The sequence below is a fragment of the Oncorhynchus tshawytscha genome, linkage group LG06 (assembly GCF_018296145.1).
Source record: "Oncorhynchus tshawytscha isolate Ot180627B linkage group LG06, Otsh_v2.0, whole genome shotgun sequence".
NCBI lineage: Eukaryota > Metazoa > Chordata > Actinopteri > Salmoniformes > Salmonidae > Oncorhynchus > Oncorhynchus tshawytscha.
In genome coordinates, this window is record NC_056434.1 from 23,296,237 (window position 1) to 23,405,446 (window position 109,210).

At 42.0% G+C, this 109,210-nt stretch overlaps 2 protein-coding genes and 1 pseudogene across 4 annotated transcripts; 1 reads left to right on the plus strand and 2 right to left on the minus strand.

Moving 5' to 3' along the window:
* Nucleotides 1-6,156: 6,156 nt before the first annotated feature.
* On the minus strand, nt 6,157-25,025 carry LOC121846666 (annotated as a pseudogene).
* Nucleotides 23,447-52,151, plus strand: LOC112252256 (microtubule-associated proteins 1A/1B light chain 3B). Of its 3 annotated transcripts, XM_024423339.2 has the most exons (5): nt 23,447-23,542; nt 23,954-24,022; nt 49,103-49,158; nt 50,133-50,239; nt 50,387-52,151. In XM_024423339.2, exons 2-5 carry the CDS (start codon nt 23,992-23,994, stop codon nt 50,559-50,561), a joined length of 369 nt encoding a protein of 122 aa, XP_024279107.1. In that variant the 5' UTR covers nt 23,447-23,542; nt 23,954-23,991; the 3' UTR covers nt 50,562-52,151. The 3 variants fall into 3 exon arrangements, with proteins under 3 accessions (XP_024279107.1, XP_024279108.1, XP_024279106.1); XM_024423340.2 differs by lacking the exons at nt 23,447-23,542; nt 23,954-24,022 and adding an exon at nt 37,134-37,164; XM_024423338.2 differs by lacking the exons at nt 23,447-23,542; nt 23,954-24,022 and adding an exon at nt 39,870-40,121.
* Nucleotides 51,988-93,903, minus strand: LOC112252253 (zinc finger CCHC domain-containing protein 14). Its single transcript, XM_024423333.2, has 13 exons — nt 92,290-93,903; nt 85,300-85,426; nt 68,428-68,498; nt 66,570-66,641; nt 65,751-65,836; nt 64,966-65,072; nt 64,183-64,219; nt 63,662-63,941; nt 63,184-63,272; nt 60,078-60,193; nt 57,290-57,439; nt 56,030-57,187; nt 51,988-54,357 (listed from the first exon to the last, which is right to left on the minus strand). Exons 1-13 carry the CDS (start codon nt 92,902-92,904, stop codon nt 54,302-54,304), a joined length of 2,964 nt encoding a protein of 987 aa, XP_024279101.1. The 5' UTR covers nt 92,905-93,903; the 3' UTR covers nt 51,988-54,301.
* Nucleotides 93,904-109,210: the final 15,307 nt, after the last annotated feature.

The window sequence follows — 109,210 nt, forward strand, 5'->3', positions numbered from 1 at the left end:
CCAAAGAGTTAATCTTGGTTTCATCAGACCAGAGAATCTTGTTTGGGACTGGAGAAATGTAACCACTCTCAAATTCATAAGCAGAACTATGGATGCAAGGACTGACCATCCATGAAATCCAAATCATAGTTTTAACCATGTTTGAGGCTACATGGTGTTTGCTTACATTTTCTTTGTTTACAAACATGGGAGTAAAACAAGCTTATATTTGGGGATCTGATGGGGTGCGACAGTTGAACTAAGCTCATGAGGCATTTATAAATTATATTATTCAAGAATCAATGGGTACAATGGATGTAGCAACTGCTAATTTAAATGACAATTCAACAGAATAATGTTGCAGCAATGGTAATCTTATTTGTTTCTAACTACAGAATCGATTTCAGAACAATAGACATTATGCAAACATTTTGACCAGTGTTCAATGACTCAGGCTCCCGAGTGGAGCAGTGGTCTAAGGCACTGCATCTCAGTGTTGGAGGCGTAACTACAGACACCCTGGTTAGAATCCAGGCTGTATCAAAACCGGCCATGATTGGGAGTCCCATAGGTCGGCACACAATTGGCCCAGTGTCATCCGGGTTTGGCTCGCTGTAGGCCGTCATTGTAAATAAAAATTTGTTCTTAACTGACTTGTCTAGTTAAATGAAGGTTACACATATGTGCATTGGGCAGCAGTCTCTAAGGTGCAGGGCAGGGTACTGGGTGGAGGCCAGCTAGCAATGACTGCTTAACAGTCTGATGGCCTTGAGATGGAAGCTGTTTTTCAGTCTCTCGGTCCCAACTTTGATGCACCTGTACTGTCTCCTCCTGCTAGATGGTAGTGGGGTTAACAGGCCGTGGCTCGGGTGGCTGAGGTCTTGGCCTTCCTGTGACACCGGGTGCTTTAGATGTCCTGAGTGGCAGGCAGGGTGCCCCCAGTTATGTGTTGGCCTGACCACACCACCCCCTGGAGAGCCCTGCGGTTGCGGGTGGCAGTGTATGTATGGCAGTGCAGTTGTCGTACCAGGCGGTGATGCAACCCAACAGAATGCTCTCTATGGTGCATCTGTATACATTTGTGAGGGTCTTAGAACTGACCATCCATGAACCTCTTGAGGTTGAAGAGGCGTTGTTGCACCTTGTTCACCACAGTGTCGATGTGGAGGGACCATTTCAGGTCCTCAGTGATGTGCATGTGGAGGAACTTGAAGCTCTCCACTGTGGCCAAATTGATGTGGATGGGGGTGTGTTCTCTCTGCTGTCTCCTATAGTCCAAGATCAGCTCCTTTGTTTTATTGGCGTTGAGAAAGAGGTTACTTTCCTGACACCACTCTGCCAGGGCTCTCACCTCCACCCTGTAGTCGGTCTCGTCGTTGTTGGTAATCAGGCCTACCACTGTTGTGTCGTCAGCAAACTTCATGATTGAGTTGGAGACGTGTGTAGGCACACAGTCATGGGTGAACAGGGATAAGGCAGTGTAAAGTACAATTGCGATTGCGTCGTCCATTAATTTCTTGGGATAGTATGCATATTGTAGTGGGTCTAGGGTGTTGGGTAAGGTAGACGTGATATGGTCCTTAAATAGCACTTCATGATGACAGATGTGAGTGCTGCGGGGCTAAAGTCATTTAGTTCAACTAAAACAACATGACTTCATTAATCAGTTTGAGAGACGGACCACATAGTTCCACACCACTTCAGATTATTATATTTTGGTTTTAATTCAAGTATAAGTCAATATCCACCAATAAATAATGGCCTTGCATTTTAGAAAACACTTTCTTGAAGGGTTGTACATTTGAGAAGATAATAATGAAGAAATTGAACCAAGGTTGTTGATTATAAACGGATAATCTCAAGTCACTTTCTCTACAGCTCTTCTTTAAATGATGCTTAACTGAGCTATGTGTCACTGGAGAAAATCAGTGCAGCATGCTTCCACTGTATTAATTACAGTACGAAAATGACCCTGCTAAAACAGGCCCTTTCGGTTCATATTTGAAGTCTATTGAACAAGTGGCAGTGGCAGGCACAGATAGCTTATGTAGTACTGGGTCTAAACTGGGAGGATCTAATATCAATGGTCTGATGCTCTAGTCATAAACCTAAGAATGGCATCATCCTGCATGTCTCGTAGACATGACAAGCAAGCAGCAGATACATTTATACATTTATGATTGTTGCCCTTTCCTAGGATTACATTGGCTGCTGCGTTGCCAAGACAACAGCAATTAGCAGGGACTGGGTTACCAGGCAGACAGACAGTGGCTATAACACTCTATGCACCTCGTAGCCATAGCAACCAAGGTCAGGCCAACAGCGGAGCGCTCATCTGCTGGCTCCTTAGCTGTGCTACAGAAGACACATATTCCACATGAGGCCTTTGCCCGATCATACATTGTGACTAAACATACATCAAATTAACATGAGGCGTCTGACATTGACCAAGAAAAAATGTTTTTTATGGACATTAATGTTCATGCATTTGTACAAGACCACCTTTATTTCATGTGTGCCAGTAACACCAAAAATACCTACAATACATTAGAAGTAGAACATAATACATGTGTTTGTCACTGAGATCATCTCCTCCTATTGTTCATACTTTACTGTGATCCTTTCATGCAAATGAGTAAATCCATTTCCAATAAGGTGAACAAACTTCATTTATGAGGATCATTTACCAAATTTTCATTGAAAGATACAGTACATCAGCATCAGTGAAGTGAACTACAAGTCAAAAGGGTGGGTATACTTTCAATAATGCAAAGAAGTGTAAAGACAAGCTACCGTATGCTCCGTCACTCACTCACATGCTAGATTTCACATTTCTCTGAGACATAATGAGATCTACAAGAGATTTAATTCATCCTACATCAGAAAATATTACAAATGAATCAACTAACTGCTGGAACCCCTACCTAACCTCTCATCACCACCACCACCCCCTCCTATTCCCCATTCCCATCACAGCAGCAGAATCCTCCCATAGCTGTCAAGCAGGTGTTTGAATGTGTTCAATTAGCCTGTAACCAGAGGCAGGGTGAACACTTAATCCCACAGCACCTGCTGTCTGTTCACAAGTTAACCCCAGAGAGCTGGGCCTCTGATGGGGCCGGCAGGATATCACTACGCTTGGCCCTTTGTCCAGCTGCCCTGGACTTACTCCCACTATCTGATTGGAGATTACTGCAGAGCAGGGTGACAGGCAACTAGCTGGGCAGCAGTTATTACTCATACATTTATTCTAACATTTGGTTAATACAGTAAGATACGTTTCAGGATTGATTTCTTACTGAGGAATGGACACAGATACGAAGAAAAATGCATATCAGCACCTTGCTATACATTTCCCAACTTTAGTTTCCCAAGTGTTCAAAGCCTACTGAAGAACTCACCTAACTGTTATCTGTTATTCAGATGGGACACACATGCCTAAGTATTTCAGCCCTGAATCAAGCTGAAATGGATTTTCAAGTCTTTGCAGTAATAGATTGTTTAGCTGGTATGACACGCCTTTGTCTTTTGTGATAAAGCCTGTTACCACCCTTTGCTTTATTCCATTGAGTCTACAGATGGGCACAGAACACAGAGGCATTTAACCTTGAGAGGCGCTTAAAAAGAGGATAGTACATTAAACATCTTATGAATGTTGGTTGACATGAACGTCATCTATTTCCCTTCACTTATAATTCTGTTGTAGAAGAGTAACCTTCTGATTTACAGTTGGTCCATAATTATTGGCACCTTTGATAAAGATCACAGAAATGTGCAAAAAAAAAAGAAATAATAGAAATACTGAGCTAAACTGAACAAAATATAAATGCAACATGCAACAATTTCAACGATTTTACTGAATTACAGTTCATATAAAGGAAATCAGTTCATTAAAATAAATCAATTAGACCCTAATCTATGGATTTAACATGACTAGGCATGGCCGCAGTCATGGGTGGGCCTGGAAGGGAATAGGCCCATTCACTGGCGAGCCAGGCCCAGCTAATTAGATTTTGTTTTTCCCCTCAAAAGGGCGTTATTACAAACAGAAACACTCCTCAATTTCATCAGCTGTCTGGTTTGGTGGTCTCAGATGATCCAGCAAGTGAAGAAGCTGGATGTGGATGGACTGAGCTGGCGTGGTTGTGAGGCCGGTTGAACGTACTGCCATATTTTCTAAAACAACTTTGGAGGCGGCTTAATTGAATTAACATTCAATTTTATGGAAACAACTCTGGTGGACATTCCTGCAGTTAACATGCCAATTGCACGCTCCCTCAAAAATTGAGACATCTGTGGCATTGTGTTGACAAAACTGCACAAAATTGTCATTTTGTTGTCCACAGCCCAAGGTGCACCTGTGTAATGATCATGTTGTTTAATCAGTTTCTTGATATACCACACTTGTCAGGTGGATGGATTATCTTGGCTAAGGAGAAATTCTCACTAACAGGCATGTGAACAAATATGTGCAAAGCATTTGAGAGAAATAAGCTTTTTGTCTGTATGGAACATTTCTGGGATCATTTATTTCAGCTTATGAAATATGGGACCAACACTTTACATGTTGCGTTTATATTTTTGTTCAGTATATATTGCATGCTAAAAAAAATTTGACAATTAGATATTTTCTACTAAGAAAATTGAGAAATAGATTTTGTTTAATTAACAAGTAATAAATATAAAATCCACTAAGAAATGCTTAATTGGCCACAAGCTCAACATTTTGCAATGCTCATCTCAGTCTCTGAATTGAACCCCATTGAAAGCCTGGGGTTTGAATTGAAAAGGGTAGTCTGTGAGAGCAGGCGAAAGATATCAAGGTTCTGGAAAGATTCTGTGTGGAGGAATGTCCCTCCCAACATGTTCTCCAATCTTATAAAACATTTTAGAAAAAGTCTCAACTTGTGCTTGAAAACAGGGGTCAAAATTATTAACACACCTATCTTTTAGAGATGTTTTTGTATTACTTGTTACACCTATCTTTCTCTGGGCAATTGTAATAGTATAAAATATAATGTCCTAATTGTTTAGAGCATACCATATAGTTCAGTATTTGTAATTCTTTTATAGTATTTTTTGCTCATCTTTATTAAGGGTGCTAATAATTATGAACCTGAATGTAGATAAATGAGCTAGATAAAATCATCATAAAATGCGGGAAATGCCCTGCAAATTTGACTTCCTATTTTTTCCAAACTGAGCTGATTGCACTGTGAAAACATGATCGCCATAGCATTTTTTTCTTCATTCCTTTGTCCTTTTGGTCCTGTTTTGCTGCAGTATCATTATGTCTGAGTTAAATGAGAAAGGTGATGTACACAGACATCTTCCCACTCACACACCCACAGAAAGCTCCAGTTGGATCACACTTCTCGTTCCACTCCTCAGCTGAGACTTTTCACTCCACATTTCCTGCAGGCAGAGGCTCATGCAGTGGATAATCCCAAGATTCCACCTCAGATTTTTTATTTTTTTAATCAGTAATGCGAGCAAGATATTTTAGGTCAAATTTATAAATTGGAGTAATTACTAGCATGGATGTACACTCCAAATGGTGCTGACAGCAACCTGAAATAAAGCAGCACAAAAACTGTACCTACAATTTGAATTTGTTCTTGATAATAACATCTGCTCAACTGTAAATAACATTAAACAATCATGTATTCCAAAATATGGCTACAGCTATGAGTACAGTAGTACCGTCCTCATGAAATTCTTCTTACTTGACTTGTCAAAACAAAGTATTGATAATTAAGATAATCCCACAGACAGCGGTGCTCAGATATTCTTTAGTGTTTTCGGTGATCGGGTCAACAAGGAATCAGTATTTTCAAATAAATTAATGGTCATTTCCTTTATAACTTACCCACATAATGTATTTCATTTCTAACACAGTATGAGCTTAGGTTAGCAACATATAGTAGATCATTTGTTAAATTGGAAAAAGAGGAAAATAAATTACATTGTCCCCTTTTTGCTCATGTTAAAGACGCTTTAGACCAATCAGGTTTTAATAACTAAGTCCACTAAGCAAAGCATATTACAGATAGTCATTATTCTAGTAAAATATTAATAATAAAGAATCACAATAAATATTTAAATAATTTTATTGAAATATAAAACAAATGTAAAAAGGCTAAATAAAAATACATAGAATAAAATGTGACCAAAAAGTACATTTTGAGAGCCAGCCAAAAACATCTTTGGTCCCTGCAAGGAATCCATCCCCCATCCCCAAGCTCCCAATTTCAACTTCAAGTGGTTCCGCCCACAGTCCAGTCTTATTTTGTTCCTCACACTAGGGGAGAAAAAGGCAGAGTGACTGCATTTTGCTCTACACAGTACAATGCCAAGTTCTCCAGGTCTAGTCCACTGCTTTCCTCTCATACACAGACATGACGCATGTGGAAATTCACCACATACTCAGCGTTGGTCCTCTGAACTGAGATGGCGAACGGCTCAAAGGGGTGGAATGTGAAGGCCACCAGCCGCCGGACGGCATGGTTAATGGGCCGGCCCAGGAGGCCTGCCTGGATCTTGAACTTCAGCAAGCCAGAGTCCCGAGCGTAAAACCTGCAGTTAACAAGAAAAACAGTCAGTCTTTTCAAATGCAAGTTTGAAATGAAAGAGGGTATCTAGGATCACACAGTAACATCCAAATGGTTGTCCTATAACGTTATTAGTTATTGTAGTTTAATTTCCTAACAATAAATATAATCGTTTCAAAAACAAGAGAGCTTACAGTTACCATAAAATGTTGATTAAACAGTCTCCAACAAGTCCCTGCCTTTTATAATGGTTAGGCATCATTTACACATTTTAGCTAATAAATGGCGGTCTCTATAATAAACACCTGGTCAAGAAAAGTTGAATTATGCATTCATGCTCTGGTGGAATCTAACAGAATCTCCATCTCGCTCTGAATGATTGATGTCTCTAACAGACTTCGGGGCAGCTCCACAGTTGAAGCAAATAACACCCCTTTATTAGTTGAAGTTTTATGGTATGAATGATTGATTATTAATTACATGTCATTTTTACTTAAAGCAAAAATGTTTGTTGTGCCCTACAGAAAAACATTAGAAATCAGCATTATCTAGTCAATGTTACCTGATGGGGTGGTCTCCACATGTTTTGGGCCGTTCCATCACAGACACCCACTTGTCGTCGTAGCTGAAAGAGAAAGATCGAGGTAGGGGCTGCTGCTGTAGGACTGAGCACTAATGGGCAGCTGTCCCAGCAGCCTCCTCACAGCCTCAGTGTGACCGCCATACTTTGCATTCACTATGGTGTCTTTGAACCTGACGAGGAAGGAGCATAAGCAGAAGGATTTCTGAATCACTTGACTGAAAAATTCTAAGGAATCAGAACTCTACTAAACACTGTTTTAAGAGTCTAATTTCTGTAAATTGGTTCAATTTATTGGCCTTTGGACTGGGACACACTGTATGGATGTATTTTCATGGTAGCCCTGTGGTGGGCCTCCCCCCCAGTCACCAATACCTTCTCTGGACCTGCCGTGCAAAGTTGTTGCTGGAGGCAGAGCAGGGGAACTGAACAGCTTCACTGTGGAGTGTGGCGTCCGGAACAGGTCACAGAAGTTCTCAAACAGCTCCAGCAGTTTGTCAGAGGTGTTCTCAAAGACTGCCATCACCTCTGTGCTCACCATGTTGTACACTACAAAGAACGAGGGCTGAGAGAAGAGCAGACAGATATGAAGTTAGAAATAAAGACGATATGCACTAATGCCACAGCAGCAAACAATCATATGAAATAGGCCTATAGTTAATGTTTGATACAAAATCAATTTCAATTTTTCATAACAGAAGTTTTCTGAGCAATAAGCTGAAATGAGCCTGAATCGACAGTATTAATTCCCCAGTCCCTTTATGTAGAGTACAGAAAAACAAAATCAAATAACAGGATCTAATCAACTGCAGATTGGATTTACAGATAGCACTTTCATAAGTGCATACTTGCATGATTTCCACACCAACAAGGCCTTATTACAGAAACTTAATTAGGGAAGAGGGGGTAAGTGTACCTGAGAGGGGTCAGTGACTCGCAGGGTGACCACGTCCTCACTGGTATATTTGATGAAGAGGTGGTGCTCATCTAGTAGCTGCATCTTCCACATCCTCAGCTGTCTCAGCTGGTCAAAGAACTGGAAGAAGCGTCGCTTGGCGGTGGCGCTGCCGTCCTGCTCAGCCCGTCTCCACAGGTAGACCAGTAGTCTGTGCTTCAGGGAGTTGATGGTCTTCTCCTTGTAGAGGCGGGAGAAGCCTGGCTGGCCCTCGGCCCGGGCCTCAGTATACACCGCAGACAGAGTGAGGAGGTCGTCTTCGTAGCAGAACCGACCAATGGTTCGCACGTCCAGGAACGTCCCCTCTGATGTCACCTACCGGATGAAAGCAAAATGTTTGTAAAAACGTTAATTACATTCGATAATCTTACTTCCAGGTAGGCATAGGGTTCAGAGGGTGATGCAGGATGAGATATATACCTGAAAGACATGGATTGTCTGCTGCTGAACAGAAAGAACAGCCAGTATGTTACGGTAGAGGTAGAGTCCCTGGTTATGCGAGAGGATGATCTTGTCGCACTTGAAGGACCTGGTGTCACAAAGCCGGCCAGTGTGCAGGTCAATGATGTGCAGTGAGTAGTCCTCCAGCGGAGAGCGGGGGTTGGGAGTCACAGACTCATTGTTGCGGTACACCTCAAAGAAGTGTGGAGAGGGCTCCTCGGGCACATAGACCGCTGAGCCCACGATCACATAGCGACAGTCATCAGTGAATAGGCTGCACTCTCGGTTCAGGTGCTCTCCATTGGAGGCCACATTAGTGACGTGCAGTAATGAAAAAAGCGTTCAAAGAGGCGGCCGCGGATGTTGAGGGAGCGTTGGTCATTGCCATTGGCCAGGGTCTCCCCATCCTGCCCCAGCAGCAGATCCTCAGCCGCCTGGCAGCCCTGGTACTCATAGATCTCCAGGGAGGTCTGGTCAGAGGAGAAGGCTATGAAGCAGCGTCCATCTGGGGAGAACTTGCGGAGGAAGCAGGAGGCTTCTCTACGTTGACCACAGTGAAGTTGGGGAAAAGGTTCTGGTGGAAGCAGCGCACGCGGTACCAGTGGGCTCCAGCCCGTCCAGAGAAGATCCGCCGCCGCTCCAGTCGATGGACTACATTCTGGTTCTGGATGCGCCTGGGTTTCAGGGTTGGGGAATCATCTTCCATGGTTCGATTGTTGCCAGCTCCCACTTACTGGTTGCTACATCACAAATCTCTCTGTATAGCAACTGGTAAAAGAGGTAATACAAACAACGATTATATCAGTTTACAATTAAGTTGAAAATGCAACAAGCTGATCAGAAGATTCATATATCATACAGGTCATTTCTAACTAAAATGAGTTTAGCCTAGATCAGGGGTGTATTCACTGAGACCAAGCAATGTGAAACGTACACAAATAGAAGCAAATGGAAGTAAAAGGGGAGGGACCTACATGAATTTGTTCAATACTCTACGTGGAGTAAACCGTTTCTGCCGTGAAACGTTTTGCAACAGTGTCCGACTAATGAATACACTACAGGGCTGTGTTCAGTTCGTTTCAACATTTGCTACATTACATGATGGGGTAGGTACTGGACAACACATTCAAAACAGTGCACAATGTTCAATAGCCAGTCCATCCAGGAAAAAAAGAAAGAAAAGAGGGCTTTAAATTTCAACCAATTACTGCACATTTCCTGCATAATATGGTTCAATCAAGCCACACATCAACAAACATGCATATTTTCACCACAAATTGGACAACCATTGCATATTGCCATGCAAAATGCCAGCATTGCCCCAGTAAAATCATGAATATTTGCCCAAAAATATCACACAAAATTTCCTGCAAAATCCATTCACTCCCGTTTGGTGGGTGTGGCCTGATCAAAATGGGTGTGCATTTGAAATCGCAAAACTCGTACATCACACACTATACACGATCTCCCTTTGGGCCACCATAATCACACCGTTCTTCAACTGGTTGTTCAATACAGTACTGTTTCCATTGAATTAAACATTGAACACTGTTCTTTAGTAGAGAGCGCACCTTGTTCACAGACACTTCCGCACAGTGTTTGAAAACATGCACAATAGAGCTCGCCAGCTTGTATTCTAAAAAACAGAAATAAGTTACCTCTGGTTCATCAGCCATTCCTATGTGGAAAATAAATCAGGAAATAATGGGGTTTTCGGATAAACGCTTAAAATAAGGCCTGAGGTTAACACAGGCTTAGGAGATCTTATATGTTTTGTTCTATGAGATAATATTCAGTTAACATGACCTTTATGAATTATGATGCCTTTGTGCTTGTATTTAATTTGATTACATTTCGGGGGCTCTCAAGAGGTGCAACACAACTGGCCATGATTGGGAGTCCCATAGAGCGGCGTACAATTGACTGAGCGTCGCCCGAGTCTGGCCGGGTTAGGCCATCAATGTAAATAAGATTTTGTTCTTAACTGACTTGCTTAGTTAAATAAAGGTAAAAATATAAAATATAAAATAAAATATATATATATATAAATTCTTCAACATTCACAAAAAGTGACATAAACTGAAGATTATCTCAAAGAACAAAAGGTCTAAGATCTCCTAAGCCTTTTTTAAAAATTAACAACATATCAATACAGGAAGTACATGTGGGAACACAAGTATATATATAAATAATATACAATGGACAATTGGTCTAGGGGGTACAATATCGCATTACACAAGGACCTTAAGGGACATGCATAGAATTATAATTCTAACAGCTTTTGTTAGTAGAGTATTTAATTGTCTTAAAATACAGTTCAATTTATTTTTGTAACGTAAGAAAATGTGGTGTTTTGTTTGTAAATTTACATTTGTGAATATGAAATTTGGCCAAAAGAATAATTAAATTAATTACATAAAAATGTTTCAGCTTATTTCTATCGTAGGTAAAGAATCCAAGCAGTACATCTCTTCAGAATAGTGTAAGATCTTCATAAATGTGTTCAATTATAAATCTACTGATGTCTTGCCAGTTTCCTTACATGAATACAATGCCAAAAAAGATGCAACACTGTTTCTGGGTGGTCATTACAAAAGGAACAATTTGAGTTGATGTTTGCTTTAAACGTGTTCATATAGTGGTTAGCAGGATAATATTTATGAATACTTTTAAAGGAAACTTCCTTAATTTTGTTAACAAGTAGGTATGTGTGTGGCAACATCCAAACTTTTGTCCAACAGATCTTATTGGAATGGATTTATTGATAATATCTCATAAACCTGTGTTTACAACATGCCTTATTACCGACGTTTATCCCCCAAAAACATGGCGGAGTTAGTGCCTACAAAAAAAATCTATTACTATTGTTCTCTATGGGCTATGCGCAATTAGCCTGTGTAGTGAGTCGATGGAGTACAGCTAAGAGCGGAAGTAACTTTTCGTAGCAGGTTAAGAGAGCAATTTAGCTAACCCTAACTCTTTTCTTAGCCTCAGTCTGCTGTTAATTTGCCTAACCTGCTAAGTAAATTATCCTAGCCTGATACGTTCGTAGCTGTATTCCACCTAGTCAGAACCATTAACTTGGCGACGGGTTAGTAGGTCATTATTTCATTTTTACAGATTAACCACAGGAAAAAAGTGTGGCTCCCATTTTCCATTCATACTAACATGCTAACTACCAAGCTAGTCCTGAAAAATAGCAGCTAGCTAGCGTTCCATCTGAAGTCACGAGCTTCCCGAAACGAAGCTGAATATTATTTCGTTTTGGGCAAGACAGTAACAGATGCAGCAAAATACACCACCAACAGAAATACATTGTCAAGCCGGTATGCTAACGTTAGCTCGCTAGCTTGCTACTAGTACTAGCCCAGACAGAAGGCTTATAAATATCTTTGGTACTAGTGCTGACTGACTAGTGCTGACTGTGCAGTCACAAAAATAAACAAATGCGGGAATAACGTATAACTTACAGGCTTGAGTCTAGCGTCTTGAGGGCAGGCAATAAAAACGAATGTATGACAAGCTTGGAACATTTGTTCTGCACATACGACATAAGTGAGTCGTGATTTCTCAACACTGTTCAATGTTGTTGGTATTAGTTAGCTAGCTAATAGAGCCGTCAGCGAAGACGCATCCTCTTCCGTGGAACCATTCCTCACAGCGCCACCATAAACTCAGGTTGAAAAGAGTATTGCATCACGTTGACACCACATTTGACCAAAAATAGACTGGTAGTAAAAGCCTACACTGCAATGACACAGCAATTGCCTGGGGCACAGACCCTGTGATTTCCTGGGGCCCTAATAGTGTTTTTCTACTTGAAATTAATTTGAATATAATTACTTTAAATATGTGGTCAGGATGAAACCCTAAGATAGAAACATGAAGTGATTAAATGAGAAAACCTCCACTCGCATATAGCTGACAAATTCGGTTCAGAAGTTTTCCTGGCCATGTGACCATAGTACACTACTGGCCCTGCTAATAGGTCTAATCAACTGAAACCATCACAAAGTAGGGGATGGAGAGATATGGGTCTTAATGATTAAATGTTCTATACAATCCCAAAATGGATCTTGTTCTTAAGACTAAAAAATTGCACAGAAAAAGCAGAAGGAAGACCAACAGAAGAAAGCCTTCATGCTTGGCCTTGAGAGCATGATAATGGCTCTATGTGCAATTATCCCTGACGGACCTGTCTCGCAGATTACAAGTCATAATTTCCAGTAATAGCATGCTGTGAACAAGGAAAGGTAGTGCTAAAAACAGTGGCAAGAACATAAAATGGTCTACTTTTCAATGTACTGTAGATTTTACCATGTCATGCAATGCAAGCCTTCTGTGGTATTTTTTAAAATACCCAATAATAATACCTGGTGCTCTGTTACTCAGAGGGGATGTGTGTAGCACATAAATAACTTATTCAGGAAGATTATCCTCTCCCACACCTTTTCTTTTGGGTTTTGTATATCAGCTCATTAATTTCTGTACTGTATGTCTCATACTCTTTTCACCTCAGCTTTTAGCAGCTGTTTGCAAAGTATGATTTGGATTGAGAAAAGGCTATGGCAGAAGGGGTATTCAAATACTTTTGGGCTATTCTTTCTGGACGAATAGAGGGATAGAGCCTAGATCAATTGACTTCCTCCATATGCTCCACAGACACGAAGGCTGTAATTATGAGCGGACGAGAGACCTCAAGGGACCATTTCAAAGACGTATGTTTAACAGCTAATGGAAAATAAACACACAGTGCCTTCAGAAAGTATTCATACCTCTTGACTTATTCCACTTTTTTTTTTTACAGCCTGAATTCAAAATGGATTAAATAGATTTTTTTTTTTGTTTCACCCATCTACACACAATACCCCATAATGATAAAGTGAAAAATGTTTTTAGAAATGTTTGCACATTTATTGAAATTGAAATACATAAATATCTAATTTACATTAGTATTTAGACCCCTGAGTCAATGTATGTTAGAATCACCTTTGGCAGCGATTATATCTGTGAGTCTTTCTGGGTAAGTCTTTAAGAGCTTTGCATACCTGGACAGTGGTGGAAAAACCCCCCAAGTGTAATACTTGAGTAAAAGTAAAGATACATTTAATAGCAAAGGTAAAAGTTAAAGTTAAAGTCACCCAGTAAAATACCACTTGAGTAAAAGTCTAAAAGTATTTGGTTTTAAATATACTTTATTATCAAAAGTAAATGTAATTGCTAAAATGTCAAAAGAAACAGAATAAATCATTTAAAATTCCTTATATTAAGCAAACCAGACGGCACCATTTTTTAAATGTTATTATTATTATTTTTTATGGATAGCCAGGGGCACTCTCCAGCAATCAGACAAAATGTACATGTGTGTTTAGTGAGTCCGCCAGATCAGAGGCAGTCAGGATGACCAGGGATAAGTGCTTGAATTGGACGATTTTTCTGTCCTGCTAAAAGCATTCAAAATGTAACCACTACTTTTGGGTGTCACAGAAAATGTATGGTGTAAAAGTACATTATTTTCTTAAGGAATGAGGTGTAAAAGTAGTCAAAAATATAAATAGTACAGTAAAATACAGATAAAGTCAAGTACTTACACAACTGCACCTGGATTGTACAATATTTGCACATTCTTAAAAAAAAAATCTTCAAGTTCTGTCAAGTTGGTTGTTGATCATTGCTAGGAAGCAGTTTTTAGGTCTTGCCATAGATTTTCAATCAAAACTGTAACTAGACCACTCAGGAACATTCAATGCCATCCTGGTAAGAAACTCCAGTGTATATTTGGCCTTGTGTTTTAAGTTATTGTCCTGCTGAAATGAAAATGTCTCTCCCAGTGTCTGTTGGAAAACAGACTGAACCAGGTTTTCCTCTAGGATTTTGCCTGTGCTTAGCTCTATTCTATTTATTTTTATCCTAAAAAACTCCCTAGTCCTTGCCAATGACAAGCATACCCATAACATGATGCAGCCACCACTATGCTTGAAAATATGAATAGTGGTACTCAGTGATGTGTTGTGTTGGATTTGTCCGAAACAACACTTTCAGGACATGACGTTAATTTCTTTACCACATTTTTTTGCGGTTTTACATTAGTATCTTATTGCAAACATGATGTTTTGGACTATTTTAATTCTCTACAGGCTTCCTGTCTTTTCACTCTGACATGTAGGTTAGTATTGTGGAGTAACTACGATGTTGTTGATCAATCCTCAGTTTTCTCCTTTCACAGTCATTCAACTCTGTAACTGTTTTAAAGTCCCCATTGGCCTCAAGGTGAAATCCCTGAGCAGTTTTCTTCCCCTCCTGCAACTGAGTTAGGAAAGACACATGTATCTTTGTGGTGATTGGGTATATTAATACAACATCCAAAGTGTAATTAATAACTTCATCATGCTCAAAGGAATATACAATGACCACCCATCTACCAATAAGTGCCCTTCTTTGTGGTTGAATCTGTGTTTGAAATTCACTGCTCGACTGAGGGACCTAAGTCGGAAGTTTACATACACTTCAGCCAAATACATTTACTCTGTTTTTCACAATTCCTGACATTTAATCCTAGTAAAAATTCCCTGTCTTAGGTCAGTTAGGATCACCACTTAATTTTAAGAATGTGAAATGTAGAACGATCGTCGTATGTGGAAGAAGAGGAGGACCAATGCGCAACGTGGTAAGTGTCCATGTTTTTTTTTTAAATTAAAAACTGAACACTGAACAAAAATACGACAAACGAACAGTTCTGTACGGTGAATGGAAAAACACTGAACAGAAAATAATCACCCACAAAACACAGGTGGGAAAAGGCTACCTAAGTATGATTCTCTTTTTTTTGTTTTTTTTTTGTTGAATTTTACCCCTTTTTTTCTCCCCAATTTCATGGTATCCAATTGTTGTAGTAGCTACTATCATGTCTCATCGCTACAACTCCCGTACGGGCTCGGGAGAGACGAAGGTTGAAAGTCATGCGTCCTCCGATACACAACCCAACCAGCCGTACTGCTTCTTAACACAGCACGCATCCAAACCGGAAGCCAGCCGCACCAATGTGTCAGAGGGTACACCGTGCACCTGGCAACATTGGTTAGCGCGCACTGCGCCCGGCCCGCCACAGGAGTCGCTGGTGCGCGATGAGACAAGGACATCCCTACCGACCAAGCCCTCCCTAACCCGGACGACGCTAGGCCAATTGTGCGGACCTCCCGGTCCGTGGGGCGACGCACAATTGGCCTAGCGTCGTCCGGGTTAGGGAGGGCTTGGTCGGTAGGGATGTCCTTGTCTCATCGCGCACCAGCGACTCCTGTGGCGGGCCGGGCGCAGTTTACATACATAGTGTTAGGTAGCATTGCCTTCAAATTGCTTAACTTGGGTCAAACGTTTCGGGTAGCCTTCCACAAGCTTCCCACAATAAGTTGGGAGAATGTTGGCCCATTCTTCCTGACAGAGCTGGTGTAAGAGCTGGTGTAACTGAGTCAGATTTGTAGGTCTCCTTGCTCGTACACAGTTTTTCAGTTCTGCCCACAAATCTTTTACAGGATTGAGGTCAGGGCTTTGTGATGGCCACTCCAATACCTTGGCTTTGTTGTCCTTAAGACATTTTGCCACAACTTTGGAAGTATGCTTGAGGTCATTGTCCATTTGGAAGACCCATTTGACACCAAGTTTTAACTTCCTGACTGAGGACTTGAGATGTTCAAGGTTCCGTTTAGGGCCACTATTGTTTTCACTATATATTTTACCTCTTGGGGATGTCATTCGAAAACATAATGTTAACTTTCACTGCTATGCGGATGACACACAGCTGTACATTTCAATGAAACATGGTGAAGCCCCAAAATTGCCCTCTCTAGAAGCCTGTGTTTCAGACATATGAAAGTGGATGGCTGCAAACGTTCTACTTTTAAACTCGGACAAAACAGAGATCCTTGTTCTAGGTCCCAAGAAACAAAGAGATCTTCTGTTGAATCTGACAATTAATCTTGACGGTTGTACAGTCTTCTCAAATAAAACTGTGAAGGACCTCGGCGTTACTCTGGACCCTGATCTCTCTTTTGACCAACAAATCAAGACTGTTTCAAGGACAGATTTTTTCCAACTACGTAACATTGCAAAAATCTGAAACTTTCTGTTCAAAAATGATGCAGAAAAATTAATCCATGTTTTTCTTTTCTAGGTTTACTGCAATGCTCTACTTTCCAGCTTCCCGGATAAAGCACTAAATACACAGTTAGTGCTAGTCACAATGATCTTCTACTGGGTTTTCCAGCGTGCCGTGGCGGATAAACTCGGCCTTGCAGGATGGTAACTAAATACACTTCAGTTAGTGCTAGTCACTAACGTGATCTTCCTGTCTGGGTTAGGGCAGCCCGGTGTCTTATCCGGTGTCCTGTGTGGAATTTAAGTATGCTTCCTCTCCTGTCTAATTCTCTCTTTCTAGGGTCTCTCTCTGGAGGACCTGAGCCCTAGGACCATGCCTCAGGACTACCTGGCATGATGCCTCCTTGCTGTCCCCAGTCCACCTGGGCGTGCTGCTGCTCCAGTTTCAACTGTTCTGCCTGTGGCTATGGAACCCTGACCTGTTCACCGGACGTGCTACCTGTCCCAGACCTGCTGTTTTGAACTCTCTAGAGACAGCAGGAGGGGTAGAGATACTCTTAAAGATCGGCTATGAAAAGTCAACTGACATTTACTCCTGAGGTGCTGACTTGCTGCACCCTCGACAACCACTGTGATTATTATTATTTGACCATGCTGGTCATTTATGAACATTTGATCATCTTGGCCATTTTCTGTTATAATCTCCACCTGGCACAGCCAGAAGAGGGCTGGCCACCCCTCATAGCCTGGTACCTCTCTAGGTTTCTTCCTAGGTTTTGGCCTTTCTAGGGAGTTTTTCCTAGCCACCGTGCTTCTACACCTGCATTGCTTGCTGTTTGGGTTTAGGCTGGGTTTCTTTACAGCACTTTGAGATATTAGCTGATGTAAGAAGGCTATATAAATACATTTGATTTGATGTTTCTTCAATATATCCACATAATTTTCCTCCCTTATGATGCCATCTATTTTGTGAAGTGCACCAGTCCCTTCTGCAGCAAAGCACCCCACAGCATGATGCTGCAACCCCCGTGCTTCACGGTTGGGATGGTGTTCTTTGGCTTGCAAGCCTCCCCCTTTTTCCTCCAAACATAACGATGGTCATTATGGCCAAACAGTTCTATTTTTGTGTCGTCAGACCAGAGGACATTTCTCCAAAAAGTATGATATTTGTCCCCATGTGTAGTTGCAAACCGTAGTCTGGCTTTTTTATGATGGTTTTGGAGCAGTGGCTTCTTCCTTGCTGAGTGGCCTTTCAGGTTATGCCGATATAGGACTCGTTTTACTGTTGATATAGATACTTTTGTACCTGTTTCCTCCAGCATCTCCACAAGGTCCTTTGCTGTTGTTCTGGGATTGATTTGCACTTTTCACACCAAAGTACGTTCATCTCTAGAAGACAGAACGCGTCTCCTTCTTCAGCGGTATGACGGCTGCGTGGTCCGATGGTGGTTATCTGTTTGTACAGATGAACGCAGTACCTTCATGCGATTGGAAAATAGCTCCCAAGGATGAACCAGACTTGTGGAGGTGTCACGCCCTGACCGTGGATTGCTTTGTATGTTTCTATTTTTTGTTTGGTCAGGGTGTGATGTGGGTGGGCATTCTATGTTTGTATGTCTAGGTTTTGTATTTCTATGTTTTGGCCAGGTATGGTTCTCAATCAGGGACAGCTGTCTTTCGTTGTCTCTGATTGAGAACCATACTTAGGTAGCCTGTTTTACCACTGTTAGTTGTGGGTGGTTATTTTCTGTTTAGTGTTGGTTGCACCTTGCAGAACTGTTTTGGCTATTCTTTTGTTATTTTGTATTCAGTGTTCAGTCAGTTAAGCTAATAAAGATGAACACGTACCCCGCTGCATTTTGGTCCAATGACTCCTCTTCTTCTGATGAATGTCGTGACAGGAAGTCTACAATTTTTTTCTGGGGTCTTGGCTGATTTCTTTTGATTTTTCCATGATGTCAAGCAAAGTTTGAGTTTGAAGGTAGGCATTGAAATATATCCAGTCTGTAAACAATTGTTGGAAAAATTACTTGTGTCATCCACAAAGTAGATGTCTTAACCGACTTGCCAAAATTATATTTTGTTAAACAAGAAATTTGGGGAGTGGTTGAAAAACGAGTTTTAATAACTCCAACCTCATTGTATTTAAACTTCTGACTTCAACTGTATCTGTATGTGTGGGGTACAGAGATGAGGTACACATTAAAAATCATGTTGAACACTATTATTGCACACAGAATGAGTCCATGCAACTTATTATGTGACTTGATAAGCACATGTTTACTCCTGAACATATTTGGGCCATAACAAAGGGGTTGAATATTTACTGACTCAAGACATTTCAGCTTTGCATTTTTTATGAATTTGTAAACATTTCAAAAAACATTATGGGTATTTTGTGTAGGCCAGTGACACAAAATCTCAATTTAATCTAATTTAAAATCAGGCTGTAACACAACAAAATGTGGAAAAAGTCAAGGGTAGGAATACTTTCTGAAGGCACTGTATTTAAAATAAGTGTAGACCTGTAGAAAGATAGTAGGCTAGTTGGAAAATGACATGGATAGTTAAAAATTATACATTTATTGTGTACATTTTTCCCTCATAATATTTTTGTACATTTCCTCTTGATGCTGAAATAGCAGTTTGAAAAGGTTGCTCTTAGTACAAAGAGTAGGCAGAAATACATTGTTTCACCATTTTTGTATGTCTATTTTCCTAAAGGGTTGAATTTGACATTTTGGAAAAGCTTTTAACTTTGCAAGACACACTAAATACGCATGCATTTTAGAACGCTATCCGGCTATCTCTACCTATCTGAACATTTCAAGTCTTTGTGAGTGAAGTAAATTCACGGTTTTCTGAGAAGTAACGGCATCCTCACAAGTCCATTTCAATGCATCAACTTTTAAGAGTTTCACATTCAAAGAACTGAAGTCAAAAGAATGTTACAAACTAGGGTACATCAGTTACTTGGCATGAACACAGCCAATCAGTTCGAATAGTGCAACTCTCATCTAAATCAATCAACAAAGACAAGCTATCTTTCTCTTCATTTCCTAAGAGATCACTACTTGATTTTCAGAGGAAGACAATTGGATGTTTATCACTATTAAAAGATCATCAATCATTTAGAATGTAATAGAAAGCCTGCATAATTTGCTTAATGTAACAGTTTGGTGTCTGGATAGTTGATAGTATTCATTGTTTCATGATATAATGTACAGTATTTTATTATTTTGGATACAGTTATAAAATACTTATAACGAAATGGAATTCCAAATGTAATTTGAATGTGATCACATTTCCATGACATTTTAATATTCCTGAATTTAATTTCCTTCTTACAATAACCTACTTACAAAAATACTTTCAGAACCTGTGGCTTCTATTTTGACATTTTGTGTTTGATTCTTGCATGAAACTGCATCACAGGACATATTTCTATATCTGAATGTTTTTCAGAACTCCATTTCCAGGCTGAAAATAGTGTTTAGCCCACCAAGATTTGTCCCTTTTCTTGTATAATGGGGAACCTTACTGCTCAACATTCCACATTTTAAATTTTCTTCAAGTATGGGATGATTTTAAGTGCAGTTTAACACAGAAATCTCTCAATGCTGAATTAATGACAAAGTAAAGATGGTGAGAAGGAACACAGCAGTCAAGGATGTAGTCATGCCACTTACTTGTTGGCCCATTTACATGTGTGTTCATGAGTAGTGCCATGTGTTTGCTCGTATGATTCATACTATTATATCAAACATGAAACTCTTCAGAGTGCTATTATATACAGTTAGAAGACTTTACTGTTTTTCCTTATAGTACTGATTACTTCTTCCTATTTTTACGCTTTTACGAAGCACATATGGACTGTGCAGTGAAGATAGCAACAGAACAATGACAGTGCTTTTCTAGGGGCACCTTCTTCTAGCAAGGTCAGTGGAGATGGATGAGAAGTTGGGGAAAGAAATTATTAGCCATTTTTCAAAAACCCTTAAAAGGAGGCAGTGAGGTCAAACACTAGCGCCTGGACTCTGGCTGAATTACCCTTTTTACCTCTCCAGGAGAAAGCTAAGGGGGCCTCAGTGGGGGACATAACCGTTGCGCATGTCTGTGCCGCAACTTCTCTGTCGCTGTGGAGGGTGGCAATTTCTGCCATTCTGAATACGGTTGAGAGAAGAGTGATGGGCACTTTTCTATTATTACTGCTCTGCTGAGTGTATAAGACGCATTAGTGCAAAAGAAACTTGTCCATCTATTGCAGAACACTCTAACTCTGACCCCAGCAGTGGTTTGATGTGACTATCCTGTTTGTTTGCACTCTTTCCCTTTTCTGATGTTTATGTCATGGTTTAAAATTCCCCCTGTCTAAAAGTATAGAACTAGGCCCTGGGTAGAAACCCTGCTTTGTCAGAAAAAGGATCCCTTGTTTGTAAGTATTAACCCAGGGAGAGGTCATTATCTGATGAGCACAGTTACCTAGAAAAGAGATGCCTTGTGCCAGGTGTTCAGGGATTCTTGGTGGGTCAGGGGTATGGATAAACAGATGCTCCATCTCAATGAACACAATTAATTACTTATAGGCTGCTTAGGCAAACAAGGAATTGTTCTGTGCATGTTTGCATAACACTGATATGGACATGTGTTAGTGCAACTTTTGAACTTGGCTGCTCTTTGGCGATATGTAACCAAACTCTTATCAGTTGTGCTGTAGCCCTGTACAGCTGATAAAACCCCTCTGAATAAAGACAACACCCCAACAACACTTACTTGACGCCTAGGGCTTTCTAAGTCTCTAAATGTGTGTGAAGACATTTCAATGTATATTAAAACCATACTGTTGTTGTTAAATTGTGTTGTATCCTCATTTCATTGTGCTCATACCAGTCATCCTGCAACCACACAGTGATATACACTGAGTATACCAAACATTCGGAACACTTTCCTAATATTCAGTGGCACCAGTTCTTGAGACAAACCGGTGCACCTGGCACCGACTACCATACCCTGTTCAAAGGCACTTAAATCTTTTGACTTGTCCATTTGTCCTCTAAATGGCACACATATTCATGTCTCAATTATCTCAAGGCTTAGAAATCCTTCTTAAACCTGTCTCCTCCCCTTCATTTACACTGATTGAAGTGGATTTAACAAGTGACATCAATAAGGGATCATAGCTTTCACCTGGTCTGTCTATGTCATGGAAAGTGTTCTTAATGTTCTGCATATTCACTGTATATCTAGAATATTGGTTGTTATATTACATTATGTAAGAGGCATACACATTCACACTCAGAATGATATGACATTGTAGCTACAGTATAAGAGATCCACAAACACTAGTGTCTAATGGTCTATTGAATAAAGGGAAAACACTACAGATGGTCACAGATGAAGAGGTATTTCTCCACTATCCCTATATAACTGCTCAGAGACTTGAAGATGTCATTGATCGGTAGCCCTGTAAAATGACCCAGGCTTCTGAATCAGACAGTACAGAGCCATTGTGAGCTTTCAGTGGTGCCTCAAACACACATCAGAGTAAAAAACTATCTTTACTTTCATCTCCAAAGAAACATTTGTCAAGATGCAGAAGAACACACATATAGGCAAAACACACCCCCATGGATAAATACACCACACACAGACACACTTGCGCACACACAGACACACTTGCGCACACACAGACACACTTGCGCACACACAGACACACACATGGAGATACAAATATAATGAATCAAACATTTAAAAGAATCATGTTTAGTCTGGGAGGAGAACACTAAAGTTCTCAGCACAATGGGGTAGCACATTTGTGTCTGACAATACACTCTTATGCAGCTTTTTCTTCAAAATCATGGAAATGTACAATTGCAGACTGTGCTTTTTGCAGCTGTCATCTGCTAAGTGCGTAAAATCCATTTGAAAGTAAAATCTAACATAATTTTCCAATTTATTTGTTGAGCATTGACAGCAATTTAGTCCCTCTTATTATTGCAGTGAAGGAAGTGGTGCTGACTGGAAGAGGCTCTTTTTATGAAGGATTCGGACTCAAAAAGAGACATTGATTGGGGGAATGGGGGATCATGCTTGGTGGTCTAAACAAAATGCATTCAAAGAAGCAAATTGCCTGCTAAATAACTAGATGAGCATTGTTCAAAAATGTTTAGTTGTTATTTTTCTCTTGCAGCTTTTGTATTTAAAGTACAGACAGTATCAATGTTGTATTTTCTGGTAATTGAATCACTGTCGCTGGAGACATGAAAATTAGAATAGTCACGAGTATTGAGATGCATGGAGGAAACCTCAAACACAATAGATAATGCATACAAACGGTCGGTGTATCCTATTTCCCTCTGTTGCTAAAATAATAGGAGCTAGATTTACTCTGTTCTTTCCGTGTGTTTATATAAGGCTACATGTATAAACAATTTCCTAACTGAATGTGACATTTGCCCATATGCTTGCTCATATAGTTGACATGTATTAATAACACCACTGAGGTTGTAAACGTTAGGTCTATGGGTCATTGTGATCATGGTGTCTTTAAAATTTGACCATTCTCTCCAATAAGAATCTCATGCAAATGAACAGAACAATGTTATAGAAAAAACTATTCTAAGAGACATGTATAGCCTAGTGTAGGTCTAGCCTACTGATAAGGTCCGCATTTTTACAACTAAAGCTACTGGCTACCATTTATTATCTCATTCTAAAATACATCCTCTATAGGACTTTTGTTGTGAAAGATGGGTTTTTATGTCTCTCCTTCGTAAGGTGACGTCACGCTCATGAAATTGACAGGCCACCTGTGGGGACGAATCGGGATTTAAATGGATATGGCCATCATAAAAACTGTAGGTTGTGATACGGCACATGGCAGAAAGATGCACAGTCAATACTTTCGATTCCAGTTCCAGAGGCGGCGCAGACAGCATCTGCAAGGTAGGCTATCTCTGATTTCTGATCGACTCTTGTTGTTTTATGTTTGCTGAATGATAGAATGATAAAATAATGAATGAGGTATGGATGTAAAGAAACACAGGTGTATATAAGGAGGGTGGTCTGTTTTCTCTTGACTATAAATCGTGTTTTGCAAAACCGCCTGAAACAAGCCACATCTGATTGACAAAGAACTAAGCATTGCTACAATTATACGTCTGATTCTCGAGAAGGCAAGTTGGCAAAATGAGACTTGGAGCTGAAATGCAAAGAAAGGATATTAAATGCATGCCAATATGTGGGTCACATCGTGGGCGTATGTATGTGACTCTATTGAGTTGAACATTTGATTATTTCACAAATGTGACTTTTCATTTTGATTCATTTTTTCATACTCTTGTACCACACTTTCAGATGTATACGTGGGACGACTGGTCAAACCGCAATAGTTCATGTCGGGAGGGATGCTGATCATATCAACAGGTAGAACGCAGCGATCACAACTTGTTGGAATTATTTCTGAGGGTGTCTATAGCATAAACTGTTCCTGTAGATTCGTAATGTTCCTGTGATAGCCTATATAATCAGTGAAATCTAAGCTTTATATTTTCGCATAATGTGAACAATAACCTATTGTACGATTTTTAGTAGGCTATGATAGCCTACATATGCCCTTTAACCTCCCCATTACAAATGATTTATTCGACTATAAAAACAGAAGGTCAGAGAAAATCTGCACTTTGTTACTGTGTAATAGCCCCTAAGCAAAGTTCAAAGTGACATTTTTCTGGTTTCTCTCCGGCAGTTAGTAGGAGAAGACCGAAGGCTTGCGAAAAGTTTATATTGATTATAGGAAAGACCCCCGCAAAGAAAGATAATGTCCCTGTGGTTGTGTTTACATAATGGCTATAATTAGATTTGAAGAGCTCTTTATTACAGTTATCCCTGACAAATCCATATCAGCCAGTTGGCTATGTCCTCGTATTTACTGTTATAGTAGCCTACAATACTTTTGTTTAAGGGTGACTGGCGAATTGGATGGGTGAAATAAGACAACGTTTATCGTTCTATTTTAGGCCTACTTTAGACTCATATGGGAACACATGCTCCCGAGTAGCTTCGACCATAAGCAATTGTCACTTCAGTTTGATGGTTTAAATAATGACTAATTCTCCATTTTTTAATTGAATAATTATTTTACTATAATGTCATGCAACACGTAGTTGTGAACTCGTTTTGCAGCCTTGTAATAGCAATGACCATAGCCAAGTAGTAAGTTATGCTGGTGATGACCTCTGGAAGCATATAGAAATACGATGTTTTTAAAAGACTCTAATAAGTTAATTACTTTATACTGGTCAACCTTGGAAATCAAGCAAATATAAAAGCTTACTCACATTTCTGGAACAAATATAACACAAAAACCACGTGCTTTACTATTCAGCGTGAGGTGACTTGTTAAAAACCTGTTCACTAATAATTTCAGCACCACCGGGGTGACCAGCTCCAATGTCGAGTAATAGGCTGTGGGGGACACGTTCCCGCTCAAGTCTAATCATTTTCAGCACCGCTGTTTAGTCCAAATAATCGGGGGCATTTTAGTCGAATGGAAGATTTATTTTCAACAACAAGTGTTACCTAAGCATAATCAAATGTCACCATTCACCTGTTAGGCCTACATGTTTTATGATACTAACTAGGCTACAGTGTACGTCCTAATTGTAACTAATAGTCTTAGAATGTTTTATAAAAATACTTCATATTTAGAGACGCTCCTTATATCTTATACCTACGATTTGTGCAATGTAGCCTTATTACAACTCTCACATACTTCTGCGCTGTGTCTATGCTGAACAGGCTGGCTGGCAGGTTGTCTGAAACATCATGATTACACATTTACATGGAGAAACTCTCCCCATTATGGTGCCACAAATAGTGTGCTACATATTCAGTCTGTACCCAGGCAATACAATTATTTACAGCAGGTGTTCAAACAAGACCGTTTGTGCATTGATCCAATTAATGCAATTAGATGCAGCTTGGTTATGACTTAACAATGTCCAACTAGTGCATGCAGGGATAAAGGAGTAGTATGCCCTGAGAAGAGTGTTGACTCATTAGCAGTAGCTATCTCTGGGGGAAAACACCTGTCTGAATTCACTGATATGTGAACCCAACACATGCCTTAAATAAAATAAAATCTCCTCACCTATAAACACATCCAGGCATTACCATTTTCTGTTTCAATGGATTGTTTGAGACTGTAGGCTTTTGTCTTTACAGCAAACAGATGTATTTCATATCAAATTAAGCCCGTTGGATTGTACAATAGCAACCATCTTCTATTTGATAAAGATACCCAGCAGGGTAAGTGCATATTTACCAAATCCCCTTCTGTTGGCACCCTCAGATAGCTAGCTGCTTTCTGTGTAACACATTTGACCTCTAATTTGGATTTATAATGTTTATAATGTGGGACCATTGTTGGCTTCCCTTTGTGGAATGATTGGCCATCATGTCCATTGTAATTTAAAGGTATAAGAAATAATATTCTTAAATAATCTTTGTGTAACCAGTAATATTGACATCTTCAGACAGGAGCTCACCGTGCAGTGGTGTTTTATCCCTCTTGGCAGCTAACCTCAGAAAGAGGGCAATCTGACGTTTTAAGGAGTACCTCCACATGAAACCTCCCCTTTTTGAGGCTTTTAAAGAAAAAGAAAGAATGAATAGCACCGTAGGGACATTTTATTGACATCAAAACATTGCAGAATCTGTGTAAAGCGGGAGCCATTTGTCGCTGTATTTGAAGTGCAATCACAATCAGCACGCATTGGCAGTGACAATGCTATTCCTCCCTGCCCCCTCCAGCGATCCCCCATGGAGCAGCAGGGAGACTGAGACCCCTGTTTGATCTGGCCTTGTTACTGGCGTCTGAAGGATGAACGCTCTGCTCCGCACAACACAAAATGATCCAGGGTGAGAGAGAGAGCTTGCAAAATATTCTCTCCTCCCAAATGGCGAAATATGTATAATTGCAGCAACTTGCTTTAAAACTGCAACATTTTCTCTACGCCCCACGGCAAAATTTGTACAATTACAGGAAATGAACTCAAAAACGTTTGTTTTCTCTCCTCCGTCAAAATTTTGCTTAGGTCCCTCAAAAGGCTGTAAACGTGTTTGTCTAAGGTGTTTTGCATATAAATGATTTAACCTAACACAAAGTGACATTTAAAGTGCCATGCTTATGCCGGTAAATGTGTGTCATGGATTGACATTGCTTTTGTTTATTTCTGAAGACAATTCTGAGATAGATCTTAAGGGTGCTGGCTGACATGGCTTGTTTTTCTCCAACAGAGTGATTATTTATGAAATGGTCAAATTGAAATTAATTGCACTTGTATGTCACTCTGGATAAGATTACTAAAATTACTCAAATGTAAATCAGCCTGGAAGTGAGTTAGAGAAACATATTGTAATATTTACATGTGATATGTATGTACAATATGTGCATCATACTGTGGATACAGCTTTGTCTCAGAAATAGGTTGCAAAGGGACGGTATATTACTGGAAACGTTTTAAGTGTACTAGTAAATTACCAGAATTTTGGTATCTTTCAAGGATTTTATCAAGGATTTTATCTAGTGGCCCCTTTGGGTACTTCAGATTATTACAGGTGTCTGTAATTATCTCTGCCCCTCTGTGTGGCCTTATCACATGTAAAATATCTGAAATAATTAAATAATATTATTTAAAAATAGAATGACAAAGCTGTAAAAGGTTATCCTAAATATAAACCATCAACTTAGTGAATACCATTGGTGTTTCAGCATTAAATCCAATTTTTTTTTACGCTTTCATTTATTTTACGATGTCAATATGTATTTGTTGTCGATGTTTTGGTGTCAAACTGGTGGCAGTTGTGAAGAAAAGTAAATAGTTGGAAGAGTTGCAGAGTTAATTGAAAATAATTTAATTGTTAAATAGATGCTTTTTTAATTAGTTAGGCTATTTTCTCTTGAACAATATGGTAAATCTACTAGAACCTCATGGACAATATGGACACAGATATATAAAAAAAATTATACTTCATATAAATATTTTTGGGGGAAAGTTATTCAAGCGTAAATAACCAAAGTTACGATAGATTGCCATATATTTTCTGTTAGTTACCAAAATTACTGAAGATTCTTGTAACTTTGGTAAATTATAGGTAGCTTTGCAACCCTAATCAGAAATAAGTTATACCCTTGAGGCTCCAAAATGTTAATGTGATATATTATTAGAACAATATAATTACAAACAAGAATTTCAGTTCTGGGTCTATCACTAAATTGCATTACATGTCTACATGTCAACACAATTCTAATATTTTCTAAATGTGAATCGATTGAACAATTCAATTCCCACTTATCTTTCAAGGTCTCGGTTGTGTGTGTGAAGTGACATGCCAAGCATTGCAATTTCTGCCACTGGTGCATTGTAAGGAAATTCATCAACATATCTGTATGTGGCAATGTAGTTTTTCTGACACCTCTATTTGTCAGAGAGTTTCTGTGGATGATTAGTGTGCCACTGCTTGAAGCGTTTAAACCGAGCCCATCCACTGGATCTGTATTCAACCTCCATTTTGCTTTGGTTGCTTTGGTTACCCCACCTTCCAGGAATGTTCCTAAAGATCTAACAGGTGTTATCCTACACATGCTTCCTCTCTCTGGTCGCCATGAACCTTTGTTCAGAGTGGTATACAGGTGCACAACCCGGTTGGAGAAGCTGGCTGGAATATAAAAAGCCTTACAGTGTCCTGGTGTATTGACTTGAACTGCACATCAATCCAAAAGGCATCGGTAGTGCAGTCAGGGGGAGGTTGAGGCGATTGGGGAGATTGGGGGATGGGGGATGGGGGCTGAGGTGGGGCATGATGGAGGATGTGCAATCTCAGAACGAAGGCAGGGACTCAACATCAGAGGTGGGCCCAGCGAGGGGCCTTAAGTCACAAAGCCTGCCAGGCACACCTCTCCTCCAGACAGAGCTCTTCCACCGCTCCAGCATGCATCCACAGGAAAGCCCCATAGCATGGGTTCACTGAACTCTCCCAATGCAATCCTTTTACCCATGAGTGGAGATCACAGCCATGATCACATGCTGCTGACCCATTGGTTCTGATGGAACACAATAGTGTTCAGTGTTCTGTCACTTTATCCATTCTAGCCCTACGCTTCCTTTATCATTTTTAGTAGCAATCGTTTTGTGAAACTTCCACAAAAATAGGCTACAATTGTGTTGATGATATCAGTAAGTCTAGAAGGGAGAAACACACAGCTGTTGTAACCTGCTATTCCCAGTTTGCCCAATGAGCTTGATGTCATTTTAAAACCATGATTGACATTAAACATATCCAGTTGACATTTGAACATACTGCTTTTATATTGTATTCAGTTGTACCCATTGTGGGAACAATGATTAGATTTCAGAGTAGTGGCCAGGAGGACTTATGATCTATATTTGGCATTTTACAGTGCATAGAACATTGGATGAGTTGATTTGGCACCACTGGGGACAGACATCAGTTCAAAGTCTAGTTTTGATGATTACAATTTGGTTGAGGTGTCAACTAATGTGAATTTAACGTAAAATCAACAAAAAAAATCACCATGTCATTGGATTTACGTTGATGACTCCAATCAGTTTTCCATGTTCATTCAAAGTCATAACATTGAAAACAATTTAAATGACATGGAAACAAAGTTGTTTGATGCAGTTTTTGTCCAGTGGGATGCTTTTAAAAACAATATTGTGAATGGATATTGACTTGAAACCACCTCTGACCTTAAAAGACAGAGTACATATTTGGAGTAAACACACAGTGCAGTTATCTTTTATCTGTGATTGATTGAATTGGGATCATACCTTTTTACATTTCTCATGAGGAAGCCATGCTGAAAGCAGGTAGAGTGCATCTATCTGTACAGAGTCTAAAACGCAAATGGCCTGTCAGAGTATGAAATATGGTGCACTAGGCTTCAGTAAAGACACATGCTTACTGTATTTGAGAGATTTTTTTGTCACTTTGACAGACGCAGAGGAGAGCAGAACACATTTCCCACCCCCACATCCTTCCAATTTCAGCAATGAAAAAATGAAAGCCCATTTCCCACAGGGCTCCTAGGAAAGAGCATGCTCAGGTAATTGAGTGGAGTACGCTCAGCCTCTTGTCAAGGCAATTAGAACAAATCATATACTCTTACTAGCTCTAATTACAGTAGATGTCTGTCCGCCTCTCCTGGCTGCCTCACTCTCCCCATAGCATGTTGACAACAATAGCAATTATGCCATGTACCATTACATGTAACTTCTATCGTCAAAATAGATGTTGCTTGTTGGGGCTTACTGCAAATTTGCCTTACAAGAGAAGGGGGAAATACATCAATTCATTTAAAATCAATAATTATTTTAAATCAAGATGTAACCAAAAGGATTTGGAATTGTCTGTGTCAAAATCAGTTGCACTGTGACAGTATTTCTTTCTTTAATACTACATTTTGCCCTGGTTGATTCCATTTGTATGATGATGCACACAATTCAAGTGTTTCACTGGAGCTAATTAATGTCAATTGCAGGCCATGGACAATGTCCATCCTAAGCCTCTGTCTGCAGTACAGTGCATGGCAGTTGATATGATAGTCTTAACCCATAACGGATGGCCCAGATGTCCATGCCGTGCAGTAACCCCATCCGGCCCTGCTTACATCCCCCAGTGACCATCCTAGTTAGCCCTGCTAACACAGAATCAATGAGGCAGGGCTGGAAAGAATAGGAGGAAGTCACCCCTGTGCCTCTAAGTAGCACACTTAACTCTGTTCAGTCAGTGCCTTGGGAGAGATGTCCGACTCAACTAATACATTTAAGGGGTGAATAAACAGCCATTTAAGGTGCATGGGCCATCCTCTCTGAAAGGACAGGGTCATTTGATGAGAAAAGAATTGAATTAGACATTGAGGGCATGGACGTGTGAGCCACCTTAAGGTTTATGGATGGGCTCTCAAGGGATTTATTGAGTTACATGGATCATCATTTGTTCACACGGTGTAGAACAGGAATATTCGGTTTTTGTGTGTTTTTTTTACAGTTCCCCATAACCCCTTTTTAACCATGGTGCTTACTGAAATGTACTGTAAGGATTAGTGTATAACATTCAACCTGCATGTTAGTCTTACAATCTCTATTATATAACACTAGCAAGGTTTCCATCCAATTGGCGACAGATTTTCATTTAGAATTTCCTAAAATCCGCATGTTTTCACCAAACTGAATTGTTGCGGATAAAATCAGTATGTGATGACATAGTGCATACAACATTTATTTTTTCTCTTAAGTTTTCATGTACCAAATAAAAATATTATGTTCAATCTGTTTCCATCCTGTTTTCAACTCTACGGATAGTTTTGCCACAAAAACTGTTGCGTTAAATAGCAAATGTGACTAATCTGGGTCTTGGCCTATGCACTCTAGCCAACAGCTTGCAGATGCGAGTAGGCTCTGCGGGTAAATTAGTCTACAATACATGATGAGATTCATACTGTGCACTTTCACTACCATGTGAAGTTCATCATAACTTATTTAATCTGTAGCCTAATAAACTGCATGGTTTCCCAAGTCCCAAGGGAGAACCACACACCATGTCATCGCGTGACACCAAGTTTACTTCGACATGATGGTTAATTATCCATTATCAATACATTTTATCAACACAAAAAGATCCCACCATGTCGAAAGAACAAATCTTCTGTCTGCAGTTATACAATTGTACTGAAACTTCCTGTTTCCATCACAGCTGTAGTGATTTTTTTGTTATATACGGTATGACTTTACTCGCATGAAAAATGTGGATGGAAACGTGGTTATTGTATTCCTTTTATCCCCCTTATTTTTTTCTTTTTTTTCTTAACTCAGGATTTGCACCAAATGTTTCCATGTTTATCCTCAGATGTATTACACCTGTAGCAGGCTTATCAAACCAGTAGGGGTTTTAAGGCCAAAGCCACATTTTTGTTTGGTTTTGAGTCTTGTCCTCAGGCTCTATCTATTTGTTTGCCACTTGACCTCCAGAGAAAAGCCCTTTACATCCATTGCTTTTCCCTCTGCTCAGACAGATGAACATGATAACAGATTAGCCGATTGAGAAGCCAATTAAACAAATTATCTGTGTACTGCTGCCCAGCATGGTCTGCTACTACATGTCTGTGCTCACAGTTATAGAGACTGAAAGATTTATTTGCTCAACGTAGTAAGCAAAATCTACATTTAACTGTAGCTGTAGAATCCCAATCAGATCTTTATCAAATTAAAATGATGTCAAGCCAATGATTGAATTATTCGATAATACATGGACGGTATTATAATATCTTATACATTTGGGCATTAGTCCTATATTGGGATGTATTGTCTGTAAAAGTTTTTTTTCATGGAATTATATTTAGCAGACTGGCAGGGACACCATAATTGAACGTTAGTCCTAATTCAACAGGCTCCAGTTGGCTGGCCATAGAGCTCCATTCTGCACGCTGTGTCTCATCATTCTAATTGTAAAGAATGAAAGGCGTCCATCCTCAACTGGAGAGCATAATTTAACTTGCTTTAATAATACATTACTATTCAATACAGAGCCTATTATTCTCAGCCAGGACTCCTGAGTGGAGATATAAAAGAACTACATTTTCACCTCCCATTTTTCCCAGGAACCTTGAGTAAATGTATAAGTGCATGCAGAGACAGGTTCTGCCACTTAGAGAAAGAGTCGGTAGTAACGTTGTTCATGTGAAACAGCGATGCCCATTATATCCAAGATAGTTTTTAATGGGGAAAACCATAGTTAATGCGAGCTAATTTCCCTCAGTTCAGTGTCTTAAAGTAATGCATAACCTCTCTGTTCTGTTCTGTAACTCAGTAGCAGTGAGCAGCTAAAGCCACTAATAAAGCTCTCCTTCTGAGCCTAGCATCGGCCTGTCACTCTCTCTTCAATGCCATACCCAGTTCAATGCTGCCCAATTGTTGCCTTCTTTTTGTGCGTGTTAAGCCAAGCAGTGCCTTATATAAAATTTATGGGCAATGTAACTTTAACTGTGAAGGTTCCACCACCTCAAAGAGCCTGTCAATCTTGTCATTGTTACAGCAGGCAGATGGTTTTTAAAGGGTTATTGTAAGTGAGAAATAAAAAATAGTTTGTTATAAAAGTCTTCTATATTGTTCTTAAAAAGAGTCTTTATCAATTTCAAAAACAGTTAAATGTTTTTTAGTTTTAAGAAGGAAACAAGGCATTGGCTTTACCATCTTCAGTTTTAAAGACTCAGTGGTGCCCATAAAAGTTATTGGAGACTGAGAAGAGACTGGTAAGTAGTGAGAAGTTGTAGGCATGTGCAGAATGAATATGGACAGACAGAGGTTCTCCATAAAAAACTAGCATGAGATTGAACCTGTTTGGTTTTGTTAAGATTTGATAGGGTTCTGGACCCCATGCACCTAGAACAGAACTGAAAGTCCCAAAGCCTTCCAGTGTGAATGAGATGCATTAAGGTCCATGACGCCTCTCCAGTAAGAAAAGAAAAGCAAAGCACTCCGAGATCCACTGGGTTATTTCATCCTCTTCAAATTTCAACAGCATTCGTTGAGCTCACTAAATGGTCTCGGAGTGTGTGTGTGCCCATATGTCCATGTGTGATCATGTGTCTGTGTGTGTGTGTGGGGGGGGTTAGTGTGTGCGTGCGTGCGTGCAAAGGGCTGTGGCGGTCATGGAATTTTGGACAACAATTATTGGTCAAATGACCACGTTCACCATTATAATCGTTTGAATAGCAAACATAAATATCTAAATAAAAGACGCACCTTTTCTCCTCTCCTTCGCCCCTGACTGCACATGCTTCTACTGCTGTAGGGAGGGGGTATTGCCTAGGCAACCAAAGACTCGTTTGCTACAACACTTTGCCTGCGTTCAATATGGAAAAACATAACGCAATGTTCAATTAAATGGAAACAGAACTATTCTGAACGACCAGTTGAAACACGGGGAGGGGTTGGATTGTGGGTTCAAAATGCACCACTGCCCTTTCAATACGCCACTCATTGTTTCAAGCCACAACCCGCCACACCCACCAAACAGAGCAAACGTACCTCAAAGTATTTTCAAGAACGTTGACGAGTGTGTAGTTCAGTTCAAGCTGTTACGCAGTGTAGCAACCGTTTAATCGAACTGAACGCACCTCTTGCTTGTTTTAGCAAGGAGCAATAAAGTTTCATCACGTTGTAAAGACTCCATGTTACCCCGGAAATGGACTCAACCATGTGAATGTCCGGATGTCCCGTCTTCAGTCAGCTGTGTGTTCCACACACACAGACAGGCAAACTGGTTACGACAGTTATTTTATTTTAGTGACGGTCTTCATCCATTATACGTAATTGTACCTGCCCTATGGGAACGTACCTACCCGTACCCAGGACACAGTACCACTCTCCTTCTGTGCTCATAATGAATCATAATCAGACCCTGTGTTGCTGCTATTCCAGTCTAGTCCACCATGTACATATGAGGATAAGTAGAGGAGCCAGCCAGGGACAGACAGACAGTGATCAACAGCTTGCTGAGGTCTCTGTACTGCTATCTCCATAATCACTCATTTCCATGTACTCACCAATTCATTAGCTGCCTGATGGAAGGCCAGGCCTGTGCTCCTCTTTTATGACACCTTCTGTCACATTGTTAGACATTACACCACTTAGATGTGACTGAATAACTGGCTTTAAAACAAGAATGCTAGAATCAACAGTGTTAAGTATCCTACAAGTACAATTGTGGGAAATGAGGCATTTCTTTCCTTTTTCTTTTCCATCAGCCACAAGGAGAAGTGAGACATTGTCTGAACGCCTTGTGCTGTGGGTACACACACACCACCAAAATATATTAACACATTCATAAGATTATGCTAACGCAGAACACACTAATATAAAAATGATTCAAGAGTGTGAATGGTAAGACATAAGCTGCTATTTCCTTACATTTTAACAGGAGCTTTGTGATTCATAAGATATCACCACCCAGAATGTATCATATTCATCTTTGGCTTGAATGACAAATACCTCATAAATACAGACCTCTCTAATGTTGTCCTTTATTCACAATTACGTTCTCTTTTCTCCCCCTCATCTGAGTCGAAATATACCTCCCTTTATTGGCTGAGCTTTAGGAAACCAATAGATACAATGTTACTTTTATAAACGTTCTACTTTAATTAAAACTTAGAGCTTGTCCTTTAGCTCAACTTTGTCTTTCATTTGAGTGAACTCAGAGGCTGGGGATATGGGTGATGATATGGGGACAGGTGATAGCCTTTAGAAAGGAAAGGGGGTGGATTTGTGTGTGATATGTGATCTCTGTGGAAAGGGCAGGTAGGCTTCAGGTATTACCACATTATTAACGGCTTCAGAGGGGGATTCGTATGTACACAACAGCTATTTGCATTTACTGTTTTTCTTTGTTTCTTTGTTTTATACATTTGTCAACATGTTTATGTACAAATACATATATCTTTATAACATCAATATGTTTTTGTATATATATATATATCTTTATCTTGGCCAGGTCGCAGTTGTAAATGAGAACTTGTTCTCAACTAGCCTACCTGGTTAAATAAAGGTGAAATAAATAAATAAAATAAAAATAAATATAAAATTCAATAATTCTGGTTAGCTTTAGCATGTATATGGTCATGCATGGGATCTCAATTATTTGATTAATTGTAAAATATAAATGCAATATTGATGAGAAATATGTAGTTGAGTAGCCTGGCTTTATGATTGTCAATGAAAAAAACTCATGTTCAGGTGAATAATGATACATGTATAACTTGTCATTATCCTTTTCTATGCTTGCAGGAGGATGTGCACTTTGGTCCTGGACGCTGTGGAAGACTAGTGATTTTGTTGTTGTAAATTTAGCTCACTGACAACAAGTCACAGTCTACCTCAGTGACCAGGTCTCTCACACCATTATTTCAACAGCTTTTAGTTTAGTCACTCCACGAAATGGCATTTTAGTCCACCCACAACATTTCCAGTTTCCTATTCATCAGAAAGCAGTCCTACAAACCTTCAGTTCAGAATATAGAGTGCACTCATAGTTTGTTGTTTGCAGGCAGCAACAAACCTTTGAATCATTGTTTATTGTCTGTAATTTCAGTTTTGTTTGTGTTGCAGCAAAACAAAATGTGAACAAAATATTTTTTTTTTTAAATGCTAACAAGAGCTATTGTGTTTCATGTCATAATGTGTTCATCTAACTCTGAAGATGTCACTGCATTTTCCAATCCAGTCAGTGAGATCTTAACACTGTCAAAACCGGTAAGTCCAGCCAGTGTGAACAATTCTACACTCATCTCTATCACTCATGAAAGTGTACATAAAAGTATACTAACACATTTCCTTATTTAACTGAGCACCAACTACCCTGGAAAGACATATGAGGTATACAAGTGTACAGTACATAGTTATACTTTATTCCATGTGCATTTTAAAGTATTACTCAATACGGTATGATTTGTATGCTTTTACTTTGTATCGTGTGTATTGATTTGACCTAAATTTCAGCACAATATAAATCAACATCACTATTAAGACCTCAACACTATTCTCTTGCAATCTGTAAATAATGTATGCTGAAATAAAGCACCTTCGATATGCCATGCACAGATTCTGATAATATAAATGAATTCCACAATATTGTACATCTCATTCTGCTTTAACTGTGGTAATCAATTCAATCAAGCAAGGTTATGAATGTATTAACATTTGTTGAAAGGATGGAGAGTGCATTTGTGAACTATTGCCATAGTAATTGCTCCATGTAGTAAAAGGGTAGATGGATGAATGAATATATAGATTGGTATACTAATACAAACATTTCATAATAGCTTGTCTGAGGGTATAAATATGCATTACAGAGATTGGACAATGAGAGTGGGTGTTACCTTCAACTCTCAGTGAAGTGTAGGATGTTTCCATGGATACTGCCACAGCAACCCATACTGAATGACTAGCCTTGGCCTGAAGCTTCCCAGCAGCACAGAATGGGCTGGATGATTTTAGAGGCCTCGAGGGTCATTGTTGAAGACACTTGGCATCCCCTTTATCATTTGAACACTAGATCCCTAAAGATTGTTTAAAAACTCATTACCTCAACGAGCAGTGTGTTTATTAGATATTGAATGGATGGCCATTTAGGGATCTATTCAATCCGTATCACAGAAGTTCATGGTTACAGCGTGATTGAAATTTAAAGGCAATGTTCCCACGTTAGCGGAAACTGCATTCATGGTAAACACTGCATATGTCGGCCCGATCTAAAATTATCTTTACATTTCTATCATGCGATCTGTAACGCTTCAGTGATACAGATTGAATAGAGCCCTTAGATTAGCATAATTTATGTTCTTACTGTGACCTAGAGGGAGATAGTGGCAGGCAAGCTGATCCTCATTCATATCCAGCAACAAGCTTCAGGCTGCTGCATATAGAAGGAGCAACGTCTGGTGAGCAAGAACAGAGAAAGGCTTATAATGATGGATTTAATTAAAGGTAGGCCTATTTTGTTTTGAAACGGGGTTTGCTGTTTGCAAATAATACTAACATAGTATCATTGTGTGATAGCAGGCACAGCACCAACACGCTAAGAACCTTTTCCTTTCTTGAACATTAATGTCTATTAGTCTATACAAAAATTCAAATCACATTATTTCAATCTTGAGAAGTAACATTATTAGTAGGTGTCATGTTATTATTTTAAGAATTTACTATTTTATATAAATAATTTATTGATACTTATTTTGATTTTAATCTCAGATCAGGCTGCGGTCTGCAGTGATCAAAAGTAGGTACTAGGCCTAGCACAACCTAGGCTACTTTTGAGAAAAATACTGTCACTCTCCTTGAGTACTCCCCAGGTCATAATTATAAATGTTTCCTCAATCAACTTTACAGAGTAAAAAAGGTCAAATGAAAAGGTTCTGCTCCTAGTAATCAACAGTAGGTAGGCCTAGTCATTACCTCTGTCTCACCCCTTCCCTGCAATATTCCCCATCATTGTTACCCAAACTCGGTCCTGGGGCCTCCCAGGGGTGCACATTTTGGTTTTTGCCCTAGCACTACATAGCTGATTCAAATAATCAAAGCTTGATGATGAGTTGATTATTTGAATCAGCTGTGCAGTGCTAGGGCAAAAACCAAAACGTGCACCCCTGGGAGGCCCCAGGACCGAGTTTGGGAAACCCTTAATGGTGAATATTGAAGGGGAGTGACAGTATCTTTCTCAACAGTAGCATAGCCAATCAACCTCATCTGGTGAATTAAAGGTAAAATGTATAAATGCTTTTTTCCCGGTGAATATCTTAGACACTGTAGTCTTTTAAAATGTCTGAATCTGTCACAAACTACACAAAATGTCTAAATCTGAAGGATGATTGGCAGAGGTTATCAGAGAGCGCCACCTGCTGTTCAAAAACGGGAGCTTCCCCTTCTGACCATGTTTGTGCAAAAGCTGATGGACAGAAGATGGACGAAAGAAGAGAAAGGCTTTTTAGGTTCCATCATCTGCTACACAATGTTTGTTAACCTGCTACGGCTAAAGAAGAGGACAAGAGCGTGGAGGCGAGCTGAGCCTGTGGATATGAGCTACACTGCTTCCTGACTAACTTTATTGATGCTGAGCGTTGCTAAGAGACTGAACCAAAAGTGTTACTCTAGTGTATAGGCTACACTCTTGTGTTATACTAGGTTAATTGTGTTTCCATAGCTAGGGCTGATAGTGTAGACTTGTAAAGAGCAGAATCAACAACCTCTGCATAATCAAAACAGTTGCTTTGTAACTTTTCACAGTGTTTGTATTTATATTTATTAAGCATCCCCATTAGCTGCAGCTACTCCTCTAGGGGTCCAAACAAGATTATGGCAATTACCGTTAACCCATGTTCACAGTTAGCCGCTGATATGTAAATCCAGCCAGAATAGTCCCAGCGGCCTTGCCTTGGCCACAAGTCAGGGCATGTTCACTGAGGCCATGGCCCGAAGAGTCCCAGGAGCAGGGTGTGAAGGTGGAAACACAAAAGTCTGAGGCTTTTTGGTAAAACACTGGAGTAAATCCTCAGTGGAAATGCACCACAAGTCTCTTGAATTTCAGGGTGCAGCATGTTCTTTTTTGGCACATTGTAACCACAGCTGATCGCTTCAAAATGAGTGAAGACCGTGGAACGTGGTGCAAGACAAATATGGTCAAATTGAATTAAAGGTTTGAAGATGAGGGCTGGAAAGAGAGATCCCTGTTTTTTCTGACAGCAAATAACTTCATGTCACTAATGCCATTCAGGCTGTGGTTTGGTCTTCAACCATTCAACCCGACGTGTCATGGCTCATTCACTCCCCCTCCTGGATTTAAAAGTAATAGACTACAGTAAGAAAATGGCAGAAGTGCTTATCCTACACAAATCCATGAGGGGAAATTAGTTTCATTATGTCCAGAAATAACCCCTACCTCCTAGGGACTTCCTAGGGCCCCTGGGAAGTTTGAAAATATTGTTTACAACTATCCAGTTCCCTCAGGTGTGTACGGGCTAGTAGGCTTGTCTCTCTGTGGGACCCGTAGTCTCTGTCTCAAACTTAGTTTGGCTTGTCTAAATGACTAGCTTGCTTTAATGTCATATGGTATATGTCCAATATACAACGGCTCGGGGCTATTTGACACACAACGCAACACGGAGTGTCTGTACACAGCCCTTAGCCATGGTATATTGGCCATATGTAACAAACCCCCAAGGTGCCTTATTGCTATTATAAACTGGTTACCAACGTAATTAGAGCAGTAAAAATATATGTTTTGTCATACACGTGGTATATTGTCTGATATACCACGGCTGTCAGCCAATCAGCATTCAGGGCTCAAACCACCCAGTTTATAATTCACATTGCTTCCTATTCTATGGGCATAGCAATAATGTATACGTAAATGTGTTTGCAAACATTATAATCATCAACATAGTGTCATGTCTTTCCTCCTGTTTTCTATTAGCAAGGTGCAGAATGTCATTCACCTATTATTTTATAGCCTATGAGCACGGCACAATAATAAGGCCTCCTACATGTTTCTAACAACTAATAACGCATTAGTTTAGTAAACCTTATCTAATTGTATCTGTAGGCCAAATTTGAGTCGAATTGTTCGTTAGCCAGGTTTTCAGATTATTCACTCCAGGCCTGAACCAGAGTAATCTCTCTCTCTCAATGACGTCAAGTATCAGCTGACTGGTTTGTTTTGCTGTAGACTCCGCAGCAGATAGCAAGGAAGGAGTCGAACGACATCAAAGGAGTAAAATCATTTGTTATTCTTACAAAAAATTGGTATTGGATCGCCCAACAGTTTAAATCGCCTACGGTTGAAAATATATTTACCATTCTTACAGGCATCTTTTGCCTCATTTACGAAACAGTTTGACCTGCGTGAAATATGCCTTCAGAGAAGACATTCAAACAAAGGAGGACATTTGGTATGTACTAACACCACACATTTTAACATTGGAATCTGATTTTATAGATTATGTCGTTATTTCAATTAGTAACTGTTCACATTTGAAGGATCCTTATTTCGTAATGTCATCTTTTATGTGGAAAACAGATGGTTTCCCAATTGCCCCTAGTGTCTGAATAGTTCATCAGTTCAACTTCGACCAGACGCCAAAGGTAATAAACAGTCTAGGTACAAATTTGGAAGATAATTTGATATAATATAGGCCTACACTTGGCTTTTCAAAACGACAAATTCGTGATAATGAAGTGTGGTGGCTGTATCTAGCCTAATAAAAAAGGTGATATCCTCAGTGGGTCATGTTATGCAATCCGAATAGACTGAGCAAATATTGGTGTTGTGTTTAGTTGGAGTGTAGGCTAAAGCCTACAATGTCTGTCTCTGTAAAATGTATGTCAATGACAGCGAAACGATAATCGGATTCTGTTGAGCTCAATTTGTTTGGGAAAGGGATGTTTAAAAAAAAAAAAACAAGTAGGCTACATAGGCCTATTGCTCTTCTCGAAATGCAGGGAAGTGCGCTGCAAAATTGGGGGATGGGACGGATTGCGGAGGTGAAAAGAGGGCCTTGGGGGAAGGTGCCAAAAACAAATGTCTGTAGGCTAACTGTAACATTATATCATGTAGACCTAGATAACAAACCAAATATGGATTGTCGTGTTAATTTCGCTTTCTGTCAATAGGCCTTTATGTTCAATACAGTGTTGCGTCTGAGATGAGGTTCCTTGTTTAGGGTTGTGATGTGACTAGATGGAGTACAGCTACGACCGGACGTTAGTTTTCGTAGCAGGTTAGGAGAGCTTTTCAGCGAACCCTAACCCCTTTCTTAATCTTAACCTAATTATCCTAACTCAGGGATTCCCAAACTTTTTTGGCCCGCGACCCCATTTTAAAATCTTTTTTTTTGTTGCCACAGTAGGGAGAACCAGGACGAAAGTAACACTTTTCGTTTTTTACTCCGACAGTTTGTGTCCTCTACCTGTAATTTCATTTCTAGAGCAAATTAGTTGAAATTAAATAGACCTAGAACTGAACTACTGCAATGTTACTTTTGGTTATGTTTTGCATTCAGTATGATATGTTGTGATTTGTATTATGACTTGTGGGCAGAAGGACAGATTTTTACCTTGTCAGCTCTGAGATTCGATCTAGCAACTTTTCGGATACTGGCCCAACGCTCTAACCACTGGGCTCCCAAGTGGCGCAGTGGTCTAAGACACTGCCTCTCAATGCAAGAGGTGTCACTGCCTCTTTCGGTTCGAATCCATGTTGCATCACATCTGGCCGTGATTGGAATAGGGTGGTTCATAATTAGCTCAGCGTCGTCTGGGTTTGGCCTGGGAAGGCTGTCATTGCCTAGCTAACCCTTCCCCTAACCCTTTAACTTAACACTAACCCAGCCGACATTAGCCAGCTAGCCAACGTCAGCAGGTAGCCTAGTGGGGCGGCAGGTAGCCTAGTGGTTAGAGTGTTGGGCAAGTAACCAAAAGGTTGCTAGATCAAATCCCCGAGCTGACAAGGTAAAAATCTGTTGTTCTGCCCCTGAACAAGGCAGTTAACAAACTGTTCCTAGGTCGTCAGTTAAATAAGAATTTGTTCTTAACTCACTTGCCTAAAGGTTTAAAAAAAAAAGTTTTATTGTTTTCTTTTAATTAACTCCACCTAGAATTCGTAACTTATTACTGATTCATTTATTTATTTTTCCTTTATTTAAAGTTAGGGGTAGAGGTCTTTTGGACCTGGGGCTTTCCTACCCAGACCTGATATGCATAAATATATTTTCTAAATATAGAAACCCGTTCCAAACGGACCCGAGGACAACTAGACTCATTCCGTATTGACCTGATTGGATCCAGACCCGATCCAATCTGAGTGAGGAAAGCAACAGAAAAGTACCTTTTTAAAGCTACTTTATTAAGCAGAGTTGATAATGCGCGAGACAAGGCAGAGAGGTGCCGCTCTAGCAAGTGGGGCCTACTCACAACTATAGTAGACTAATAGCTGCCATAGCTAGGTTATTTATCAAAAATGATTAAGTAGTACCTGTCTTGACTGCATCAAACCGGGAGAAGCTAGTTAAGCTAGCTAGCGCTATCTAGCTAGGCTAATTGAGGCTGCATGCGCTTTCACATCCTACAGTTAAAAATAACTCCATTCAGAATATTACCTAAATCGCAGCCTAACCATACCAAATATATCATACTAATTTGTGTGTCCCGGATTCACAGTAACTATGTTATGTCTAATCTGAGAACAGACTGGGCGAAGTGCACTATCAGCCATAATTTCATGTTTTTTGTAACTGGAACCTTAAACAACTATACACAGCTCTACAACAGAAAAACACTTCTGGGTCAATTTTCTTTACTTACATCGCTCAAAACCACATTTTAGGGAGGTTGTCCTCCACACTAGGAACGTGCTGACTTCACAGCATCACTCTAGTTCATGTGTTATCTGAGAACATGGGTGGTACCCCATGTGGTGAACAAAGTGATGTAATCAACGGCCAATGTTTACTTTATTAATTGTGGCTATGGTAGTCTATTACAAATCAGTCTGACAGCACTTTTGACAGTATTTTAATCAACTTGTATTTGTCACATGTGCCGAATACAGCAGGTGTAGGTAGACCTTACCATGAAAGTATTACTTACAAGCCCTTATCCAACAATGCAGTTCAAGAAATGGATTTAAGAAAGTATTTTATAAATAAACTCAAGTTAAAATAAAAAAATAAATATATAAAATAAAAAAAGTAACACAAGAAAATTACATAACAATAGCGAGACCTGTACCGAGTCAATGTGCAGGGATACAGGTTAGTCGGGGTCATTTGTAAAGTGACTATGCATAGGAAATAAACAGTGAGTAGCAGCAGTGTAAAAACAAAGGGAGGGGGATGTCAATGTAAATAGTCCGAGTGGCCATTTGATTAATTATTCAGCAGTCTTATGGCTTGTGGGTAGAAACTATTAAGCAGCCTTTTGTTCCAAGACATGGCTCCCCGGTGCCGCTTGCCGTGCGGTCGCAGAGAGAACAGTCTATGTGACTGGAGTCTGACAATTTTCTTGGGCCTTCTTTGGATCCTGTGTCCTGGATATCAGGAAGCTTGGCCCCAGTGATGTACTGGGTCATACGCACTACCCTCTGTATCGCCTTACGGTCAGACACCGAGCAGTTGCCATACCAGGCAGTGATGCAACTGGTCAGGATGCTCTCAATTGTGTAGCTGTAGAACTTTCTGAGGATCTGGGGACCCATGTAAAATCTTTTCACTCTCCTGAGGGGGAAAGGTGTTGTCGTGCCCTCTTCACAACTGTCTTGGTGAGTTTGGACCAGGATAGTTCTTTGGCAATGTGGACACCAAGGAACTTAACTCTCAACCCGCTCCACTTCAGCCCATCAATATTAATGGGGGCCTGTTCGGCCCTCCTTTTCCCATAGTCCACGATCAGCACCTTTGTCATGCTCAGATTGAGGGAGAGGTTGTTGTCTTGGCACTACACTGCCAGATCTCTGACCACCTCCCTATAGGCTGTCTTATCGTTGTCGGTGATCAGGCCTACCACTGTTGTGTCGTCAGCAAACTTAATGATGGTGTTGGAGTCGTGCTTGGCCAAGCAGTCTTGGGAGTACAGGAGGGGACTAAGCATACACTCCTGAGTGGCCCCAGTGGTGAGAATCAGCGTGGCAGATGTGTTGTTGCCTCCCTTACCACCTGGGGGCAGCCCATCAGGAAGTCCAGGATCCAGTTGCAGAGGGAGGTGTTTAGTCTGAGGGTCCTTAGCTTAGTGATGAGCTTTGTGGGCACTGGTGTTGAATGCTGAGCTGTAGTCAGGGAACAGCATTCTCACATAGGTGTTTCTTTTATCCAGGTGGGAAAGGGCAGCGTGGAGTTCGATTTGAGATTGTGTCATCTGTGGATCTGTTGGGGCGGTATGCGAATTGTGGTGGGTCTAGGGTTTCCGGCATGATGGTGTTGATGTGAGCCATGACAAGCCTTTCAAAGCACTTCATGGCTACTGACGTGAGTGCTACGGGGCGGTAATAATTTAGGCAGGTTAACTTTGCTTTCTTGGTCACAGGGACTATTGTGGTCTGTTTGAAACATGTAGGTATTACAGACTCAATCAGGGAGAGGTTGAAAATGTCAGTGAGGATACTTGCTAGGTTCGTGCATGCTTTGAATACACGTCGTGGTATCCGTCTGGTCCCGCGGCTTTGAATGTTGACCTGTTTAAAGGTCTTGCTCACATTGGCTACGGAGAGCGTGATCACACAGTCGTCCAGAACAGCTGGTGCTCTCATGCATGCTTCAGTGTTGCTTGCCTCGAAGTGAGCATAAAAGGCATTTAGCTCGTCTGGTAGGCTCGTGTCACTGGGCAGCTCGCGGCTGGGTTTCCCTTTGTAGTCATTTTTTTCAAACCCTGCCAGATCCAGTGTGGTAGGATTCAAAATTAGTCCTGTATTGACACTTTGCCTGTTTGGTTTGTCTGAGGACATGGCGGGATTTCTTACAAGCATCCGGATTAGTGTCCCCCTCGTTGAAAGCGGCAGCTCTAGCCTTTAGCTCGGTGCGGATGTTGCCAGTATTCCATGGCTTCTGGTTGGGATATGTATGTACGGTCACTGTGTGTGGTGTCAAGGTGGTCTAGAGTTTTTTTTTTTCTCCCTCTGGTTGCACATGTGACATGCTGGTAGAAATGAGGTTAAAACGGATTTAAGTTCGTTGAGTGCGGTCTTAGTGCCAGCATCAGATTGTGGTGGTAAATAGACTGCTATGAGTAATATAGAGTAATATAGATAGTGTGGTCTACAGCATATATCATGTGATATTCTACCTCAGGCGAGCAATACCTTGAGACTTCTTTAATATTAGACATTGCACACCAGCAGTTACCGAAAAATAGACACACACTCCCTCCCCTCGTCTTAGTAGACATACATTCCTACTTACAAAGCATGTATGTAATTTATCATATGTACACTTCAACTGTGAGAGACGGAATCTAAAACAAAAATCCAGAAAATCACATTGTATGATTTTTAAGTAATTCATTTTCATTTTATTGCATGACATAAGTATTTGATCACCTACCAACCAGTAAGAATTCCGTCTCTCACAGACCTGTTAGTTTTTCTTTAAGAATCCCTCCTGTTCTCCACTCATTACCTGTATTAACTGCACCTGTTTGAACTCATTACCTGTATAAAAGACACCTGTCCACACATTCAATCAAACAGACTCCAACCTCTCCACAATGGCCAAGACCAGAGAGCTGTGTAAGGACATCAGGGATAAAATTGTAGACCTGTACAAGCCTGGGATGGGCTACAGGACAATAGGCAAGCAGCTTGGTGAGAAGGCAACAACTGTTGGCGCAATTATTAGAAAATGGAAGAAGTTCAAGATGATGCTCAATCACCCTCGGTCTGGGGCTCCATGCAAGATCTCACCTCATGGGGCATCAATGAACATGAGGAAGGCGAGGGATCAGCCCAGAACTACACGGCAGGACCTGGTCAATGACCTGAAGAGAGCTGGGACCACAGTCTCAAAGAAAACCATTAGTAACACACTACGCCGTCATGGATTAAAATCCTGCAGCGCACGCAAGGTCCCCCTGCTCAAGCCAGCGCATGTCCAGGCCCTTCTGAAGTTTGCCAATGACCATCTGGATGATCCAGAGGAGGAATGGGAGAAGGTCATGTGGTCTGATGAGACAAAAATAGAGCTTTCTGGTCTAAACTCCACTCGCCGTGTTTGGAGGAAGAAGAAGGATGAGTACAACCCCAAGAACACCATCCCAACCGTGAAGCATGGAGGTGGAAACATCATTCTTTGGGGATGCTTTTCTGCAAAGGGGGCAGGACGACTGCACCGTATTGAGGGGAGGATGGATGGGGGCATGTATCGCGAGATCTTGGCCAACAACCTCCTTCCCTCAGTAAGAGCATTGAAGATGGGTCGTGGCTGGGTCTTCCAGCATGATAACGACCCGAAACACACAGCCAGGACAACTAAGGAGTGGCTCCGTAAGAAGCATCTCAAGGTCCTGGAGTGGCCTAGCCAGTCTCCAGACCTGAACCCAATAGAAAATCTTTGGAGGGAGCTGAAAGTCCGTATTGCCCAGCGACAGCCCTGAAACCCGAAGGATCTGGAGAAGGTCTATGGAGGAGTGGGCCAAAATCCCTGCTGCAGTGTGTGCAAACCTGGTCAAGAACTACAGGAAACATATGATCTCTGTAATTGCAAACAAAGCTTTCTGTACCAAAAATTAAGTTCTGCTTTTCTGATGCATCAAATACTTATGTCATGCAATAAAATGCTAAATTAATTACTTAAAAATCATACAATGTGATTTTCTGGATTTTTATTTTACATTCTGTCTCTCACAGTTGAAGTGTACCTATACCTTTATAGCCAACCTATTTCTGAATTTCCTGCACTCATTTGAGATCATTTCCAAACTGCCACGATATGGCAAAAATACTAGGCCTTATTTTTAACCAAATGTTGCAATTGCGATTTAGATCAAAACACCTGGGTGAACTTTTGGAATCATGGAAATAGAATGTTTATTATAATTCTATAGTTTTAATATAAATAATAGTAGGCACTTTGAATACAGTTTTTGACATGACGACGAATGAACATGCCATGGACGAGTTATCGTGACAGGGTAGGAACCCTGTGTTTCCTTGGGGACCCTATAATCTTTGGTTACATGACATCTTTATTCATATAGCCAACATATTCATGCTTCTCCTATTCCTCTTTGATTTAGAAGATACTGTTGCACAAACAACATGCTGATTTAAGCCTCCACCAGTACTGTTATCAGGCTGTATTAGCTAGCTACGTTTGCTCTGACTCCGTACTTTTATTAGCTAGCCAGCTGACTAGAGATTAGCATTAGTGGCTAACACGGTTTAGCTTAACTTGCTAAGAAAATAAACTAGCTGTTTGCAGATGTAAGTAACACAAACTAATATTGTAATCATAGAACGCTTGTGGATTTACATTAAGATCAAAGTGTAAACAACATCGTTGTCATCAACATTGTTGCATGTGCTGCATTGACCATGCAGACTGAACGAAAGTATCTCGTGGTCAAGCAACAACAAATGCACCCCTTGAGTGACGGGGTGGGACTAGGTCTGTGGAAAGCGGCATGGAGAGAGGGATGACTGAGTAGCTGAGTAAACTATAAAAATGGATATTACATTTAACAAACCAAACATTTAAAATACCGTTATAAAAGGTGAAGTAAAAACTCAAACCGGTCGGTGCATAAATTCCGGTATACATTCAATGATCGATTTATAGCCATTGATCTAAAATATTTCATATATTTTAAACAAACAAAAAAAACATTGTTTGTCCTAGACACATAAGATTAATATGAGGCGAGTTCCTAACGAGTTCAGGAAGCCAAGCTAGAACTGAGACGTTCACAGCGATGCTGGCAGACGTTTTGATCAATAGAGACCTTTAGAAAATATGTACATTTTCTCTAACACTAAACATATAAATATGTATTTAACAGTGGAAATGACTTGTATACTTTCTAAGTATAGCATAATCAAATTATGAAACGACTAACTATAAGATTTCACCTTCCTCATAAGCCTTATTCATACCGTTTTGTTGAATGTGGAATACATCATCAAATATTTAATTTCCAAATGTAAAAAAAAAGTGTACTTGAGCTTGTGTCCTCAAAAGTGACTACATCTCAGCAATTTATAACTATTTTTGCCAGAAAGTTGAGATTTTAACCTTTCTTTGAGTATGCAGCATTATGGCCCTCATGATAAATAATTACTTTTGGGGATTACGTAGATGACATTTAATTACATTTAACTGGTAAAATCCACTTCAATCAGTGTAGATGAAAGGGAGGAGACAGGTTAAAGAAAGAGTTTTAAGCCTTGAGACATGGATTGTGTATGTGTGCCATTCAGAGGGTGAATGGGCAAGACAAAATATTTCAGTGCCTTTGAACAGGGTATGGTAGTAGGTGCCAGACGAACCGGTTTGAGTGTGTCAAGAACTGCAACGCTGCTGGGTTTTTCACTCTCAACAGTGTGTATCAAGAATGGTCCACCACCCAAAGGACATCCAGCTAACTTGACACAACTGTGGGAAGCATTGGAGTCAACAATGGACAAGCATCCCTGTGGAGCATTTTCAACACCTTGTAGAGTCCATGCCCTGAAGAATTGAGGCTGTTCTGAGGGCAATAGGGGGTCCAACTCAATATTATGGTGTTCCTATTGTTTGTACACTCAGTGTAGGTCTAGATATAGTAACGGCTGTTTTTAAGCCTTCAGCCTTTATATAATCATATGAATGAATTTATATACAATATTCAACTCTAAAAGACTCATTTGAGAAAACAATTTGTCTGAACTGTCTCTTTAAGTCTATTGTATTTACTTAAGAGCAAAGTTAATTATTATTCCTGTAAAGATCTCTCGTGTATTTCTGGATAGAATTCCCTAAATATGAACATTTTAGTGGAGCAATTGGGATCAAGAGGTCCATCCTTCCAGGCACTTGTGGTGTTGTTTCTTCTGTCCATCAGTCAAAACTGACCCAGGGTTTGTGTGTAAACAAAGGGGCCCAAGGCCTTATCTGGTGCCATGGAAACCGTTGTTTTGGCCTTTTTGCAAATGGCCACCGAGTTGCAAAGTTCAGCAGGATGGGATTAGTTTAGAAAATATTATGTTCACTTGCTGTTTCATTTATGGTGAGTTGATTCATTACCTGGTTTGCTGCGCTAATTGTATTGTCTATAACCATAGGGGGTTTGAGAAATGGGCAGCATATATTTTTCCTTTGAGTTACCTGTGTGAAAGGCAGATGGTATATAGAACAGATAGTCTGATAGTTGTTTTGTCATCTCACCTGTTCTCTCTTCCTTGTGTCCACAGAGCAGAGAGTAGATGATGTACGACTGATCCGAGAGCAGCACCCCAACAAGATTCCGGTTAGTATCAGATCTATTACCACCACAACCATGCAAAGATATAATATACTTAAGCGATAAGGCATGAGGGGATGTGGTGTATGGCCAATATACCACGGCTAAGGGCTGTTCTTATGTACGACGCAACGCGGAGTGCCCAGATACAGCTATTACCACAAACCCCAGAGGTTCCTTATTGCTATTATAAACTGGTTACCAACTTAATTAGAGCAGTAAAAATACATGTTTTGTCGTGGTATATGGTCTGATATACCACGGTTGTCAGACAATCAGGATTCAGGGCTCGAACCACCCAGTTTATAAATTGGGATAGAGAATATTCCTAAATACAGACCCATCCAATGCTTTCCTCAACAGAGGTTATCCTTCCTAACAGATATTCTCATGAAGAATAGGTAGAAGGGTATGGAACCGTCTCCGTGTTAGCCATGTGTCAGGACCCAAACAGAACACATATCAGATTGAATATCTCTCTTAACCTTCCATCTGCTGCCTCTCTCCTCCACACACACACACTCTGACTGACTGACTGAAAGGGCCTCAGTTACAGTACATGACCACTTCCTGATCCTTACCATTGTCTGTCCAGGGGCCCCAAAATCCTGAGTAATGCCCCTCCCCCTCTGACTGACACTAGCTGTGTCTTGGTCATAGAAATATAATAAATGGAACGGGCGTCCCCATTCAAATCAATGATGGCGGTCATTGCGATGAGCAAAGCTGGAAATGAAAGCAGGACGTGTACCCATCAATATGTGCTGTGATTTGTTGACTCAACTGACATTACAAAAAATACATTACAATACTAGGCAGCCATTGCGGGTGTACACCTGAGTTTACCAGTCATATCGCCAGGGTTAGAGGTTCTGGAGCCCATTCTATTTCTATGGTCTTGGTAATGTGACTCCTTCTAGCATGGTGTGCTGTGGGGACAGTGAGCTCTATAACAAGATGTTTCCTCTGCTTCCTTTAAGGTCATTATTGAGAGATACAAGGGAGAGAAGCAGCTGCCCATCCTGGATAAAACCAAGTTCCTGGTTCCTGACCATGTCAACATGAGTGAACTGATCAAAATCATCAGGTGCTGTTTCATGATGTTACATTATCTTCGACCTTCTCTGTATTTACTTACATCAATTTATCAGGCACTCACTACAGCAAATGTACTTCTACCAATGTGTGGATCTGATGTGCTGAACTCTTTGTCCATGTATCTTTGTCCCACCAGGAGGCGCCTCCAGCTGAACTCCAACCAGGCCTTCTTCCTGCTGGTGAACGGCCACAGCATGGTGTCCGTGTCGGCAGCCATCGCTGAGGTATACGAGCGCGAGAAGGACGACGATGGCTTCCTCTACATGGTGTACGCCTCGCAGGAGACCTTCGGAACCATGGTCCCCCAGTAACAGCCTCCCACCACCACGCCAGCACTCGGACATTGATACTATCTACCACCCTCCCTACCTGATCCTTCGTTCCTAAATACAGACCTATCCCCCTGCCTTCCCTCCAACCCATGCTTGCTTTACAACCTTAGCCAAGACCATAGGAACCAGCCAACCTCTTCTTCCATGCGCTAAAGGGCCCCTTATAGTTATTAAAAGCCCTATCCTGCACCTTCTCATACTCTGCCCCTTACCCATACATTCAGCCATGTGTTTAGGGAAAGGGATTAAATAGTTTGTTTGGGTTTTGTTGTATAGGATGGATTAGTATAACAAGAGATGATTGCCAGTTCAGCTTGAGTTCGCTCGCACAAGTTTCAAACATGTTACATGTTAAATCCCTGCTTGAGTCCATCACGGTTGAGTTCAGATACAGCAAACCCCATCTTTTCTTTTCCACTGGTTGGGTTTGCTAAACTTGAATGAGCTCAGTCTTTTGGATGAAGCTTCAATCACAAAAGCTGCTGAGGAATTTTGTAACAGTTTAGTTGAATCCAGTTTGACTGACATGGGACATTACTGCCACAACATGTGTCATCATGTGGTAAAGTCTCCTGTGATGGGTGACTTAGGCCAATAGTCTTAACCGCTGTGACTAAATTACTGTTTCTATTTCCTTTTTAGTCTTTACTTTGGCAAACTATAGTTTTTAAGGCTTACATGTTAATGTGTGTTCAGTTTAGCATTCACCTCCCCCTGTCTTTATAATGGTTATGGGTTCAGCGATAAGTACAATTTTCTCCTTAATGAAAACGAAGGTCCTTTTTCAAATATGTTTTTATTTCCCTGCCTTTGTCGTAAATGTCTCCACATAGAAGAGATGTGAGGGACTCTTGTTTAAAAAAAAACTTCTTTTTTTAAAATGCTATGCTACCGAAAACCTGCTTTGATGATTGTAATAAGAGATTTGCCTCTGTGTGTACAGATATTGGACAAATGAAAGGAATAATAAACTGACCTTCATCACTATGATAGGACATGATGATGGAATTGCACGTGTGTTGAAAGGGTCACTGATGTGGGGTTGGTGGCCAGTTAGGACTGGGTGGGCATCATGGGCTGGGTCTGTCCATCTCTCCCCCACCTAGACCTGCCCTAGGGCTCCGGACAGAGCTCATCTCTGGGTGGCATCACACTTTTAGAATATTCAATTTGTTTAATAGAGGGTTATTTACACCTTTATAATGTGTGCTGACTTGTGTCCCCTTCCCTTTTGCTGTCCTCTTCCCTCTCGCTGTCCTCAACTGTTTAAAATGTTAGATGCCTTTTTATGTCAGCATTTTTGGCAGTTCCATCTTTATTTTGTTTTCATTCAATGTGATTTTGCTTCGTTGTACAAATGTCCATATGCTATACTTGTGCATAATGAATAAGAATGATTCTATGATCAGTTTGATTGAGGGTTTAATAACAGAGGAATGGTACAGTTATCAACCCAATGTTCCTCTGCATTCTCCTGTGTTTGCCACTCATTCTTCATATTTACAGCAGTATTACAACCTTTTCTTGTATTTATGTTGGTATTTTATGAATTAAAAAAAATGTAAACGATATAAGTCTCTGTGGTGTGTTTCCCATCTAGAACGCCTATGCTGGTATTAGACAATGTGTTGCCAATGAAATCAGAAAACAAAATGCTTTTTACAATGTTTTTCATGCAGTATATAAAACAAGTAAATCTTAAAACACACTACACCATACGATACAAAAATCTGACATGAAAAAAATAAAACAGGATCTGACCTTCAAGTTCAAATCTGCTTCACAATAATACCAAATGTTTTAAAACACCTTTTAAATCAAACATGCATAGCTATTGACTAAGAAAATTGCTACATTACAGTCAAATAATACCAGCTAATTAGATGTCATTCTATGTTTGACAAGAATCTCATTGGAACCAAGTAAGCTGAAACTGTTCCAGAAGCAAAAATGCAGTATCATTTTATTATGGCCATACATTTTCTTTAGTAAATGATTGTACCATGCAGGGTTGCTAAGGCATCTAGGATGCACAGCTTTGTGCACAAATGTGATTTCCCATGGTCAATAATTTCACTATTTCATTTTAATGATATAAAGACATGATTATAAATCTAATTGGTTTACACAAAATGTTTGCAGCATGAACCTGGGTGTATTAACTAAGCACAATGTTACAAAACAGTGTAAAAACAAATGAACCACCAGAGAATCGTGTTTGCTCTGCAGCCATAATGTGCCTACTGTAAACTCTCTTACTCCCATGAGACCTAGACCATAAACAGCATGGATGTGGTCAAAACATTTTTGACAACAGTCCCTGACATGCAATACTGTACACATAGTCAAGATACAATCCTGGATTGTCCTACAATTCCTTGATCTTCAGTGACCACTTCCTGATCCTTACCTACAAATATCACATCCACCAGAATGGAACTCCAAGTTGATCCTGATTTTGTCGAAGTCTTGACTATCTATTGGAAGCAATAGGTGCAAGTGTTTATTGGTACATATGATCATCATCAAAGAAATGTCCCTTATGACTGAATTGTGTCCTCCATACCTGGCTAGGGACACTCCAGTGCAACACAACAAACCTATAATAACTTGTCCATCCTTGAGGACCACTGTCCTCATGTCACACTCACATCCAATGGCCTGGGACCAGCCAGTCTCATAAAAGTGCTTCACATGCCACACCATGGTGGCAACTTAAGGAGACATTCACTGACACATTCAATATCTAATCTTTCTCAAAAATGATCCTCTTACATTTCACCACCACCCATTTTGGGTGGTGATTATAACAATTAGACTGCTCCAACTTCTAAACTTCTAAATGATTAAACAAGTTTGTAATAATTTCCAGGCAGTTCGGCACAAAACAAAATCAATGGCACATCTTAGTAATGCTGGCACCATCTGTTTCTTTTCATCATTAATACCTGCACTGTACAGGGCTAAGTACCCACAGTGAATGATTTGTTGAATAAAGCACTTGTTTGTTTCACTTCCTCTTCCCCTGTGCTGTCTGGCAACACAAAGGAAAATTACAGAAGTACCTTGTTTCCTCAGAGACATGCTTTGTTCCAGAGGAGGAGGATTTGGCAGACAGTCAGTCAATGTGCATTATTTGGCAGTCATCTTATGTCTTTACATTCACACTTCATCATCCTCTCAGATATACATCCAACTTTCTTCTCCAGAGCAATTTAAAAGGCCATCTTGTCTTAGTACATGACTTGTTTTGAAAGGGTTGGGTCTGGCTACAGAACTGAGTGACACAGGTGTGACCTGAGTAGCGTGAGGAGTTATGTCATATTTTTATTTTTTCCTTTGACCAAAATCATCTGTTATAGATGGACTGGAACTAATACAAATCTGTTGTTCTGCCCCTGAACATGGCAGTTAACCCACTATTCCTAGGCCGTCATTGAAAACAAGAATTGGTTCTTAACTGACTTGCCTAGTTAAATAAAGGTAAAAAAATATATATTTAAAAAAATCAAAAATAGCACCCTCCAAATTGACTCTATAATTTCACTTTCTTCATGGTCTCAAGCAAGAATCTAAGTTGTGTTGAATGGCCACCATTCACCAGCCTACCATCAAAACTGTGACTGGTGTTCAAAGAGTCACGTCAATGAAAGGAGCTCCTCCAATCTGAGGAACATAAGGTGCTGATGTGCGCAGGTGTGAGATCACAGGAGTTTTTCTTAGTCCCCTGAGTCCTGGCTGTCTGATTTAGGAGCATACTTCAGCCGAAATGTGCCTGAAAAACAAAATACCAATTACGGTCAATATGTCAAGTTCCCTAAGAGGTTTCTGTAGATATAAAAAATATAAAGTACCAGTAAAACGTTCGGACACACCTACTCATTCAAGGGTTTTTCTTTATTTTTACTATTTTCTACATTGTAGAATAATAGTGAAGACATCAAAACGATTAAATAACACATATGGAATCATGTAGTAACCAAAAAAGTGTTAAACATATATAAAAATATATTTTATATTTGAGATTCTTCAAAGTACCACCCTTTGCCTTGATGACAGCTCTGGCATTCTCTCAACCAGCTTTATGAGATAGACACCTAGAATTAATTTAAATTAACAGGTGTGCCTTGTTAAAAGTTAATTTGTGGAATTTCTTTCCTTCTTAATGCGTTTGACACAATTAGTTGTGTTGTGACAAGGTAGGGGTGGTATACAGAAGACAGCCCTGTTTGGTAAAAGACCAAGTCCATATTACGGCAAGAACAGCTCAAATAAGCAAAGAGAAGCGACAGTCCATCATTACTTTAAGAAATGAAGGTCAGTCAATCCGGAAATTTCAAGAACTTTGAAAGTTTCTTCAAGTGCAGTCGCAAAAACCATCAAACGCTATGATGAAACTGGCTCTCATGAGGACAGCCACAGGAAAGGAAGACCGAGAATTACCTCTGCTGCAGAGGATACGTTCATTAGAGTTCCCAGCCTCAGATTGCAGTCCAAATAAATGTTTCACAGAGTTCAAGTAACAGACACATCTCAACATCAACTGTTCAGAGGAGACTGTGTGAATCAAGTTATTCATGGTCAAATTGCTGCAAAGAAACCACTACTAAATGACAGCAATAAGAAGAAGAGACTTGCTTGGGCCAAGAAACACAAGCAATGGACATTAGACCGGTGGAAATATGTTCTTTTGTCCGATGAGTCCAAATTTGAGATTTTTGGTTCTAACCACCTTGTCTTTGTTAGACGCAGAGTAGGTGAACGGATGATCTCTGCATGTGTGGTTCCCACCATGAAGTATGGAGGAGGTGTGATGGTGTGGGGGTGCTTTGCTGGTGACATTGTCTGAGATTGATTTAGAATTCAAGGCACACTTAACCAGCATGGCTACCACAGTTTTCTTCAGCAATACGCCATCCCATCTGGTGACCCAAAACACACCTCAAGGCTGTGTAAGGGCTATTTGATCAAGAAGGAGAGTGATGGAGTGCTGCATCAGATGCATCAGGCCTCCACAATCAACCGACCTAAACCCAATTGAGATGGTTTGGGATGAGTTGGACCGCAGAGCGAAGGAAAAGCAGCTAACAACTGCCCAGCATATGTGGAACTCCATCAAGACTGTCAGAAAAGCATTCCACATGAAGCTGGTTGAGAGAAGGCCAAGAGTGTGCAAAGCTGCCATCAAGGCAAAGGGTTGCTACTTTGAAGAATCTCAAATATATATATATTTTTTTGTCACACTTTCTTGGTTACTACACGATTCCATATGTGTTATTACATAGTTTTGATGTCTTCACTATTATTCTACAATGTAGAAAATAGTAAAAGTTAAGAAAAAGGCTTGAATGAGTAGGTGTGTCCAAGCTTTTGACTGGTACTGTACATATTTTAAATCATAGAATTACAATATTTCTTGCAGTAGCTGTACGGTTTCTACTTTATACCTTGCTGAGCAGCGTCCATGGGTGGCTGCTTGCATTCCTGTGCCCGATGGCCGATAACCCCACAGTTGTAGCAGGACAGGCTCTCTGGCTTCTTGTGCCCTCCGTTCCCCACCACTCCATGAGGCTGGTACATGTTGGCCCCGGCCCCCAGAAATCCCTGCATGGGGGGCAGGACCAGCCCCTGCTGCCCCTGTGTATCATGGCTGTGAGACATGCTGCTGTTGTAGAGGGGCGGTGCCACCAGGGGGTAGGGGAAGGCAGTACTGCTGCCAGCCAGCAGGGGACTGAGGTGAAGCAGGGGACCCAGGGTGAACACTGACGTCCCTGAGAAGGGGTGCTGGAAGTACCCTGCGTAGCTGGCCGGGAGGGCCCCGTAGGAACCACAGTTCCCCCTGCAACCACAGGAGCTGCACACGCACACAGATGGGCTTGGGGTGGAGCCAGAGGCGATGGTGTAGCCACTGTTCTCTGTGGAAGTGGGACTGGAGCTTGGCAGGACAGCAGCGCTACTGTTGACACAATAGGTGTTGCCTGGCACCGCTGCTATGGGAACGCTGCTCGTGGTTCCCATGGAAATGCCACTCACAGATGGGAAGGCTGACTTAAAGGAGGGAGATAATGAGGAAGAGGTGGCGGAGGAAGACGGGTAAGGGTAGTGTCCAGCACGGGGTAAGGAGGGGGACACCTGTAGGTGTAGAGGGGGGTGTGAGACGTGGTGCAGGGTGTTAGAGGTGGTGGTGAGGGCGGTGCTGGTCTCCACCATCAGGCCTGGAAGGGAGCGCAGCATGGTGACCCCAGAGGGCCCCCGGGGCCCAGCAGAATCCTGGTGGAGGGGAGGGAACCCCACACTGTCCACACTCAGGCCAGGGAACAGGCTCTCAAGCCGCACCCCAACAGCTACGCCTGAACCCAGGGGTTTGGCCCGCTCATTAGGGCAAAGGGGAGGGGGCCGGGACTTACGGGGGGAGCCCAGCATGCGTCTTGGTGACAGTAGGGGCAAGGAGGGTGGAGGAAGGCCAATGTGGGAGGGGCAGGGAGTAGGATCATTCTGCACGGGAAGAACCTGAGCAGTGGGCCGACTAGGACCTGTTGTAACGGTGGGGTTCAGGGGAACACATGTCCTGTCCTTCTCTCCGAAGTCTAGTCCTGACCCCATACCTGGATCGGAGACAGAACAAACTGTTATCAGAGATAACTGTTATTAATTATATACCCTGCTTTTAAATTAGCATGACTGCTGAAAGAGGGATGGGGACTCACGTCTGTGCGGCTCCTTGGCCCTGTCGAAGGCCCCTTCCCGAGACAGAGACAGAGGGGTAATGGGGCTGGAGGAAGAGCTGGAATAACCCGAGGAGGAGCTGCTGTCCCGGGGGAGAGGGTGCATGCCTGTCTCTACCTCCACACGTAGCTCTGAACACAGAAACACATGTAGGCTAAATGAAGCTGCTGTGTAGAGCAGGGATCATCAACCAGATTCACATGTGGGCTGATTTCTTCTTGAGCGGATGGTCAGGGGACAGGAACATAATTACAAATAAATTGTAGACTGCAAATTGACCACGAGCAGATATAATATTTGACTAAAGCATAATAATTTCAAACCATGCTTATATTTCTATACGATCACATACAGTGCATACGGAAAGTATTCAGACCCCTTGACTTTTTCCACATTTTGTTATGTTACAGCCATCTTCTAAAATTGATAAAATAACATTTTTTCCCCCCCTCATCAATCTACACACAATGATGAAGAGAAAACAGGTTTGTAGGCATTTTTACAATTTAGGTAGAATAAATTGTCCGTAGAGCTCCGATCTGGGGAAGGGTAACAAAACATTTCTGCAGCATTGAAGGTCCCCAAGAACACAGTGGCCTCCATCATTCTTAAATGGAACAAGTTTGAGACCATCAAGACTCTTCCCAGAGCTGACTGCCTGCCCGAACTGAGTAATCGGGGGAGAAGAGCCTTGGTCAGGGAGGTGACCAAGAACCCAATGGTCGCTCTGACAGAGCTCCAGAGTTCCTCTGTAGAGATGGGAGAACTTTCCAGAAGGACAACCATCTCCGCAGCACTCCACCAATCAGGCCTTTATGGTAGAGTGGCCGGACAGAAGCCACTCCTCAGTAAAAGGCACCTGACAGCCCGCTTGGATATTTTTTCTCATGGTCTGAGAGTCCTTTAGGTGCCAAAAGGCACCTAAAGGACTCTCAGACCATGAGAAAAAATATGATTTGGTCTGATGAAACCAACATTTTGGCCTGAATGCCAAGCGTCATGTCTTGAGGAAACCTGGCACCATCCCTACGGTGAAGCATGGTGGTGGCAGCATCATGCTGTGGGGATGTTTTTCAGTGGTAGGGACTGTGAATGTCCTTTAGTGGTCCAGCCAGAGCCAGGACTTGAACCCGATTAAACATCTCTGGAGAGACCTGAAAATAGCTGTGCAGTGACGCTCCCCATCCAACCTGACAGAGCTTGAGAGGATCTGCAGAGAAGCATGGGATAAACTCCCCAAATACAGGTATGCCAAGCTTGTAGCGTCATACCCAAGAAGACTCGAGGCTGTAATCGTTGCCAAAGGTGCTTCAACAAAGCACTGAGTAAAGGGTTTGAATAATTGTCTGAATACTTATTTAAATGTGATATTTCAGTTTTTTAAAAGCTGTTTTTGCTTTGTCATTATGGGGCATTGTGTGTGGATTGGCGAGGGAAGGTAACAAAATATGGAAAAAGTCAAGGGGTCTGAATACTTTCCGAATGCACAGTATATATCGCTATTATGCGTGGGAATACTTTGGAAAAGATTTCCCAACTTAAAATCACTTGGAGCTGTCCAACAATAAAAAAACAAATATGACATTTCTCTTCTTTTTTTTGTGGGGAGGCAAATAAAATCAGTTGGGGAACCCTGGCGTACAGGTTACCTGCAGTATCACGTTCTATAGATAATGTTGAGAAGGTGTACTTTGGACGATTACCTTTGTAATGAACCTTTATTTAAGTCTTTGTGTACAGTTTACATGTTCATGGAGCACAGTACAGAACAGATGCCTTTGAATGACCTGTATCAAGTGTCTAGTTTACTTGTATTGAAAGTGTACAATGCCAGAGGAGTTACATACAAACCATATCAGCCACGTTGCAAAATACATTTACACATTAATGCTATTCAATCATTTCACCCACACCGCCCACACCGCTCACACCGCTCACACCGCCCACACCGCTCACACCGCCCACACCGCTCACACCGCCCACACCGCTCACACCGCTCACACCGCGCCACACCGCCGCCCACACCGCCCACACCGCCCACACCGCCACACCGCCCACACCGCCCACACCGCCACACCGCCACACCGCCACACCGCTCACACCGCTCACACCGCCCACCGCCCACACCTCACACCGCTCACACCGCCCACACCGCTCACACCGCCCACACCGCTCACACCGCCCACACCGCTCACACCGCCACACCGCTCACCGCCCACACCGCCACACCGCCCACACCGCCACACCGCCCACACCGCCCCACACCGCCACACCGCCACACCGCCCACACCGCTCACACCGCCCACACCGCTCACACCGCCCACACCGCTCACACCGCCCACACCGCTCACCGCCCACACCGCCCACACCGCTCACACCGCTCACACCGCTCACACCGCTCACACCGCTCACACGCCCACACCGCTCACACTGCCACACCGCTCACACTGCCCACACCGCCACACCTGCCCACACCGCTCACACTGCTCACACCGCCCACACCGTATGACTCCGGGTCAAAATTCTACAATGAACCAGCTAAAAAGAGGACCACATCCATGTCAAGTAAAATAACCCAATGTTAATCTCCCAGGACAAATATCCATGAATGTTTCATACGCGCATTGACCTGCCCCAAAATGAATATAATTGATTCAAAGCTGATTTTGGCATTTTAACCTAACCTTCGTGTCATGATCGCATCTGGTGGGGACAGACAAAATCAACATGTGCACGATGCTGGTGTAGTCAGCATGTTAGAAGAGTTACCTGTGTTGTTGCTGGAGTGGACTTGTGCCACTGGACCAATGTGGCTGGATGGAGTAACCCTGGCGATGCCACTACAGGACACAGGGAACTGGGACATCATATACCTCTTCTCCCTACTGACAACACAAACACACACAGTCAGTCATCACACAGACACAAAACAGCATAACTGAGGGGAATATCATCACAGCCAATCAAAATAATTATAAAGTACACAAGCAGGCGCCAGACACCTACTATATAAGGTGAAGAAATAAGCTGGAGAGATCTTCGAGATGGTCTTTCACTAGCACTCCTGAAACCCTAGAGAGTTCTCTAGTCTAGTCAACATTGCACAAGCACACCAGGGTCTGACATGCAGTAATATGTGTCAACCCCAGTCTTCACGTCACACTAATGGAACTATAAAGTACATAAAGTGCATTCGGAAAGAATTCAGACCCCTTCCCTTTTTCCACATTTTGGTACTTACAGCCTTATTCTAAAATGGATTAAATAATAAATATTCCTCATAAATCTACACACAATACCCCATAATGACAAAGTGAAAACAGTTTTGTAGAAAGTTCTGCACATTGATATAAAAAAAACAGAAATACCTTATTTACATAAGTATTCAGACCCTTTGATATGAGACTCGAAATTGAGCTCAGGTGCATCCTGTTTCCATTGATCATCCTTGAGATTTTTCTACAATTTGATTGGAATCCACCTGTCATAAATTCAATTGACTAGACATGACTTGGAAAGGCACACACCTGTCTATATAGGGTCCCACAGTTAACAGTGTATGTCAAAGCAAAAACCAAGCCATGAGGTGGAAGGAATTGTACTTAGACAGGATTGTGTCGAGGCACAGATCTGGGGAAAGGTATCGAAAAAGTTCTGTGGCATTAAAGGTCCCCAAGAACACAGTGGCCTCCATCATTCTTAAATGAAACAAGTTTGGAACCACAAAGACTTTTCCCAGAGCTGGCCACCCGGCCAAACTGAGAAATCAGGGGAGAAGGGCCTTGGTCAGGGAGGTGACCAAGAACCTGATGGTCACTCTGACAGAGCTCCAGAGTTCCTCTGTAGAGATGGGAGAACTTTCCAGAAGGACAACCATCTCCGCAGCACTCCACCAATCAGGCCATTATGGTAGAGTGGCCAGACGGAAGCCACTCCTCAGTAAAAGGCACATGACAGCACGCTTGGAGTTTGCCAAAAGGTTCTTTGATCTGATAGAACCAAGATTTAACTCTTTGGCTTGAATGCCAGGTGTCACGTCTGGCAGAAACCTGGCACCATCCTTATGGTGAAGCATGGTTGTGGAAGCATCATACTGTGGGGATGTTGTTCAGCGGCAGGGACTATGAGACTAGTCAGGATCAAGGGAAAGATGAACTGAGGAAAGTACAGAGAGATCCTTGATGAAAACCTGCTCCAGAACACTCAGGACCTCAGACTGGGGCGAAGGGTCACCTTCCAACTAAGCACACAGTCAAGACAACGCAGGAGTGGTTTCGGGACAAGTCTCTGAGTGTTCTTGAGTGGCCCAGCCAGAGTCCAGACTTGAACCCGATCGAACATCTGTGGAGAGACCTGAAAATAGCTGTGCAGCGTCGCTCCCCATCCAACCGGACAGAGGATCTGCAGAGAAAAATGGGAAAAACTCCCTAAATACAGGTGTGCTAAGCTTGGAGCGTCATACCCAAGAAGACTCGAGGCTGTAATCTTTGTCATAGGTGCTTCAACAAAGTACTGAGTAAAGGGTCTGAATACTTATGTAAATGTGATCTTTTTTTTTTTTTTTTTTTGTAATACATTTGCAAAAAATTCCAGCAACCTGTTTTTGCTATGTCATTACGGGGTATTGTGTGTAGATTGATGAATGTAAAAAACGATTTAATCTATTTTAGAATAAGGCCGTAACGTAACAAAATGTGGAAAAAGGCAAGGGGTCTGAAACCTTCCCGAATGCACTGTATACCATATCAACCTTGGGACATATTTCATATTTGGTTATATACATGGTATGATCAGGGAGAGAGATGGAGATATATGTGTGATAAATAGTTATCTGAGATTCATTTCTGCTGTCCCTGGTGCAATAGAGAATTTATATAGAAAAGCACTTTTGTTGTTTTTGGAGGAAGACATGACACATGAGTGTTTTTTGGACAACCATATAGGCCTACAGAGGGAAAATAGTGTTCATTTAGCTGCAGCACCAGGTGAAGAAAAATCAGATTTGACAGTAGAAATAGTGATCCTGAATAAGCTCCCATTTAGCTCTCTGTCAGACACACCTATGGAAAAGCACCTGAGGAACTTTCCGCTTCATGTAATCAACGGACATGGTCGTACCTGGCTAAACCTGGCTAGTGGAAACGTGTTGATATTAGCAGTGGAAACAGGCTTAGTGATAATGTTTTCTCTCAGTACCACTCCTATGCTACAAAAGGTGACTGTTTAACAGTGGTAGTTTACCCTTCAGGTGAACTTATCTGGGCTAACCAATCTGCCCCACTGGCATGCTAGTTAACCATTGATAACCAAATGGCCATTATTCCTCTATATTCCCTCACACAAAAACATAATTGATCAATCTCCTTTGTTAATGTTTAATAAAATATACCATCAACAGATTAACATTTTACACATGCTACAGAAATGATAAAGTATGACTATTTAAATAAATACAAATATTAAACATTAGTTGTAAATAGACATAGTAGGTAATGTTGGCCTAATTCTGTATATTTTGCACCGTTGTATAACAATGACCTGATTTGATCTATATATCTATCTACACTCTTAGAAAATAAGGTTCCAGGTTTAACAATTTTTGGTTCCAGGTAGAACTATTTTGGGTTCCATGTAGAACCCTCTTTGTAAAGAGATCTACCTGGAACCAAAAAGGGTCCTTCAAAGAGTTCTCCTATTGGGACAACCAAATAACCCTTTTAGGTTCTAGAGAGCACCTTTTTGTGTATCTATCTATGTCATTACCCTCTGAACTACCTGTTTCTAAATAGAAGTATGTTGGGATTGTCACTGTTTTTATTGAGATGGGGGACAGAGAGCTTGATGTGGGGGTTCAGAGTTCAAGGTTCAGACTCACTTCTGCAGTTCCAGCTGCGTCTTCAGCTTTTTCTTGGCTCCCTGGGTGAGGTCATACCTGTTCAGATCCTCCTCTGTGAGTCCAAGGAACTGAGGGAAAGGAGAGCAGGTTGAAGAGAGGGAGAATGAGTCTGATAGAGAAAAACAGCAGCTGTTGTTTGATCTACTCTAATGTCTTACTGTTGGGGCTTTCTAATATTAGACGTAGCCTTTGACATGTAGCCTTACTATGAAATTGTATCATTGATATTGCACTTGTCCCACCTACTTGCTTCTAAATATCCTTTGCTGTTTTGATGTTGTTGTTTGTTAATATGTGATTTAATCTGTATTGTGATTGCTGCAAAATGAATTGCCTCTTTGAGAAGCCAAAACAAACACACTTTTCCTTATGCCCTAATGTCTACAGCTCCATAGGTGTCTTAAATGCCACTCATCCGCTGTAACCTAAACTCCCCCCTTCCCCAGATCCCACCCACCTCCTCCATGGTCAGCTGTTTGAAGACTGGGTAGTACTTATGCAGGCGGAGTTTCCTCAGCCAGTCCAGGATGCCATTCTGTTCTGGGCTACTCATCTGTGGAGGGCCAGGGTTCTGGAGGTGCCCGGGAGAGGGCGCGTTGTCCCCCCCTGATACCCCCATCCTGCCGGGGGGAAGGGTGGGCACTGTGCCCTGGGGGAGCAGCTGGTTTGGAGAGCAAGGCGGAATGGAGTTGTGAATGCTCATAACTGGCTGGATACTGGCCACACCACACACAGCCCTGAGACAAATTCGGGAGAAAGGGTGGAGTGATGAAAGACGAGTGGAAACATGGAGGGAAAATAAGGAAAAGTTCATGACAGAAAATGGACAGTGAAGAGACAAATATTGCAAAGGATGGAAAGATTGTAATTCCAATATTCAGATCATTATACATCATCATTTGCAGATTTGGATAGGCAGCAACAGTCTATTTGAGACATAGTGAAAGAGTACGTTGCATATTAGAGAGGAGAGACCACCTGTTGGCTCCTCTGTATTGAAGCAGGCACCCAAGATCTGTAGCACAAGAAAGAAGCATAGATCCACAGTCATTCACATATTGAACAACTTCTAAATTAGCATACTATAAATAGCTAGATACTGTTTACAAAATGTATGTAATAAACTCTTGTCTCTTGACTTCTTGACCTCTTTGCAAGTTGCAACAAGCTAAATATCAGTTGAGTGTCGCCAGTTTGTCCAGGTTAATTTGAGAGCAGTGTGACATTGCAGCAGTGTCTGTACAGCCACGGGGGCCGGTGGTACCACATTACAGCAGAGTAAGAGCCATTTTTATTTCACTGCATCCCAAGGGTCTCTTAATATCTGCCAAGGGGGGAATAGCTGGCTGCTCCAGACACACATCCAGGTCTCCCACGTCCCTGCCCGCCTGGGGGACGGAACTATAAATACACTCTAGGATGAGGTCACCAAATCGAATCATATCAAATTTTATTTGTCACATTTGCGGAATACCACAGGTGTAGACTTTACTGGGAAATGCTTACTTACGAGCCCTTTTCCAACGAAAAATAAAATAACACAAGGAATACAAATATTCAAGAATGAAGCTACATGTATATACAGGGAGTAGCAGTCGCCATGCCTACCAACACAAACATGCCAGCCCAAATTCACACACAACACTAAAATAGAAATCCCAACACCCCTCAAACCCATGAAGTGTCCCTACTTTACCCCAATCAGAGAGGGGGACACATACGTCCCATGAACTCTGATTAGGGTTAGGACAGGATTCTTACTTGCAGTGGGGAGAAAGGAGGGGACGGTGGCGGTGGGGGCAGTAGTGCTGAAGAAGAGTCTGGCCCGGTAGTGTTTGAGAATGTGAACTGGAAGCGCTGTTAGGCACCTGCACATGGAGAGGGTTAAAGTGTGAACATATGAGATAACATTAAATTCAATGCTTGGCATGATTCATTCCCTCCTTATCTGTTGTCTTTGACTCAGAGCCAGTAACACCAAGAACTAGGTCAACAACAACATTACAACAGCATGGCATGTTTTCTCATTTACAGTAACTCCTTGGTTGTTACTCCTTATCATACATATACAGTATGAACATATGATATATCACAACACATACAGTATTAACTATGCACCACTGTTATCAAGTGAACATATGATATATCACAACACATACAGTATTAACTATGTATACAGTATTAACTATGTACCACTATTATCAAGTGAACATATGATATATCACAACACATACAGTATTAACTATGTACCACTGTTATCAAGTGAACATATTATATATCACAACACATACAGTATTAACTATGTACCACTGTTATCAAGTGAACATATTATATATCACAACACATACAGTATTAACTATGCACAACTGTTATCAAGTGAACATATTATATATCACAACACATACAGTATTAACTATGTACCACTGTTATGAAGTGAACATATGATATATCACAACACATACAGTATTAACTATGCACCACTGTTATCAAGTGAACATATTTACGTGGGCTACCTTGGTCAGTGACACAATGCTGATGGACCTTACCTGGGGTCCAGCTCAGAGGTCTGATCAAGGCCAGGGGACTGAGGCAGGAACTTCTCTAAACCTTCATCAGAGAAAAGCTGGGAGACCTGGGAGAAACACAAGATAGATAGTGACCTTCACATCAATGATTCAAGACCAGCTCAGTTAATCCCTACCGTTGTGACAATGAGTCATCATAATGCTGCATCAAATGTACATGATCTTAGGGGCATTGGCAAACACAATGTAAGTCACTTCATTTATGTGCCCCTAATTGCACCGAATACTTCTGTTTATCATACAGCTATTGTATGCAGTAATCATGAGCCTATAAACCAGAGTTACACTGTTAGCACTGAGGCGGAGTGCCCTAGTAGGAAGACCATTTTGTGCAGCTCATCAGCTCCAATATAAATAACATGTCCAAGTGTACTTCTGATAAGCTTCCCAGTAAAGCATTAAAAACAATCAAGCAACCCAGAAAAGTGCTAAAAATAGCCCATATTAACATATGCAGCCTGAGAAACAAGGTCCATGAGGTCAATAACTTGCTTGTAACTGATGACATTCATATTCTGACTATCTCTGAAACTCACTTAGATAATACCTTTGATGATACAGTGGTAGCAATACATGGTTATAACATGTACCGAAAAGACAGAAATGCCAACGGAGGCGTTGTTGCGGTCTATATTCAGAACCACATTCCTATAAAGCTTAGAGACGATCTAATGTTAAATAATGTTGAAGTAATATGTCTACAGGTTCATCTGCCTCACCTAAAGTAAATAAGAGACATGTGCGTTCAGTCCCCTCTCTCTGCTTCGGCCACTCTCTTACCTGGGAGAGAAAGTCCAGCACCTCCTGGTGAGTCCTGCTCACAGTGGACACAGAGGAGTCTGACCATTTGACCTACGGGATGAGGAGAGAGAGAGTAGATGGCAACAGGACATGACAACGAACACACAGTACATACGTAACTACAGTGCCTTGCGAAAGTATTCGGCCCCCTTGAACTTTGCGACCTTTTGCCACATTTCAGGCTTCAAACATAAAGATATAAAACTGTATTTTTTTGTGAAGTATCAACAACAAGTGGGACACAATCATGAAGTGGAACGACATTTATTGGATATTTCAAACTTTTTTAACAAATCAAAAACTGAAAAATTGGGCGTGCAAAATTATTCAGCCCCTTTACTTTCAGTGCAGCAAACTCTCTCCAGAAGTTCAGTGAGGATCTCTGAATGATCCAATGTTGACCTAAATTACTAATGATGATAAATACAATCCACCTGTGTGTAATCAAGTCTCCGTATAAATGCACCTGCACTGTGATAGTCTCAGAGGTACGTTAAAAGCGCAGAGAGCATCATGAAGAACAAGGAACACACCAGGCAGGTCCGAGATACTGTTGTGAAGAAGTTTAAAGCCGGATTTGGATACAAAAAGATTTCCCAAGCTTTAAACATCCCAAGGAGCACTGTGCAAGCGATAATATTGAAATGGAAGGAGTATCAGACCACTGCAAATCTACCAAGACCTGGCCGTCCCTCTAAACTTTCAGCTCATACAAGTAGAAGACTGATCAGAGATGCAGCAAAAAGGCCCATGATCACTCTGGATGAACTGCAGAGATCTACAGCTGAGGTGGGAGACTCTGTCCATAGGACAACAATCAGTCATATATTGCACAAATCTGGCCTTTATGGAAGAGTGGCAAGAAGAAAGCCATTTCTTAAAGATATCCATAAAAAGTGTAGTTTAAAGTTTGTCACAAGCCACCTGGGAGACACACCAAACATGTGGAAGAAGGTGCTCTGGTCAGATGAAACCAAAATTTAACTTTTTGGCAACAATGCAAAACGTTATGTTTGGCGTAAAAGCAACACAGCTCATCACCCTGAACACACTATCCCCACTGCCAAACATGGTGGTGGCAGCATCATGGTTTGGGCCTGCTTTTCTTCAGCAGGGACAGGGAAGATGGTTAAAATTGATGGGAAGATGGATGGAGCCATATACAGGACCATTCTGGAAGAAAACCTGATGGAGTCTGCAAAAGACCTGAGACTGGGACAGAGATTTGTCTTCCAACAAGACAATGATCCAAAGCATAAAGCAAAATCTACAATGGAATGGTTCAAAAATAAACATATCCAGGTGTTAGAATGGCCAAGTCAAAGTCCAGACCTGAATCCAATCGAGAATCTGTGGAAAGAACTGAAAACTGCTGTTCACAAATGCTCTCCATCCAACCTCACTGAGCTCGAGCTGTTTTGCAAGGAGGAATGGGAAAAAATTTCAGTCTCTCGATGTGCAAAACTGATAGAGACATACCCCAAGCGACTTACAGCTGTAATCGCAGCAAAAGGTGGCGCTACAAAGTATTAACTTAAGGGGGCTGAATAATTTTGCACGCCCAATTCTTCAGTTTTTGATTTGTTAAAAAAGTTTGAAATATCCAATAAATGTCGTTCCACTTCATGATTGTGACCCACTTGTTGTTGATTCTTCACAAAAAAATACAGTTTTATATCTTTATGTTTGAAGCCTGAAATGTGGCAAAAGGTCGCAAAGTTCAAGGGGGCCGAATACTTTCGCAAGGCACTGTATGTGTGTGTGTGTGTGTGTGTGTGTGTGTGTGTGTGTGTGTGCGTGCGTGCGTGCGTGCATGCATGAATGTGTGTGTACTCACCTCTAGCACATATTCACTTGGTTTCCCCCCCTTGTTGGTTACTCCCCTCAGCTCTATCCTCTCTATGTTCACTGAAATACAAACAAATGATCATTCTCATTATCTGATAACACTGTCTAACAAACTAAGAGCATCATGTGCTTTAGAGTCCTACATTATACCATGCTAGAGTATGGTAGCACATGCTAGACGAAATTGAGTGATTAGTGGTACTATTAGCTCTGCTGTAGGTTGTGCCTTCAAGGCTGATTCAGCCACAGACACATGTTGTTTTGGCACCAAATATATGTAATTAAATCAAATGTCTGAGTTCAGAGAGGGAAAATCACAGGGAATGATATCACCTGGTGTTCATTTAAACACATTAAACACTTGAAACTGGCAATCTCATAGAACCACAGGAAAATTGGAACGAGTTCAGAGGAAGACAGAGAGAAAGAACAAAAAAAGACTAGAGGGAGCATACAGATAGAGAAACTAGATAGAAAGAGAGAGCAATGGAGAGAAACAGTGACAGGAGGATCATCTAGATTTATGGTTGGATTAATGGCACATTTCAAGGATCCTGCCAGTGACATTTTGGAGAGAGATTCAGAGAACACACACACCCTCTGAAATCTCATACACAACACTCATAAACACACACACAGTAGATTACACACACACACACACACACACACACACACACACAGGTCTGTGTGTTAAATATACCCTGCAGACTCAGCACTTCCTCTGTTGTGTATTAGCATTGGGAGAGGTGCTAGCTAGCTGAATGAAGCTCTGTGCTGAAAGCCTCCTATCTGAGGGGATCAGAAATGACTAAATATTGTGAAAAACCTCCCCCGTCACTACTTCCCCAGAGGGTTGGGTCTCAGTCAGGCCAGGAAAGGGCCTCTCCCCTGGCGGGCAAGTGTGAACTTATCTGGAATGTTTTGAGGAGCAGAGCAGAAAGTCTATAGGCCTCCTCATTGTAAGACTGCTTGCCTGCCTGCTCCTACCTAACCACCCACTCAAACCTTCATTACTCTTGAGAACTTCCATCAAGATCAATACAGAAGCAGCAGGGTCGAACCCATTGTGTGTGTGTGTGTGTACGTGTGTACACATGTACACGTGAGTGAGTAAGTGAAAGAGGGTATGAACAGTGTGTAGAAAAGAAAAGTGAGTGAGTGAGTGAAAGAGAGAGTAGGGACAGTGTGCAGAAAAGAAAAGTGAGTGAGTGAGTGAAAGAGAGAGTAGGGACAGTGTGCAGAAAAGAAAAGTGAGTAAGTGAAAGAGAGAGTAGGGACAGTGTGTAGAAAAGTGAGTGAGTGAAAGAGTGTAGGGACAGTGTGTAGAAAAGAAAAGTGAGTGAGTGAAAGAGAGAGTAGGGACAGTGTGCAGAAAAGAAAAGTGAGTAAGTGAAAGAGAGAGTAGGGACAGTGTGTAGAAAAGAAAAGTGAGTGAGTGAAAGAGAGAGTAGGGACAGTGTGCAGAAAAGAAAAGTGAGTAAGTGAAAGAGAGAGTAGGGACAGTGTGCAGAAAAGAAAAGTGAGTAAGTGAAAGAGAGGGTATGAACAGTGTGTAGAAAAGAAAAGTGAGTGAGTGAGTGAGTGAGTGAAAGAGAGAGTAGGGACAGTGTGCAGAAAAGAAAAGTGAGTGAGTGAAAGAGAGAGTAGGGACAGTGTGCAGAAAAGAAAAGTGAGTAAGTGAAAGAGAGAGTAGGGACAGTGTGTAGAAAAGTGAGTGAGTGAAAGAGAGAGTAGGGACAGTGTGCAGAAAAGAAAGGTGAGTAAGTGAAAGAGAGAGTAGGGACAATGTGTAGAAAAGTGAGTGAGTGAAAGAGAGAGTAGGGACAGTGTGTAGAAAAGAAAGGTGAGTAAGTGAAAGAGAGAGTAGGGACAGTGTGTAGAAAAGTGAGTGAGTGAAAGAGTGTAGGGACAGTGTGTAGAAAAGTGAGTGAGTGAAAGAGAGAGTTGGGACAGTGTGTAGAAAAGTGAGTGAGTGAAAGAGAGAGTAGGGACAGTGTGTAGAAAAGAAAGGTGAGTAAGTGAAAGAGAGAGTAGGGACAGTGTGTAGAAAAGTGAGTGAGTAAAAGAGAGTGTAAGGACAGTGTGTAGAAAAGAAAGGTGAGTAAGTGAAAGAGAGAGTAGGGACAGTGTGTAGAAAAGTGAGTGAGTGAAAGAGAGTGCAGGGACAGTGTGTAGAAAAGAAAGGTGAGTAAGTGAAAGAGAGAGTAGGGACAGTGTGTAGAAAAGTAAGTAAGTGAAAGAGAGAGTAGGGACAGTGTGTAGAAAAGAAAGGTGAGTAAGTGAAAGAGAGAGTAGGGACAGTGTGTAGAAAAGTAAGTAAGTGAAAGAGAGAGTAGGGACAGTGTGTAGAAAAGTAAGTAAGTAAGTGAAAGAGAGAGTAGGGACAGTGTGTAGAAAAGAAAGGTGAGTAAGTGAAAGAGAGAGTAGGGAGTGTGTAGAAAAGAAAGGTGAGTAAGTGAAAGAGAGAGTAGGGACAGTGTGTAGAAAAGTAAGTAAGTGAAAGAGAGAGTAGGGACAGTGTGTAGAAAAGAAAGGTGAGTAAGTGAAAGAGAGTGTAGGGACAGTGTGTAGAAAAGAAAGGTGAGTAAGTGAAAGAGAGAGTAGGGACAGTGTGTAGAAAAGTGAGTGAGTGAAAGAGAGAGTAGGGACAGTGTGTAGAAAAGTGAGTGAGTGAAAGAGTGTAGGGACAGTGTGTAGAAAAGAAAGGTGAGTAAGTGAAAGAGAGAGTAGGGACAGTGTGTAGAAAAGTGAGTGAGTGAAAGAGAGAGTAGGGACAGTGTGTAGAAAAGTGAGTGAGTGAAAGAGAGTGTAGGGACAGTGTGTAGAAAAGAAAGGTGAGTAAGTGAAAGAGAGAGTAGGGACAGTGTGTAGAAAAGTGAGTGAGTGAAAGAGAGAGTAGGGACAGTGTGTAGAAAAGAAAGGTGAGTAAGTGAAAGAGAGAGTAGGGACAGTGTGTAGAAAGGTGAGTAAGTGAAAGAGAGAGTAGGGACAGTGTGTAGAAAAGTGAGTGAGTGAAAGAGAGAGTAGGGACAGTGTGTAGAAAAGTAAGTAAGTGAAAGAGAGAGTAGGGACAGTGTGTAGAAAAGTGAGTGAGTGAAAGAGAGAGTAGGGACGGTGTGTAGAAAAGTGAGTGAGTGAAAGAGAGAGTAGGGACAGTGTGTAGAAAAGAAAGGTGAGTAAGTGAAAGAGAGAGTAGGGACGGTGTGTAGAAAAGTAAGTAAGTGAAAGAGAGAGTAGGGACAGTGTGTAGAAAAGTAAGTAAGTGAAAGAGAGAGTAGGGACAGTGTGTAGAAAGGTGAGTAAGTGAAAGAGAGAGTAGGGACAGTGTGTAGAAAAGAAAGGTGAGTAAGTGAAAGAGAGAGTAGGGACAGTGTGTAGAAAAGTAAGTGAGTGAAAGAGAGAGCGGGGACAGTGTGTAGAAAAGTGAGTGAGTGAAAGAGAGAGCAGGGACAGTGTGTAGAAAAGTGAGTGAGTGAAAGAGAGAGCAAGGACAGTGTGTAGAAAAGTGAGTGAGTGAAAGAGAGAGTAGGGACAGTGTGTAGAAAAGTGAGTGAGTGAAAGAGAGAGTAGGGACAGTGTGTAGAAAAGGAGTGAGTGAAAAAGAGAGAGTAGGGACAGTGTGTAGAAAAGTGAGTGAGTGAAAGAGAGAGCAGGGACAGTGTGTAGAAAAGTGAGTGAGTGAAAGAGAGAGTAGGGACAGTGTGTAGAAAAGTGAGTGAGTGAAAAGAGAGAGTAGGGACAGTGTGTAGAAAAGAAAGGTGAGTTGAGAAAAAGTGAAAGAGAGAGTAGGGACAGTGTGTAGAAAAGTAAGTAAGTGAAAGAGAGAGTAGGGACAGTGTGTAGAAAAGTAAGTAAGTAAGTGAAAGAGAGAGTAGGGACAGTGTGTAGAAAAGAAAGGTGAGTAAGTGAAAGAGAGAGTAGGGAGTGTGTAGAAAAGAAAGGTGAGTAAGTGAAAGAGAGAGTAGGGACAGTGTGTAGAAAAGTAAGTAAGTGAAAGAGAGAGTAGGGACAGTGTGTAGAAAAGAAAGGTGAGTAAGTGAAAGAGAGTGTAGGGACAGTGTGTAGAAAAGAAAGGTGAGTAAGTGAAAGAGAGAGTAGGGACAGTGTGTAGAAAAGTGAGTGAGTGAAAGAGAGTGAAAGAGTAGGGACAGTGTGTAGAAAAGTGAGTGAGTGAAAGAGTGTAGGGACAGTGTGTAGAAAAGAAAGGTGAGTAAGTGAAAAAGAGTAGGGACAGTGTGTAGGGACAGTAGGGACAGTAGAAAAGTGAGTGAGTGAAAGAGAGTGTAGGGACAGTGTGTAGAAAAGAAAGGTGAGTAAGTGAGTGAAAAGAGAGAGTAGGGACAGTGTGTAGAAAAGTGAGTGAGTGAAAGAGAGAGTAGGGACAGTGTGTAGAAAAGTGAGTGAGTGAAAGAGTGTAGGGACAGTGTGTAGAAAAGAAAGGTGAGTAAGTGAAAGAGAGAGTAGGGACAGTGTGTAGAAAAGTGAGTGAGTGAAAGAGAGTGTAGGGACAGTGTGTAGAAAAGAAAGGTGAGTAAGTGAAAGAGAGAGTAGGGACAGTGTGTAGAAAAGTAAGTAAGTGAAAGAGAGAGTAGGGACAGTGTGTAGAAAAGTGAGTGAGTGAAAGAGAGAGTAGGGACAGTGTGTAGAAAAGAAAGGTGAGTAAGTGAAAGAGAGTAGGGACGGTGTGTAGAAAAGTAAGTAAGTGAAAGAGAGAGTAGGGACAGTGTGTAGAAAAGTAAGTAAGTGAAAGAGAGAGTAGGGACAGTGTGTAGAAAAGAAAGGTGAGTAAGTGAAAGAGAGAGTAGGGACAGTGTGTAGAAAAGAAAGGTGAGTAAGTGAAAGAGAGAGTAGGGACAGTGTGTAGAAAAGTAAGTAAGTGAAAGAGAGAGTAGGGACAGTGTGTAGAAAAGAAAGGTGAGTAAGTGAAAGAGAGTGTAGGGACAGTGTGTAGAAAAGAAAGGTGAGTAAGTGAAAGAGAGAGTAGGGACAGTGTGTAGAAAAGTGAGTGAGTGAAAGAGAGAGTAGGGACAGTGTGTAGAAAAGAAAGGTGAGTAAGTGAAAGAGAGAGTAGGGACAGTGTGTAGAAAGGTGAGTAAGTGAAAGAGAGAGTAGGGACGGTGTGTAGAAAAGTTAGTAAGTGAAAGAGAGAGTAGGGACAGTGTGTAGAAAAGTAAGTAAGTGAAAGAGAGAGTAGGGACAGTGTGTAGAAAAGTGAGTGAGTGAAAGAGAGAGTAGGGACGGTGTGTAGAAAAGTGAGTGAGTGAAAGAGAGAGTAGGGACAGTGTGTAGAAAAGAAAGGTGAGTAAGTGAAAGAGAGAGTAGGGACGGTGTGTAGAAAAGTAAGTAAGTGAAAGAGAGAGTAGGGACAGTGTGTAGAAAAGTAAGTAAGTGAAAGAGAGAGTAGGGACAGTGTGTAGAAAGGTGAGTAAGTGAAAGAGAGAGTAGGGACAGTGTGTAGAAAAGAAAGGTGAGTAAGTGAAAGAGAGAGTAGGGACAGTGTTTAGAAAAGTAAGTGAGTGAAAGAGAGAGCGGGGACAGTGTGTAGAAAAGTGAGTGAGTGAAAGAGAGAGCAGGGACAGTGTGTAGAAAAGTGAGTGAGTGAAAGAGAGAGTAGGGACAGTGTGTAGAAAAGTGAGTGAGTGAAAGAGAGAGCAGGGACAGTGTGTAGAAAAGTGAGTGAGTGAAAGAGAGAGTAGGGACAGTGTGTAGAAAAGTGAGTGAGTGAAAGAGAGAGTAGGGACAGTGTGTAGAAAAGTGAGTGAGTGAAAGAGAGAGCAGGGACAGTGTGTAGAAAAGTGAGTGAGTGAAAGAGAGAGTAGGGACAGTGTGTAGAAAAGTGAGTGAGTGAAAGAGAGAGTAGGGACAGTGTGTAGAAAAGTGAGTGAGTGAAAGAGAGAGTAGGGACAGTGTGTAGAAAAGAAAGGTGAGTAAGTGAAAGAGAGAGTAGGGACAGTGTGTAGAAAAGAAAGGTGAGTAAGTGAAAGAGAGTGTAGGGACAATGTGTAGAAAAGTAAGTGAGTGAAAGAGAGAGCGGGGACAGTGTGCAGAAAAGAAAGGTGAGTAAGTGAAAGAGAGAGTAGGGACAGTGTGCAGAAAAGAAAGGTGAGTAAGTGAAAGAGAGAGTAGGGACAGTGTGCAGAAAAGAAAGGTGAGTAAGTGAAAGAGAGAGTAGGGACAGTGTGTAGAAAAGTAAGTGAGTGAAAGAGAGAGTAGGGACAGTGTGTAGAAAAGTAAGTGAGTGAAAGAGAGAGTAGGGACAGTGTGTAGAAAAGTGAGTGAGTGAAAGAGAGAGTAGGGACAGTGTGTAGAAAAGTGAGTGAGTGAAAGAGAGAGTAGGGACAGTGTGTAGAAAAGTGAGTGAGTGAAAGAGAGAGTAGGGACAGTGTGTAGAAAAGTGAGTGAGTGAAAGAGAGAGTAGGGACGGTGTGTAGAAAAGTGAGTGAGTGAAAGAGAGAGTAGGGACAGTGTGTAGAAAAGTGAGTGAGTAAGTGGGGAAAGTGAACTTGACGTGTGTGCTTCTGGAGTGTGGACAGAGGAGGAACTACAGTACTATATGTCATGCTGTCTGTGCTGAACCCTCTCTCCTGTGTGGGCTCCTTACCCTGCCCATATTCAGACCATACAGAACTGACAGTAGCCAGAGACAATAGCACTGACCTAATATCACTCTCACTCACAGCATAGTTTACACAGACACAATCCCATCCTTAGTTTAGTTTAGCATATCACCCATGTTACCGTAAGGCAACTGAAAATTCATCTACTCCCTGAAAACAAATGGTTATTTGACTTAATTGAGATGAGTTGGTATAGTCTGATCATACATAGCCAAAGCCTGCCTGTGGAGCATTGACCATGCACATTCACCTGTTATCTGTTAGGCGTATATTCTCACAGACAAACTGAGTGCTGCTATCTTAGTATCTTTCCAGATTCAGAGCATTGCACTACAGGTGACCTACTGGCAAGAATTGCTCTTCTTTCACTGTTTAAATCGCTTAGTTACATGGACTTATTTGAGGTTTCTAAAATATGCTCGTCATTTTTCCCATGACTGTCTGGTGTAGACAGGAGGGCAGTGTGTATTATTATCTGTGTTAAAGCATCACTCTCCGAAAACAGAGTGAAGGCGAAGTGATGAGAAAGAAAAAGACATTGACTGCTATTCATATCTCATAACTAAAATAACCTAATAACCCCCTGAGGACAAGTATGTCAGTTAACTCCTAAACCAACAACAACCACTTCAGCCAAGAGATCCTCTCTGGTCCAAACTGATGCGTAGGACCAACTTCATCCAAAAACTTCTTCCAGTACTGATAATGGGCCAGATTTCCTATTTGAATTGAACTGTGATACAATGTTTCTAGGGATTTCCTAAGTCTGTAGTCTAAAAACCCACTAAAGTGAAATTAAACATATTACGAGCACTGAGGAAAATAAGGACGGCCAACTGACATCAGTCCAGGAACAGATCTGGGGACAGCTTGTAAGATTTAAAAATCTATGCACCTTTCTGCCCTTTCTCACAGCGCTAGTCTTTCAAAATACACCATCTTAACCCAAAAATCATACCTCTTAATGTGCAAACTCAGTTTATCTACCACACACTAACTCCTCCCTCCACCCACCACTCAGCCAAAGCTGAGCCCACAGATCTCCAACCTCCTCCAACACACACATCCTCAACCTAAGGGACAGAGTACATCTCCTCTCAACCACATCCTGTACTACACAGTAGTAACCCAAGCCATGTACTCACATGTAACCTAGTCATGTCCCGGTCCTTCTCACCCACCCAGGCAGTCCATCTCCTTCAGCACCCTGTCGCATACCAAGCCACCATGACCAGGTCATCCCTCTCCCTCAGTCCCCTGCTCTGCCACCCTGCCCCCTGTCAGGTTGTCCCTCTCCCTCAGTCCCCTGCTCTGCCACCCTGCCCCATCAGGTGGCCCCACTCCCTCAGCACTGTGCCCCTCCATTAGCCCCCTACCCTGCCAATCAGGTGACCTGTACCCTCTGCCATGCCACCCAGCCTCTCCCTCAGCACCCTGCCTGTTCTCAGTAGGTAGTAGGTGCAAGAGTCTCCATATGCCTGGTGCCAGACTCATTAATCCAGGGCATACTACCATTCTAACAGATCTGGTTACATACTATACCTATACCCTGTGCAATACACTGGCGCACAGAGACACACAAAGTAACTAATCAACAGTGACAATGTTTGTATTTTTTACATTATCAGCACATTTCATGTATGAAAATGACACCAAAACCAAGATGGCATTACAAAGTAAGTAATTCACTATCTACATGTTTGAATAACAAGTGCACCCTCGCTGTTGTGTGTGTGAGTGTGTGGAGGTATGTTTGTCCTGCTTTGTGCTGTGTGATGACAGGCATGCAGCCCTAGCCATGAGGAAGTGTAGCTTGCCCAGCATTGGGTTACCAGAGAGGGGAGAGGCCAATCCTACTGAGTAACGGAGAAACCTGCTCCTTTCAAAGCAATATCAGCCCTCATCTTAATCTGTTCCTCTAACAATCAACTCCTTAATCCTCTAACACCCTTAACTATCAACCCATACTTAAACTCCCCTCAGATAGAATACATTCCTACACACTGACTCATTATACCATTATACAGTTTGTGTAACCTGAGTTCAAAATATTACATGTAAGGTAGTATCTAAATTATTAATGGGGTACCAGTCCTTTCTTGGACAAAATTGGTAATCTAAGTAGGCCTGACTTGTGAGTTATTTACAATAACTCTATAAGACAAACATTTGAATAATAGTAATAAATTAATAAATTGATGAATATGAAGGTATGAATTCTTTGAGAATCAATTGGAGTTCTTTCCCAAAATAACTAGACAAATACAAGTTCTTTATACAGTCGTGGCCAAAAGTTTTGAGAATGACACAAATATTCCTTTTCACAGTCTGGTGCTTGGAATCATTGTTCTTCCTATGTCAACCATGGTTACCTGCAAGGAAACACGTGCCATCAGCATTGCTTTGCACGAAAAGGGCTTCCCAGGCAAGGATATTGCTGCCCTGATATGCAATGTCTCCAAACCCCCTCTGATTTTAAATCAAGATCTGGTTTTGGTATTTTTCATTTAAATGTACGCAGCCTGTTGTCAAAAATTGATGGGGTTAGGATTTGGGCTAAATCAACTGATGCTGATGTGTTTTCTGAAACCAGGCTCAGCAAGTCTGTTTTTGATAAGGATATTTGTATAAGTGGTTACAATGTTTATCGCACTGATCGGGTTAAGAAAGGTGGGGGTGTGGCTATATATGAAAAATCTAAATTCCATGTAAGTGTGGCAAAGACTGAAACTATTTGTAAACAGTTGGAATTTCTTGCTTTGAATGTTGAGGTTTCAAAGGGCCTTTCTATAACTGTGATTGGCTGTTATAGACCCCCCTCTGCTCTCGGTGATGCATTTTCTTCTTTGACGCACCCTTATGTCTAAACTTCTTTACAGTGAAATGATCTTGATTGGTGATCTCAACTGGTGTTGGTTAAAGCCGGTGTCTGATGATTTAAAAATGTTTTGTAATTCTATGAATCTTACCCAGTTGATTAACTCACCCACTCGCCCAAATCTTAAATGCCCAGATACATCTACCCTGATTGATTTGATATTGACAAATGTTCCACATAAATATTCTGCGGTTGGTGTTTTTTGTAATGATTTAAGTGACCATTGTGCTGTTGTTGCTGTTAGAAATACTAAGGTTCCAAAGACAAACCCACGTTTTATTCATAAGAGAAATTTGAAGTGTTTTAATGAGCAGGCTTTCTTTCTGAATTTGTTTTATTTTGACTGGAGCAGATTGAGCTTATCCCTGATGTGGAAACTGCCTGGAAATTCTTTCATGTTGGTTTTTCCCAAATAGTAAACAAACATGCCCCATTCCGCAGGTTCAAGGTTAAAGGGCGGGATAATCCATGGTTTTCTTCTGAGCTGTCTTGTATTATTCACGACTGTAATCTAGCCTGGGCTAAAGCAAGGAAATCATGTTCTGATGCTGATTGGCTTATTTTTAGGCAGTTACGAAACAAGTGTTCTTTTCTTCTCAGGAAGGCCAAGTCTGAATATTTTATGTCTGTTACCACTGACAACCTGAAGTTTTGGAAGGCTATTAAGTCTATGTCTGGTAACAATAATGTTAATGAATTAGCGTCATGTGTTTTGAAGGACTCTGTTGCTATGTATGACAAAACTGAAATTCTGAATTGTTTCAATGAGCACTGTCCTCTGTCTCTGTACAACCCTGTGTGTATGAACCACTGAGAGCTGGTCAAACTTTTGCCATTCTCAGTGCAGGTGGTACATAAAGCCCTAAAATCCTTAGATCTGCAGGTCCTGATCTTTTGGATCCCTGCTTTTTAAATCTGGCAGCTGATTTCATAGCTGAACCACTTACACATCTGTTCAATCTAACCCTGGAATGTAATGAAATTCCAAAGATCTGGAAATCAGCATTTGTCCTACCACTTTTAAAAGGGGAGATCCAACTATTCTAAATAACTATAGGCCAATCTCAAAGCTGTCACCCCTGGTGAAAATACTTGAAACCCTTGTAAGTGAACAGCTGAAAGAGTTTTTATTTACTAACTCTATTTTATCAATATACCAATCGGGCTTCAGGAAGAAGCATAGCACAATTAAAGCAGCCATGAAGGTATTAAATGATATCACTGAAGCCATTGACAAACAACAGCACTGTGTCTCACTTTTTATTGATCTCTCTAAGGCTTTTGATACAGTTGATCATGCTATACTAAGGCAGAGATTGTCGAGTGTAGGTCTTTCGGAGCATGCAGTTGCATGGTTTGCTAACTATCGGTCTGATAAAACTCAGTGCACTCAATGTGATGGGCTTCTGTTTGTTAAATTGTCTGTCTTGAATGGTGTGCCCCAAGTCTCTGGACTTGGTCCTCTCTTATTCACGATTTATATAAATGATTTAGACAAAAATGTCCAAAATGCACAACTTCATTTTTATGCTGATGATACTGTTATTTACTGTTGTGCCTCGTCTCTTACAAAAGCTTTCCAGAACATGCAAACTGCTTTTTATACTGTTCAAAATACCTTGTGTCAATTGAAGCTTATTCTCAATACTGACAAAACTAAACTAATGGTGTTTTCTAATGCAAGATATAGACCTCTGAACCTTTCACCTATTACTACCTGTCAGGGCAAGGAGATTGAGGTTGTAACCTCATATAAATATCTTGGAATTTTAATTGATGACGGCCTCTCTTTTAAATTGCATATTCAACAACTTACAAAAAAATTGAAGCTGAAATTGGGATTTTATTTTAGGAATAAGGCCTGTTTTTCTTTTGAAGCCAGAAGGAGGCTAGTATCAGCTACATTTATGCCTTTACTAGACTATGGGGATATTTTATATATGAATGCTTCCGCTCAGTGTTTGAGATCAATTGACACTCTTTACCATGGCACTTTGAGATTTATTTTAAACTGCAAAACCCTTACGCACCACTGCACTTTGTATACCAGGGTTGGCTGGCCTTCTCTAGTCACTCGTAGGCTCCGTCACTGGTATACTTTTATTTACAAAGCCATTTTGGGTTTACTATCTTTTTATTTGTGCATTTTTATTGTTCAGAAATGTGGTGGGTACTCTCTTCGTTCGCTGGACTTTATCCTGCTAACTGTTCCAAATGTCCAAACTGAATTTGGTAAAAGGGCTTTTATGTACTCTGCGCCACCGTCTTGGAACACCTTACAAAATACTTTTAAACTGGAAAAACTTGTCCTGATTGGTGTTTTTAAATCACCGATGAAGGATCTCTTGTGAATTCAATGGTTATTATTAAATTACTTAGTTTTTCATGTTGTCTGTCTGTAATTTCTTTGTAATGACTTGGTGCTGCCTATCTTGGCCAGGGCGCTCTTGAAAAATGGTCTCAGGAGAATTTTCCTGAGACCATTCATGTGTGGGGTTGCTTTTCAGCCAAGGGAGTGGGGTCACTCACAATTTTGCCTAAGAACACAGCCATGGATAAAGAAGGGTACCAACACATCCTCCGAGAGCAACTTCTCCCAACCATCCAGGAACAGTTTGATGAGGAACAATGGCTTTTCTAGCATGATGGAGCACCTTGCCATAAGGCAAAAGTGATAACTAAGTGGCTTGGGGAACAAAACATCGATATTTTGGGTCCATGGCCAGGAAACTCCCCAGACCTTAATCCCATTGAGAACTTGTGGTCAATCCTCAAGAGGCGGGTGGACAAACAAAAACCCACAAATTCTGACAAACTCCAAGCATTGATTATGCAATTATGGGCTGCCATCAGTCAGTATGTGGTCCAGAAGTTAATTGACAGCATGCCAGGGCGGATTGCAGAGGTCTTGATAAAGAAGGGTCAACACTGCAAATATTGACTCTTTGCATCAACTAAGACCGCACTCAGTCAGCTGTATTAGGAAATAAGAAAACAGGAAACCACTCACCCAGAGGCAGCGCTCCTAGTGGCCGGAGACTTTAATGCAGGGAAACTTAAATCAGCTCTACCAAATCTCTGTCAACATGTTAAATGTGCAACCAGAGGGGAGAAAAATCTAGATCACCTGTACTCCACACACAGAGACGCGTACAAAGCTCTCCCTCGCCCTCCATTTGGTAAATCCGACCACAACTCTATCCTCCTGATTCCTGCTTACAAGCAAAAATTAAAGCAGGAAGCACCAGTGACTCAGTCTATAAAAAAATGGTCAGATGAAGCAGATGTGCTAAACCACAGGACTGCTACTACCGGCCAAACCCTCCCTAACCCGGACGACACTAGGTCAATTGTGCGTCGCCCCACGGACCTCCCGGTCACGGCCGGTTACAACAGAGCCTGGGCGCAAACCCAGGGTCTCTGATGGCACAGCTGGCGCTGCAGTACAGCACCCTTAACCACTGCGCCACCCAGGAGTCCACGTCCAGGAGGCCACGTCCCCATTCTCATCGACGGGGCTGTATTGGAGCAGGTTGAGAGCTTCAAATCCCTTGGTGTCCACATCAACAACACACTAGATTGGTCCACACACACAAAGACAGTTGTGAAGAGGGCACGACAAAGCCTATTCCCCCTCAGGAAACTAAAAAGATTTGGCATGAGTCCTGAGATCCTCAAAAGGTTCTACAGCTGCAACATCGAGAGCATCCTGACCGGTTGCATCACTGCCTGGACGGAAATCACTCGGCGTCCGACCGCAAGGCACTTCCGAGGGTAGTGTGTACGGCCCAGTACATCACTGGGGCTAAGCTGCCTGCCATCCAGGACCTCTACACCAGGCGGTGTCAGAGGAAGGCCCTAAAAATTGTCAAAGACCCCAGCCACCCCAATCATAGACTGTTCTCTCTACTACCGCATGGCAAGCGGTACCGGAGTGCCAAGTCTAGGACAAAAAGGCTTCTCAACAGTTTTTACTCCCAAGCCATAAGACTCCTGAACAGGTAACCCAATGGTTACCCGGACTATTTGCATTGTGTGCCACCCCCCACCCCTCTTTTACGCTGCTGCTACTCTCTGTTTATCTTATATGCATAGTCACATTAACTATACATTCATGTACATACTACCTAAATGGCCCGACCAACCAGTGCTCCCGCACATTGGCTTACCGGGCTATCTGCATTGTGTCCCTGTCACGTCCTGACCTTAGTTCCTTTTTCTTGTCTCTATTTAGTTTGGTCAGGGCGTGAGTTGCGGTGGGCATTTTATGTTTGTTCAGTGTGTTATAGTTCTATGTGTTTGGCCTGGTATGGTTCCCAATCAGAGGCAGCTGTCAATCGTTGTCTCTGATTGAGAACCATACTTAGGTAGCCTGTTCCCACCTGGTGTTTGTGGGTAGTTGTTTCCTGTTTTGTGTTGTGTCAACTTTCAGGATTGTTTCGATTTTTGTTGTTCCCCTTGGTTATTTTGTATTTCGTGTTCTGTAACATTAAATTAACATGGACACTTGTGTTTTGGTCCGATCTTTCCTGTTCCTCAGATGAAGGAGATCGTTACAGTCCCACCACCCGCCAACCCCTCTTTTTACACTTCTGCTACTCTCTGTTCATCATATATACATAGTCACTTTAACGATACCTACATGTACATACTACCTCAATAAGCCTGACTAACAGGTGTCTGTATATAGCCTTGCTAAGCTTTTTTGAAATGTCTTTTTACTGTTGCTTTATTTCTTTACTTACCTACACACACACACACCTTTTTTTGCACCATTGGTTAGAGCCTGTAAGTAAGCATTTCACTGTAAGGTCTACTACACCTGTTGTATTCGGTGCACATGACAAATAAACTTTGATTTGAACTTCATGTAATTGTCAATAAAAGCCTTTGACACTTATGAAATGCTTGTAGTTATACTTCAGTATTCCATAGTAACATCTGACAAAAATATCTAGACACTGAAGCAGCAAACTTTGTGGAAATTAATATTTGTGTCATTCTCAAAACTTTTGGCCACGACTGTACAATCAACAGCCAATAACGCTAATCAAAATATTTACAAACATAATGAGAGGGATCATGAAAAGGTAGGAAATAGAACGAAAGACAAGAATGAGACCTCAAGATATCTGAATATTAAAGATGTGATACTCAGTCTGTGAACAAAGTCTGTTGTCCTTGGCTCTGGTTAGGCCGCATGGAAGTGAACAAAGGAAAGATGGCGGTGTGTCCTTAGTCCTGAGTTGAGGGGTTCCTTGGTGGTGGTTTCTCGCTCCTTTCCTCTGAGTTTGGAATGTCCCTCATGGGCTGCTCCTCTGGGTTGTGTCCCTGTTGGCCCTGTCTGCTGGCGCTTCCTTTGAGTTGCAGAGGCTGTGCTCTAAATCATTTTCTCCCTCTTTCCTTGAAGAAGTTTAGCTTAAATGTACTGTTCAGGCTACACTAGCTCTTTAAAGAATGTCTCCTTCTGAGACTGTTTAGTGCATGGGCTCTTCCGCACCAATGTCTGTACTGGATTAAAGGTACTATTCCCTAAAATGTACTTTCACTAAGCTAAATTCACCAGTTCTTGTCATTAGAGGCTAAGGTCCAGGCCCTGTGGTCAGCCTACTGAAGATGGAGGTTCATCTCCCTCCTCGAGAGAGGTCCAACTTGAGTCCAGCAGGATAAAAGAGTGAGGTGGGAGACAGCAGAGTCCTTTTGCAGTCCTATGACGTAACAATGTATCATACCTAGGTGTGAAGGGTCACTTTTATGACCATTTGTCTTAGAGAGCGAGAGAGCTTGGAAGAACTTATAGACAGACAGTAAAAGGATGTTCGACATTGTTTTCTTATATGACATTAAAACAACAAGTCGCTACAAATGTTACTGTACAATTCATTGACCAGTCAAGTGGTGCCTATAGTATAGAAAGAAGGACCTCATGATAAGACACAGTGTATCAAAGAAGGAGAGTCTAAAACAGATTTAGATCTCTTCTACTGTAGTAACATCTACTTCCTACTATTGTCAGGATTTCAGAGAAAAAAATGACATTGCTGAGGTCATCATTGTCCACCAAGCCACTCCTACCTCCAGGTAAAGCTTTCCAAAACTGGAGGAGAACATTTGGCTTGTGAATTACATAACACGTGACCACACTTGGAGTGAACATCTGGGTTTTGGTCTAGTCAACAAGAAAAAATAGAGAAAAAAAAGACAAAAAAAAACATGCAGACAACTAAGAAACATACAATATTTATAGCTGTAGTGTATGTGGCCTGAAAACAATCCCATGCAACAGTATCATTCAAATCCAAACAAGCATGGTCTTTTGTGAGTTTGTTTCTTTCTGGCTGTGCATGCGTACAAGTTGTCTATTCAGGCCTATGGCAGCAAATATTTACAAATATTGTACTAAGGAGAAGAAGAACAATCTGCTACACCCCCTCAAAACAAATACCTCATTACCTAAGTGACACTCTAGTAGAGTAAAAGTTTTAAACATCATTCCACATAGCAGTGGAACTGTTCAGTAGTATGTACAGTGTGAAGGAGTGAATGGGAGAATGAGAAGTGTGAAACAGAGGATGATGGGAGATTCCTGCAGCAGCTGCTCCCTCCAGACACCTTAGCAGTGTGTAAAATATAACACTGATGCCCTTCATGACACATGGCCAGCACTCCCTCAGGTTGAGAACTAGATTAATGAGCAACCTTCTCTCTCTCCTTCTGATTGGGGGAGGGCCATAGGGCAATCATGCCTCCACATTCCTCAAGGAGCCTGATTGGTCGATATCGGTATTTCAGCATGTGGTTTCTTGTTCTGGGTGCATGTGTGAGTGGCTGCCACAACTACAAAGCATGATCTGTCTGAACAACTACCTATGTTTAAATCTTAATTTCAGCCAGTTTGCTTCAAAAGGAAAATAATCCTGCAGCAAAAGGAAATGGAAATTATTATGTGGATTATAGTTAATGGATATTTTTTGCAGGTGTTGATACATTTTTCATTAGGGCAAAGCAAGTCTGGCATTTTAAAGTGGAAACTACAAACTTTAGAATACTTTTTAAACCTTGAATACACTACAAGTTTGCATTTCCAGCTGTGCAGGAAAATTCTAAGCAACACATGAGTGATCAAATGAAGATCCTACATCTGTAACTGAACTGCTTCCTCCAAAGACATGTACTGTATGAGCAACAACACCTGTGATCTCAAGAATCCCATAGTACTACAGATTCCCATGTGTGACGTTGTTGGAGTGAACCTTGACCTTTACTGTCTCTGTAATGTCCTGTCCTTGTCTCATTCGTATATAGAGTAAATTAGTGTGAGAGAGTTCTGTGGATAAGCGTGACAGAGAAAAGTTATGTTTCTCACCTTTGCTGGGTTTCCCAACGTGCACCTTGACTGGCAGCTCCTTGCATGAGAGAGATGGCATGTGAGGCATGGATTCTGGGACAATTCCCTCGTTCCCTCGCCCTGCCCCGACGTCTCGGTGCAGTGTCTGTGAAACATAGGTCAAAGGTCATGTCAAGTAGGTTAATATCATGGTCAGAGGGATAGGGATTACTAAACCTTCAGCACCTTGACTGTCATTCAGACTGCCCTACTCACTCACTGTCATATAATCATCTCCCTCATGTATTATGCCTTACAGAGGTAAGAGACAGGATCACACTCACAGACTTATGGAAATCACTGACTTTATTTGAAAATGACCTCTGATGACATCCTTTTCAAAACAAAACATAGGAAATCATTGTCATCACATACAGTGCCTTCTGAAAGTATTTATACCCTTTGACTTTTTCCACATTTGTTGTGTTACAGCCTGAATTAAAAATGTATTAAATTTAGATTTTTTTTTGTCACTGGCTTACACACAATACCCTGTACTGTCAAAGTGGAATTATGTTTGTTTTTTATGTTTTCAAATTAATTTAAAAAAGAAAGGCTGAAATGTCTTGAGTCAATAAGTATTCAACATTTGTTATGGCAAGTAAAAAATGTGCTAAACAAGTCACATAATAAGTTGCAGGGACTCACTCAGTGTGCAATAATAGTGTTTAACATAATTATTAAACGACTACTTTATCTCTGCACCCCAGAAATACAATTATCTGTAATTCCAAGGAACAGTCTGTAGATCTCAGAGATAGAATTGTTATGAGGAATACAGTGCCTTCAGAAAGTATTCACACCCCTTTACTTTTTCCACATCCTTTTGTTGTGTCACAGTCTGAATGTAAAATGTATTAAATTGAGATTGTGTGTCACTGATCTACACACAATACCCCATAATATCAAAGTGGAATTTTGTTTGTTGAACATTTTAGAAAGAAAGAAAAATATTAAAAGAGAATGTCTTGAGTCAGTAAGTATTCAACCCCTTTGCTATGGCAAGCCTAAATAAGTTCAGGAGTAAAAATGTGCTTTTATTTATTTATTTATTTTACCTTTATTTAACCAGGTAGGCAAGTTGAGAACAAGTTCTCATTTACAATTGCGACCTGGCCAAGATAAAGCAAAGCAGCTCGACAGATACAACGACACAGAGTTCAGAAAGTATTCAGACCCCTTGACTTTTTCCACATTTTGTTACGTTACAGCCTTCTTCAAAAGTGTATTCAATTGTTTTTCCCCCTCATCAATGTACACACAATACCCCATAATGACAAAGCAAAAACAGGTTTTCAGAAATGTTTGCAAATGTATTAAAAATTCCATTTACATAAAGATTTAGACCCTTTACTCTGTACTTTCTTGAAGCACCTTTGGCAGCGATTACAGCCTCGAGTCTTCTTGGGTATGACGCTACATGCTTGGCACACCTGTATTTAGGGAGTTTCTCCCATTATTCTCTGCAGATCCTCTCAAGCTCTGTCAGGTTGGATGGGGAGAGTCCCTGCACAGTTATTTTCAGGTCTCTCCGGAGATGTTCGATCGGGTTCAAGTCCGGGCGCTGGCTGGGCCACTCAAGGAAATTCAGAGACTTGTCCCAAAGCCACTCCTGCATTGTCTTGACTGTGTGCTTAGTGTCGATGTCCTGTTGGAAGATAAACCTTTGCCCTAGTCTGAGGTCCTGAGTGCTCTGGAGCAGGTTTTCATCAAGGATCTCTCTGTACTTTGCTCTGTTCATCTTCCCTCGATCCTGACTAGTCTCCCAGTCCCTGCCGCTGAAAAACATCTCCACAGTATGATGCTGCCATCACCGTGCTTCAATGTAAGGATGTAAGGATGGTGTCAGGTTTCTTCCAGACGTGACGCTTGGCATTCAGGCCAAAGAGTTCAAGGATGATCAATCGAAACAGGATGCACCTGCGCTCAATTTCATGTCTCATAGCAAAGGGTGTGAATACTTATGTAAATAAGGCATTTCTGTTTTTTATTTTTTATAAATTTGCTAAAATTTGCTAAAAATTCTGTAACCCTACCTTGTCACAACACAATTGATTGGCTCAAACGCATTAAGAAGAAAGGACATTCCACAAATACATTTTTAACAAGGAACACCTGTTCATTGAAATGCATTCCAGGTGACTACCTCATGTTTTACCTTAATTTAACTAGGCTAGTCAGTTAAGAACAAATTCTTATTTTCAATGACGGCCTAGGAACAGTGGGTTAACTGCCTTGTTCAGGGGCAGAACGACAGATTTTTACCTTGTGTCATATTGCACAACTTGGATTCGTAACATATCATACAAATTGCAAAATTCGAAACATATCACATGAAATAGATGACGTAGTACCAGCGCTCTAAATAAGTTCATTGGTAGGTAGGAGCACCAGAAAATGTTTAACTTTATTTTTTACTGCAAATGACTGTCCTATCGTTCTTAATTGTCATCCGTTGTTACTTTGATGATGTAGAACGCATCACTGGTGAGTGGGCAAGACATTCGAATAAAAACATATTTTAATTATTGTATTCAAAAGTGCAACTGCAAACATATTTACATAGGTGAATAGTTTTGTACAAACAAATGTAATATACAAAACAGAACATTGATTGTATGCAAAAGTGAAACAAACATATTTATACAGGTGATTAAAACATAACCTTTATTGTATTTAAAAATCCAACCACAAACTGTTATGATATACTGCATTCAGCTAACAGATAGAAAAATAAAAAATTATACAAACTATGTAGCTAATAATAGTAATGTAACATGCTGACTATGAACTGATACGTGGATACTGAAATAAATGTTCAGTCTCCAGTCACATGAACAAATCAATTTCTTTGATCTAGAATCTACCTTATAAAACAACTTTAATTTAGGGTTAGAGTTTAGGGACGTCCCAAGGATGGTGCCAATAAACCTTGTTCCATATGTCGGGTTGATTTGAAATCCACTATTTTTCTGAGTGAGTAACATCAGTCTGAATTTGTTGAAGGCCATCTCCTCTTTGGCAATGCGGTAAACGGTGATACATTTCATCTCTAGGTCAGTTAGCTCTGCCTGTTGACCAGCTTGGCTGTCAAATACGGCTGGTAGACATAGGTATGTTGCTCCAGCCCCTGCCCCGATGTACTTGTCCCAGCACTTGATGTGCTTTTGGCTTAAAGTTATATTTTAGCAAAAACGTGTGTTTTAGGTTGTGGCAATTAAGTCCTCCCTGCTGCTATTACTCCACACATTTGACAGTACTCACAGAACAGTGTGCTCACAGAACATTGTGCTCACAGAACATTGTGCAGCAACCCCTCTAGAAACATGTAGATATTTGTATTTTTCTGAGGAGGTGGTCCAGTAGCAGCATCTGCTACATTGTCCTCATCATCATCTTCTTCTGGTTGTGGTTGATCATTTCATAATTTGTTAAAGAAAGCTTCAATTGTTCTTAACTGACTCGCCTAGTTAAATGAAGGTAAAATTCCACGTGTTGTTCTTGCTAGCTAGCTTGCTAGCTAATGCCATTAATTAGCTGACAGAAAAGGGTGGCACAGTTCTGGGGGAAGAATTCTGCAAAAAGGGTTGTGACTGGTGTTTGATTGGTTTAATTAGCTGCATTTAAACATTTGTAGCATTATGATTGGTTATGATTTGTAAACAATGTTTCAGTCTGTCTTATTTGAGCAGTGAAGAGAAGAGTGTTGCAATGAAATATTTTTAGGCATTGCTTTTTTATTGGATTTTTTTTTTGCTCCCAAAATAAAAGTCCTGTTCGCACAGCAACATTTTGGACACACTTTTGAGCCCTGTGTAGTACACAAGTGAATGACTTAGTACAAAAAAACTGAGGCCATTTTGAAATTGTACAAAAGTTTGAGAGTGCATCTTTAAGTGAAGAAAAGCTGTCATTAGTAAAAGGTTACCACAAATACGGCAGCTGATTCGCAGAATATTATAGCTCTTTTGCAGTATCATATAGTCTATATTGATTTATACGTTATGGCCATAGACGGTGTATTGTTGTGACACACTGAGCAGGTGTCTGTGCTACTTGCTCTGTGATTAGGTATCATGAAAGGCTGTCAAGACAGCTAGGGGAGAGTAATAGCCACTGCACTCTGAACTAGGGTCCTGTATTTTGGTTAATCATGTCACATGACCTGGATTTTTATTCAAGGTTTTTCAACATACTGTCTTATTTTCTTTTTCTTTCAGATGGTCCAGCACCATCCTCAGATAATTGCTTTCATTTTTGGTTCAATTCTAATTTCTGTCAAATGATCAAATCTACGTCATGTGACATGATAAACCAAAACACAGGGCTTTACCTATAACTAACTAGTTTCCTGGAAAGGAGAGACGTTTTAAAAGATCTGTTGAAAGAGACTGTCGTCCTGCTTGGGTTTACATTCATATGCCCAGTAATCTTATTGCTTCTGTAATTATTTACATGTACCGGCAAAATGTCTTAGCTAAGGTTGTGCAGTCCAAATATCTTCATTCCAAACAAATATTTTGTATGTATTTTGCATCTTTCCTCTTTGAAGCCCTGTAAGTGGTGAGGCTGATGTGTATAAGAGCAGAGGTAAAACAGCACACGTGCTCAACCAAGCAGCAACAGCAACACACAGACGAGCTCTGAAACCAATTAAGCGTTCTTTACAGTGTGCTACTGCCACATCCGCATCCATTCCTGCCAAATCTGCTCTTTTTCTCAGGGGAAAGGGAAGGTCCTGCTGCTAGGAGAGATGCTAGCTGCCTGGGCTAGATTTAGAACTGAAATGGACATGGCAGTAGCACAGGTCATGGCAGATGAAACACCACTAAGGAGTGTGTGTGGTTTAGCTATGTTTCATGTCTGATCGGGTTAGGGTTAACGTAAAGGCTTCTCCAAACAGTCAGAGAGCAGCAGTTAGACTAGAGCTTCCTGGTGATTCACTGGAGGGTTGAGTCTCTCTCACACAGGATTGATTTCAGCATTGAGAAATGTGCTGACCTGCACTTAATGGAGGCCAAGACCAACAAAACACTAAATACAACCAAGCGCTTTCCTTTGAGCTGCCAGGGTACTTTCCCCTCAAACACATGTTTGAACAGCCCTGTGTGTTTGCTGGGTGTCTCTGATTCAACACATTGACAAACAGGCACTTGTAATGATCCTGCCTTTGTTTAAGAATAGAAAAAAGTTAACCTGTGTCTGTGTGCCAATGTATTCAAATCCAATTGAAGTAGTAAGGTTAACTTTTCTTTTGAAGCATTACATTTAGCCTTTTATGTGTTCTTCATTCTTTCTCAAACAAACACACATACATATACACACACACAAAACACACACTGTAATATTGTAAATAGAAGGGTAATGACATTTCCAGATGTTTCTTGAGGTGTTTATTTTATCAACAATAATATTCCTGATGCATGACAAAAGACCCTTAAAATGGCATAATATCATTTATAACTTTTTGCAATAAATGTCACAATCCTAAAAGCAAAGAAAGCTGTATATTTTGTTAACAAGGTTTCATAATCACACATTGATGTGTTAACATCTGGTTGTCCAAAGAGGTAAAAAGTCATGCTGAATCTACAGACAGAGTGTATGAGTGAATGTTCAGGACACCAATGGTTGAGGACAACAGACAGATATGCCCCTGGGGGGACCAGCAAAAAGCATGTTTGTTTAGTTCAATTCATTCCTTTTAGGTCACATTTGTTAGTAGTGGGAAATTCCATGATAACAGAATGACGCTCAGACTCAGATAGTAGATAGTTCACGTCGAAATGTATGTCAAACCAAAACCAATAATTGCAAAGATAAACAAACCATACAACTATTATGCACCAGGACCACTTCAAAAAATGTCCATGAAGACTTAACAAAAACACACTTGAAGAACAGCGCAGATGCAAATTTTGATAACAGAATGTCGTTTTGTGCTGTTTGTGCAGTCATTGTGTTACCAAACTTTGCATCTGCACTGTTCTGCAGGTAGCCTTGTGGTTAAGAGTGTTGGGCCAGTAACTGAAAGGTAGCTGGTTCAATCCACCGAGCTGACTAGGTGAATAAATTGCTCATGTAAGTTGCTCTGGAAAAGAGTGTCTGCTAAATGACAAAAAAAAAAATAGTAAATGTGTTTTTGTCAAATTTACTGTGGAAATGATTAAGTCGTCCTTGTGCATTAAGTTATATGGTTTGTTTAACTTTGCAATCAGTGTTTTTTTGTTTGACATACATTTTAAAGTAAACTATCTGAGTCTCGGCATCATTTCTGTTATCGTAGAATTGCCCTAGTATGTCTCAACATGACCTAGAAATGGGGGAAGGGCTAGAATGTTATCATTCTCTTCCTACTTTTGGAAAAACCCACACAAGTAAAAGGTGTAGGCGTATTAGCGTAATTACAGTGTAACAACAATCTATTCTCAATCAGTTATAAATAATGTAGGCCAACAGTGTATGTACAAAAAAAATGTCCCTTGTATGATCATTTCATCCAAAAGAGGGTACAATAGCTGCCTGTCCCACAAGATGCATCACTCCCAGAACCAGAACAGTGTAGGGAGCTGTTGAATGATTCTGGTTAGCCTCCTAGCACTGACACTCACTAACTTTTTGGCTTGTTAGGTACACTCTTAGAAAAAAGGGTTCCAAAAGGGTTCTTCGGCTGTCCCCATGGGGGAATGCCTTTTGGTTCCAAGTAAAAAATATTTTTGGTTTCAGGTAAAACCATTTTGGGATCCGGTTCTACTTGGTACCAAAGGGGTTCTACCTGGAACCAACAAGGGTTCTTCAAAGGGTTCTCATATGGGAACCCTTTTAAGTTCTAGATAGCCTACACTTGTAGAAAATAGGTGCTATCCTAGAACTTTGTGTTTTGGATGGTTGCTCAAACTTGTAAGTGGCACAATACCATTCCTATATCTGGCCATCAAGTGACAACAGGGAGGACAATATATTACCTACCTTATGAGAACATGGACACCCGACCTGACAGGAGTCGAGGGTGGGCGCAGTGATGTAGGTTGGGATGTTAGTGGCGGGATCCCACGCTCCAGTCCCGGGCTGCTGCTCTCCACAGGTGACCTGCAGGATCTCCTGGATCTGGGTCAGCTCCTGTCTTAGCACCTGCTTCTGATGAAAGCTGAAAGCCGGGTGATTGGATGCCATGGTGAAGAGGAGAAGGAACTGCTCATCCGTTTGTCCATCGTTGAGCTGCAGGCCGTAGTTGTTTATGATGCTGTCGATGTGCGTGAGCGTTCGGAAGAGAACACCAGCAGCCTCTCGATTGTCGGAGCTGAGAAGTGCAAGGGAGATAAGCAGCTTGCTCCTCACGACCTCGTCCGTGATGTTGGTAAGGTTCGAGAGGTCAGCGGGGTTGTTGGCTTTGATCTCAGCATCCCTGAGGGAGTGATAGTCCTTGCGGGCTAAATCTTCCAAGCACGACCCGAGGAAGCGTAGTTCGATGGGAACACAGAGGTCCAAAAGCCCACAAATGAACTCAGCTCTCTGGGCCGAGTTCAATATCGAAAACCAGCGGTAGACCCCTTCCCTTTGAACGGAGCATCGATTTTCAACCATTTTAAAATCGACTCACACGTTTAAACATGGATTATTTTGTTGATTGCGATTAGGCCTAACAATAATAAAATGGCAATACCAAAATTAGTCAAGACAAACCTCCATTTACGGTACAAGTAGCCTAACCTTTAAACAGAGAGCGTGCAGGAACCTGCCTGAACAGTTAGTAAACGTCCACCTGGATCAATGACGCTGGTTATTTGGTTGACAATAATCGTATTCAATGTAGACTATCCACGACCATGAGTTTTCGGGAAAATAAATTACAGCACGTCGTCTTTCTTTGTTTACAGGCCAGTTGCGACATTGTTGAAATATGTAACCAAAGCGATAATCACTTGAAAGTCTATAAACAAAAGCATGAGGAGGGTTACTGTACTGCGAGGCTCAGCGTAGTATCCAGTCATCCAGGCTTTCTCGACCAGCCCTCCGAGGTCCCCACGTCAGTCGATTATGGAACAAGTACTACATGAAGTAGATTTAAATAACAAAAACACCATATGAGTATTACACACATAGATAATTTACTTCCAGTGTCAAAGGCACTACTTTCCGTTTATTCCCTGTAAGAAAATCATTTTCGATGGGAATCCGCACGGTATTCGTTGAAATTCTGAGTGTCTGCCAATAAAGAAGACCATAAACTGCATGTAGCCTATAAACTATAGCCAGTAACCTAGGGGTTAAAGTTTAAACGCAAACGATTCAGTTAAATCCTATTGGTCGTAAATTTAACCAGGGACGCGTTCAGATTTGTTCCAGACGAATAACAACAATTGGTGCTTTCAAAACAACTGGGAACTCGGAAAAAACGAGGTCAAATCATGACGTCAGTTATCTTCAGGTCGGAAAGCCGGAGCTCTAGAAATATGCCAGTTTCCGACAGCGAATTCCGAGTTGGATGACCGTTCAAAACTTTTTTCCCAGTTGGAGATTTCCCAGTTCTCTTGAACGCACTGAAGTCGGAGATTTTCGAGTTCTGAGTTCCCAGCGTTTTTGAACAAAACAAATGTTTAGACCTATCCTTTTTATAAAGACCCCGTAGCTGTTTTGAAATGCAATTCAAGTAATACCCCCCTTACATCCTGTCATATCCCTGAAATCGCTGATGAAATATCCCTGAAATTCCTGAAAAATACCATATCCCTGAAATCGCTAACTGATGAAAAACAGCTGTGTGGTAACTTTGGTGCTTTAAAGACAAGTGTGAATTTAGGGGAAAACGAGGTCAAATCACAACGTAAGTCATCTTCAGGTAGTAAAGTCTGAGATCTAACAAGATGCCAGAGTTTCCGCTTGCAATTCCGAGTTGGATGACCGTTCAAAATATGTTTCCCAGTCGAAGCTCGTTTTTTTTTCGATTTCCCAGTTGTTTTGAACGTGACATTATTCCAAACTGCCAGCTAAACCCCTCAGCTAAAAACATACACTTCGATTGGGTGTACTACAGCTTGTCAGTAACCCCAGCTGCTGGTGTGATTGGTCAGAAAAGTATCTGCACTAGCCTACACATCTTTTTCACATGCGCTCATAATATTTACGTCTCCGATTTGATAAACGAGAATGTACTTTGTAAATCGCAAGTCAACCTCTAAAGTGTATGAGTTGAAGAAGTTGATTGTTTTTAAGACAGACACATATGTCATAATTTGTCTTCAAATGTCTTTGCAAACTGATATTAGTGTAAGAGGAGCAGCAGAAGAGTGAAGTTGTGAATTTCTGGAATTGCCATTTTCATTGCGTCACTCTGTCTGTGTACGGCCTTTATATACAGTTGAGCTGTACAGTAGCTTGTTCGGACTATGGCCTAAAAAAGTAGGCTACCCTTCTACGTCTTTAGAAATATATTATGCACACATATTTCGAATCTGCATTCATATATGGATAAATATGCACTTGTTTGATGTTTGAGTATTATCTAATGGCATTTCTTTCCTTGACCTCATACAACTGGTAATCATAAACATTAAGGGCTATTTGCCTATGGTCATCTTGAATTTCACCTAATGAGATTTTCAAGTTTTCTGAGCTTGTTGTGGGGCCTTTTCCCTGCTAAAATATGGCCTTGCACTTTCCATAAAAAAACAGTAGATGTCACCATTAGTTAAAGCTTTTTTGCACTACAGTACCAAAAACCTGATGGGTCAGCACACTCTAATAAAAATCTATTCTCAAATATAGCATTTTCAAAATGCTGAGCACAGTGCACAAAGATATTCCAACTCCATTATAATGCAAATTCCAAATGTTATCATATGAAAGCACTGCATATTAAAGTTAATGAACTGGGAAGGGAAAGGAGATACTGAGTCAGATGCTCAACTGAATGCATTCAACCGAAATTTAACCGTCTTCCGGATTTAACCCAACCCCTCTGGATCAGACTGAATATCACATTGAATAAAACAATGGATGAAGTACAAAAGAAGGCCTACAAAAGTATGAGGTTTGCCTAACTAATGATATAACTGTGATGACATGTGGGAAGTGTAAATTGTGACTGTGTTAACATTACCAGAGGTCACATGTCAGTGCACTCGGTTCAGCAGATAGAGCAGCATAGCCAATCTCCCCTGATCGATCATGCTGATTCTGTTCTGCTGCCATCCCTGTTAGTATCCAAATCCCAGCACACATTCACTTAGGTCAGAAACATTCACAGATCTAGATTTATTTGTTTGCCTCCCTGCCCGTCCAACATTTCCTTATCTCCCACCCCTTCTAATGCGACTAGCCCTGATGCTCCTCCCTCTTTTTCACCTGCCACACTATAAAGTTTCTCCCTGCAGGCGGTCACTGAATCCGAGGTGCTAAAAGAGCTCCTTAAACTTGACCCCCAAAAAACATCTGGTTCAGATGTTTTAGACCCTTTGTTCTTTAAGGTTGCTGCCCCTATAATCACCAAGCCCATCTCTGACCTTTTACACCTGTCTCTCCTCTCTGGGGAGATTCCCATTGCTTGGAATGCAGCCACTGTTCGTCCTTTATTTAAAGGGGGAGATCAAGCTGATCCTAACCGTTATTGCCCCATTTCTATTTTGCCCTGTTTATCAAAAGTGTTGGAAACACTTGTCAATAATCAACTGACTGGCTTTCTTGATGTCTATAGTATCCTCTCTGGTATGCAATCTGGTTTCCACTCAGGTTATGGATGTGTCACTGAAACCTTAAAGATCCTCAATGATGTCACCATTGCCCTTGATTCTAAGCGATGTTGTACTGCTATTTTTATTGACTTGGCCAAAGCTTTTTATATGGTAGACCATTCTATTCTTGTGGACCGGCTAAGGAGTATTGGTGTCTCTGAGGGGTCTTTGGCCTGGTTTGCTAACTACCTCTCTCAAAGAGTGCAATGTATAAAATCAGAACATCTGCTTTGTCAGCCAATGCATGTCACCAAGGGTGTACCCCAAGGCTCGATTCTAGGCCCTACACTCTTCTCAATTTACATCAACAACAAATCAAATCAAATCAAATTTTATTTGTCACATACACATGGTTAGCAGATGTTAATGCGAGTGTAGCAAAATGCTTGTGCTTCTAGTTCCGACAATGCAGTAATAACGAACAAGTAATCTAACTAACAATTCCAAAAAACTACTGTCTTATACACAGTGTAAGGGGATAAAGAATATGTACATAAGGATATATGAATGAGTGATGGTACAGAGCAGCATAGGCAAGATGCAGTAGATGGTATCGAGTACAGTATATACATATGAGATGAGTATGTAAACAAAGTGGCATAGTTAAAGTGGCTAGTGATACATGTATTACATAAGGATGCAGTCGATGATATAGAGTACAGTATATACGTATGCATATGAGATGAATAATGTAGGGTAAGTAACATTATATAAGGTAGCATTGTTTAAAGTGGCTAGTGATATATTTACATTATTTCCCATCAATTCCCATTATTAAAGTGGCTGGAGTTGAGTCAGTGTCATTGACAGTGTGTTGGCAGCAGCCACTCAATGTTAGTGGTGGCTGTTTAACAGTCTGATGGCCTTGAGATAGAAGCTGTTTTTCAGTCTCTCGGTCCCAGCTTTGATACACCTGTACTGACCTCGCATTCTGGATGACAGCGGGGTGAACAGGCAGTGGCTCGGGTGGTTGATGTCCTTGATGATCTTTATGGCCTTCCTGTAACATCGGGTGGTGTAGGTGTCCTGGAGGGCAGGTAGTTTGCCCCCGGTGATGCGTTGTGCAGACCTCACTACCCTCTGGAGAGCCTTACGGTTGAGGGCGGTGCAGTTGCCATACCAGGCGGTGATACAGCCCGCCAGGATGCTCTCGATTGTGCATCTGTAGAAGTTTGTGAGTGCTTTTGGTGACAAGCCAAATTTCTTCAGCCTCCTGAGGTTGAAGAGGCGCTGCTGCGCCTTCTTCACGATGCTGTCTGTGTGAGTGGACCAATTCAGTTTGTCTGTGATGTGTATGCCGAGGAACTTAAAACTTGCTACCCTCTCCACTACTGTTCCATCGATGTGGATAGGGGGTGTTCCCTCTGCTGTTTCCTGAAGTCCACAATCATCTCCTTAGTTTTGTTGACGTTGAGTGTGAGGTTATTTTCCTGACACCACACTCCGAGGGCCCTCACCTCCCCCTGTAGGCCGTCTCGTCGTTGTTGGTAATCAAGCCTACCACTGTTGTGTCGTCCGCAAACTTGATGATTGAGTTGGAGGCGTGCGTGGCCACGCAGTTGTGGGTGAACAGGGAGTACAGGAGAGGGCTCAGAACGCACCCTTGTGGGGCCCCAGTGTTGAGGATCAGCGGGGAGGAGATGTTGTTGCCTACCCTCACCACCTGGGGGCGGCCCGTCAGGAAGTCCAGTACCCAGTTGCACAGGGCGGGGTCGAGACCCAGGGTCTCGAGCTTGATGACGAGCTTGGAGGGTACTATGGTGTTGAATGCCGAGCTGTAGTCGATGAACAGCATTCTCACATAGGTATTCCTCTTGTCCAGATGGGTTAGGGCAGTGTGCAGTGTGGTTGAGATTGCATCGTCTGTGGACCTATTTGGGCGGTAAACAAATTGGAGTGGGTCTAGGGTGTCAGGTAGGGTGGAGGTGATATGGTCCTTGACTAGTCTCTCAAAGCACTTCATGATGACGGATGTGAGTGCTACGGGGCGGTAGTCGTTTAGCTCAGTTACCTTAGCTTTCTTGGGAACAGGAACAATGGTGGCCCTCTTGAAGCATGTGGGAACAGCAGACTGGTATAGGGATTGATTGAATATGTCCGTAAACACACCGGCCAGCTGGTCTGCGCATGCTCTGAGGGCACGGCTGGGGATGCCGTCTGGGCCTGCAGCCTTGCGAGGGTTAACACGTTTAAATGTCTTACTCACCTCGGCTGCAGTGAAGGAGAGACTGCATGTTTTCGTTGCAGGCTGTGTCAGTGGCACTGTATTGTCCTCAAAGCGGGCAAAAAAGTTATTTAGTCTGCCTGGGAGCAAGACATCCTGGTCCGTGACTGGGCTGGATTTCTTCCTGTAGTCCGTGATTGACTGTAGACCCTGCCACATGCCTCTTGTGTCTGAGCCGTTGAATTGAGATTCTACTTTGTCTCTGTACTGGCGCTTAGCTTGTTTGATAGCCTTGCGGAGGGAATAGCTGCACTGTTTGTATTCGGTCATGTTACCAGACACCTTGCCCTGATTAAAAGCAGTGGTTCGCGCTTTCAGTTTCACACGAATGCTGCCATCAATCCACGGTTTCTGGTTAGGGAATGTTTTAATCGTTGCTATGGGAACGATATCTTCAACGCACGTTCTAATGAACTCGCACACCGAATCAGCGTATTCGTCAATGTTGTTATCTGACGCAATACGAAACATCTCCCAGTCCACGTGATGGAAGCAGTCATGGAGTGTGGAGTCAGCTTGGTCAGACCAGCGTTGGACAGACCTCAGCGTGGGAGCTTCTTGTTTTAGTTTCTGTCTGTAGGCAGGGATCAACAAAATGGAGTCGTGGTCAGCTTTTCCGAAAGGGGGGCGGGGCAGGGCCTTATATGCGTCGCGGAAGTTAGAGTAACAATGATCCAAGGTCTTTCCACCCCTGGTTGCGCAATCGATATGCTGATAAAATATAGGGAGTCTTGTTTTCAGATTAGCCTTGTTAAAATCCCCAGCTACAATGAATGCAGCCTCCGGATAAATCGTTTCCAGTTTGCAGAGAGTTAAATAAAGTTAGTTCAGAGCCATCGATGTGTCTGCTTGGGGGGGGATATATACGGCTGTGATTATAATCGAAGAGAATTCTCTTGGTAGATAATGCGGTCTACATTTGATTGTGAGGAATTCTAAATCAGGTGAACAGAAGGATTTGAGTTCCTGTATGTTTCTTTCATCACACCATGTCACGTTGGCCATAAGGCATACGCCCCCGCCCCTCTTCTTACCAGAAAGATGTTTGTTTCTGTCGGCGCGATGCGTGGAGAAACCCGTTGGCTGCACCGCTTCGGATAGCGTCTCTCCAGTGAGCCATGTTTCCGTGAAACAAAGAACGTTACAGTCTCTGATGTCCCTCTGGAATGCTACCCTTGCTCGGATTTCATCAACCTTGTTGTCAAGAGACTGGACATTGGCAAGAAGAATGCTAGGGAGTGGTGCACGGTGTGCCCGTCTCCGGAGTCTGACCAGAAGACCGCCTCGTTTCCCTCTCTTTCGGAGTCGTTTTTTTGGGTCGCTGCATAGGATCCACTCTGTTGTCCTGTTTGTAAGGCAGAACACAGGATCCGCGTCGCGAAAAACATATTCTTGGTCGTACTGATGGTGAGTTGACGCTGATCTTATATTCAGTAGTTCTTCTCGACTGTATGTAATGAAACCTAAGATAACCTGTGGTACTAATGTAAGAAATAACACGTAAAAAAACAAAAAACTGCATAGTTTCCTAGGAACGCGAAGCGAGGCGGCCATCTCTGTCGGCGCCGGAAGTCGCCGGAACATAGCTCAGGCAGTAGGAAGCTCTCTCTCTCACTCTATACTCCTCTGTAAACTGGTCATCTCTGTATACCCTTCGCAAGACCCACTGGTTGATGCTTATTTATAAAACCCTTTTAGCCCTCACTCCTACCTATCTGAGATATCTACTGCAGCCCTCATCTGCCACATACAACACCCGTTCTGCCAGTCACATTCTGTTAAAGGTCCCCAAAGCACAAACATCCCTGGGTCGCTCGTCTTTTCAGTCCGCTGCAGCTAGCGACTGGAACGAGCTGCAACAAACACTGAAACTGGACAGTTTTATCTCAATCTCTTCATTCAAAGACTCAATCATGGACACTCTTACTGACAGTTGTAGCTGCTTTGCGTGATGTATTGTAAGATGGCACTGACAGAGAAGTTCACCTCGCTTCAGATCCTTAGAAAACTATGCAGTTATTTGTTTTTTTATGTATTATTTCTTACATTCGGGCACAAATTAGGGCACAAGTTGCCTTCCAGAGAGACATCAGAGATTGTAACAATCCCTGTTTCACGGAAACATGGCTCACTCGGGATATGTTGTCAGAGTTGGTACAGCCACCCGGTTTCTTCATGCATCGCGCTGACAGAAACAAACATTTCTCTGGTAAGAAGAAGGGCGGGGGTGATTAACCTTATGATTAACGACTCATGGTGTAATCACAACAACATACAGTAACTCAAGTCCTTTTGTTCACCTGGCCTAGAATTCCTTACAATCAAATGCCGACCACATTATCTTCCAAGAGAATTCTCTTCAATTATAGTCACAGCTGTGTATACCCCCCAAGCAGATACCTCGTCGGCCCTGAAAAAACTTCACTGGACTCTATGTAAACTGGAAACCGTACATCCTGAGGCTGCATTTATTGTAGCTGGGGATTTTAACAAAGCTAACCTGAGAACTGTTACGGTTTTCTTCCGTCGAAGGAGAGTCGGACCAAAATGCAGCGTGGTAAGTTAGATACATGTTTAATAACAAAGAAAAAACGAACAATACAAAAACAACAAACGGAACGTGAAAACCTATACAGCCTATCTGGTGACAACTAACACAAAGACAGGAACAATCACCCACGAAACACTCAAAGAATATGGCTGCCTAAATATGGTTCCCAATCAGAGACAACGAGAATCACCTGCCTCTGATTGAGAACCGCCTCAGGCAACCATAGACTTTGCTAGAACACCCCACTAGGCCACAATCCCAAAACCTACGAAAAACTCCAATACACAAACACACCACAAAATAAACCCATGTCACACCCTGGCCTGACCAAATAAATAAAGAAAACACAAAATACTAAGACCAGGGCGTGACAGAACCCCCCCAAGGTGCGGACTCCCGACCGCACACTTAAACCCATAGGGGAGGGTCCGGGTGGGCGTCTGTCCACGGTGGCGGCTCTGGCTTGGGACGTGGACCCCACTCCAATCAAGTCTTAGTCCCCCTGTAACGCGTCCTTTGATTGGCGACCCTCGCCGCCGACCTTGGCCTAATAACCCTCACCAAGGACCCCACTGGACTGAGGGGCAGCTCGGGACTGAGGTAGAAGCTCGGGACTGAGGGGAAGCTCGGGACTGAGGGGAAGCTCGGGACTGAGGGGAAGCTCGGCACTGAGGGGAAGCTCGGCACTGAGGGGAAGCTCGGCACTGAGGGGAAGCTCAGCACTGAGGGGAAGCCAGCACTGAGAGGAAGCCCAGTACTGAGAGGAAGCTCAGGCAGGTAGTTGGCTCTGGCAGATCCTGGCTAGCTGGTGGTTCTAGCAGATCCTGGCTGACTGGCGGTTCCGGCAGATCCTGGCTGACTGGCGGATCCTGGCTGAATGGCGGATCCTGGCTGAATGGTGGATCCTGGCTGAATGGCGGATCTGGAAGATCCTGGCTGACTGGCAGATCCTGGCTGACTGGCAGATCTGGAAGATCCTGGCTGACTGGCGGCTCGAGCTTTTCTGGCTGCTCTATGCAGACAGGCAGCTCTGGCTGCTCCATGCAGACTGGCAGCTCTGGCTGCTCCATGCAGATTAGCAGCTCTGGCTGCGCTGAACAGGCAGGAGACTCGGGCAGCGCTGGAGAGAAGGAAGGCTCTGGCAGCGCTAAACAGGCGGGAGACTCCGGCAGCGCTGGAGAGGAGGAAGGCTCTGTTAGCGCTAGACAGGCGGGAGACTCCGGCAGCGCTGGAGAGGAGGAAGGCTCTGGCAGCGCTAAACAGGCGGGAGACTCCGGCAGCGCTGGAGAGGAGGAAGGCTCTGGCAGCGCTAAACAGGCGGGAGACTCCGACAGCGCTAAACAGGCGGGAGACTCCGACAGCGCTGGAGAGGAGAAAGGCTCTGGCAGCACTGAACAGGCGAGGCGCACTGAAGGCCTGGTGCGTGGTGCTGGCACTGGTGGTACTGGGCCGAGGACACGCACAGGAAGCCTGGTGCAGGGAGCTGCCACCGGAGGACTGGTGTGTGAAGGTGGCGCAGGATGGACCGGACCGTGAAGGTGTACTGGAGCCTGAGAGCAGGGCTGGCACAGGACGTGTAAGGCTAGGTAGGTACACAGGAGGCCTAGTGCGTGAGGCTGGCACAAACTTCACCAGCCGACTAACACGCACCTCAGGACGAGTATGGAGCGCTGACCTAGGTGCCATCAAATCCCCGACACGCTCCGTCGGGCGAATATCGTACCTAAAGCACCAACCTAGCAACTCCCTCATAACTCTCTCCTCCACTTTCCCCATTAACTCCTTCACAGTCTCTGCTTCACTCACCTCCAACACCGGCTCTGGTTCTGGTCTCGTCCTTGGCTCCTCACGATAAACAGGGGGAGTTGGCTCAGGTCTGAACCCTGACTCTGCCACACTCTCCCTGAGCCCCCAAAAAAAAAAAATGTTTTGGGGCTGACTCTCGGGCTTCCATCCGCGTCGCCGTGCTGCCTCTTCATACCAGCACCTTTCCGCTTTCGCCGCCTCCAGTTCTTCTTTGGGGCGGCGATATTCTCCAGGCTGTGTCCAGGGTCCTTTTCCGTCCAATATCTCCTCCCACGTCCAGAAGTCCTGTGATTGCTGCTCCTCACGATAAACAGGGGGAGTTGGCTCAGGTTTGAATCCTGACTCTGCCACACTCTCCCTGAGCCCCCCCCCCCAATACATTTTTGGGGCTGACTCTCGGGCTTCCTTCTGCATCGCTGTGCTTTTCTCTTCAAATCCATTCTCCTATAGCCCTCCTCGCACTGCTCCAGCGAATCCCAGGCGGGCTCCGGCACTCTCTCTGGTTCGACCGCCCACCTGTCTATCTCCTCCCAAGTAGTATAGTCCATACTCTTGCTGTCCATAACGTCCTCCCATGTCCATTCCTCTTTTCGCTGCTGTTGCTGTCGCTGCCTGTCACCACGCCGCTTGGTCCTCTTGTGGTGGGTGATTCTGTTACGGTTTTCTTCCGTCAAAGGAGAGTCGGACCAAAATGCAGCGTGGTAAGTTAGATACATGTTTAATAACGAAGAAAAAACGAACAATACAAAAACAACAAACGGAACGTGAAAACCTATACAGCCTATCTGGTGACAACTAACACAAAGACAGGAACAATCACCCACGAAACACTCAAAGAATATGGCTGCCTAAATATGGTTCCCAATCAGAGACAACGAGAATCACCTGCCTCTGATTGTGAACCGCCTCAGGCAACCATAGACTTTGCTAGAACACCCCACTAAGCCACAATCCCAAAACCTACGAAAAACCCCAATACACAAACACACCACAAAATAAACCCATGTCACACCCTGGCCTGACCAAATAAATAAAGAAAACACAAAATACTAAGACCAGGGCGTGACAAGAACAAGACTTCCTAAATTCTATCAGCATATCGAATGCGCGACACGAGCTGGTAGCATTCTGGATCATTGCTACTCTAACTTCCTCAATGCTTACAAAGGCCTCCCCCGCCCTGCATTCAGCAAATCTGAACACGACTCCATTTTGTTGCTCCCAGCCTATAGACAGAAACTAAAACAGGAAACAGCCATGCTCAGGTATATAAAACTCTAGTCTGACCATTCCAGGCTTCAAGATTGCTTCAAACACGTGGACTGGGATACATTCCGGATAGCCTCAGACAATAACATTGATGTACAGTGGGGCAAAAAAAATATTTAGTCAGCCACCAATTGTGCAAGTTCTCCCACTTAAAAAGATGAGAGAGGCCTGTACTTTTCATCATAAGTACACTTCAACTATGACAGACAAAATGAGGGAAAAATATCCAGAAAATCACATTGTAGGATTTTTTATGAATTTATTTGCAAATTATGGTGGAAAATAAGTATTTGGTCACCTACAAACAAGCAAGATTTCTGGCTCTCACAGACCTGTAAATTCTTTTTTAAGAGGCTCCTCTGTCCTCCACTCGTTACCTGTATTAATGGCACCTGTTTGAACTTGTTATCAGTATAAAAGACACCTGTCCACAACCTTAAACAGTCACACTCCAACCTCCACTATGGCCAAAACCAAAGAGCTGTCAAAGGACACCAGAAACAAAATTGTAGACCTGCACCAGGCTGGGAAGACTGAATCTGCAATAGGTAAGCAGCTTGGTTTGAAGAAATCAACTGTAGGAGCAATTATTAGGAAATGGAAGACATACAAAACCACTGATAATCTCCCTCGATCTGGGGCTCCACGCAAGATCTCACCCCGTGGGGTCAAAATGATCACAAGAACGGTGAGCAAAAATCCCAGAACCACACGGGGGCATGTACTGAATGACCTGCAGAGAGCTGGGACCAAAGTAACAAAGCCTACCATCAGTAACACACTACGCCGCCAGAGACTCAAATCCTGCAGTGCCAGACGTGTCCCCCTGCTTAAGCCAGTACATGTCCAGGCCCTTCTGAAGTTTGCTAGAGAGCATTTGGATGATCCAGAAGAAGATTGGGAGAATGTCATATGGTCAGATGAAACCAAAATAGAACTTTTTGGTAAAAACTCAACTCGTCGTGTTTGGAGGACAAAGAATGCTGAGTTGCATCCAAAGAACACCATACCTACTGTGAAGCATGGGGGTGGAAACATCATGCTTTGGGCCTGTTTTTCTGCAAAGGGATCAGGACGACTGATCCGTGTAAAGGAAAGAATGAATGGGGCCATGTATCGTGAGATTGTGAAAACCTCCTTCCATCAGCAAGGGCATTGAAGATGAAATGTGGCTGGGTCTTTCAGCATGACAATGATCCCAAACACACCGCCAGGGCAAGAAGCATTTCAAGGTCCTGGAGGGGTCTAGCCAGTCTCCAGATCTCAACCCCATAGAAAATCTTTGGAGGGAGTTGAAAGTCCGTGTTGCCCCAAAACATCACTGCTCTATTTTTACCTTTATTTAACTAGGCAAGTCAGTTAAGAACAAATTCTTATTTTCAATGATGGCCTAGGAAAAGTGGTTTAACTGCCTGTTCAGGGGCAGAATGACAGATTTGTACCTTGTCAGCTCGGAGGTTTGAACTTGCAACCTTCCAGTTGCTAGTTCACCACTCTAACCACTAGGCTACCCTGCCACCCCAAGAGGTGATCTGCATGGAGTAATGGGACAAAATACCAGCAACAGTGTGTGAAAACCTTGTGAAGACTTACAGAAAACGTTTGACCTCTGTCATTGCCAACAAAGGGTATATAACAAAGTATTGAGATAAACTTTTGTTATTGACCAAATACTTATTTTCCACCATAATTTCCAAATAAATTCATTAAAAATCCTACAATGTGTTTTTCTGGATTTTTTTTCTAATTTTGTCTGTCATAGTTGAAGTGTACCTGTGATGAAAATTACAGGCCTCTCTCATCTTTTTAAGTGGGAGAACTTGCACAATTGGTGGCTAACTAAATACTTTTTTGCCCCACTGTATATGCTGTCTCAGTGAGCGACTTTATTAGCAAGTGCATTGGAGATGTCGTACCCACTGTGACTATTAAAACCTTTTTTAATCAGACACCATGGATTGATGGCAGCATTCGCACAAAACTGAAAGAGGGAACCACTGCTTTTAATCATGACAAGGGGACTGGAAACATGACCAAATACAAATGGTGCAGCTATACCCTCCGCAAGGCAATCAAACAAGCAAAGCGTCAGTATAGAGACAAAGTAAAGTCGCAATTCAACGGCTCAAACCCGAGACGTATGTGGCAGGGTCTACAGTCAATCACGTATTACAAAAAGAAAGACATTGACGTCTTGCTCCCAGACAAATTAAACAACTTCTTTGCTTACTTTGAGGACAATACAGTGCCACTGACACAGCCCACTACCAAAGCCTGTGGGCTCTCCTTCTCTGTGGCCAACGTGAGTAAAACATTTAAACTTGTTAACGCTCGCAAGGCTGCCAGCCCAAACGGCATCCCTAGCCGCGTCCTCAGAGCATGTGCAGACCAGCTGGCTGGTGTGTTTACGGACATATTCAATCAATCCCTATCCCAGTCTGTTGTCCCCACATGCTTCAAGATAGCCACCATTGTTACTGTACCCAAGAAAGCTAAGGTAACTGAACTAAATGACTATCGCCCTGTTGCACACACTTCTGTCAACATGAAGAGCTTTGAGAGACTAGTCAAGGACCATATCACCTCCACCCTGCCTGATACCCTAGACCCACTCCAATTTGCTTATCACCCCAATAGGTCCACTGACGATGCAATCGCCCTCACACTACACACTGCCCTATCCCATCTGGACAAGAGGAATACCTATGTAAGAATGCTGTTCATTGACTACACCTTAGTACCCTCCAAACTTGTCATTAAGCTCGAGACCCTGGGTCTCGACCCCGCCCTGTGCAACTGGGTCCTGGACTTTCTGACGGGCCGCCCCTATGTGGTGAAGGTAGGAAACAACATCTCCACCCCGCTGATCCTCAACACTGGGGCCCCACAAGAGTGCGTTCTCAGTCCTCTCCTGAGCCCTGTTCACCCATGACTGTGTGGCCATGCACGCTCCCAATTCAATCATGAAGTTTGCAGACACCACTAGAGTGGTAGGCCAGATTACTAACGACAAGGAAAAAGCCTACAGAGAGGAGGTGAGAGCCCTCGGAGTGTGGTGTCAGGAAAATAACCTCTCACTCAACGTCAACAAAACAAAGGAGATAATCGTGGACTTCAGGAAACAGCAGAGGGAGTACCCTCCCATCCACATCGATGGGACAGTAGTGGAGAAGGTGGAAGGTTTTAAGTTCCTCTGCGTACACATCATGGACAAACTGAAATGGTCCACCCACACAGAGAGCGGGGTGAAGAAGGTGCAACAGCGCCTCTTCAACCTCAGGAGGCTGAAGAAATTTGTCTTGTCACTGAAAACACTCACTCAACTGCACTGCCCTCAATCGCAAGGCTCTCCAGATGGTAGTGAGGTCTGCCGAACACATCACCGGAGGCAAACTACCTGCCCTCCAGGACACCTACAGCACCCAATGTCACAGGATTGCCAAAAATATCATCAAGGACAACAACCACCCGAGCCACTGCCTGTTCACCCCACTATCATCCAGAAGGCGAGGTCAGTACAGGTGCATCAAAGCTGGGACCGAGAGACTGAAAAACTGCAAGGCCATCAGACTGTTAAACAGCCATCACTAACATAGAGTGGCTGCTGCCAACATACAGACTCAACTCTCGGGCTATTTAAATAAATGGACTTAATAAAGGTGTCACTAGTCACTTTAAATAACGCCACTTTAATAATGTTTACATGTCCTACATTACTCATCTCATATGTATATACTGTGTTCTATACCATCTACTGCATTTTGCCAATGCCACACGGCCGTCGCTCATCCGTATATTTATATGTACATATTCTTATTCATCCCTTTACATTTGTATGTATAAGATAGTTGTAACGGCTGTTGGAGGTGGAAGAAGGTGAGGACCAAAGCGCATCGTGGTAAGTGTTCATGATTATTTAATAGAACAGAACACTGAATGACAAAAACAACAAGAGAATGAAATGAAACCGAAGAAGTTCTGTCTGGTGCACACACAAAACAGAAACAACTACCCACACCCATAATGGGAAAACAGGCTGCCTAAGTATGGTTCTCAATCAGAGACAACGATAACCAGCTGCCTCTGATTGGGAACCATACCAGGCCTAAACATAGAAACACAACACCTAGACATAAAACATAGAATACCCACCCACATCACACCCTGACCAAACTGAAATTAGAAACATACAAAGCAATCTACGGTCAGGGCGTGACAGTAGTTGTTGTGAATTTTTTAGATTACTTGTTAGATATTACTCCATTGTCGGAACTAGAAGCACAAGCATTTAGCTACACCAGATTAACATTTGCTAACCATGTGTATGTGACCAAAACTATTTTATTTTATTTGTCTCTCCCTTCTTGCCCTTTGTGCTGTTGTCTGTGTGCTGCTGCTATGTTGTGCTGCTGCCATGTTGTGTTGCTACCATGTTGTTGTCATATTGTGTTGCTACCATGTTGTTGTCATATTGTGTTGCTACCATGTTGTTGTCATGTTGTGTTGCTACCATGCTGTGTTGTTGTCGTAGGTCTCTCTTTACGTAATGTTGTGGTTTCTCTTGTCGTGACGTGTGTTTTGTCCTATATTTGTATTTTTAATCACAGCCCCCGTCCCCACAGGAGGCCTTTTGCCTTTTGGTAGGCCGTCATTGTAAATAAGAATTTGTTCTGAACTGGCTTGCCTAGTTAAATAAAGGTTAGATAAAATAAACAACTAAGATGTGCACTTGATAATCGTTTTAAACAGATGGCAGGTCAAGAGAGTAGGTTTCTGTTCAATTCTGGTCTACATCTCCTTGCTGTTATTTCACTTGACAACAACATAGGGAACCCTTTCTTTGCTGTTGACTGTTTTTGTAAAGGTCCACGGATATGTTTCAGAGAGAATGTTTGGTGATGGTGATGGTGATGAGGATGAGTATGAATCAGCATGGTATGTTGTCCCTATGGAGGATGGTGACTGTCATTCGGTCATTGAGAGTAGCTATCAGCTGTGTGGCTTCAGTCGAACCACGGGCACTCCATGCCTTTGACCAATTGCTCAAATTCCCTCACAGCCCCACAGCAAGCCCACACACACACATTTTGCTAATGGCATCTGTTAACCTATTGGATATTGTGTCTGATTTGGCGTACTGGAGGTATGACAATAACTTTGGCTGCTGGGTTGTAACTTGAGTATGTGTGTGTTTTGGAGCTCTAAGGACAAAGGTGTCAGGACATAATTGCTCCTATGGGCCCTGGAAGCCATTGTGAGATAATATCTGCTGGGACTCACCCAATGAAGGCGAGAACCTGAGATAGGTGA

Excerpts from the sequence above, each read along its gene's own strand:
- LOC112252256 (XM_024423338.2), top strand. The coding sequence starts at position 40,082 with ATGCCTTCAGAGAAGACATTCAAACAAAGGAGGACATTTG. Across the intron at positions 40,122-49,102 it reads CAAACAAAGGAGGACATTTG|AGCAGAGAGTAGATGATGTA; the intron begins GTATGTACTAAC and ends TTGTGTCCACAG. Across the intron at positions 50,240-50,386 it reads GAACTGATCAAAATCATCAG|GAGGCGCCTCCAGCTGAACT; the intron begins GTGCTGTTTCAT and ends TTGTCCCACCAG.
- LOC112252253 (XM_024423333.2), bottom strand. The coding sequence starts at position 92,904 with ATGGTTGAAAATCGATGCTCCGTTCAAAGGGAAGGGGTCTACCGCTGG. Across the intron at positions 63,273-63,661 it reads AACAGCTGACCATGGAGGAG|TTCCTTGGACTCACAGAGGA; the intron begins GTGGGTGGGATC and ends CCTTTCCCTCAG. Across the intron at positions 60,194-63,183 it reads ACGCAGCTGGAACTGCAGAA|TAGGGAGAAGAGGTATATGA; the intron begins GTGAGTCTGAAC and ends TTGTGTTGTCAG.